The following is a 144,179-nucleotide window of genomic DNA, read 5'->3' as shown; positions in this document are numbered from 1 at the left end:
ATTAACACTTTGAGTGTAGTTACAGTTAACAGTGAATATAAATGCTAAAACTGAATATATTGCATAGTGTTACCCCCCTCCACCATTTTCTTGTTTTCAGTAGCAAGCGATGCTTATGATTGTGCCAAAGCACATTTTGAACAACACCATGGGAATTTCGGATTTCACACAGGTTGTTACACTCTGAAAATGGAATGAAGGTGAGTGTTACTAACCCTCTGTGGTCCACGGATATCCTGCACCTCCAAATCACATGCCGAATTTAAGCTGACATAGCAACAAGCTGCAGCCAGGCTGAGTATCTATTTCAGCCCGTGTTGAAAGTTCGGACTTCAAAGAATACACCGATCTTTAACTTTTAATTACAGGCCAGTAGATCCAGAGTTATGATAAAAATCTAATTATATATAAGCCATGCTTTTTTCTAAATACTGTCGTCACAGTGTTTTTGTGTGTGTTTTTTATAGCGTTTTCTAAAGACAGCGCAAAAACAGTAAAGAAAGAAAAAAAGCCACCTCTTTCCTATCGGTGGAAAAATGTACCATGTCGACCAATTTAAAAAAAAAAAAAGGCAACACGTGAGATTTGGTTGTTTTAAAAGAGCCGAAAGTTTTGGGGGTGACGGCAACGACTGCGAGATGAGAGTGAGAGAGAGAGAGTTTTTAGATGTGGGTGATTTGTGACGTTTAGCATGGAGAGTGTAGTTAGTCTGTTGTGTAGTCGTTGTTTTGTGTGTCAGTGAGGGCACAAATGAATGTTGTCACCAGGTGGAAAACCAGCGGAGTGATACACCACCTGTTGTCATGCCTGCAGGTTTATCCCTGTGCTGTTCTCCTCTGTCTGACAATTTTTTTTTTACTGGCACACATCATTTGTGTGGCGTCTTATTGTGACACCTGATTGTTCTCTCATTTTAGTTTTAGTAATATTTTAAATGGTTGTAGAAAATGAAAAAAAAAAAACGGCAGGTGTATTGGCTGCATTTTTTGACAAATAGTTGTATATGTTTACAACATGTACAATTTATATTTGCATTTCAAGTTATAAAAATACTTTACTCAACATGTCTGTGGGGGGTTTTTTTACAGTAAAAAAAAACTACTACTACTAGGATTTTAAGTTTTATGTGTGTGTCAATGAAAAAACAACTAAATTCAGACACGTGAGGTTGAGCTGAAAAAAATTATACCAAACAAGGCAAGGGGAAAAAATAAAATGAAACAACCTGAGGATGAAATACAAACGTTAACTCAAAAGGAGTCAAAAATGACCGGTTATATTTTGGAGGGTTAATCCAACAAATCACGAAAGATTAGGTTTAAATTTGTGTTCATGTCAGTGCAGATTTCTGACATTTCGTGTGATTTAAGCATGTAACAATTTTACTGTTTTTTCTAACAAGAAACAGTGAAACTTAAGTTAGACTTGTGTTTGTAAATGAACCGCCCCATGTTGTGTACCTTTCTGGATCTTATATTTATTGGGCTACATATTTATTTATTATACAGTACATAAGATCAAAACTCACGTTTTATGTAACTAAAGTGTTTAATTATGTGGGTGTTATGGCCCTGTCCATAATCTGTTTTGGTGGCTGTTGTTGTCTGTGCCTTTAAGTCTTTGCAGGTCCCGGAGTGGATGAGCTGACGGCTGCTGATTGGTCCCCTGGCCATGTGATCTTCATTCAAATCCCTCACCAGCAGTTGTCCCGGGGCAGCCACTGACAGCAGCAGCAGACCTGACCCTGGCCTCCAAAACCTGAGACTTTTGTGCCTGTGACTTTGTGCGACTTTTTTGGAGTTTTGTATATAGTGTGTACATTAGTTTTCATTGTAAATAGCCTTGTAAATAGCACTGCAACAGAAGGGGTGAGCTGCCTTATTGTTTTTCCTTGCACTGTTTTCTCCTGTTTATTTCAGTTAGGGAGTTAGGTGTAGCGCTTGTCTTTTGTTTGATATTTGATTTCACATAGGGTTGTAGATAACACCTCCTCCTGACTTAGCTTGTTTTGTTTGTTATTTTGGCCTTTGTTCACCCCGGAGCTTCATTTTTGCAGTGCAGAAAAATAAATCACGATTCACTAAGAAATTGGTTTCCCTTTGTGTATGGTTTTGGGGACCAGGGCGGGGCAATTCTTTCAAACTTGTGTTGCGTTCCTGTACCCCTAGACTGGGGCGTAACATAAAGTGGGGGCTCGTCCTTTTTTTTTTCTTTTGCCATTCTTTTTGCTCATTGTATTTTGTGGGTTGTCTGCAGTTTTTGGTTGGCAGTTTTCTTGTAGTGTTGGGGGTGATCTAGTCACAATGACTTTTGATGTGGATGATTTTGCACTACAACCCACCGTGGATAAGTTGGATCGATGCACAAAGGCGGATTTGTTGTTGGTGGCAGATTTGTTTAATGTGGGTGTGCCTTTACATGCTAAAAAGGCAGAAATTAAGCAGTGCCTGACAGCTCAGCTGGTGGATAAGGGGGTATTTGCGGAGTCGAAACCTCGGCCGGCTGAGGCGACTGGAGGTTTGGTGGTGGATGCGGGAGCAGAAGCTGCTGCAACCCTCCCAAAAGCTCCCAGTGGACGGGTGTCGCCAGGGGCGGAGGCTCCTGCTGCCATTCAGATCCCAAACGTTAGCCCAGCCGGACAATCAACAGGATTGGTTACGGAGGATCTTGGGCTCGCCCTTCGCCTGAAAGAGGTGGAGCTTGCGACTAAGTCCAAAGAAGTTGAGCTTATGCATCTCCGCATAAGGGCTATGGAGCTGGATCCTTCCCGGCAGCGCAATGTTACCTCTACCCCAGTGAGTAAAGTTGTGAGTAAATCTTCTGATTCACTCTCCTCTGACCAATTTGATGCTAGCAGGCAAATTGCTTTAGTGCCACCTTTCAGAGAAAGTGAGGTTGACTCTTACTTTAATGCCTTTGAACGCATCGCAACCACTTTGAAATGGCCCAAGGATGTGTGGAGTTTGTTGCTGCAGTGTAAATTGGTGGGGAAAGCACAGGAAGTGTGTGCGAGCTTGTCTATTGATGACAGCCTGGATTATGAAATTGTGAAATCCACTATTTTAAGGGCTTATGAGCTAGTTCCAGAGGCATATCGCCAGAGGTTTCGGTCGTGTGAAAAATCTGCCAACCAAACACATGTAGAGTTTGCCAGGGAGAAGACTCTCTTGTTTGATAAGTGGTTAGCTGCAAGTAAAGTGAAGGACTTTGCTCAGCTAAGAGAATTGGTCCTGCTGGAGGAATTCAAAACGTGTCTTCCAGAGAATGTTGTTGTATATATCAATGAGCAAAAGGTGGATTCGTTGTCTAAAGCTGCTGTTCTCGCAGATGAGTTTGTGTTGACCCATCGCGTTGCGTTTTCAGCTGTGCGCCGTGAATGTGCCCCGTTGTCGAAACCTGCGAGGAGTTTGAGGGTTTCTCCTAAGCGTCAAACGCGCCCTGATCAGGTCCCCATGACTGTCCGAGAATGCTTTTATTGCCATGATACTGGCCATCTCATTGCCAGTTGTCCGTCGCTCCGTCGCAAAGAGCAAACTCACACATGGAAAAAGCCAAAAAGCATTGGTTTTGTTCAATCGGTTGCTACTCCTAATCCCGTCAGTGATGAACCAGGAAATGACAGTCTTGACAGCAGTTACCGACCATTCATTTCACAAGGGTTCGCCTCACTGACTGGAATAGAGGAGGATCGCGTGCCGATTGTAATTTTGCGCGACACTGGGGCTGCCCAGTCTCTCATTTTGGAAAGCGCGTTGCCTTTCTCAAGTAACTCGTTTTGTGGTGCTGATGCTCTCGTGTGGGGAGTGAAAATGAGTGTGTTACGAGCTCCGCTGCACAGAGTCTTCCTACAGTCGCCTCTCGTTTCGGGCCCGGTAACAGTTGGGGTGCGCGCTCGCTTGCCCGTGCAGGGGGTTACTATGATTCTGGGGAATGATCTAGCCAATGGGAAAGTTTTCCCGATCCCTGAAGTAATTGAAAACCCCGTCGATGATTTTGATTTTGTTTCCGAGCCTGCTGCTGACAGTCTGCCCTCTGTTTTTCCTGCCTGTGTTGTCACACGCGCCCACAAGCGTAAATATGGTGATGTTGACTTGTCTGACTCTTTTCTATGTTCTGAAGCTGTTCCTGAGAAAGCCGAACTGCCTGTGGAAAAAGCTGAAAAATGTGTGTCTGATAAACTGCTACCCGCTACACCTGACCTGTCTTTTGAGGTAAACAAAACAGATTTTATTCATGCGCAACAGAATGACCCGACTTTGGCCAAATGTTTACTTGCCGCAAATTCAAGCGATCAGAATCCCTGTGTCTACAGCATTGAAAATGATGTGTTAATGCGCAAATGGCATCCTCCCTCCTCTAGTGATCTTGGCTGGAACGTATTTCAACAAGCAGTTGTACCGCAAAATTTCCGACACCAAGTACTCAGCCTAGCACATGACAGTTTCTCTGGACATTTAGGAATTAGGAAGACCTACCTTCGTATTCTGCGTCACTTTTTCTGGCCAGGTTTGAAGACTGATGTGACCAAATATTGCCGCTCTTGCCACGTTTGCCAGGTCAGCGGAAAACCCAACCAGGTTATTCCTCCTGCTCCATTGCATCCAATCCCAGCCTTAGGCGAACCATTTGAGCACATAATCATCGATTGTGTAGGTCCGCTTCCAAAAACCAAGTCAGGACATCAGTACCTCTTGACTTTAATGTGCGCCGCCACACGCTTCCCCGAGGCTATTCCGTTACGCACTATCAAAGTCAAAGCCATTGTCAGAGCATTAGTAAACTTTTTCTCCCTTTTCGGTTTGCCTAAATCAGTTCAAACAGACCAAGGGTCTAACTTCATGTCCAAGATATTCGCTCAGGTCTTAAAATCGCTATCCATCAAGCATCAAAAATCCAGTGCATATCACCCCGAATCACAGGGTGCGCTTGAGCGTTTCCACCAGACTTTAAAAGCCATGATGAGGAAGTTCTGCCTCGAGTCAGGAAGAGAGTGGGACGAAGGTCTGCCACTTCTCCTTCTAGCGGTGAGGGAGAGTGTGCAGGAGTCCACGGGTTTCAGTCCCGCAGAGCTGGTGTTTGGACACACAGTGCGTGGTCCCCTGCGGCTGCTTAAAGAGAGATATCTGTCCGACACAGCTACCCCCGAGCAGAACGTATTAGATTACGTAAGTTGTTTTAGGGAGCGTCTGCATAAAGCATGCGAAATTGCACGCGAGGCTCTTTCCGCGTCTCAGGAAAAAATGAAAAGGAAATTCGACAAAAAGTCCATGCAGAGAAAATTTGAAGTGGGTGACAAAGTGTTGACTCTCCTACCCGTTCCTGGATCCTCTCTCCAGGCAAAGTTCTGTGGGCCCTATACTGTCCAAGAGAAACTGAGTGACACAGATTATGTTATAGGTACCCCAGACCGTAGGAGAAAGCGTCGTGTGTGTCATGTTAATCTGATGAAGCCTTATTTTGTTCGTGATGCAGGTGTAAACTCCTCATCCCCCGCTGCGCTGTCTGCCGTGTCGGTAGTTGTGCCAGCATCCCCGTCTCAGTATAGCCCAGAAAGTGATGGCTTAGCTTTCGTTTGTGCTGAGGGTTGCTCCCGACTCAGAAACTCTGAAGTATTGGATAAGTTGAATTCCCACCTAAAACATTTAGATGAGGCTGCCCAGACCGATGTGTGTTCTCTGATCAATACTTACCCATCTCTGTTTGCTGACACTCCGTCTCGCACTACTGTCCTCGAACATGACATAGATGTAGGTGACCACCCTCCGATCAAACAACACGCTTATCGTGTGAACCCTACCAAACGTGCACTTTTTCAGCAAGAAGTTTCCTACTTGCTGGAAAATGGTCTTGCTGTCCCTAGTTCGAGTGCCTGGAGTTCCCCATGCCTTCTTGTGCCGAAGGAAGACAAAACTCCACGTTTTTGTAGTGATTTTCGAAAAGTGAACAGTGTGACCAAACCCGACTCCTACCCTCTTCCCCGCATGGAAGATTGTGTTGACAGGGTTGGCTCCGCAAAGTTTGTCACCAAACTGGACTTATTAAAGGGTTATTGGCAAGTTCCCCTCACTCCGCGTGCATCTGAAATTTCTGCTTTTGTCACTCCGGACCACTTCCTCCAATACACCGTCATGCCTTTTGGCCTTCGAAATGCCCCTGCCACATTCCAACGCCTTATGCACATTGTCTTAGGTGGTGTCACAAACTGTGAAGTGTACTTAGACGACATTGTAGCCTATTCAGAGACTTGGTCAGATCACCTTGGAACACTCACGGAGATTTTTGAAAGATTACAAGAGGCATCCCTTACCCTAAATCTTGCCAAATGTGACTTTGGTAAGGCCACTGTGACTTATCTAGGGAAGCAGGTGGGTCAGGGACAGGTGCGCCCCCTGCTGGCTAAAATCCAGGCTATCCTAGATTTCCCTGTGCCTCGCACTAGACGTGAGCTTCGCCGGTTCCTTGGTATGGCCGGCTATTATCGTGGCTTCTGTAAGAATTTTGCAGATGTAGTTGCACCTCTCACCAGTCTCACAAGTGTGTCAAAACCATTTGTATGGTCCCCCACATGCCAGAATGCTTTTGAGTCTGCCAAAGCTCTCCTCTGCAGCACACCAGTACTTGCCGCTCCTGTTTTTTCACATCCGTTTAAACTTGAGGTGGATGCCAGCGCCAACGGTGCAGGTGCGGTACTGTTGCAGGAGGATAGGCAGGGTGTTGATCACCCAATTGGTTACTTTTCGAAAAAATTCAACTCCCACCAACAGAAATACAGCACCATTGAAAAAGAAGCCCTCTCTCTATTGCTTGCTCTACAGCATTTCGAGGTCTATGTCGGTTCCAGTTCAGCACCTGTCATTGTTTACACAGACCACAACCCCCTCGTGTTTTTGACCCGAATGCAAAATTCTAACCAAAGGCTCATGAGATGGTCCCTCTTAGTACAAGATTTCAATCTGGAGATCCATCACAAAAAAGGGACAGAGAATGTACTGGCAGATGCGCTGTCACGTGGTTTTCGGAACCCCTAAGCGCCAAACATCTTTAGGGGAGATGTTTGGTCTTGGGAAGGGGGGTGTTATGGCCCTGTCCATAATCTGTTTTGGTGGCTGTTGTTGTCTGTGCCTTTAAGTCTTTGCAGGTCCCGGAGTGGATGAGCTGACGGCTGCTGATTGGTCCCCTGGCCATGTGATCTTCATTCAAATCCCTCACCAGCAGTTGTCCCGGGGCAGCCACTGACAGCAGCAGCAGACCTGACCCTGGCCTCCAAAACCTGAGACTTTTGTGCCTGTGACTTTGTGCGACTTTTTTGGAGTTTTGTATATAGTGTGTACATTAGTTTTCATTGTAAATAGCCTTGTAAATAGCACTGCAACAGAAGGGGTGAGCTGCCTTATTGTTTTTCCTTGCACTGTTTTCTCCTGTTTATTTCAGTTAGGGAGTTAGGTGTAGCGCTTGTCTTTTGTTTGATATTTGATTTCACATAGGGTTGTAGATAACACCTCCTCCTGACTTAGCTTGTTTTGTTTGTTATTTTGGCCTTTGTTCACCCCGGAGCTTCATTTTTGCAGTGCAGAAAAATAAATCACGATTCACTAAGAAATTGGTTTCCCTTTGTGTATGGTTTTGGGGACCAGGGCGGGGCAATTCTTTCAAACTTGTGTTGCGTTCCTGTACCCCTAGACTGGGGCGTAACAGTGGGCTACAGAAAATAATTAAGTTATAGACTATATTTATATGAAAAACATGTACGTACTGCATTTGATTCATTTTAACCATATGTAACCACCTGCATATGTGTTTGAAAAAAAGGCTTTGATTTGCCACCCCATTTGATTTTTTTGCCACCCTCATACCACCCTAAGAAAATTTCTCTAGATCCGCCCCTGCTTGAGGGCCTCGTCAAAGGTACACCAAACACATCCCTCCAAGATGGTCTTTGTTCACCTCCTAAATGATCAGTGCATGTTGATAGATTTATACACTCTCTCTCAAATGCATGCATGTATACCATCCAACACAACATAACACAGCACAATAAACACATAAAATTAACAATTTAATTATTGGTAACAAAAAGCAGACTGTTTTGATTACAGTATTATAAAGTCGCATATGTCTATACATGTAATGTTTCATACTGATTATTTTTCCACATACAATTACAAAAAGAATCATGTTTTTCCTGTAATTCCTTTTTTTTTTTTTTTGTAAAGTACAAGGACAAATGAACAGTGAATAATCAAAACTGATGTATATTTATAAGGTAAGATTATGGTAAGAAGGGAAAATATCATGAAATCACTTCTTAAAATTACCTACACAACATTATGTCCCTTTTTTGGTAAAAAATACTCTAAAGTTGCTGACCACTTAAAAATACTAACTTATAATACAAATAGAGTAATTTGTTTGTTCATATCCATATAACCTCAAATTGAATATTTACATTTATAATAAAATGTCTCTTTTTTTCCAAATGATAAAAAAAACTAATCGGAATAATTAATTACATATACATATATACATATACAAATACAATAAATTGTTCGGATTGGTTTTCTGTTCAAGCCAAATGTGTTACAAAGGGTTCAAAATGGGTCCACCAAACACTTTTATTATGTATCAACAAATTTGAAATTGAAAATTGAAATTTAATCTTACTACCAGATATATAATGTCATAAAATTCTTGTTGTTTGTTACATATGCCTGCTATATATTTTTTTCAAATCATTTAATGTGGTAGGAGTTCCATTCGTTTACATTAACCAGTTTTAATTTGTTAGTCTGAGGTTTGTACTCACTGTCTGAGTTACAACACAAGCTGGTTTCTAACCATGTGCTGAGTTTTCACTTTCTAAATCATTCATAAATACATTCAAATCTGAACGTTCTTTTAGACTGGGTGTATTATTGCATTTTGTCAGTGAGAGTATAAGTACATGGGGAATTCACTGACAGGAAACAACGTTAGAAATACCATCATCCTCAGCTCATCTACTCTACTGACACTGACACTGTCAATGGCAACACATTCACTTCTTCACGACTGCGAATGTATGGAAACATCTTCTCAGTAAAAGTGTTTCTGAAGGTGTGTATGTGTGTGTTAGTATCAGGATCAGAGAACGACAGCTTTCTTCTGTTCCAGTTCAGATTCACTCTGATCCTCTGGAGCTTCTTCTTTACTGAGAGAACAGTGAGAGGAGCTGATGGTGAACATGCTGAGTATTTACCTTCAAATAACTCTATTCTCCATAATCTACACCATAACTCTCCCTTCCTCTGCACAGACTCTGCCAACACACCCAGGTCCCAATATGTACTGTCTCCAACTTCAACATCCCAGCTGTGAGTCCCTGAGTTAAAGCCCTCAGAGCCCAGGACAGAGTAGAACCAATTAGTTCTCCCTGGATTATCAGGAAGCTGCTGCCTCTCTCCTCCTCTCACACTGGTCAGATCTTCAGACAGGATGAGGTTTGGATGAGCAGTGTTTGGGTCCAGAATGACAGGAGTGTAGGAGACCATGTACTTCATGTTGTTCCAGATGTTGAAGGTCAGGTTGCCCAGGTGTTTGGCCTGGTCTATCAGAGCTCCTGAGGGCAGCTGTGGATCATCCAGCAGGGGGCAGCGCTGGACTCTTTCCACTGCAGCCTTGTAGTTGTGCAGGAATGAGACGTCTTCAGCTCTCAGCTCCTCCTCTGTGGCTCTGACTGTGTCTGAAAGAGCTGCTATCTCTCTGCTCAGAGCCTCCATCTTCTCCTTCATCATCCCACTCTTCTGCTCCTCTTCCTCCCTCAGTGCAGCCAGCCTGGCCTCCTCTTCCTCTGCTAGAAACTGGTGAAGCTTCTTAAACTGCTCCTTAATCTGCCTCTCTGTGTGTCGGGCCTGGACCTTAATGTGTTCTGCTGCTTGATCAAACTTCACTTGAACTTCTTCACAAACCTTTAACTTCTCCTTTAAGGGCTCCAGAGTTTCCTGAAGTTCCTTCTTGTGTTGTTGTGCAGCTTCATCGATGGGTCTGAATCTGTGATTGGTGTGTCTTTCTGAGACACAGCAGACGAGACACACTGGCTGCTGATGGTCCAGACAGAAGAGTTTGAGTTTCTCAGAGTGCAGACTGCAGAGAGCCTCTGAAGCTCTCTGATCTCTCTCCTGTAAGAACAAGGAACACATAGTAATATGAGTACATAATCTTTTTCCACTTTTTCTTTCTTTTTTTTGCTGAATTGCTTTATTCATATACATTGTAGGGTGTACCTTACATTACAAGGTAGATCCTGCAATAAAACAACAGAGAAAAACTCAACAGTCATATGACCACATATGAGCAAATGCACTTTGACTCCCTTTTAACAGGAAGAAAGCTCCAGCAAAAAGAGGCTCAGGGAAGGGCGGCCGTCTGCGACGACCGGTTGGGGTGAAGGGAGGAAGACAGGATAAAAGGCATGCTGTGTTCAGGAACACGGCAACTGGCCAGCGCCGTGTTCCTATGCGGACAGTGTACTCCCGAACCATCTGGTCCATCACATCCACGCCACACTTTGTTTTGTTGTAAAGGGTGACAGTGTTTGGCTTCCTTTTGGTAGTGTTATCAGTCTGAACCACGCTGTGCATGCTGCTAAGAATATAGACTGTCTTCTTCCGTTTGGCCGCATACGCCGTCAGCGTGGCAGCAGAGGTTGAAAACACCTAAGAAATAAGATAAATTGTTATTTCCATAGCCCTTTTACACACAATGAAACACATAAACATAGAACCACAAAAGACCTGCAACATACCTGAGTGGTGAATTCATTGCGATCTGTCTGTCTAGTGGATTGACGAATTTTCCTGCGAATCTTGTTGACTGTGCCGAGGATGGTGGTTTTCCGTCTAAGAAGTTTTTGCGCAAGTGAAAGCGATGTGAAAAAATTATCCGTGGTAACATTTCTGCCCTTGTCTAGGAATGGTTCCATCAGCCTCATTACTACATTTTCAGAAAGTCTCTCCCCAGTGGGACGATTGGGGTCCTTGCCAAGATATGGGAAGACATTGCAAATGTACTTGGATTTTAGGTTGCAAGCCACCCAAAACTTGATCCCAAACTTGTCAGGTTTACTTGCAATATTCTGCAGGAAACAGCACCGAGTCTTTGATGGGAAAAGCTGTTCATCAACGGTGATATGTAGACCAGGGTTGTAGCACGTGATGCAGTTGGTGACAAATGATCCCCACACACTGGAAATTGCAGCGAACTTATCAGTCTTTGCTCGATTTGCTCCATTGTGGCATCAATCAGACCACTGGTATAATGTTGAAAATGTTGAAATGTACTCACTCACTTTTTATTATTATTTGTAAATATGTGTACAAATGGTTGGTTTTTTGTACTGTTTTTATCAATAAATTTCAGCAACAAAGGACATACACCCATGTGTGTTGATTTCTCCCTAAGATGGCAAACTGAAACACTCCAAGTTGGTGACTTTTGGAGATTTATTTCCCTGGATGATTGAGAATGCATCAAGACGAACACAAAAGGAAGTTCACAGCTTTTAGCAGCTCCCCCACCCCCTCAATCACACACCCCCACTCCCCTCCCTCCAGAATTCCCAGGTAACAACCTAATTTACATATGAATGACTAGCCAATTTAGCTTCCACTTGGCTGAAGCTAAAGCTTAGCTAAAAGCCTACCAGCCATTTGGCTGGAAGGCGGGTTTTAACACTAGGAGTCCCAGGCTTCTACCTTTCTACCTTTAAAACCCGGAGAGCAGCCAAATGGCTGGTAGGCTTCATTATTCTTGGTTTAGTTAGGTTTTGTGTGTTTTACCCCTTTTTGTGGGCTGATCAGCCACTATTTAAGTTTCCTCTTTGTCTCATTAAGTTAGGTCAGTTTGTTTGAGTTATCAGTTGTGTTGTCAACTTTGAGTAGAGTTTTGTTATTTTGACCTCTTTTATGGGCCCAAGATTTTGACTCTTTTTGTATGAGTTAACCAATTATGTTTTTTGGGTTAAATAAAAAATCATTTTTTTGGACTTTAACCTGTGCCTAAGTTTCCTTCACTGCTCAGTCCATCACAAGTGGTGTCAGAAGTGGGATCAGCAGTTGAAGGCACAGGATTTTTTTTCTATTTTTTTCCCCTCTTCACTTATCAAGCCATGCACAGAATGGGAAGGAGTGGCAGAGGAGCAAAAGGAGATTGTCAAAACCAGCCAGTTGGAGTGGTAGAGCAAGTAGAAGGAGGAGAGGAAAATGGAGCCACTGGAGGGGTGGATATTACTGAGAGCCAAGGTAAGGAGCCGACAATGTCAGAACTGATTTCCATCCTTCATTCTCATATGGGTCAGCAGGAGGCCCAGGAAGCAAGAAGAAGGGAGGAGTTTACCCGCCAGGAACAGCTCTTTAGAGCACTACAACATCAGTTTCAGCTGTTGCAGGTAGAAGTGCAAGCTCGTACCTCCCCGGTCCCTGAGCCGCAAATGGAGGAACCTAAACAACCAGAGGTAGAGTCCTTTGAAGAGGAGGATCCTCCCTGTGCTGGCTCCAGTAATGAGCAAATACATCCTCAATCAGGTCAGTCTCGCTTTTATGAACCCAGGCTGGAAAAATTGACAGAGGAGGATGATATTGAACATTTTTTAACAACATTTGAATGCATGGCTGTAGTTTGCCAGTGGCAAAACATGGACTGGGTTTTTCATCTGATTCCTTTACTCACTGGCAAAGCAAGAGGTGCGTATGTCCATATGGATATGGATGACTCTGACTCTGACTATGACAAAGTTAAAGCAGCTATTCTTCAAAAATATGACATTAATCCTGAGACATATAGACTGAGATTCCATTCACTGGAGGTAAAACCTGATGAGAATCCAAAAGAACTATATGCAAGATTGAAAGAGTTATATGAGAAGTGGGTAAAGCCAAAAGGAAAAACGGTGCATGAGGTTAGTGAAATATTAATTTTAGAACAATACTTGAGAATGCTGTCTCCTGAGTTACAGATATGGATTAAAGAACACAATCCAAACTCTGCAGTGGCAGCTGCAGAGCTGGCTGATGTGTTTGTGGCGGCACGGAGAAAAGGACAGCCATGGAGCCACACAGCATGGAAAATGAGAGATAGTTCAAAATCTGTCCCTCACTACCAGAAAGCAGGGTAACAAGAGCTCAAGCTAAGAAGAAAGAGGAGTCCCTACACCCACTCCATGCCTTGCCCTTCTATGATGCGGACATAGAGACTGCACCCGGGAAGTCTCGTAAGTCACGTGGACAGAGAAGAAAGCTGCAGAGAGGAACCAAGGAACTAAGCAAGATTTGAACAGCAGGGGGGAGTTTCTGCTGAAAGATGGCATTCTGTATCGTCAGCAGGGTTCAGCATCATCATCATCATTTATTTATTTATATAGCACTTTAAAAACACACCTGGTAGACCAAAGTGCTGTACAATACTAATATGCACATAGTAATAAAACCAGACATAGCAATCAAGTTAAAAAACAATAAAAAATGTCAGTTACCCACAGAGTTAAAAGCCAGGGAATAAAAATAGGTTTTTAATAAAGACTTAAAAACGGGCACTGATGTAGCCTGTCTAATATGGAGAGGAAGGTTATTCCAAAGCATCGGCGCGGCAACAGAGAACGCTCGGTCTCCTCTAAGTTTCAGCCGTGACTTTGGGACCGAAAGCAGCAACTGCTCAGCTGACCGAAGGGAACGAGTGGGGACGTGGGGCTTCAACAAGTCAGACAAATAAACAGGTGCCAGACCATTTAGAGATTTAAAAGCCAATAAAAGGACTTTAAAACGGATCCTGAATTCAATTGGAAGCCAGTGTAAAGAGGCCAAAATCGGAGTGATGTGATCAAATTTTCTTCTGCTAGTTAAAAATCGTGCCGCAGCATTTTGCACTAATTGCAAGCGTGACAAAGTGCCCTGCCCAACCCCTGTTAAAAGAGAATTACAATAATCTAAACGTGAGGTAATAAAGGCATGAATAACACTTTCCAAGTCACGCTTGGAAAGAAAGGGCTTAACTTTTGATAAACGTCTGAGGTGATAAAATGCTGATTTTACCACCCCGTTTATGTGGTCATCAAAGGTGAGTGCAGAATCAATTTTAACTCCGAGATTTGTGATCGAACTCTTTAGTTGGGAAGTCAAAGCTGCAAGATCAACATCCAGAGTATGAGAAGAACGAATCAGCATTGCAGTTGGTGGTTCCTAGAGCAGTCCAGAAGGTGGTGCTCTCCTTGGGACACTCCATTCCATGGGCTGGCCACTTGGGAAAGCACAAAACCATGGCCCGCATTAGAAAATATTTTCATTGGCCTGGAGTGCGCTCGGATGTGACACTGTTCTGTAAAAGCTGCCCTCAGTGCCAGAAGTCTTCTCTTAAAATCCCCTCCAGAGCTCCTCTCCAGTCTCTACCAATTATCAGCACTCCATTTGAACTGCTAGGAATGGACATTGTTGGTCCTCTAGAAAGAAGCAAGGCAGGCAACCGTTACATGCTGGTTGTGACAGATTACGCTACAAAGTATCCAGAGGTCTTTCCTTTGAGATCAATAAAAGCCAAAGCAGTCGCTCTCTGTCTCATACAGTTCTTCTCAAGGGTTGGTTTTCCTCGTGAGATTCTTACTGACCGTGGCACTAACTTTATGTCCACTTTGTTGAAGCAGGTGTAACAGCTCCTTGGGATTAAGAGCCTGAGGACAACGCCATACCACCCTCAGACAGATGGCCTAACAGAGCACTTCAATCAGACCCTGAAACAAATGTTACGCAAATTTGTCAATGAAACTGGTACAGACTGGGATCAGTGGCTGCCCTACCTACTCTTTGCATATAGAGAAGTACCCCAGGCTTCTACAGGTTTTTCACCTTTCGAACTATTGTATGGCCATGAGGTACGAGGCCCCTTGTCTCTTCTAAGGGAGACTTGGGAGGGTGACCAAGAAAGATCACAGGCTGTCAATGTTGTCTCTTATGTTGTCCAGATGCGGGAACGGTTGGGGAAGATGACGGAGCTGGTCCAAGCCCACAAAGCAGAAGCACAGCAGCACCAGAAGGCCTGGTACGACCAGTCAGCTCGGCAAAGATCCTTCAGTCCTGGTGAGAAGGTGCTAGTGCTTCTTCCAAGTGATGACAGTAAGCTGTTAGCAAAGTGGCAAGGGCCATATGAGATCCAAAAGAAACTTGGACAAAAAACCTATAAGGTCGCTATTCCAGATCAGCCCCGCTCCAGCAGAGTACTGCACATTAACCTGCTTAAGGAATGGGTGGAGAGGCCAAAGGCAGATGTCTTTCTGATCCGGGAGGTTTCGGAGGAGGAGGAAGTAGATGATCAGTATCTGCCAAAACCCACTCCTCGGATCTCAACCATCTTCCTGAGGAAAGACGGGCTCAGGTGGTCAGTGAAAATCCTGGTAGAACTGACATTGTGGAACATGACATTGTGTTGAAAGATGGAGCTTCTGTGAGGAGAATGAGTTACAGGATACCTCAGCGTCTACTGATCCTGTTGAAAGAGGAGATCGACCTGATGTTGTCACTAGGAATCATTGAAGCCTCGAAGAGCGAGTGGTGCCACCCGGTGGTCCTGGTGCCAAAGAAGGATGGCAGTATCCGTTTCTGCATAGACTTCAGGTACCTGAATGCAATATCACAATTTGATTCATATCCAACTCCCCGCATTGATGACATGGTTGAGCGCCTTGGGAAGGCCAGATACCTGACAACAATAGACCTCTGCAAGGGTTATTGGCAGGTACCACTGACTAAGCGCTCAAAAGAGCTGACTGCTTTCCGGACCCCGTGGGGCTTGTTCCAGTTTAAAGTCATGCCCTTTGGACTGCATGGTGCCCCAGCAACATTCCAGAGACTGATGGACCAGATACTGTCTGACATGTCTGATTTTGCTGCAGCCTACCTTGATGACATAGTGATTTTCAGTTCTACCTGGGAAGAACACCTGAAACACCTGGAGAAGGTATTGGGGCGTCTTCAGTCTGCAGGGTTGACTGTTAATCCAGCTAAGTGTGCCATTGCCAAGGCTGAAACTGAGTACCTTGGGTTTGTGATTGGAAATGGAGTAATAAAACCTCAAGTCAATAAGGTCACTGCCATAGAATCCTATCCCTTGCCAGAGACCAGAAAACCGCTGAGATCATTTTTAGGTATGGCAGGATTCTATCATCGGTTTATTCCTCATTTCTCTGCCAGAGCAGCTCTTCTGATGGATCTGACTGGTGCCCGAAGTCCCAATAAGATCACCTGGACAGAGGAGGCTAAGATGGCTTTTCAGGACCTACGACAATCTCTGAGTAAGAGCCCAGTCTTGCACAGCCCTGATTTTGAGAGAAATTTCATTCTTCAGACTGATGCCTCAGAGAGAGGATTGGGAGCTGTTCTGTTACAGGGACCGCCTGGAGAGCGTCATCCAGTGGCCTTCATCAGCCGCAAGCTGTTTCCGAGGGAAGTGCGATACTCAACCATCGAGAAGGAGGGACTTGCCATCAAATGGGCCCTGGACTCCTTTAGGTATTATCTTCTCGGACGGGAGTTCATATTGGAAACAGACCACAAGGCTCTTCAATGGATAGAGAGAATGAAGGACACAAATGGAAGGATCACGCGATGGTATCTTGCAATCCAGCCATTCTGGTTCACTATCAACCACATCCCCGGCAAAGATAACTGTACTGCAGACTGTCTCTCTCGCTGTCCCAGGGAGAGCTCTGAAGAGGGGGAGTGTGTGATGGCTGCACTTACAGCCACACAGTGGTAATATCACCATGTTAGTGTAGAGGCTTATAAGTAACATTGCATTCACATTTCTTTCTTTAAATATAGGAATTTATTTACAGGACAATAAATAACTGGTTTTGGTTTAGAGTTAATTCACATATCCACATAACACTGCATTCTAAAATAAGTGCACACATTTTAGTTTACACTGTTATGTATGATTAATTTTTTGTTTTCTGAGTTACCTTAGTTGCAGCTGTTCCAGTCCCTTGATTAAGGAGCCAAGAGGTGGAAAAGGGGCGGAGCGAGCTTTAAAGGAAGACTACAAATTGGTTCACGCCATAACTCAGGACCATGGGGGGAATTGGAGTTCATTATGTTTGGTTCAGTTAGGTTTTGTGTGTTTTACCCCTTTTTGTGGGCTGATCAGCCATTATTTAAGTTTCCCCTTTGTCTCATTAAGTTAGGTCAGTTTGTTTGAGTTATCAGTTGTGTTGTCAACTTTGAGTAGAGTTTTGTTATTTTGACCTCTTTTATGGGCCCAAGATTTTAATTCTTTTTGTATGAGTTAACCAATTATGTTTTTTGGGTTAAATAAAAAATCATTTTTTTGGACTTTAACCTGTGCCTAAGTTTCCTTCACTGCTCGGTCCATCACAGTTAACATATGGCCAGTGTTGGGGAGTAACGGAATACATGTACCTAGTGATGGGCAGATGAAGCCCCATGAAGCACTGAAGCTTTTCATCCAATTGGTTCACCCCAACGCGAAGCTTCATGAAGCTTCATTTGCTCTAGCAGGACACCTACTGGACGTAAAAATAATAGCTGGTATGAATTTGAAGAGTGTGGCATTTTGCACACAGCCTGTAAATGTCAACAACAAAAGGAGTGTGTAAAACATCTATATTGTAGTGATGCAGTATACTGTGTATATTTATGCTGGCAGTATGGAAAGACAATAAAAACAAAGCACAAATTTAAATATCACACACGTCACTTATTGCATTGTATGATATTGTTATATCATTTAGTAACATTACAGCATGCTATAGTATCATGGCATTTGATGGCTCACCTGGTCTTGCTCCACAATCGGTGTTCCCCTTATTCTCATGCATAGCTCTGTAGTGCCTAAGCATGGATGAGGTGTTGTTGTTATATCCCAGCTCCCTGGCACATAGCAAACACCTCACCTTGTACAAAAGTACAGACAGCCTAACATAGGTTTTATTGCACCATCAGTATTATGAAAATCCATCTTCTGTGGAAATTCACATACCTTGTTGGGAGGAATAAGATCAAAATGTTCCCACACAGGGGAGGACATCCTCCTCTTCTTAGCTGGCTCCATTCTCTCCTGACTTTCTCTCCTCACTCTCATAAACCTCCAAACTGTCTCCAAACTCTCACTAACCGCAACTCTTCATCAAACACCCACATTTTGAATGAAGTCTGAGGGGTTTATATCGCTCTCATAGCTCGCGGAAAAAATTCGAACCGCTTCATGAACCAGTCACGTGGTACAGCCGGGCAGCGAGGCTTCGGACGTCATCATTTTCAGCTCCTCCCATAAATGAAGCAAGCCTCGATACGCGCTTCGCGGAAACGCCCCCTCATTACTCGACACACGCTCCGAAGCCTCGATACAGAACGTCCCATCACTACATGTACCGCCGTTACGTATTTAAAATACAAAATATGAGTAACTGTATTCCGTTACAGTTACCGTTTAAAAAGGTGGTATTCAGAATACAGTTACTTTGTTGAAATAAATGGATTACACTGCGGTACTTTCCTGTTTCATTTTGTCGCGGGTCAGGACTGTTTGGGTTTTGTTTGACAGCTACGTTCTGTTGTTCCAGGCGGCAGTGTTACGGTTGCCATGGTTACAGGGCGACGCTCTCTCTCTCTCTCTCTCTGCGACTGTGTAGTTCCCTGGGTGAGAGAGCGCCTTTTCATTGTTGTTGTTGTTGTGCTAAGCTAACAGGCAGAATGCTACAAGCATAGCTCTAAAGAATGTAGCATCATAGGTAGTGTAGTCTGTGTTGCAGGGAGAATGCACTGCCATACACGTTATGGGTCTGTGAGCGCGAGGAGGAAGAAAAAGGGGAGTGGAAAGGTACGAGTTGTCATCGAGCAAAAAGGGGAGCTGGAACCATGTAAATATAATAATAACCACTGCAGCCAAGAAGAGTGCCTGACGAGCCCAGCTGTAAGTAAGCTATTAAGACTCGACTGTACACCGTGTTCGTGTTTTACTCTGAAAACAATAAGTTCCATTGGAGCAGCCTTTCAATGCCTCTCTCTGTCTTTCGCAAGAAAAGTTGACCCACACAACAAAGTAAAGCTATTTTTCGGCTACGAGCTGACAGGGACCCCGCCGTATTAGTCAGAGGTCCCTTTACTACAGTTTGGAGTCGCGGACCTTCAGTAATAGTAATAAATCACACAGCAGTAGTACATTCACGTTGTTGTAAAAAGCATGATAATATATTAAGTAATCCAAAGTATTCAGAATACGTTACTGTCATTGAGTAATGTAACGGAATACGTTACAGAATACATTTTGGGGCATGTATTCTGTAATCTGTAATGGAATACATTTTAAAAGTAACCTTCCCAACACTGCATATGGCATAGAAACTGAACATTTAACAGTATTTCCTGAAACCCCTCTCGTGTCTGATCATTTCCTGATAACATTTACTTTTACAATAATTGATTACACAGCAGTGGAGAGTAGACTTTATCAAAGTAGATGTCTTTCTGAAAGTGCTGTAACTAAGTTTAAGAATATAATCCAAGCGCTGTTATCATCTTCAATCCCCTGTACCAACAATGAGCAGAGCAGCTACCTGAACTCTACTCCAACAGAGGTCGATTCTTTTGTTAATGGTTTTACCTCCTCACTATGTACAACACTGGATACTGTAGCTCCTGTGAAAATAGAGACTCAAATAAGAAGTACCTGACTCCGTGGTATAATTCTCAAACACGTACCCTAAAGCAGATAACTTGTAAGCTGGAGAGGGAATGGCGTGTCACAAATTTAGAGGATCATCATTTAGCCTGGAGAAATAGTTTGCTAATTTATAAGGAAGCCCTCCATTAAAGCCAAAACATCTTACTACTCATCATTGATTGAAGAAAATAAGTGCAAGCCTAGTGTCTTTGAAGATTTTAAGTCATCCAGGTCATCGTAGTCTAAGGAGCTTAAAGAGAAAAGCGTCACCTCTTACAGTGGGGCAAAAAAGTATTTAGTCAGCCACCGATTGTGCAAGTTCCCCCACTTAAAATGATGACAGAGGTCAGTAATTTGCACCAGAGGTACACTTCAACTGTGAGAGACAGAATGTGAAAAAAAAATCCATGAATTCACATGGTAGGATTTGTAAAGAATTTATTCGTAAATTAGGGTGATAAAGAGAGATAAAGAGAATAGGATGCAACTTTTGATGCGAGTGAGCTTTATTTTGTAAGATGGGTGGAAACAAACAGAAACAGCAAGGCCAGGATAAAACTTCAACTGGAAAAAACTAACAAAACAAACCTGAAACCAAGAACAGAAATGCAGGGAGACACGGAGAGAAAACACAGAATTGACCAGCAACCATGGAACACAGAAACAGAAACCAAAAGACTAGAAAAAATAAACAATGACAAAATCAAAGTTCAATAATGATACAAAAACTCAAAACACTGGGTCACTGACCCAGGACTATGACAGTGAATACTGAAGACCCCGTGACTTACCTGACAGCAGAGATCCTCCTCTGATCTGGAAGCCATTGAGTCTGTGAGTGAAACTGAAAACAGCAGACAGGAAGTACAGTCAGTCCTGGCTCCCCTCCCTCCTCTACCACCTTCACTGAAACTTCCTTTGAGTCGTGTTTTTGCTCAAACTCACATTCAGTGTGTGGAGCGTCAGCAGCTTGAAGCAGCAGTGTTGGAGTTTTCCACTTTTCTCTCCTGTAGCTGGACTCACTCAGAGGAAGCTGCTAGTTTGGTCTGAGCTCAGTCTGATCGTCTGTGCGTCTCTCTGTACTGAGGATGAAGAACTTCCTGTTTCCTGCTTTGGCGCAGTTGGGTGATGTAAGAGTCAGAGCTTTATTCACCTTCCTCTTGTAAATCCTGTAGCTTTGCCCACAGCATAGGTCTGTTTCATTCTAAGGTTCAGACTTCTGAACTCTGCCTGCAGCTCAGAAAATATTAAGATGGAATTGAGATGGAATGTTACCTCTCTGATGTGGAAGGAGCCTGAGCTATTTCATGAGGTGTCCAATTCTAAGCATGGCTTGGGCTCTGGAACCAGTCTCCTAGAGAGGAACTGGATTGTTTCAGTCTGGAGCTGCACTCAGTAAGAGGCAGTGGTCAGGCATGGGTAATCTTGTATGCCCACGGCCTGGCGCCAGTTCGTTGGGGTTTTATCAGCATCGCTTTGAGATAGAATATTTCTCATCTTAGAGATTGCGTAAATGCAAGAAAAGCAGTCTTGCACATTATTGAATATGCATATTAAAGTCATATTCTGAGATCTTTTGGGGTTTTTTTTGTTTTTTAACACTAATGTCCCTTTTTCATTGGTACTTACTTGGCTTGACTCACAGCTCGTCTCTACTTGACTGGGTTTTGGTCATTTTCCAGTACAGTCAATTACAAACCTAATGTTTGTGTGGTCGTTAAAGCAACATGGCCAAAGGTCCTGTATGTGACACTGATTCTATTTATATTATACAAAACCCATTTCCAGAAAACTTGGCACTATTTCTAAAACTGCAATAAACACTAAAATCTATGATTTGGTACGGCATTTAAACATTTAGTTAGCGGGCAAAGGGGTAAACAAAATATTTCAAGAAACACATTTAAACATTGATGCCTGCAACACATTCCAAAAAAAGTTGGGACATGCAAGTTTACCATTGGGTCACATCCCCTGTTTTTTTTACAGACTTTATGTCTGTGAAGCCAGCCTGTTGTAATTTATGCAGAATGAGGCCTGTTGAAATACACATGGAGTTGCTAGGAAAAGAGCATATGTCGCTCCAAAGTTCCTGTGTAAGCCTTCGCATCAATAGTGCCTTCACAAATCCCCCATTACATGGACACTGATGTACGCCCATTTATCACAAAGGTTTGTTTTTGCACCTTTCTTTGGTAACAATCTGGAGCAGGGTTTTTTTCTCGTCTTTGCAATGTATATGAGGTCCAGTTATCCCCCCAAAACAAGCTGAAATGTGCACTCGTCTTACCACAGAAGACATTTCCATAGTCTTGCGTTCCATGTCAGATGATCTTAAGCTGAAAAAACTCATTGGCATTTCTCCACGAAGTTAATATTTGCTTCCTCTTTCCTCTCTGCTGGCAAAGACTGAACCTTTGGTGGATGCTTCCTTTATAGTATAAAGTTTATACCAAAGCTTGACATGCACACGAGTTATCTCTTAACCTGCTAATTGAGACGATTAGTAGATGCAGAAGTGGGAATAAGTACTTTTTTAATTACTTTGTTACTGTTCTTAAGTAGAATTGTCAGATATCTGTACTTTACTTGAGTATTTATATTTTTGCTCCCTAGATTTTTAAACAAATATCTATATAATCTGTACAATCTGCACTTTCAAAACAGACTCCTTACTTTAGGTTCAGTGGTATCATCTGTAGCATTTATACTTGGGGGTGTTAAAGTGGGACGGAGGGAGTGCAGGTGTCCTGTTGTGTTTGTGGTACTTCAGAAATATAAGAAAGAAAGGGCAGAAGAGGAAAAAGAGAGCTTAGATTTAAAGGGAAGGACTGCTCAGTAACACTTGATAAACTGCAAATTTAAAGCTTACACGTGACGTCATCATTTTACTCACATATTGGATTTGTATATGATGTGATTTGATAAATTATGTATTTTGATTTATACCAAATAAACTGAGTAGACTGACTTTGTGTAGTTTTGTGAAGGATAAACAGGTTAGTCTGCATTAATGTGGTGAATTCAGAGTGTCTGTGGTGCTCATGGTCAGATTAAGGTTTACATCAAGTATAACAGAGATTAATTTGCATTTAAGATAATGATGTTTGGATTAATTAACTGAATTTTTCATATATACTGGTATAAAGACAAGTATATAGTATATTGTTTCAGTGTAGGGGATAGATAGCAGCCATGATAGCTTGTGAAACTGCTGATGTCTTGTTGAATTCAGTTGTGTAATTCCACAAGGAGCAGCAGGTCAGCTGATCACAGTCTAAACAGAAAATCTACTGAAGCTCACATTATAAATTATTGTGAGCTGTGATTCATTTCCCTGTGCTGAGACTCTACACAGATCTTAGGGTTCCCCCACTTGCTGAATCTCACTTTAAACCCTGAATGTTCTCATTTTACTGTTTAGGTCAGGGCTCCGGAGCCGCATGTTGCTCTTTAGTCCTTATAGTGCGGCTCCGCGTGGTTTCGGAAAATAAATTAGAAGTATTTAGCTGAAGTGTATTTTATTTATGTTAGTTTTTTTAACTTGTAGTTCTAAATTGGAAGATTATTGTGATATTGAAATATAAAAATAAAATTATATTCTATTATTTTTTCATCGCTCAAAATAAGCGTCACACTCGCGGAAGCCGGTATACCCGCCAAAACGCCGTGCATTTATCGAGACTTTCAACCCCAGATAGGCCAATTATGGATCTTCGGATCCACATTATGTCAGCAGCTCCACCGTGAACTATAAACAATGAAAGATGTTGGCAGATGTGTAAAAATAACTCAGTTGTTTGGTGGTGGCTTTGGCGGAGCTGCCACAAGAGGCCAGGTGGATGAGGGAAGGGGAGGCAGGAGGAGGAGAGACCCGAGGCGGCCACCGGTCCGAGTGTCAGGTGAACTGAACTTCAGGTAAGAAGTTATGACCTGCAGCCTATCTGGGTCAGATATAAACTAAGTTTAGGTATAGTTTATTTTCGTTATGCTGAGTTTTTACAGTCAGTTACAATAACTCGTACTGCGTACTAGCTAGCATGACGGAGTTTCTATACAGCTGGGTGGGTGCTATGATGTTACTGATGTTAAACTTTATTTAATTCATAAGGTTAGTTAGTAGAGTTGTCAACCGTCCCGTAAAAAACGCAATCGTCCCGCATTCAGAGAAAATATTACACGTTTGGTGCTGAAAAGGAACTGAACGGAAAAGGAACGCAGTTTGTCCCGGACTTCAGCTAGGATGAAAAAAGACACAAAGCTGGAGTTATTCTGCATCTTTACACTGTCAGCTGCCTCTTCTTCTTTCATTCAATCATGAAACTGATCAATGATCAGCTGATCGGTATTTCTGGCACAAGCCCCGTCTCTTGTTTGTTTATCGCCCACTTTGCACCAGAAACAGGAAACCAGCGGATGTCGCACTAAACAACAGCTGCGCGTTTAAGCTTGATCAGCTGTTGTTAGAATTTATTTAATATTAATTTCTAGTATCAGCTGATGTTTGCTGGAGCCACAGCTGTAAACCTGCTGGTCATGATATCGGTTTGGTTATCTGGTGAGAGGGAAACATGAGGATGAAACCAGGAGACGTCCTTACTGAATCATCAGAGCTGAACAGGTGATGGAGAAACAGGCTTACCTTTCAGGTGACATGAATGAGTTGAAGTGAAGTTATGAACAGTTTCTGAGAGACAAATAACACCAGGATCCTTTTCTAAGCAGCTGACAGCTGGTAACTGTGCAGGTGCGGGTCTAGCAAAGTTTTGCCAGGGGGGCCAGGTAGGGCATTAACAGGGAGAGGGGGGCACAAAGAAATACTTTTCTTTCTTATTCTCATTTAAAATGTCTAGCTTTTAACAAATACTCTCCAAACCTTACAACCAAAGTTTTTATCTGACGTAAAATGTATAGAAATCATACATATACCAACAAGACTGTACATCACTGTCACAACAGCGTTTCTTTTCATTCAAAGGCTTTATGGATTTTCCTGTAATACCTGGTGGGCCGGTCTCTAGTCAAAATGCCCGGACCGATTTTTTTTCCCAGTTCAGCCCTGGGCACGACACGGAGAGAATTAATCTGAGAGGGTGCATTAAAAAATAAATGGCCAGAGGTACACATCGCAAATTAGCTCACATAGACACATTAGTTGTGCCTCTTCTTAATGACGGTCTCTCAGCTAACAACCCCAACTACCAGATTCAACTTGTAACTGGCTAAAAATCACTTAACCTACTGGTGAGAGGGACGTTGCTAGCTGTCAGTTTTTTCAAGCGATGTTGACATTTCCACGTTCTGACACTTCAAATGCTTCAGTAATATAGAGCGTTATTAAATTTATTGCTAATGCAATTATATGGCACATTGACTTCTGAGGAAATTTTAGATGGCACTCGTCATCAAAAAGGTTGCCTACACCCGATAGGCAACAGGAAATAGTACTTGAACTGCAGATTCATACATAACAGATTCAAAGTAAGGACATTCATTGGAATTAGAATTTAAAGTTAAGGATTTACTAATATCACATTATTTTTATCATTATTATCCTGTTAATATAGCACAAGGTTCTGTTTCCTTGTTAGTAGAATTATTCTTCAAAGAGCTACTTTTTCACTTTTTCACTTTGAGTATCAGAGCAGGTACCTTTTTAATTTTACTTGAGTAAAAAAGTTGCTTCAGTACTTTCACTGGAGTATTTTTAAACAAAGTTATCTGTACTTCTACTTAAGTAAAGAAAATCAGCACTTTTACTACCTCTGGTTACTTGTTGCTACATTTACAGGCTTATCTGCCTCTGTCTCATTTTTTTATTTTTAGAGTGTGTTGCTGTCGTCAATGTTTAAATGTATTTATGTTTAGGAAATGAAATTAAGTTCGTTGGAGAAAATATTCTAACCTTTTCATTGTCCTTTTGCTTTTTAGTGTCAGCGTCTTTCCCTGCTCGTTATTGCGTCATCCCTCATTCTTCACTGTGTGTTCTGTTTGCCAACTTGCCTGCCTGTTAGTTTTGCTTTCCCAGTTTAGCTAGTTTTCTGTTCTGTCTGCAATCCCACAATAAAGCCGTATGTTTTGAGTTCACTTTGCCTCTGCGCTTCCAGCTCTTGGGTCCACCATTCCTGCCTACCTTCACACAGCCATGACATGAGGTTTGCACATCCTTCCCTTTGGGAGTATCAATAGAAGGCACAGCATATATTTTCAGTGCTGTACAGATAATACCCAACGTTATCTATCCATGGTCTGTGATCCTGAACTGCTGGAATATCTTAAACATATAAAGACCCGGATGACCTTCCTGATTCAACATCCTGATTAAAACATAGGTCATTGTACCCAGATCTTAAAATGTGCTCTAAAAATTATTTTGTTAGTGTACTACTTGCTCCTGTATTTTAAATTGCTATTAGTAGAATGTTGGTAATAAAATGAACTAGATGTGTCTGTTTTTAATAAATGTATAAATATTTCACATTTATAATAATGGCTTACACAGCAATTGGGAATACATTTCATTATAGTAGATGTATTTCTGAAAGTTAATAATTTTTCCAAAACTGTGAATTTAGCCGTGAGAATAAAGGTAAAAGTTAATGAGCAAAAGTATGTCAACAAAGAGATGTGTAATTGTACTGGGTCTTGGACCCAGGACCCCTGTAATACAGTTTTGTAGTTTCTGAGTTCCCTGAATTCAATTAGTCCACCATGGGTTTTTTTTCCAGCTTTCCCCTGTGTTCTCCTGTGTCAAGTTTCTCTGTTCATTACTTCCTCTTTTAATTGATTAGTTTTTGTCTCTTTAATTTAGTTTAGTTCCTGTCTGTGATTGTATTCATTCATTTCACCGGTCTTGTTTCCTAGTTGTGTCTCATTCCCCTGATTAGCCCTCAGCGTCTGGGCGAGTATTTAAAGTGCATATGTTCTCTGTGCGAGCGTCGCAGACGAGGAGAGGAGTAATGATAAAAAAGCCCAAAGAGATGGAAGTACTGAAGAGAAGAGGAATTAGAATCAGTGGAAGCAAGAAAGATTACATATATTTGAATGAGAGGGAGATAGAAGGTGGATCAGCTTAAATACCTGGGGTTGTGATGATTTAGATATTGTTAGTTTACAGCAACATTTGCCTCAAGACGCTTTATATTTGCTACTTTTAAAAAGATTTTTATATAAGTTTAAGTAATTGTAAGTGTAACTACTCTCAGACATGTTCTGAGAGTAGTCTTCGGTTATAGTTCAATAGTTTTAGTGCCAGTGGTGGGACAAAACTTTGTTTATTCAACACAAATGAACCCTGTTGTATACCTTAGAACTGGCTCCGTTTTTTGCATTCTCAAGCAAGCTGTCTCAGAACACAAGTGTATGCACAGCACTGTGGGGCTGAAAATGACAAAGGCCGAGCTATTAACATGCTGGCATGAATTCAGAAGGTATAGTATGGTGAAAGTTGTCCAAGAACTGCATCACGGATCTCCGGACACATAAGATAGAATTTGTTTATCATTAACATTTACAGCTTTTGGCAGTTCATCGTCTGAACTTTGGAATAAAACATATCCTGAGTCAGAGGAAGAAAAATACCATTTACCAGACTGACTGACAACAAGGGAAGCAGAAAATCTGTCTTTTTGTCAAGAAGCTGTTTAGGTCCATTCACACCTGGCCACTGAATTAGGACTAATGTTGCAAGTGCGCGGTTTGACAATTTAAACAGAATGAGAGTAACAGGAAGTTAATGGCTCCAAAGTCATGATAACAGCAAATACCTAGATTACCTGTGCTGTTGCCCTTTACCCATCTGTAATGTATTTTATTGGTGGACATACACTGATGCTTGGTGAATGTTGAGTGCTATAAAAGAAGAAAAAAAGTGGAACAAGATTTGGTACTTTTTCTACAGTTAATAATAATAATAATAATTTCTAAAAGTTGATTCTGTTCATCTGGAAATTTTCAGTGGGAGAAACGTTTTGTCGCTCATCCAAGTGACTTCTTCAGCCTCAGCTGACTGCAGGTTTCCCCAGTCTTATAAACAGTATATTTGCACTAAAACTAGCAGCACTGAATGAACAATGGGCTGGGAGGTCAGCTCCTTCATCATAATTATGACGCTGTTAAGTGCCAGGAGGATTGCCAGGTGAGCTGTGACGTCCAGAAGAATCAACTTTTGGAGATTTACTTACCTGGATGATTGAGCAAACATCAAGACAAAATAATAATAATGTAATGCTTTTATCATTTTCTGCTATTAGCTACACAAAATATTACAATATTAAGAGCAACCTGTTGAAGAGTAATACCAGATAAATAATAAAGTCAAATTCAACTTCATAGTGTTTTTCCTTTCTTTCTTTCTTTTTTAGCTCCTTCTAATTAAAACTTTTAAATAGAATTTCTTTGTTGAACATTTAAGAATACATAATAGATATTTATACAGTAATACATTGTACGTATATTTATATTTCCCAAATCACAAAGAGATAGTTGAAATCGAATAAAGGCTTTTGATTGGTCGTTATGTAAAATAAATAAATAAATAAAATATGTAACTTGAATACATAAAATCATGTACTTGTAGGATTAGGGCCACCGGGAGAAAAAAAGTGGGCACATCTTTTTCTCTTCTTTTACAGAATTCAGAGATATAAGTAAGAATTCTTAGATTAAGGTCACAATTTTCTTTCGTTTTTCTCAGAATTCCAACTTTAATCTAAGAATTCTGAAAACGCCGCACACGCTTCCTCGCTACGATCCGCTCTCCTCTGGGAGTTCAGAAAGCAGGGATGGATCTCTGTTAAAGGTGCGGCTGGCACGTCTCCATTTGAAGGCTGAAGAGAAGGCCCAGAACAGGCGGCTGAGCTAGAGCTCGAAACCAGAAGGCTGGAGATAGAGGCAGACAAAGCTGTAAGGCTGTGAAAGCTTGAGCTGGAGTCTCAGCCACAAGCCTCATCTGCCTCTGCTGAAAATCTCAGTTCCACCTCATCGTCTGCTTCTGCTTTCGATAACAATAATTGCATTTCTTTAGTGCCTGCTTTTAGTGAAGCTGAAGTTGATACATACTTTGCAGCATGTGAACGTATTGCTGGAAAAAGGGGACCCTCTTTGATAAGTGGTGCATTGCCTTAAAAGCAAGGACTATGATGCCCTGCGTGAGTCTGTAATGTGTTTTGTTGGTGTACATACACTGATACATACTTGGTGAATGTTGAGAGCTATAAAAGCAGAAAAAAGAGGAACCAGATTTGGTACTTTTGCAACAGTTAATAAAAAAATAATAATACTAATATTAATAATAATCTTATGCTTTTGTCATTTTATGCATAAGCTACACAAAAATATTACACATTATAACATTATGGACACAAAGTAAGAACAACCTGTTGAAGAGTAATACCAGATAAATAATAAAATCAAATAATAAAATCAAATTCATCTTCATACTGTTTTTCTTTTCCTTCTTTTTTTTTTTTTTTTTTTAGCTCTTTCTAATTATAGGGACCAAAATTTTTAAATAGAATTTGTTTGTTGAGCATTTAAGAATATATAATAGATATTTATACAGTGTTGAGAGGAAATTATTTGAAGTGCCTCAGTTCTATGCTTTATATTAACTAAAATGCCATATAACCATATAGTGTAGTATTAAATGGACACGGCCCTGAAAAATAAAGGTATTAGACTACGTGTCCTTGGGGGGCAGAATGCTGTAGGCTCTTGCCCACACTTGCCTGGGAAAAAGTAGATAACAGGGGAGCATCTTTGAGTAGAAAGTTACTGAGACACTGTTGTTTAGACTGGAGAGAGCTTCTGTAATAAAACTGTTGGGGGTCCACCACCATTTTGAGATGCACTGCAACGGGTCATGCAGGACGCATCTCCCTCCTAGAAGTAATTGTGTAAGAGAATAAAGTGTGAAATGGTCCACTGAGCAGTGTTTTGTCTTCTATCAGATTGAGGAATCAAAAGAACTCGGTGAAGTGTTGATATTTAACAACAATAATACATTGTACGTATATATATGTTTCCAGAACCACAAAGTGATAGAAGAAATCAAATAAAGAAGTTTTATTGGTCGTTATGTAAAAAATAAATAAATAAAATGTAAAAGTGAATATAATAAAATAAAGAACTCGTTAAGTAAAGATTTTCAAGAATATAATAAAATATGTAACTAATAAAATAATTAACAAAAAGTAAAATAATATTAAGAATACATGCTATTTATGAACAGTTAAGACCTTGAAAAACTTCAACTTGAATACATAAAATTATATACTTGTACTCCTTCCTCCCATACGGAAGGGGATTAGGGCCACCGTAAAAAAAAAGAAAAGAAAAGTGGACACGTCTGTTTTCTTCTTTTCCAGAATTCTGACTTTTTTTCTCAAAATTCTGAAAACGCCGCACACGCTTCCTCGCTACGATCCGCTCTCCTCTGGGAGTTCAGAAAGCAGGGATGGATCTCTGTTAAAGGTGCGGTTGGCACGTCTCCATTTGAAGGCTGAAGAGAAGGCCCAGAACAGGCGGCCGAGCTAGAGCTCGAAACCAGAAGGCTGGGGATAGAAGCAGACAAAGCTGTAAGGCTGTGAAGGCTTGAGCTGGAGTCTCAGCCACAAGCCTCATCTGCCTCTGCTGAAAATCTCAGTTCCACCTCATCGTCTGCTTCTGCTTTCGATAACAATAATTGCATTTCTTTAGTGCCTGCTTTTAGTGAAGCTGAAGTTGATACATACTTTGCAGCATGTGAACATATTGCTTGCGTATTGCAGTGACCTAGCGAGTCTAAATATGCGTACTTGTGCGTAGTTGCGTTCTCGTGTACTCCTCATACGTCATCAGTCGGAGACCAACTACTGTTTCAATTCAAAGTACGCATCAAGACAAGAACGCAAAACATTCCTGGACGTGTTTTATCGAGCATGCATCGGTGGTGACTTGTGTGGACTTGGTACAGCTAAATATCCCAGAATGCCTTTCTTCCACAACTCAAACGCGGCAATACAGTAGCGGAGAAGCGCAGCTAAAAAATGACTCTTTCTGGGTCACAAAATAAACGTTTACTTTTTTTCAGGCGAGAATGTAGCTGTGTAAACTTCAAATGTCTGCTCAATTTAACAAGACATCACATATTTCTAAAAATGCTCCCACGTTTTCGGAGGCCTCTGTTACCCACCAGCTCGATAGCTAGCCAGGGTTTCAACGCTCACTAGAGCCGGCGAGAACAGCAAACTCCCAGCACACTGTTTTCAACCCCCCCGCAATCTTTCGCTACTCAGGTTAAACACGATATATAAGTCACTTAGATCACTTCCAAATGTTAATGTTTGGTTTATTTTAGTGTTTTATGTGTTCCTGAGTAAATTGGTTTGGGCCAGATTAAAGTTAAGCTTCATAACATAATAATCACAGTTAAATTAAGAGGGGATGGCAGTAAAAACTCTGGTGTTTCCAGAACCACAAAGTGATAGAAGAAATCAAATAAAGGCGTTTTTTTGGTCGTTATGTGAAAAATAAATAAATAAAATGTAAAAAGTGAATACAATAAAATAAAGAACTCATCAAGTAAAGTTTTTCAAGAATATAATAAAATATGTAACTGATAAAATAGTTAATAAAAAGTAACGTTATATTACAAATACATGCTATTAATGAACAGTTAAGACCTTGAAAAACTTAAATACATAAAATGATATACTTGTACTCCTCGAAACCAGAAGGCTGGAGATAGAGGCAGACAAAGCTTGAGCTGGAGTCGCAGCCTTATCTGCCTCTGCTGAAAATCCCGGTTCCACCTCATCGTCTGCTTCTGCTTTCACTATCACTAATTACCTGCTTTTAGAGAAGCTGAGGTTGATACATACTTTGCAGCATTTGAATGTATTGCTGGAAAATGTCAGATTCTCAGCAAGCCAAAGGGGTTGGTTTTGTAAAAGCTGAAGCCCGTAATGAGGTCCATGGTTGTGGTGGTAAGGTGCCAGACCCCTGTTTATATATATAACTTTTTCTGCTCTGATTTTATGTTTTTTGTCTGATTTTAGATCAATTGTGTTTATACAGTGTGTCAAAATGAAAACATAACTGTAACTTCAGACACGTGAGGTTGTGCTGAAAAGGATGACACCGAACAAGGCAAAATAAATATTTTTTAAAGGTAAAATGTGGAGGGAAAATCAAAAGTAGTTAAAATGGCCAATTATACCCTGGACCCCAGAGGGTTAAACGTTTTTTAAAGTAACGCAATAGTTGCTTTTCGAGTAATTAATTACTTTTAGAATATTGTAACTCAGTTACTAACTCAGTTACTTTTTTTGAAGAAGTAACTAGTAACTATAATTAATTACTTTTTCAAAGTAACTTGCCCAATACTGGCGGTTACCCATGCACAAGCAAATAAAGGTGCTGACATTACCCTCTCTGATTCTTTGTTGATATCTTAGTATGAAGTGTGATGTTTCACAATTTTGTCGTAGTCGTCATGTGTGCCAGATTGCGGGTAAGCCTAACCAGATCATACCCCATGCCGCCTTGTGTCCCATTCCTGTAGTGGATCACCCATTTGACCGTGTCATAGTAGACTGTGTGGGTCCACTATCAAGAACAAAATCAGGAAAGCAATGTCATCTCACAATCATGTGTGCAGCTACCCGTTTCCCTGAGGCTGTCCCATTACATAAGAAAATCACTTGCCCAAGGTCATATAGACTGACCAGGGTTCAAACTTTCAGTCTATGTTATCTAAACAAGTTGCTAGCACTTGTGGAGATCAGGGAAATTATTTTGCTGCTATTGTCCAGATTAATAATATAATCTACAGCATTGATATTGCATTCAGATGTTTAAACAGTGTGTGTCTTTCAGAAAGACTAAGTTGCAGGCTGACAGGAAATTGCAGGTTTGCAGAGTGTGCCCTTTGCAGAAGTGAAACCTAGGTGTTAAACATGTTGTGTCCTCTGCTTATCATCCTGAATTGCAAGGTCCAATAGAGCGGCGGCATCAGACTTTAAAGATGCTACGTAAGTACTGCCTAAAAGTTGAAAGAAGTTGGGATAAGGGAGTCCCATTTGTGTTATTTGCTGCCCGTGATGTTGTTCAGGAATCACTGGGGTTTAGTCCTTCTGAAACAGTATTTGGCCATACGCCACGCCGTGGTACGTGAGTACTGCCTAAAAGCTGAGAGAAGTTGGGATGAGGGACCACGCCGACCCCTCAAAGTTCTGAATGAGACACTTTTGATTCAGGAGGGGAGTTCCAAAACAAAAGTAAGGAGGTATGTGAAAAACTTCCTTGAGCATTTGAGTTAAGCCAAAGCTCTGGCTAAGCAGCACCTTGCTGTTTCCCAGGAAAAAATGAAATGCCAGTATGATAAGGCTTTTGTTAAAAGAACCTTTCAGGTGGCATGTGGATAGGTTGACGCGACCCTTCAAACATGAAGTTGATGCCGGTGCTGTCGGGGTTGGGGCAGTGCTGTTGCAAGACTTGCAGGGTTTAGACCGCCCCGTTTGTTATTATTCCTGCAAGTTTAATAAAAAACAGGTAAACTACTCCACAAAAAGGAGACCCTGCCTTTGTTCTTGGGGTGCAGCATGTCACTTGTTCTGTACACTCATCACAACCCACTCATATTCCTTGCTCGCATGTTTAATCACAACCAGCATCTCGTGCGCTGGGCTGTGTTATTGCAGGAATACAATTTAAGTATTCATCATAAAAATGGTTCTGAAAATGTTTTAGCTGATAGTCTGTCCCGATTGTAAACTTGTTTTGAGCTGTTTTTTTGTTACACTCTGTGGGGTCTGCTTCCATGATCTAATCTCTGTAATAAAATATTATGATTAACAAAAAGTCTAAAGTCATCATTGGTGGAGTGGACCTCAATGTTTCCTCTGCCATGTTTCACTGTGGGTCTGGTCCATTGTGGTATCTGCGGTTGTTGAATTTATCCTTCTATTATCTACACTGATGATACTGATCAATAAACAATGTCATCAGAAAATGCTTTAGTTTTTTTTTTCTCCAGTTTTTAGTGGTTTGGGTTTGTTTGGGGTTTTTTTTTAGGTTTTTCATAACAGTTAAGATTTCAATTCAATTTTATTCATATAGTGCCAAATCACAACAACAGTTGCCCCAAGGCACTTTATGTTGTAAAGTAGATCCTAATACAGAGAGAAACCCAACCATCATAGGATTCCCTGTGAGCAAGTACTTTGGCGACAGTGGGAAGGAAAAACTCCCTTTTAACAGGAAGAAACCTCCAGCAGAACCAGGCTCAGGGAGGGGCGGGGCCATCTGCTGCGACCGGTCTGGGAAATAGTTGTAAATGAAAGAGACAGAATCATTCAATCATTTCAGCTTCATTAGAATGAACAGAAATTTAGCAAATACAGAATATCATAGATTAAATAAAACATTTGATATATGTACATAAACATGAACCACATTTAATGACTGAAGGCATTATAAATATAATTATCCTAAATGGCACTGCTAAGACAATACTGACACCTTCACTAGTAGTATCTTCACTTTATTCATAGTGCTAATGTATGGAAACATCCTGTGAGTGAAAGTGTGTGTGAAGGTGTGTATGTGTGTGTTAGTATCAGGATCAGAGAACGACAGCTTTCCTCTGTTCCAGTCCAGATTCACTCTGATCCTCTGGAGCTTCTTCTTTATTAGGAGAGCGTCTGGAGCTGATGATAAACATGCTGAGTATTTACCAAAACTTAAAGCCCTCAGAGCCCAGGACAGAGCAGGAACACTCAATCCTCTCTGGATTATCAGGAAGCTGCTGCTTCTCTCCTCCTCGTCTCACACTGGTCAGATCTTCAGACAGGATGAGGTTTGGATGAGCAGTGTTTGGGTCCAGAATGAGAGGAGTGTAGGAGACCATGTCCTTCATGTTGTTCCAGATGTTGAAGGTCAGGTTGCCCAGGTGTTTGGCCTGGTCTATCAGAGCTCCTGAGGGCAGCTGTGGATCATCCAGCAGGGGGCAGCGCTGGACTCTTTCCACTGCAGCCTTGTAGTTGTGCAGGAATGAGACGTCTTCAGCTCTCAGCTCCTCCTCTGTGGCTCTGACTGTGTCTGAAAGAGCTGCTATCTCTCTGCTCAGAGCCTCCATCTTCTCCTTCATCATCCCACTCTTCTGCTCCTCTTCCTCCCTCAGTGCAGCCAGCCTGGCCTCCTCTTCCTCTGCTAGAAACTGATGAAGCTTCTTAAACTGCTCCTTAATCTGCCTCTCTGTGTGTCGGGCCTGGACCTTAATGTGTTCTGCTGTTTGATCAAACTTCACTTGAACTTCTTCACAAACCTTTAACTTCTTCTTTAAGGGCTCCAGAGTTTCCTGAAGTTCCTTCTTGTGTTGTTGTGCAGCTTCATCGATGGGTCTGAATCTGTGATTGGTGTGTTTTTCTGAGCCACAGCAGACGACACACACTGGCTGCTGATGGTCCAGGAAGCTGATGGTCTACTACCACTTAAGGTGGTAGAGTTTGTATGCCCCTGTTGTCTGGGAGCTGGACTAAGCAGAGCAATTGACCCTTGTAATATCACCCAGCATATTGGTTTCAGAACCAATCTCCTGGGTCTGGTCTGGATTGTGTCTTTATCCAGAATGCCCATGGTGAGAGGTTCAGAGTGAGGGATACTAGAGTTATCCTGAAAGAGAAAGGTAAAGCCTTTTTATCTTTGCTTTTCCACAAAAAATCAATCCTGAAATCAAGACTTTTTTGGGGGTGGGGGGGCGCTTTGCACCCAAACAGACAGACAGACATCACGTTCGTAATAGTAAGTTTTAATTTCCCATCACAATCAAGACGAACAGGATGATTTGAAAGATTCACCCACTTAGGGTGGTGGAGTTTATATGCCCCTGATGATCAGGGTCTCATAATTCTATGCCTGCTTTGTACTGAAGTCTATAATCAGCCTCCTTAGTCTTGCTGATGTTTAGGAGGAGGTTGTTTTTCTGGCACCATTTCTCCAGGTTTCTAATCTCTTCTGATGTTGTTAGAGATCAGGCCACAATAACAGTGTCGTCAGCAAACTTGACAATGGAGGTGGTATCTGATTGGTTACACAGTCATAAGTGTACAGTGAGTGCAGCAGGGGGCTTTAAACACAGCCCTGAGGCACTCCAGTGCTGAGTGAGATGTAAGGAGACATGTTTTTTTTTCACCCTCCCTGACTGGAGTCTGTCTGTGAGGAAGTTGAGGATCCACTGACACAGTGAATGAGTCAATGAGACCTAAAACCTTCAACCTGGTGAAAAGCTTTGAGGGAATTATTGTGTTAAATGCTGAACTGTAGTCCATGGACAGCATCCAAGCATAATTCCCTCTGCCAGTGTCCAGGTGACTCAGGGATGTGTGGAGCATCGTCTGAGAAACGATCAGTCAGCTGTATGTTGCTGAAGGAAAAAATACTGGTCTAGACCTAATATCTATTATTTTCAAGATGTCTAAAGACACACTCCCACCTCTGTCACACTGCAGGGAAACAAAACAACCTTTTTGAATTAAGAACTTTATGGTCAAAGTTCTCAAATGGCTTTTAGCTTGATTCACATCCGGTGACTGAGGAGTAGTAGGTCTAAGTGCATTAAGATGAAGTCAGTGGCTTTCAGGTCACGATAACAGCTCATGCAGAAGACTGTGCTGTTGGTCTTTACCCACCTGTCACAAGTTTTATCAGTGCACATACTCTCAAATATTCTGGGTGGATGTTGGATGCTATAAAAGGAGGAAGAAAATTGAGTTTCTGGATTAAAATGTTTTCATATTATTCACAAAGTGACAGTGACAGTCACAAGGAGAGAGAAAAAAAGTCCATAAGAAGAAATCATCAGACTTGCACAGACTACACCAAAAACAAGATTTAACAAGAACTGCACCAATACAACATCAACTGTGGATTGTTTCCCCCATATTTTTTTGTTGAAGAAAATTTCTTTAATCCAGATTTAGTACTTTTTGTCACACTTACAACAACAACAACAATAATATTGTTACACTACTATATAACACTATTGCTTCTATTATTTGCTCCTTTATTTAAACAATGAGATCAAGTTCTCTTAGTCAAAAGAGACCTGAGCACAAAAAATACAAAAATTGAGAAAAAGAGCCAGATAACAAAATGACACATTATAACACACACAAACTCTGGAATATTCCTTCCAGATAAAACCTTTAAAGTGTAATCAGAGGATGCAACTGCATATTCCTTTACGTTTTTCACAAGTACAATTAAATTAACACAAGAAAGAATTTAGTATTGTATTTTTACAATGTGCTAGTAATAAACAGAAAAAAAACTAGTCCTCCCTCCCGCCAGACGTTTCTGCGCAGTGACGTCATAGCCAGAGAAGATGGCGGCTGTGCTGAAGGCGGAAGGTAAAGGAGCTTTAAACAGATTGTTTTACCTCCGAACTCTGTGCTGCTCTCGACTAGCTCGCTCTGTTTTATACGGTATATCTGGAAAGGAGCCACCGCTGGCTGGCTCGGTGTAGCGTGCTGTGACCGGCAGGTGAAGCCCTGCAGCTGGGCTCCGGGACTGCTTTAATCACCGCGGAGGCGAGCCTGTTACCAGCAGCTAGCCGAGCTCCGCCGGTGGAGTTAGACGGCTAGCAGAGCAGCTAACACCCAAACATCCGCACTCGCATCTGAGTTCCCCTCCGAGTGTAGATCATGAGGGCTTGAATAAATGCAGCACTGCGTTAAAACCTGTTGTTGTCTGGGTAACTGTGCTAATTGTTAACGCAAAGGCGTGAAACGTTAGCTTTGACCAGCCAGCTGCAGCTGAGCTCCCGCGGGCGGGGTGCTGTGCTCTGCGAGGCGGCCATAGCACCCATGAGAATCCGGGGTCTGAGCCCGGCCTGTGGAGACCGAGCCTGTGTGGGAGGAGGATGGATCCTCTACACAAGAGGCTCAGCGTCATCTGTTATCTGTGAACCTGCCTCAGTGAGCGTCTTGATGATTAGAGCTAAATCAGATATCGATCAAGTGACAGCTGGCATGTTTTCTGTGTGTGTGTGTGTGTGTGTGTGAGTGAGACAGCAGGTGATGTTTGGGTTTTATTCACGAATTAATCAAAGAAGTCATTCTGTGGGTTAATCATCACACACTCACACCGTGAAGCTGTTGTTATGTAACTAAACACACACAAACACACTCCTATCCCAACACACACCCACTTTACACGCTCTCCATGTAAAGTGGGTGCAAATTCAGCTGTTGCTAGGCAACAGGGAGCTATTGAAGAAGTGCGTGGCTGTTTGTGTGTTTGTGTGGAGCTGGTCAGTTGAGATATCAGATGTGTGTGTTTGCAGCTCTTGTTTGTCATTGATCACACTGATGACCTGTTCTGTGTGTGTGTAGCGGGGCAGTGCAGGCCGCCTTGCCTTGTGTGAGACTCATCCTGCATGGACTCGTCACCATGAGCAACAAGGAGATGGTTTCCCCGGAGACAGGTCAGTCCCATCCACCTGCACACAGACAGTGACTGCATGGTGTCGCGTTTGTGTGTCCATCAGATCAATGAGTTCTTCTTTAACGGATTTCTGATTTCCTGCCAGGCCTCACGAGCTGCTGTGTTTGGTGCTGTGTGTCTTACTGTCGGTGTAGCTGGTTGTGTCTTTCATTGTGAGTCAGAGGATCAATATGTCACTTCTTCTTGCAGTTGAAGTGTTTTAGCTCTTTCTGTCTTCTCGTGTATTTGTTTGTGACTGTTTGTCCAGCTGGACCGCCTCTTAAACTTTGCTGTCCTTCTTTTATTATTTATGCTGTTTCTTTGTTATTGTGTCTGTTTTCGCTTTGATATTTGTTGTTATTTATCTTTTTTTTATATAAAACTATTAAATAAATGTAAGATAACGTGTGTTTATTCTTATTTATTTAACCGGTTTTGTATTATTAGGGTTTTTGGTTCTATCTCGGGTATATTATTACTGAACTGTATATTTTAATATTACTGGACCTAGTTTTATTTCAAATAAACGAATTTTATTTTATTACTGATATTTTATTACTATTATTGTTAGTAGTAGTTATAAATTATGCTATATTACTTTTACTTCTACCCCTTTCCTTCAAATCTGTTCTAAAAAGGTTTATTTTTATTGAAGTGAAAAAATGAAAAAATAATTATAAAAAACAAATATTTCAAGTTTAACATTTTTTTATTTATATTATTAATATAAGTTGGATACTTTTTTAAGCTTGTTGTCCACATTAGCTCTTTAGATATTGTTTAAATTTCATTTTCGTGTTGTATTACTTTCATTTTGTTTTTATATATTTACTGTTTAGTTTACTTGATCATTTTAACTTTATGTAAAAAAAATTGTTAAAAAAATTAAATCATGATTAAACAAAATCATTTCATAGCGTTTATTCATGTTTTAATTCATTTTAAAATGTTTAGATATTATACAATTTGTAATAATTATTATTATATGTATATTAATATGTAGTTTTTTTTAATAATAATAACAAACATCTAGCCGTTCTCTTCAGAGCAACGGCTAGATGTTTGTTTTGGGTTTTTTCAACTAGCTGAAAGAAAAAACGTCATTAGTCGGTTAAAAGATTTATTTTTGTTTAATTAATGTTAGTGTTGCTAGTGTTAGCAACACCAACACTAGCAGTGTTAGTGTTGCTATGACGATGTAATGGCGCCCCCTGTGACCTTTGCTCTCTGATGGAAAGCTGTAAATAAGGGAGGTGGACAGTAAGAAGCCGTTTTGTTGGTGTTCTGTGGTTTTTCTGCTCTGTTCGCGTATGAAATGACTCAGTGAAAGGCTGATCGCAGGTCCTGTACTACAGGACGGTATGAAAACAAGAGTGCAGACATATTAATCTGATGAAATCAAAGGATGAACCTGCTGGAGGGCAGATGTTAGGAAGCTCCTCTGAGGGAACATTAGAGACGCTTTGGTTGCCGAGGCGTCTGCAGCTGTTTAATTTTACCTGTTTTAAGTCTTTACCAAAGTTTGACTGCAGCTCACAGCGGTACATCGTGTAGGATTTCATCGTGTGTAATCTGTTTCAGCTACCAGTGACATGGAGATGCTTCAGTCAGATAACGCCCTGCAGACTCACTGTGGTCTGATGATGCTTGCTGCTGTAGAGCTCTGTTGTGTCAGCTGTGTCTCAGTAAACCAAACAGAAGAAGTCAGTGCTGCTCTGACTCAGTGACCTCATCCACTAAACTCTGTTTCAGTGTTTCTGAATGCTTTCCTACTTTTAGACTCAGTGACAGTCTGACTTTTTCCTCTCGATGAAATGATTGAGCTCCTGGGTGCTTCGGTAACATATATCGGAACAAGTGTCCCAGTTTCCTGCAGTACATCAGAGATATAGTGGGTCCCCGTGTATCTTTACTGGTGGAGGAGGGGTGGGGTTTGTGAGATCTTCAAGCTCGGCTCCTCTGTTAGACCTGAGAGTTTGAGGGTCAAGATTAGCAAAATAATAAAGTACAAAAGAAAAAGAAAGAAAGATGGAGGCAGGCTGGAAAAACGGTTAAGTCTCTAATTGAACTTGTTTATATTGTAAAGCCAGTGATGGTGCATGAAGCCCCTGACAGGACATTTTCATACCTTTAACTCGTTGAACTTTGGCACACAGTCATCCACACGGACCCCCGCGCCCAGCTACACCTGAGTTCGGCGGCTTTTTGCTGCTCGCTGTGGTCAAACTGAGGTTGCACACGTTGCCAACTCAGACGCGTCTATTTTTAGTCTCAGTTGTGAGTGAAACGCTGGCTCTGCCCAGCTGCGATTGGTGGAACGTGTCCACTGTCTGACACTTTGTTTGTCTGTTCATCAGTCCTGGGTCATTTTGTCCTTCATGTCATATCCTGTAAAAACCTCTAAAAAAGTGTTTGTTTGTTTTTACCTAAAATGTGACTGTTTTCCGCCGTCTTTGCTGAGATCCTGAGATATTCAGAGATTAATGTTCAGGATTCGGGCCTTTGATCGGTGCTTCTTCCACATCGCATCATCTACCTCCACCTCTTCCTATCCCAGCATGCTCCTCTGTTACACCAACGCTCTGCATGTCCTCCTTCATCCTTGAACCTCCTCTGAGCTCTTCCTCTGTTCCTCCTGCCTGGCAGCTCCACCTTCATCCTCCACTCTCCTCTGCACATGCTCAGACCTTCTCAGCCTCTCTGACTGAGCTGTCCCTGTGATGGACTCATTTCTAATCGTGTCCTCTCTCACTGAGGGTGATGATGATGAGAATTTGAGGTGTTTGTCCGCATCAGAACCAGCAGAACCACTAACTGTGTGTGTGTGTGTGTGTGTGTGTGTGTGTGTGTGTGTGCAGAGAACAAAGGACAGAGGAAGGTGTTTCTTCCCAACAAGCTGCTCGAGTGTCTCCCTCGCTCGTCCAGCCTGCCTAATGAGCGGCTCAGGTGGAACACTAACGAGGTGAGTTCTCGTGTGATTCTCGTTTCCTGTTTGACGCAACCGGTGGAGGCAGGAAGTGACATCACACGGAGGATATTATCATTATCACTGTTTAGAACAACAGACCGAGGTAGGATCAGAGAAGCAGGTTAAGAATGAAAGCAGAGTTTCAAACGTTAAAGGTAAGCTGTTCTATTACCCACGTTCGTGTCCTCCATCACTGCTGTTATCATCACTTTTAAGTGAGGACTTTCGGGGCAGGCTCAGAGGTGCGATCCCTTTAAAACTGGTGTTTACTTGCGACTTTCCCCGCAACCCTCCCTGCCCCAGAAAGACAGTCAGAGAGCCCTTGGGCCTCCACCCACTGTGAGCATAGGTGACTGCATCAGGTCGGACATGCACGTCAATACAATGGTAACAATAGCAGAGGGGCCGTTCTTTAAATGTGAGGCAGAAACCGTCAGTTTGAGGAACTAAAACCTGCACAGGCCTCGCTGCTCTGAGTGTTTCTGCTCTGATAAATATGAAACAGAAACTCAAGAAGTCCCGTTATTTATTCAGTCTGCACACGCCACACTGTCTAAACCTGATGAGCCCGTTACAGTTGACAGTTCCCGCCGTTACCATCTGTGGGGTTTTCTGAGTTTGAAAGGAAGATTTGGCGTCAGCGTCACAGATGTGGCTGATTGTTTTATTTTACATAATTATAACTCGGATATTCTGGTCGTTCTAACTAACAACTAACTGCTGCTCAGTCCGATGTTTTACTGGGACATTGAAAGCCTCCTGAAGTTTTCGGGGTCACTAAACGATATGACAGAAAACGTTTTCTTGAGCGTCAGCAGAAAACGTTTCATCCTGTATGTCGACTGTAACGCTGTTTTTACGAGCAGTTCACTCTGAGCTCTACGTGTGATTTGAAATCATGTAAATCGTCTTTGTTTCTGCAGGAAATCGCTTCCTACCTGATATCCTTCGACAGACATGACGAGTGGCTCTCCTGCACCCTCAAAACCAGGTACAGACCCAGAGCACACCTGTCATACACAAACAGCTGAGGGCCTCTCTCCTGTTGGATTTTATTGATTGATTGATCGGTTTGTGTGTCAGGCCGAAGAACGGCAGCATCATCCTGTACAACAGGAAGAAGGTGAAGTACAGAAAGGATGGATACTGCTGGAAGAAAAGGAAGGATGGAAAGACGACGAGAGAAGACCACATGAAGCTGAAGGTCCAGGGCATGGAGGTCTGCAGCACGTGCACACACACACCTGAGCACAGCTGCTCCCCCTGCAGGACGCACAGTGTCACAGCACAGCAGAAGGAATACTGTTTGTGAGATTATTGTGGGAGGAAATAAGATGCATTTGCTGCCCTGAACATTATCTCTATGAATAAAGACGAAGCTCGTGTCCACATCCTGTTTTAGATCAGTCAGTTAGTCCAGGCTGCAGCAGCGACACAGCGTCTGCTCTTATTTTGAAAGGATCGTGCTGTTCTATTAGCGAGTGTTGAGGCTGACCCCTGCTAAACTGTGCTGGTCTCTGGGTTTCAGTGCCTGTATGGTTGCTACGTCCATTCCTCCATCGTGCCAACATTCCACAGACGATGCTACTGGCTGCTGCAGGTCAGAATAAACACCCCGTCACACACACATTAACACACACCACGCTGCCACTGGTTTGCAGCCAGTTTTCCAAGTGGTGTTGATTCAGCGCTTACAAGGAACCATATAGAAAGAAGTTCTCCTCAGCTTGTTTACAGGTTCCTTTTATTTACTGCAGTGTGTGAGCGACTGCAGGCTTAAACATCATTAAGATTAAGCAACACTGAGATTAAATGTTGGTGTTTCCACTGACAAAGTTCAGAGCTTGACTTTACTCCTGAAGTATGAAGTTGAGTTCCCTAGTTTATTGATAGATGCAGTTTATTCTTTGAGTTTAGTTCCCAAATTTATTTACTGTTTTTAATTTAAAAGTAAAGTTTAGGATTTAGTCTCAGACTGGTTCACCAGTTATGGTACTGAGTTTAGCTCAGAGTTTAGTTCCATGTTTTTCCATCGTTTTCAAATTTTAGTCTCTCCTGGGGTTTAGTTCCTTACTCAGAGTTTAGTTCCCAATCTGTAATTTAGTTACAAAGTTTAATCTAGTATTAGTTCCAACCTGTTACCAAACTTGTTTCGTTCCAAATTTAGTTGTAAAATTTAGTTCCCAGTGATTTAGTTCTTACCTTAAGACCATGGTTTGTAGTTCCCAAACTGAACTTTTGGTTCCCAAGTGGTTACAGCTTGTTTTCCAGTTAGTTAGAAAGTTTAGTTCCCAAACTACACCTTTAGTTCCAGCGTTTAGTCCCAGACTTATTTCCATGTTTCATGTCTAAGTTTAGTTACCTGGGATTTGGCTCCTGACTTCAGACCAGAGTTTAGTTCCCGAGTTTAGTTGTTGTATTTAGTTCCTGGTGTTAGTTTCCAAGTTTATTTACCAGTGTTTGATCCTAGATTTATTATTTGTTTTATTATTTATTACTTGAATTCCTGAGTTTAGTCGCCAGTTTAGTTATGAGGCTGCAGGTAAGCACGAGCAGAGTGAGAGGGTCCCTAAAACTGCGTATCAGAACTAAGACATCAACTGCAGGCGTGTACGCACTTGCAGCCTCAGTTAGCAGTACTTTCCCATGCAGACACGTGCACATACATGCAGACACGTGCACATACATGCAGACACGTGCACATACATGCAGACACGTGCACATACATGCAGACACAAAATAATAGAAAACGTAAACCTAAAATAGTATTAATCAGTGTGTTTCTGTGCGACAGAACCCAGACATCGTGCTGGTCCACTACCTGAACGTGCCATCCCTGGAGGATTCTGGGAAATGCAGTCCACTGCTTTGCGCGGTGGCCGACCGCCATGACAGCGTGCGCTGGAGCCGAGACGACCTGCTGAGCCAGCTGAGGCCCATGTGTATGCACGAACACCTAACTGCATGTGTTTGCCACACTGTGTGGATGCAGAGTGTGTATGTTTTGTAGTACTAATGTGTAGTTTTACTGCGTTTCAGTCCACAGTATGAAGTGTTCAGTTGGTGCGGGAGATTTCAGTATTGAGGAGTTGGTTCAGCAAATCCTGGACCGACAAAGAACCAAACCACAGCCGCGCACACACACCTGCCTGTGTAACACTGCCCAGGGTGAGCCCTGAACACCTTCACTGTGACATCGCTATGACATCACAGAGTGAAACTAACCGCCCAGCCCTGTTTATCTCTGAGCACAGTGTCATCCGGAGTGAACATTCCCCACCGATGTAACAGCACCAAGCATCGCATCATCTCCCCGAAACTCCCGCCCTCTTCCTGTAGGCCATCCGCCTCGCCGGTGTCCTCTGAGCTGGGGGAGGTGGGGAGAGGAGGAGCGGGAGGAGAAGCCAAACTGCCTCACCTTCAGGCTCAGACCAGCCCGGTCTCATCTCCCTGCCCCTCGTCCACGTAAGTCATCCGCACAGGAAAAAGGGAAGTTATCGGTCGAACTGTGAACGTTCCTGCTCGAGTCCTTTTGGTTTGGTGGTTCGTTTTAAGCGAGATAGCCCAAAAACTACTAAACTGAATTTCACGAGCAAAGAAAAAGCCATAAAGCACTTCAATTAAAATAGTTAAAAAAGTCATTGGCTTTGTTGGAGGATCTGTAATTCTCGTTATTGTCCTTTTGAACTGTTTGATCCTGAGAGAAAAGCGTTTTATTTTAAAGCAGCTCTGCCTCAGATTCACACTGCAGAGAACACATATGGACTCACTGATTGTGAAATTCATGAACAATTTGTGCCAGAAAGTTGTCAGAGGGTATTGATCATGAGCTCGTTTCCTGATTGATCGATTAGTCCTGTTTGTTTCCCACAGCTCCTCCTCCTCCCCGCCTCAATCCCACCGAGCTGCTGTCACCATGAGTAACAACGGTAATGGTTTCTACGGAGACCGCCATGGCAACCTGACGACGGTGGCACTGCCACAGAACGCAGTCATTGTCATGGCGACTGCTGCCATAACAGGAGAGGGAGGAGGGGGCGGCGTGGCGAGAGCGGAGGAGGCGGGTTTGCGGAGGAGCCTGTCATTCACCGGCTCTGGGCAGTTGCTGCTTTCCCCAGCCCTCCCTCCCCCAGGCATCAAGCCCACCTCCCCTTCCCCTCCAACTTCCTCCTCCTCACCTGCCCCCCCTTCCCTCCCCCCGCCTCCTGTGCAGGCACCAGGCGTGACCACCCTCTCACTCACTCTTCTGCCCTCCCCGGTTATTGGAGGCCTTCTCTTAACCCCGTCTTCCTCCAACACATCCACCTCCCTCTGCTCCCCACCACCTCCTGCTGCCGCTGTCTCCCCACCCTCTCCCCCCTCCTCCCCCTCACCCCCGCCGCCGCCTCCCCCATCCCTTCCCCCTGCCTTTGATCCTGACTCGTTCCTCAACTCCCCCAAACAAGGCCAGACGTACGGCGGCCCTGTTCCTCCTCCCTCCTCCTCGTCCACCCCCACCTCTGTCATGTGCACCACCTCCTCCCCCTTCTCTCCCCCCTCCCTCGCTCTCTCCCTGTCCCCCACCTCCACCCCTCCATCCTCTGTTTCCCCTCCTTCCTCACTGTCCTCCCTCTCATCTTCCTGTGAAGTGGACAGGAGAGACTCAGTCCTCCCTCTTTCTGCCTCTCCTTCCTCCTCCTCCTCCTCTTCTCCCCAAGTTCAGTCTACAATGCCCCCCTCCCTCTCCCTATCACTGTCTCCCACGTCCACTGTGGCCCCGCCCCTGCTGCCGCTCTGCTTGGAGCTCGGAGCTCTGGGGGAGTCTGAGGCAGTGAGGGAGGATGCAGAAGAAGAGGTGAAGGACAGGAGGGGGGAAGATGATGATGATGAAGGAAGTGCTCCTCCCTCTAAACTCGCTCTCCTGCAGGTGAGGATGTGCTCGATCTATTTCTTTTTAAAAAGTGTCTTTTAGTGGGGGACTATTTCCTGTAGCAGAAGCTTGTGACCCTCCTCCTACATCAACACCCTTTTTATTTCTCTGCCTTCCAGACAAACCATGCCTCCTCCAGCTTGGCACCACGGCAACAGACCATTAGCAGTTCTGCCTCCCTGCTCCTGGTGTGTCAGAGTGCGGCGACCCAGGCCTGCCAGCCGGCCAATCAGACTTACCGACAGGCTGGCGAGCATCAGCATCCGTTAAACCCCGGGCAACACTCCAATCACCTGTGTATACCTGAGGCCCCAACCCCCGCTCAGACATCCCGTCAGCCCTTGTTGCTGCAGCAGCAGTCTTCAATATTTGCCAACAGTGACGCTAACATGGACTCCACACCTGCTGCTGTTGCCATGGATACTGCTATCCAGGTGAAAGAGGAGAGCAGGCGGGGTTCCGACTCTGAGGACACCTGCATGAACACTCAGCTGGAGGAGGAGGCGGAGCCCTGCGAGCGGGGAGGGGAGGAGCTTGACATCTCCTTTGACAGTCAGTTTCCTGACCTCATCTCTGACCTCATGACAGAGGAGGCCAATCCTGTTGCGGCTCATTGCGCTGCCGTCTCCGCCGTGCCAAGCCCTGCCGTGTTTCCGGCAGGAGTCCGCTACGTCGTTCCTCCCCAGCCCTCCCCTTCCTCCTCCTTTCTCCCTTTTCCTCACCCGCTGCCCGCCTCCTCCACACGCCTCGCTTCCATCACAGACTTCTCCCCGGAGTGGTCGTACCCCGAGGTAATCAGTCGCCAATAAATCCGCTTCACAGTCGAGCAATCAGTCAATAGAAAATCAGTCAGAACGTTTACAGTGAAGGAAGTGGAGTCCAGTGATCGGGACATTGATCAGACGAGTCAGTGATTGATGCTCTGAGCTTCTTTCACAGGCAGGGTGGAGTTCAGCTGCTCGTCCACAAGAGGGCAGCAGAGTCCAGCAGCTGATTCAGACCAGTCTCTACCTTCACTGTCGTCATTGTTATTATTTATCGTCAGTGAGGTTTTATTGATTTAACTGGGTAAAAGTCAGAAGATTGAACCTGACGTCCATAAAACGACATGATGCATCGATGCAGCCGACTGGGATTGGCCTGTTCACTATGGTCAGACCCTCCTGCTGCTTCTTGTGGTGTTGGACATTTGTACAGGCCACGTCGTACATTTATCACAGAAGTACAAATCGCACATCATAAGCCGCCCCCAGAGAGCGAGCTCAGGAATTCAAGGCTCCCTCGTGGCATGATGATTTCTTTGTGTTCTTACTCGTCTCTCAATTGAAAAATGTTTTTTGTTTCGTTCTTTCTAACTGAGGGAAAGCTGGCACAACATGACCAATTTAAGACGACACAGCTACAAGATGCAGTGACCCAGAGTCTCCATTTCAAATTGGGTAGAAAGGGAGGACTTCAAACTATAGATTTTAAATTGTGTCGATAGGCCGCGTAAAACCAGTTACGATTAAAAAATGGCGACGGAAAGCGGGCGAGTGGAAGAAAGAGAGAGAGTGAGTTTTCATATTCGAGACATTAGTGACGTTTAGTGTTTGGAGGCTGTAGTTAGTGTGTTGTGTTTTGTGTGTCAGTTATACTGCTGAATGTCACATTTGCTCCACAAAAGCCACCAAAGGCAGATTCCAGTGGAAACGCTTCTACTTGGATTTAACATTTTTTTGTCTGAATTTAGATCAATTGTGATACTATAGTGTGTAAAAATGAAAAAATAACTCCAATTTCAGATATTTGAGGTTGTGCTGAAAATAGTGATACCAGACAAGGCAAGATAAATAGTTTTTAAAGGTGAAATATAGAGGTAAAATCAAAAGTAGTCAAAAACGGCCAGTTATACCCTGGACCCAGAGGCTTAATTAAATATTTCTAAGAGGGAGACTCAAGAGAAATGTGATGAATTGAAGGGGGACAGTACGGTGGGTTTGGTGGTGCGAGGAGCTCAGATGATTATGTCCCGACAGGTGTATTTTGCTCATAGTGAAAGGTAAGGTCTCTCAGAAAAATTATGCGTAGATAATTGTAATAAAATATTAATTTTTAATATTTTTTTCATCGATGTTGTGTGTGTGGTTTTTTTTTTCTAAATGCAAACTCTCTATGGGTTGCAAAAAACCCTGTATGTGATGGAGGGAACACAACTTTCAATTTATCCAAGATTCGACGTGACAAAAAAGATGGAAATTTTTGCAGGATGTAATCAAACAGATTGTCGTCGCCCTGCTGAGTTGGTGATGTGAGCACCCAAGTTTGTGAACGCGATAATTCAACAACGAAGTGATGTAGGATTTTGAAATCGTACCACGGGTGCTTCTACTAACAGGGGTAGCAAACTTTTAACATCCTCATCTTTAATAACGAACTTCTTCTTGTGTACTTTGATCAGTAAACGCGTCGATTGTTCTGTCTTTGGAGACGAAGTGTTGCGCAGAGTCAAATGTCAGGCAAGAGGTTGAAAAACTTATTGTCAGAATTACAGATGTGTCATCCTCACGTCACACAGTATAAAAGGATAAACTAACTGTGTGTTATTAAATACATAATAAATATTTTGTATTTAAATACATGTATGTAAAGGTGTTAAAGTGATGACTCATCAGTCATCGTTGTGTCCTCTGCAGGGCGGAGTAAAGGTGCTGATAACAGGGCCGTGGAGCGAGCCGTCGGGTCGGTATTCATGCGTGTTCGATCAGAGCACCGTCCCCGCCTCGCTGATCCAGCCAGGGGTGCTGCGCTGCTACTGTCCTGGTACACACAGATTTTCCTCTTCCAGCCTGACTATGCTGATTGAAATGGCGCGTGTGACCTGACAGACTCTCCCATCTCCTGTCTTTCAGCCCATGAGGCCGGCCTGGTCTGTCTGCAGGTCCTGGAGTCTGGAGGTTCGGTTTCGTCTTCGGTCCTGTTCGAGTACAGAGCGAGGAACGCCAGCTCTCTGCCCAGCTCTCAGCTCGACTGGCTCTCACTAGACGGTCAGATTTCCCTCTCTATGTCGCCACCTACACATGGCAAATAATTAACGTGGAAGTGGGCTGAAAGAGAATTTAGAGATCCTGATATTTCAGATTTTGTACTGCCAAAAAACAAAAAACAGATGATGCTTGATATGTTTGAATCTCAGGCATTACATGACAACCCCAACACAAGGCAGTCTGTATCAGTGAAATCAACCAATCAAAACCAAGCCTACAAAACATCGAAAAGTCAGTTCAGTCAAGTAAACTCTACCACACAAGCGGTTCAGAGGTCAGATACACTTCTTCAAAGCTCACTCCAACCTCAGAACCAAACTTTCACTCAGTTTAGGATGTTCCAAAATCCCAGTTTGTTCTTATGATCGTGAAGAACAGCCACAAACCCACAGAAACCAACACAGAAGGACAAAAAGCAAACAGAAGTCAAGTATCTGGAAGTATTCTGGAAGATTATCCACCAGGCGAAGTGTCCCATCAGAGGTTCACCTCCTTAATCTTACTTATGAGGCGAAACCAGCCAAAGTGTTAAAGATGTGAGGACCAACCAGTCTGTGGGCTACAGTATTTTTGTTGTTGGTGGTCCTTATACCGCAATGGAAACTGTTCCAATATATAAAGAGCAATCACATCCTCCCTGCACACATGGTGTCATCACCATTACACTCCCTCCAGTTGGTTCTTTGGAGGACTGTACGGAAGTCTGTCTGAATATGTAGTTTGTTCTTGGATGGAAAATGATGTAGTAGAAAAAAACTAGTAGTAATAGAAGTTTTAAATAAATTGTATCAGCATTTTGGGTTCAGTGCCTCTGTACTGTAGTGGTTTACACATTCGTCTAACGTGTTCCTGAGTTCATGTTTGACTCATGCGGTCAGGAACAAATTGCCTGTTAATCAGAATGTTGATGGTTTGAAAGCATTTAAAGGCCAAAGTGCTGTATGAATATGAAGTGTAGTTAGAAGGTTTACAGTGGAGCAACTACTGTTCAGTGATCGGGATATTGATCAGACGAGTAGGTGATACTCTGAGCTGCTCTGCTAGAGTCAGTGTGGGCTTCAGCTGCTCGTCCACAAGAGGGCAGCAGAGTCCAACAGCTGATTCAGACCAGTCTCTACCTTCACTTTAGTCATTGTCATTATTTATCATCATACAGTGAACTTTTATTTTAACTTGGTCTTTTTTTCTGTAACTTTGCGTATGGCAAAGATTTTGTTTTATCCGGGTCGCAGAGGCAGCAGCCTAAGCAGAGAAGCCCAGACCTCCCTCTCCCCAGCCACCTCCTCTAGCTTATCCGGGGGAACACCAAGGCGTTCCCAGGCCAGCCGAGAGATATAATCTCACCAGCGTGTCCTGAGTCTGCCCTGGGCCTCCTCCCAGATATTCTAATATTTATTCCTAAATTCATTTACAGTCCTCACATCTGTCTGCTGCTGAAACCTTGTGGCAGTATAGGGATACTTCCTATTAGGAAGTCTTTCATCAGTGACAGTTGCTTATTATAATGATAATAATGGATTGGATTTATATAGCGCTTTTCAAGGCACCCAAAGCGCTTTACAACATCATTATTCATTCACTCTCACATTCATACACTGGTGGAGGCAAGCTACAGTTGTAGCCACAGCTGCCCTGGGGCAGACTGACAGAAGCGAGGCTGCCTTATCGCGCCATCGGCCCCTCTGGCCATCACCAGTAGGCAGTAGGTGAAGTGTCTTGCCCAAGGACACAACGACCAGGACAGAGAGCCCAGGGATTGAACCGGCGACCTTCCGGTTACAGATGCGATTCCCAACCCCCTGAGCCACAGTCGTTTTTGTTTGTATTAATTAACGCTGCACTCACCGCTGTACGCTGGCGTCCACCTCCTAAAGGTATAACTGCATGTTACGTTGATGCAGCTGACTGCAATAGTCTAATTTTTATTGAGCCAGAAGTGACCAGGATGTCAGCTAATACTAGTTGCCTTAAAATCAGATCCATCCTAAATCAGCACTGAGTAACATTTAAATAAAGTCTTTGAATTGCACTCATTGAAATTAGAGCTTAGAATTCTTGGGCAGTACATTTAACCACACAGCAGTCATATTATTTGTCAGATTATTGGATTTAAAAAAAAAAAGGATCCCACAGCACAAGTTCTAGAGGCCCAGTACAGGTTTCCAATTAGCTGATGCGAGGCCTAGCAGACAGCTAGCAGCTACAGCAACCTGTCAGAGATCACGCCCCTAATAATGAATTATCATAACTTTAACACGTGGCATATTTTAAAAAAAAACACCCTCTGTACATTTGTAGAAGCAAACAAACAAGATGATATAATCTGAATAATAAGCAGAGGATCAGTAATAGAGCCTTGTGGAACTCCATTCTGAGTTTTGTTTTTCTCTGTGATCTGTCAGTTCCTGCATCCAGGAAAACTCAGATTTTTGTTTAAAATACTTCAGGTCAGACATTTAAAGGCTGTTAAATGTGTACTCCTGTTTTTCTGACACAGAGACATGCTGATCTCTGCTGTGAAGTTGGACTTTTTAACACTTACACACTTGGGGGGCCTCTGGTGGACATTAGTGGAACTGCAGCATCTTGTTTTCAGCTCGGTTGGTTGTTGTGGTCAGAGTGAGAGGGCAGCTGTCTGGCCTCAGCTGTCTGTCTGTCGAGGGTTTCCGTCTCACATTCAGGAATGTCACACAGTCAGTGGAGACACTCTATCAGCCTCCCCTCCCCGCCCCTCCCCTTCCCTCTTTGTGGGTTTCCCAGCATGCCTTTCTGCAGTGTTTGGACGTCCTGCCTGCTCTCTCTCTCTCTCTGATCCTCGTACCGCCGCTCAGTCTGCCTCCTCATGGCATGCGTGTCTTTGTGCATTGCTGCACACATAAGGATCCCGTGTAGACTTGTCCTGTGACATCACAGCGTACCCAGCATGCTCCTCACCTGAAATCAGACGCCCACAGACAGACAGACGATGGACACTCGGCAGCAGGATGGTGCCGGTAGGACCAACCTAAGAGAGTGTGTGTGGGGTTTTTTTTTTTTTTTTAAATGTGATGGTTGTCATGGTTACATGGTTGCCACATAACCACGGCAACCACCCACAGTCATCAGAGAGGTAATTTTCTTTCTGTAAACTTGTATTGATTACGTGTTTAATAACAGGAACAAACATGAGAGCTGCAGGTGGAAGTAACTGTTAAAAGTTTTAAAACTGAAGCCACATCTCTCACGTTGTGCGACGCGTAACGTGTAATTATTTTTGACCTTAAACCTAGAAAATGTTAACTTTAATGTGCTGTCTGTCATTCTCTGAGGAGAGAATCTGAATCATTGCTTCTTCCTTAAGCATTGATCATCTCATCATTTCTGTTTGGATTTTAAACTCGGCACTGTTTTTTTAGACTTTCAAAGCCGTCACCACGTTCAGGTCCCCGTGGCCGACGCCCCGGCTGAAGGAGTCCGAATCAGACGTCGTTTTCTTTGAGTTTGTGTCTCTTTGTAGGTGTTTTTGTTCGTTAGCAGACGAAGGTCGATCCAGAGAAACGGGTAAAATAATCACAGCAGCTGTTAGAAAGCAGGGAGTCCCCTGTGTGTAAGAGTGTGTGTGTTTGGGTCAGGTCCAGGTCACAGGCTATATTAGGGACTCTGCTTTTATTTCCTTCACACACACTCGGTGTGCCAGGCGGCTGAGCGATTGAAGTCAGTCAGATAGTTTCCATGTGAGACACTGTGTGTGTGTGTGTGTCTGTGTGTGTGTGTGTGCGCGTGTGTGAGTGATAAAGAGGTGCTCTTTAAAAAGTTATTTAGGAGCAGCCTCATGGTTAGAGCTGTCAACACACACACAGTTTTCTGAGCTTCAGGACTCCGATGATTGACGGTTTGTCCTTCTGCTGTTGAATCTGCAGCAGTTTACCAGAGATAACCCTCGATACCGGTGCATCATGGGAAGTGTAGGACCCAGGGAGTTTTCTCACTCAGCAGCCCTGTTAGTAGCAACCCTGTGCAGTTTACGCTTCAGGAATAAGTGACGTCTGTTAGTGGAGACGACCTTTCAGAAATAAACCTATAAATATTGTAAAGTTTTGTTTCGCCATGCTAACGCCCTACAAAAAATCACCCCGCAGCGCTGCGTCAGTAACTATAGACGATGGATGACAGGGTTTCACCCTCCGTGTTCTCTTCCTGCAGATAATCAGTTCAGGATGTCCATTCTCGAGCGGCTGGAGCAGATGGAGCGCAGGATGGTGGAGATGGCCCGCGACAACAACCAACAGCAGCAACAACGGCAAAATCAACAGCAGCACGGCAGCCAGCTGGCCACGCCCCCTCCTCCTCCACCAGAGGACCACGAACAGGTGAGACTGCTGTTCTCCATCTGAACACCATTTGAAGTCACTTCATACCAAACTTTCCTGAAAGCGCTGCTTACCTACAATAAGTCACAATTGTGTTGGATTTCTGTCTCCATGTGTTCACTCCTCTCAAAGCATGTCAACAAATACTCTTTTAAGAAGAGATTAAAAAGTCAGTAAAGAGGTTTTGATCTCAGTGGGTGGACTGAGCTCTGAATGTAAACGCCTGCTGATCTTTGTTTACTCACATTCACCGAGAGTTAAGAGGTTCTTAATGAACTTCAGAGCAAAGCCATCCAGTGCTTTACAGTTATTAATAATATCGGTGAAGGGAGCTCTGATGGTGGCGTAGAGAGGAGCACGATAATCATGGCGGGAAAAATTAAATGCACTTGTGACGTTGTGCAAAGCATTAGCAGATGACAATGATCCAATTCTGAGCACATTTTAAACAAAGAGAACCAAGATGAACACTTTAACACAGCTTCTTATGTTTGTTCCATGAACTGAGCTGACTGTAGGTCAGAGCGGACGCCGTGTTTATCATCGCTGAGCTCTTAGAAAGTGTTTAGCACCCAGCGTCTGCTATCACTGACGCAGGTGAGCAAACTGTCGAGGCTGACAGGGGGACATAGAGCTGCAGTGGGCGGTATCACAGCTAAGAGTGGTCTGGCTGGGAGAAATCATATATATATACACTGAACAAAAATATAAACGCAACACTTTTGTTTTTGCTCCCATTCCCCATGGGATGGACGTAGAGACCTAAAATTCATTCCAGATACACAATATAACCATCCCTCCCAAACAGTGGTCACAAATCAGTCCAAATGTGTGGTAGTGGACACATCTGCTATATTGAGATAATCCATCCCACCTCACAGGTGTGCCACATCAGGATGCTGATCTGACATCATGAGTAGTGCACAGGTGTACCTCAGACTGCCCACAACAAAAGGCCACCCTGGAATGTGCAGTTTTTTTGCGCTATTGGGGGTCTGGGGACCCAGAACCGGTCAGTATCTGGTGTGACCACCATTTGCCTCATGCAGTGCAACACATCGTCGCATGGAGTCTATCAGATTGTCAATTGTGGCCTGTGGAATGTTGGTCCACTCCACTTCAATGGCTGTGCGAGGTTGTTGGATATTCGTGGGAACTGGTACACGCTGTCGTATACGCCGGTCAAGCACATCCCGAACATGCTCAATGGGTGACATGTCTGGTGAGTATGCTGGCCATGCAAGAACTGGGACATTCTCAGCTGCCATCTGCCCTGAACAATGTGAACCATGATTCATCCGTGAAGCGCACACCTCTCCAACGTGCCAGACACCATCGAATGTGAGCATTTGCCCACACAAGTCTGCTACGGCGACGAGCTGGAGTCAGGTCAAGACCCCGATGAGGACGACGGGCATGCAGTTGAGCGTCCCTGAGACGGTTTCTGACAGTTTGTGCAGAAATTGTTTGGTTGTGCAAACCAATTGTTCCAGCAGCTGTCTGGGTGGCTGGTCTCAGACGATCTTGGAGGTGAACCTGCTGGATGTGGAGGTCCTGGGCTGGTGTGGTTACACGAGGTCTGCGGTTGTGAGGCCGGTTGGATGTGCTGCCACATTCTCTGAAACGCCTGTGGAGACGGCTTATGGTTGAGAAATGAACATTCAATGCACGGGCGACAGATCTGGTTGACATTCCTGCTGTCAGCATGCCAATTGCACGCTCCCTCATTGCTTGTGGCATCTGTGGCATTTTGCTGTGAGACAAAACTGCACATTCCAGGGTGGCCTTTTGTTGTGGGCAGTCTGAGGTACACCTGTGCACTACTCATGATGTCAGATCAGCATCCTGATGTGGCACACCTGTGAGGTGGGATGGATTATCTCAATATAGCAGATGTGCCCACTACCACACATTTGGACTGATTTGTGACCACTGTTTGGGAGGGATGGTTATATTGTGTATCTGGAATGAATTTTAGGTCTCTACGTCCATCCCATGGGGAATGGGAGCAAAAACAAAAGTGTTGCGTTTATATTTTTGTTCAGTGTATATATAGAAAACAAAAGTGGGCCAAGGATAGAGCCCTGAGGAAGCCATGATTAAAATTAACAGCAGAGGAAATGGAGTGCATGTTAATGGATAACTAACAGCGACAATTTTTGTTTATCTAGCACCAAATCACAACAACAGCCACCTTTATAGTGTAAGGTATGGATGATGTCTTTGTAAGAAAGCTGTAAAACTGAACTGTAAGTAACAATTCAGTCTTGTGATGCCCTCTGTTCGTCAAAAAAAATAAAATTAAAAGTCGTTATTTTCACATCTTTCATTTGGTGCCCACACTCAGGTCATTCAAAGTAGCAACCTGGAGCCTGGAGCTAAACAACAACAATCAAAACCACCACGAAGTAACTGAAAAGTTACTTCACAGAGTAAAAGATGACAAATGAAGCTCGATTCTGAGAGCAGTAACAGTTCAGCTGAACTTTTAATTTGAAATTCACTAAGACTGAAACTTGGATGGATCCTCCTCTAAACTCATCAAACTGCAGCAGAGGCCTCGCGGCGAGCGCGTACAGCTGGATCCTGTGAAGAACAAACGGTGTGACCTCTGCTGAACCTCCCTCCGCCCCCTCGCCCTCCCTCTGATGTCATGGGAATTTGGCAGACGCCGCGGTCGAGTTAAAATAGCCTCGCTGTGACAGAGAGACACTTGACCTTAACTGAAACAATCTGCTGTTGTCTTGAGAAAGAAGAGCTGCTCAGGGAGGCCCCGTTAACTCTCTCGTGCCCGGGCTGTTACGCAGCTGTGCACATCTGTCAGTCAGCTGTGCACACACAGATGTTTGTGTGTGTCAACCCTCAGGCGTCAGCATGGTGCCACTTGGATTGAACTCTGCTGGCTTTTTCCACTGATCGAGAAAATTAAAAATCACATTGTCTGAGCAGCTGGACACAGCAACTAATCTACACTGAATTGTGCTAAAGGAGATTCACCAGCAACCTAAACTCCTAACGAGCAACATAAAGCGCAGCTTTAAGCCTTTAACAGGAGCTTTAATGCCTAAAGAGTAACTTAAAGAGCAACTTTCATCCAAAGGGTAACTTTGAAACATTAACAAAACCCTTAATCCTTTAAGCTTTAACAGCAACTCTATCACTTAATGATCAGCTTTTATTCCTAACAGTCACTTTTTTTGCTTAAAAAAGCAACTTTATTCCATGAGGAGCAAATGAAAGAGCAGCTTTAAACCTTTAACAACAACTCAGCTCAAACAGCTGCTTTGAAACTAACTTCAGTCCTTAAAGAGCAAATTAAAGTTAACAGGCTTAAAGTGGATTAAACTGGAACTGGATTAAAGTCATCCTTTAACACTAATCCTTTATTGCTTAAAGAGCACCGTCAGTACTTTCTCGGACTACAGAAACTAAGGGTGGCTTGTGAAGAACAACACTCAACTTCAGCGGCAACTTGAATCCTTCAAAAACAAAATATATTACGCAAATAATATCTGCATAAAGTTAAAGAGCGATGCCTTAAAGATGAAATTCAAGGGCAGCTTCCATACCAAAAGAACAACTTTAAAAGCAACTCTAGCAACTTAAAGGCATTTATTTTTCCTTAAACCTTTCATAGAATGAGTCAGAGTAACTTATCCTCCAGGAGCGTCAGAAAGAGACCCAGTGTTTTAGCTCGATCGCGGCACTTTTGCAGACCTAGAGTCTTTGATTGCTGACCTGAGCGAACGTAATCAATCAGCCTGGAAACGTCACTTTGAATTAAAATAAAAATGTTGCGCGTAAACTGGAGACCGCAGAGTTTATTTACTGCGCGGGTTAGCGTGCGGTTAGCGCGGTGTTAGCATGGTGTTGGTGCTGCAGCTGTCCGAGAGCCTGATGGATGACTGACAGCTGGGTGGATCACAGAGACTCTCTCTCTCTCCCTTTCTGCCTTCAGTCATTTTTAGCCGCGCTTGTCCTCACAGAGAGGGGAGGGGGAGGTGTGCATGCCTGGGTGAGTCGCAGGGAAAACTGGAGGGGAGGGAGGAGGGTATGAATGTAATGTTTCCTACCAGCTGGAGGAGAAGGAGGTGATTTATAAACTATCAGTTATCAAGCTAAAGGAGCTCCCCTGTGATTGGTCTAAAGTGTCACATGACCCTGTGAAGTCAGGTAGCAGGTGAGGTCAGAGCAGGTTAAAAAGGGCAAAGCTGACATTAAGCTGTCTGATCTGTGTGTGTGTGTGTGTGTGTCAGTCCTCTCAGTGGTTCGAAAGGAGGATTGTGGGAGTGTGCGAGCGGATGATGAGGGGCGGTCGGTGGTCAGGGGGAGGAGGAGAGAGGCTTCATCACTCCGTTCGTCACCGTGGCATGACGCTGCTCCACCTGGCTGCTGCACAGGGATACACACACCTGATCCACACACTCATACACTGGAGGTAAACACACACACACATTTTCCTGTTACTGCTGTTGTTTTTGCTTTGTTGACATTGTTGTTGCTGTTCACAGGAATGTAAACAGCGACAGTCTGGACCTGGAACAGGAAGTCGATCCTCTGAATGTCGACCACTTCTCCTGCACGCCGCTGGTAAATATACACACACAAACATCAGTGGCCAACGGGGTCAAAGTTCATTGTTCAATATTTCAAATTTGTACCAAGAAGAGGAACTTCTGCCTTAAAACACCAAGTTTGATCCCTAAAGAGCAGCTTGCATCCTGTTGTGTTACTTGCTGTCGTATTGCTAACTGAGTTGCAACTAAAGGTCAACTTTCATTTTCCAGCAGTAACGCAGTGAGCGCCATATGAGGAATGTAAAAGACAACTTCAACACTAAAAGAGTGACTTTAGTTTTCAACAAATGTTGAAGAGCAATCCTTAATCAATACAGAGTGAATTAAAGCAAATCTATTCACTTTTTGGATAGAGACCATCTTCCATCCTCATAAATGGAAGTGTCAGAGTTGTCATGCCAACATCTGGTTGCTGCTTCCCTCACCTCTGTGTCACGTGTATTCCAGATGTGGGCATGTGCGCTGGGCCATCAGAGGGCGGCAGAGCTCCTCTACAGCTGGAACAGTCTGGCTCTGGGCATCCCTGATTCTCTGGGACGCTTGCCTCTTGCCGTTGCTCGCTCCCGAGGACACACTCGCCTCGCCACGGCGCTGGAGGAGCTGCACATGCAGCGCACGCTCGCTAACGTGGTGTCCAGAGACGTGCACACGCCTCCAGCAGACACGCACACACCACAGCCACCACTATCCCCTCTCTCCACCAGCCCAGATACAGGTACTGCTTACACATGTTGCCCATCATGTGGCCTGAATCCATCTCTGTGATTGGCTGTAACAGTATGCACTCTTCCCAACAGGTCTGAGCTCCTCCAGCAGTCTCCCCTCCCCCAGTGACCCCTCCTCACCCTCCCCCAGCTCTGCTTACTCCAGTGGCCTCGCCCCCATGGAGACATCGCCCTCTTCCCCTTCGTCTCCTTCCTCCTCTTCCTCACTATCTGTCTCCCCTCCCTCCCCCTCCTCCCTCCCTCTGGAGTCCATGTGGGGGGAGGAGACAAACACCACTTTCAGCACAGGTAGCATTAGCGTTCATTTATTTGTAATTCGCTGACGTACCTGATGAGGTCACTGATCGTCAATTTCGATCTTGCAGGTTTGAACCCTGGTGGTTCCAGAGACTCCCCCCTTCACCTCATGGACTATGAGAGCGTCTCTGCCAGTCACGCTCAGTCATACATGCACACGGCGAGCAGGCGGCGGTCGCACGCCACACTGGAGGAGCAGCTGCTGAGCTACAGTGAGAATGCCGAGAACGAAGGCGAGGAAGAGGCGTATCTGGAGGAGGAGGTGCTGCAGGTACCAAAATATAGTCCCTTAGTTTAGACCACACTCATTTTTTTAAATGTATTTAATGAAAAAAAATTCACTGTTGCTATGGTTACCATCCCCACACAACAGGTTGACATGGCAACGCTAGCAGAGCAAATCATCGAGGCAACCCCAGAGCGAATCAAACAGGAGGATTTCCCCAGGGGGGCGGAGTCACCGCTCCGAGAAAGGTGGGACAACCCGGCCATACAGGACACCTGGCTGGCTACATACCTGGAAACGGTCGACACCCACGCACACTCCCCGCCCAGGTAAGCCCCGCCCCAAAAGATGCCAGAAAATGTAACCATTAGAACCAAACGTTGTCATGAGAAGTGTGCACATGTGCTTGCAGGCGCGTGTGCCCCCCCTCACCACTCAGCGCTTTAGCCCTCCAGAGGCTCCGCCCTCCCTCTTCTGCAGCATGGGCAGAATTCCTCAACGCCTCAGCCAATGGAAAGATGGAGCGAGATTTCGCCTTGCTGACGCTGACAGACGGCGAGCAGAGGGAGCTTTACGAGGCCGCTAGAATCATCCAGAACGCCTTCAGGAGATACAAGGTGCACATGGCGTTATGGGAAGTGAGGGAGCGAGCAATATTAGGGATAAAGGTTTCCTTCTAGTGCAGGGCGAGCCGTAATCCACCTCTAAGTTTAGTCTGTGTGTCCAAGAACACAGTTCAGTCCCGTAATCTAGTCCGATCATTCACTTCCTTCTCCCCCAGCTGAATTTGGTCATCCTAGTCTAATTCTCCAAAGGTTTTTTAACAAGGGCTGAACTGTTAACAAAGCATTTGGACCCATTCAGCACCAAAAATGTCTTTCTGTATTCTCCACTGCTCTTTATCAAATTTGTGTCTGCTAACAAAGAAAGAAATGCCCTCAGTATCTCAAACATCCACCTCATATGTGCAGGATGTCTGCAGTCAGATAAGCATACCAGAGGAAATACATCCTTAAACTTCAGAGGTCACTCTTTCATACCATCCATCTGCTGTCATCTAGGTTTGGTTTGGCAGTTTATTCCCAGGAATCTTAGTATTTTTTCTTTATTTTCAGGGTCGGAGGTTAAAGGAGCAGCAGGACATGGCTGCGGCCGTCATCCAGAGATGCTACCGGAAGTACAAACAGGTGTGTGTGTGTGCTGAGCTGTTTGAGTTTGTCTCGAGCTTCACTAACACTAAACTAACCTGCCATGTCTCTTTACCATCTCTCTCTCTCTCTTTCTCTGGCTAGCTAACATGGATAGCTCTGAAGGTAATATGGCTGACAGTAGACGTAGTGATGTGTAGTCAGTACATCGCCCTGTGTGTGTGTTGGTGTGTGGCTCACTGTTTAACGACCGCAGTAATGTATCCGTACTACCTCGAGCTCATGATGTCACTTTATTTTAGATCCAGTTTTCATTCGAGCTGGAACAGAGAGGCCCAAACCTGGGAAATTACATAATATTGTTAAAGTAGGGCTTCACTGTGCAGCAATAAAATACTCAAAGATAACAAGTTTATTGTCAAGTGACAAAGAAAAATAAAAATTATCACCTTTGACAGCGTAAAACAGCAAATATGTTCCCTTCTCTTTTAGTGGCAAAAGCAATGTAAGATAGTCCCAGCAAGTTATGTTCATCGAGATATTGAGTTCATAGCGGGATAAACTTTTACTATTACTGTGAAAGTAAAACTGAGATTAAGTTTATGCCCAACATGAACATCTTAAAAAACATTGTTAAACTCTGCTCAGAGGTTAAATGGGCGAAATGGAAAACCAAACGAGTGCTGTCAGCGTTAATCACGTTAAAATGATGTTAACGCCATAACCGCATTAATGCGGCAAATCTCCGTTAGCGAGCTGATGCTGACAGCACTGAGTAAAACAAAAAGAAAGTCAGATTTATAAAGAGTCCTGAACTGAGGTACGGTATTTGAGGTTCACCGGAGTGACGACATCAAACAGAAAACAGATGATGGATCATCTCCCCGTCAGTTTCTCTAAACACTGTTTCTTCTGTACGAACTCTAACACTCCGTTTGCCCCCTCAGTACGCTCTCTATAAGAAGATGACCCAGGCAGCCATCTTGATCCAGTCCAAGTTCAGGTCGTACTACGAGCAGAAGCGTTTCCAGCAGAGCCGGCGGGCCGCCGTCCTCATCCAGCAGTACTACCGCAGCTACAAGGAGTATGAGCGGCTCAAACAGGCACCAAGAGGCACCGCCTCCCACAACTCCAAGATCAAGTAAGACCTTATCACTCCTGAAACAAGCTAATAAACCTGGTCTGATCGCATGGAAACAAGATTCATTTCTGCCCACAAAAATAATGTAGTAATGACAGGTTAAGACGGTGTCTTCTTCCATACTCTTAAGTATAATAGTTTCCTAAAAGGAAAAAAAGTTTCATTCTGATTACAAATTGTTCCCTCAAGAAAACAAGGAAATTTTTATCTTTTCCCACAAGATAAAAATTTGTTCTCTCAACACAATAAACGAGTTTCTCCTTGTTCCTTCTGAATATGAATTTGTTCCTTCAAGAAATACAACTTAGCCCTTAAATAAATCATTCTTTAAAACAGGTTAATAACTTGTTCAGTCAAGATAACTTTTTCCTCCAAAAAGGTAATTTGTTCCCTCAGGATAAAAACTTGAGGGAACAAGTTGCTGTCTTCTTTCTGTCGTCTGCAGAAAAATAATTTGTTTTCCCACAACAAGATCATTTGTCCCATCATGATAATAACTTGCTCCTTTGGGATATTCACCGACGTGTTGAACATCTGGACATATGTTGTTAACTTGTTTCACACAAGAAAATAACTTTCAAAATCTTCTCTAAATATAATCACTTGTTCCCTCAAGTTTTTCTCGAAAAGATCAGTTGCTGTGCTGCCTTCATGTCAACAATGAAGCTTAATGTAAAAGTTCTCTTTAAATAAGCCTCTGCATCGAAACACAGATTTAGTTCCTCATTTTTAAGTAAGTCCCATTTATTAATGTAGCACTTTTTAAGAAGAGAATGTGCTACAAAGTGCTTTACAGGGAACTTAAGTTATGTTGTTTTTGTGTGATGCATTTTTAAGGCCATAAAAGTAAGAGTGAGGATTTTAAACTGATATCTGTAGCTAACCACAAGCCTTGCAGCAAGCCATTGCAACTAACAGTGGAGTGATATGTGAGACTTTGAGTGTGAGTTGAAAGCCTTGCAGTAACCCGTATCCGCTGCCATCAGAAGGTCATTTGTGACTTTAAGGAGAGCTGTTCCTGTGGAGTGTAACTTCCTGAAACCTGACTGAAAGTTATCAAGAATATTATGTGTCTCAAGTGCCTTACTTACTTGTGACTTGTTTTAATATTTCTGTAATGATGGGAAGTTTCGAAATGGGTCTGTAGCTTGTCTGTGGTCTGTAGTTCTTAGCAGAGGTTGAATATCTGCTGTTCAGAGCACCTGGGTAAAGAGCCGGAGAGCAGAGAATAATTGATCAAAGTGACCACAGAGGGCCCAATTTAAACTTTAAGATAAGGGTTTCGTTTGAGTTAGATAGATCTCTTAAGTTGTGAGGTTTAGAGACACACACTGATGACAGATTTTTTCTTTTCTCGTTGTCATTAAGGGGGTCGTTTCTGACAAAGAAACAGGACCAGGCAGCCCGCAAGATCATGAGGTTTCTGCGGCGCTGCAGACACAGGTAACAGGAGGAATTTTAAAATTATAATGATATTTTTTCTGCCAGCTCGAATTGAGTTTTAATTATATTTTTACAGGATCAAAGAGCTGAAACAGACGAGGGAGCTGGAGAGGAGAGGACTGACCACCTAAACCATTTCAACCTTTTTTCCTCTCCTCCAGCGGGGAGAGGGATGACGGCGGGAACGAGAAAGTTCAGCAGGTTTAGTTTGATGTATACAAAGAGAAAAACCAAACGAGGAAACGACAGATGGAGAGAAGGACAGTGACGGAGAGATGCCTTACCCCACGCCAACTCTATCTATCTACTGATCTATCTATCTATCGATCTATGTCTTCTCTCCTGTTGAATGTAGCTGTCTGTCTGCAGCTTGAAGCGCTCCGTTCGTAAGCAGCTCAGCCTCCGTGGGCTCGCTTCTTTGCCCTGAGCAGTGTCTTGTAGTGAGATTCTGGCGGTCTTTTCTTACTCCTCATCTGACAGGACAATCAGAGCTTTCAGTCTATATTTACAAACTGAAGATGATATCAGGAATTGATCTGATCAGTGAGTTCACTGACAGAAAAAAATGAACTGTTTTTGTAATAAAACAAATCAAGCTTTTTTTTTAGTAAAAACAGAAAAAAAACAATCCTCAGTTTAATTGCTGAGGATCCCTGTTAATATTGACCGCACTGCATTTGTTTACCTTTATATTTATTTATTGATTATTTTCAGTAAAGTGCGGTGAATAAAAGCCTTCCTCACACTGCCAGATTGAAATTCATCCTCTATCGGGCGCTTCTTCCAACAGGTCTGCAGTTTGGTTTTTCCTTTCCATAACAATCAGCAGCAGACGAGTCAGAGACATGAAGTTAAGGAAGAGCGCTTTGGTTTCACAAGGAAGCACACTGAGAAAGCTGCCTCCTGGGAGGCACAGCTCAGGGCACAGTGAGCCCACATCCAAGTGTTGTTCTTTTGTTTTTTGTCCCATAATTCACTGCTGTTTGTCATTTTGGGGTTTTTTTTATATGAGGGATCGAAGGGACGTGTGAATGTTTGATTTCAGCTGCGGCACTTTTGAATGGAGCTCTGCTTCTTTTGAAATGTACATGATTCTATCAAAGCTACTTATAAATATATTTAAACACAGCCACATATAGAAACATATATACATATATATATTCTAGCGTTGGACTTTATAGATGCTCTGGATGTTTTTATTTATTACAGCATGAACTGTTCCTGTGAGTGAATGTGCGAGTGTGAGTTCTGCACAGACTGTGAGGTCGAGTCTTAATAATCCCACCCCCCAGGCGACGGAAGCTTTCCCCTACCCTGACCTCTGACCTCAGTCAGATGCTGATTTTTCTGTTTTAGTGAGAAGATCTGATCAGAAATCAGAGAATTAAACAGCTTGTTTATTGTTTACCTTAAGTACCTTAGAGATCTGGTTGTTGCTGCCTGATCTAAACCAGAAGCTTCATTTATTCTTCACATGTGCAAAAAGGGCTTCTTCCTGTTCCTGCCTTTCACAATAAAGGCTCTTAGTGTATCCACTTGCAGAAGATGGACATTGATAAAATGTAAAGCAGATTGTAGAAGCAAAATCAAATTTTATTTTCAGGTTTATTAGATGCTAAACAGAGAACATGTTAATATATATGTTAATCAGTATTCATGTTAGATTTATTTGGCAGTTTTGAAGTCTGCTCCAGGTTTAGGGAATAAAAAGTAGTAGATTTGTGGAACACAGAGTCCGATGTGGGGAAGTAGAACTTGCAATAAGTACTGCCACCAAGGGAGTGGAGGGATTCAGATCACTTTATGAAAAAACTCCACAATTTCTCTGCTTCCTGTTTCGATGTCTTCTACTGCGCGACACCTGTCAATTAAAACAATGCAATGAGTGCTTCACTCATCAGGCACCTGGATAAGACTTAAAGGGCCCTCCATCCTTTATCTTCCATTTATCTGAATTCAGGCTGTGGTGGCAGGAGGCTCAGCAGGTAATCTGGATGTCCTTCCAGATGCTCAACAGTCTAGTTCCCCCCAGGATTCTCCTCCCAGTTGAGCGATAAACCTTTAAGTAAGATAGCAACACAGATGCAGGTAGTAAGATGTGTTTTCTTTGTAAGTTATTATTATAAATGGTACTTTGAACTTTTAAGCACAGCCGCTTCCATTTGATCAAATCCCACGTTATTCTTCCTCTGATGAGGTCAGAGGTCAGATGGAGCTCCTTTCTCTTCCATATTTTAATCTGTGCAGCATTTTATTTCAGGGCAACATTGAGGACAAAGTACTCTCCAAGTCCTGCTGTGTTTTTTAACGATGTGCTTTTGTTAGGCGGACACTGAAGCGCCCGAGCATGAGCTTTCATTACGAGTTGTTTGCTCTCAGTTTTTCTTCTTCAGCCATTGCAGTGAAGCTTTGCATGAGTTTGTATTGACTTGTTCTGCATTTTAAACCTTTAAGATGAAATCATTGTTGTATGACTCGGATGATTAAATCAACTGTTTGCTACTCGTCTCTGTTGTTTGATTCCTTATTTTGATAAGTGAACCAAAGAGGGGAAAGCCCAAATATATTTGTGATTTTCTTCACCCTTTTGTGTATTTCTGTATTAATGTGTAAATTAGATCCTAAAAGCTTTTAAAACAAAGTTTAACCTTTGTTAACTTGTCATTCCTAAGGGGAGTCAATCCCTATAAACTCCAGTGTTAAGACTTCGCAGTCCAACTTCACAGCAGAAATAAACGTTTACAGCCTGATACATAAAACTGCTCCCCTCTCTCCACACTTGTGAACAAGAGGCCGAAATACTTACACTCCTACACTTGGGACAGTAACTTGTCCCTGACCCGAAGTGGGCTCTTTGCCATTTTCCATCTGAGGACCATGGCCTGACGGTGCTGATGGCCACGAACCACTCCAGTGTGAGCTGGAGGCCAGCACCTGAAGAAGCCATCAGAACAACATCATCTGTGAAAAGGAGGGGTGGGTGTGGCATCATGAGCAGCTGATCCACACAGCTGTTTTACATCAGCTAATCATGCTTCTATATATTTTCCCACAATCAGGTTTTACATGTAAAATGACAAAGGTCTGTTCTATTGTATATGAGCAGGATGCCAGGTTACGAAGGGAGCTGGAGAGCAGGACAGAACTGAAGGGTGCAGCTGGAAAGCTGCTAAGAAGAAACTGTTTAAAAATGAACTGTAAATAAACATTAATTTACCTTGTAACACTGTGTGCACCGGGTTATTTTTCATGAGTGATGCCAAAACCCAGTCATAGGATGACTGGCAAGAATGGTGGCAGAGCTAACCGCTGGATCAGGAGCAGGCGGTGGAGCACCACAGACAGCTCAACTGACTGCAGGACCAGGACCAGGCCAAACACCGGACAAAACCACTGGAGGTTCGGTGTCTCTTGCCAACACTGCTTCCCCTGGCCCCCGCAGTGACACTCCACCGGATGGACAAGGGATATGACCCCCAGCCTTCATGGAGGTCTTCCAAGCAACAGCAAAGGCGTACCAGTGGCCCGCACTGGAGTGGTCACTACAGCTGCTGCATTTGCTGTCCGGAGAGTTGAAAGTGCCAGTGGTGACCCTTCCTGCAACAGCAAGGGCCAACTTTTCAGATGTCCTCCAGGTAATACTGGAACAACTGGGGCTTGAACCAGAGGACCACTTCCTGCCACTTCCGGAGAGATAGAACGGTGCCAAAGGAATGACCATTCATCTATGCCATGTCGCCAGCCAGTAGCGGTTTTTGATACGGGCGGTTGCCCAGGCGGCATCGTGGTGGGAGAGAGGTGAAACGTCTTCAAGCAACTTAAAGAAGTCCAGACGCTTTTCTTTGCAAGCTCCTTTGATTAATTTTAATCTCCCCAATCCATTATAATGTTATGTTGGAATGTTGTTAAAGAGGGTCAAAAATGTTTCAACCCAGTTTGTTTTGCAGATTCTGTACAGCAGCTTTAATATAGGGAGGACAGTAAAAGTAAAATCAGGTTTTTTCTCTTTGTCAGTTTAACAGTTTCTGTTGTGCCTGTCACTGCTCCCTGTCTGTTTGCTTACCTGGTTCTTCCTGACCTTGTACTTTCTCCTCACGTTCCCTCTTTCCTCTCTCCCTCTTTGGACTGACAATCATACACAAGTAGATTGTATTCAATCAGATGAAAAATTACATTAATATGAAAAAAAAATACTATTAAGATCACTAATAAAAAGTCCTCTCTCAGTGTACTTTCAACCAAAAGGCAAATAACCAAACCACATGAACATCTAATAAAAGATAAACATTGAAACATTGATCCAACATTATTCCTGATTCACGGATCATTTGATTTTACACTTTTACCTGAATGTGGCTCCTTTTTTTGAAAAAACTTCCTCATATCCATTATGAACCTGGCTGTGTCTCTGTACACACACACACACACACACACACACACACACACACACACAACAGGAGTTATAAGGTTAATGGGCATTCAGTCAGTAAGTATCCATTTCTAACGGGACAGTGGTAACAACAGCAGGCTACGGACAATTCTAAGTTTTAGATTTTAAATAGGCTGTATACATTTCAATGGGAGCAACAGGACGGTCAAATGTGGCTGATTTTACTACAGAGCAGGACGGATTGTAGGGTAGCAAACATCGACGGAAAAGTTTTCAACACTGCAGGTTAACTGGTGTAATGTATTTCAGCTAAAAGAAACATGGTCTGACTCCTACCTAACTATATAAAGAGTAACTGAAGGTTAAATGCAGCCAACATGTCCTGTTTTAAGCCAGACACTAACACCTCCGCTCTGCTGCGTCTCAGCCACCATCGCTCTGGCAGCAACGGCGCTGGAGCCAGAGTAGGGGAGAGGCGAGCTGGAACAAACCATTTTGGGGGAGGGGGGGGGGGTTGCTCTTTAAATCAATGGCTAAAATCGCCATTGATTTAAAGTCTCACACACAACCCGTCGAAAGGGCAGGAGGGCCGGCTGCTTCCAAATAGAGCACATTTCATTCATATTGTTGTAAATCCAAGCCCATCATGTATTCATGATTTGAATCCTGGGTTGTGTGAAATCCCAGAAATAAACGCTAGACAAAGTGAATCTGTGAACTAAGGTGTAGGTGTGTTAGGTCATGTTGTGGTGATCCTCGGGTTGGAGGATGGGTGTTCATACTGGAGTACAAAATTAAAACCAAGATGGACAAGAAAAGTTCAAAGCCATCAGGTGCTCAGTTTAGAAAAAGAGAAAAGAAGAGGAGGAGAAACGAGCAAAAGATGCAGGTAAGCAGATGTGTGATTGGATAATGGCAGGACATCCTGAACCAATCAGAATCAGAATACTTTATTAATCCCTAAGGAAATGATGTGGGTTACAGTTGCTCCAAGAAGAAATGGTAAAAATAGCAACAGTAACAGACTAAACTCCAAACAATACATTATGTTACAGATTTTAATATTAATTAGTCATTGTCAGTTGTTGATTTGTCCTGTTCTCATTGTGTGACACATTATGATGGCTGTTTGGTATCCGTTTGCATACAATGCATACTCTCTCTCTCTCCATATGTGTGTGTTGGTCTGTGTTTCCACAAGCCCCGCTGGTTTAGAGACTTATTCATCATGAAGAAAACAAGAGAGTCAGCGATCGATCGATTTACTTGCAAGGGAGGCCTCGTTGGTGTCTACAACAAAATGACCCCAAATCCAGCTTCCGACTGCTGCCTTTTATTGGGAACACAGTTCACACAAAACAATAGTACCTCCCCTCATAACCCCCCTCGGTTACAAAGACAAGGCACTGTATGTATGTATGTGTGTGTGTGTGTTATGTGAGAATGTGTGTGAGTGACCTCCTGCTGACCGAAAAGGTCATAAAAGCAGGAAGCAACGTGTGTTTCTCTGGTGAAATTCAGTATGGTTCCGACAGTTTTATGCTAATGTACAATTCTCAATATGTTTTGTGTGTGTGTGTGTGTGTGTGTGTGTGTGTGTGTGTGGGGGGGGGGGGGGGGGGGGGGGCACCATAGGGAGTGTTCGCCCAGGGCGCCAAACAGGCTAGGACCGCCATTGTCGCCAGCCCTCAACACCCTCCCTCGCTCTGAAAGGGATTCCGTCCTCGTCCAGCATCCAGCTGCCCTGGTGAGCCTACAGGAGGAACACATATCATATGTTTTGCAAATGTAAAGTGTCCAAAACTGTAAAACAAAAAACAAACACACGAAAAAACGTTTGAGCTGGCTGAAGGAGTGACAGATTGCCAAATTGCAAAACTCTTATCTGTGTCTCTATCAGGTAATGTTCATATGTTGATTCATGGTTTTCTTCAGTTTTTGATCTACTGCAGAATATCTTTAAGGTTTTCTGCTGTAAAAACAAAACCAGGCCAGGAAAAGCTCCTTCATGTTTTTCTGTTTTATCCTCAGTTACTTTGACACAAAAGCATCTGCAGTGATGCTCACACCTCACAAGCGTCTGCTTAGTTTAGATAGATAGTTTACACTGAGTTTTTAATTGCAGAGGAACAGTCAAATAATTTGGAACGAAATATCTTTAATTTACAAGGTTTACAGGGTTCTTTTAACAGCCCATATCCAAAATAAATGATCGTATTTATAATATTTCTGACTGAGTCAAAATTGAATTGAATCCAATCATGACCTTGTGAATCAGAATAGAATCAGTTGTAGAAATCAGTGACAATAACCAGCCCTGCTCACACACAGGCACGTGCAGAGGGGGGGGGGGGGGGGCTAGAGGGGCTTGAGCACCCGCCCCTTTAAACCTCTCTGCACAGCCCTGCTCACACACTTCTAGATCTGAAAGTCTACTTTTACTGTTTATATAAAGAAAGACAAAGTCCTGCCTGCTGCTCTACACGCATAATAAAAGCACAGTAACAGTGACGTTATTACTGACTCACACAGATTTCTTTAGTCGGAGAAGATTCATTCATGCACACGGACTAGCTGACGAACACCTGCCTTCCCTGACCGCTAGCTCGTTAGTTAACCAGCTAAAAACACAGTTAACTTAGCGAAACAGTGCGGAGGGGTTTCGGGTCCGTCTGTCGGTTATTTTCAGTTTATTGAATAACACCTCAGGCTGTCAGTGTGTAACAGTCTTGGAAAGGTTCATTATCACTAAAACATCATGCCAGTGTTACAGGATACTGTTTTCTTCACGGCTGACTCAGCGGAGGAGGATTTAAAAACGTACTTACGATCGGTGAGAATTAGCCCATGAAAATCTGATAAATGTTACAGTTTTATAAAGAAAAAAGCACATTTAGTGTTTTTTCCTGTAGTTATATATGTTTAAATGAATTAAACATAAAAATCTAGCGCCATGCCAGCTTCTAGCTTTGCTTGACAGTGTGTTAAGATAAGATAAGATAAGATAAGATAAGATAAGATAAGATAAGATAAGATAAGATAAGATAACCTTTATTAGTCCCACACGTGGGAAATTTGTTTTGTCACAGCAGGAAGTGGACAGTGCAAGAGTTATGAGGCAAAAATTAGAATACAATAAGAATAAATACAGTACACAACTGTACAGAATAGAATAAAATAAAATACTATATACAGTAGAATAAAATAAAATAAATATACAATAAGATAAAAATAGAATACAAATACAAATACTATATACAACTGAGTAAAAACAAACAAAGCGGATCACACGAACAAGCAGAAAACACAGAGAACTCTGAGGGCTGAGAACACAAAACGAAGCCGATCGAGCCGCAAACCATCTGCAAACCTGTGCGGTTATTACAGTAAACACAGCAGTCTTTCCTCTCTATGTCAAGAACAACAGAAGAGTCTCTAACGGCTGCAGCCATTTATTTCCTCTCCACACACGGCTCGTTCTCTGGACGTTGAGCACCGTGAAAACTATAAAATAAGAAAAAATTGATACCCGTACAGTCCTTTTGAACTATAACAAGGAGCAACAACAATGAGCTTAAGTTAATTCAGGTAAGTTCAAACAAGTAATTCTGAGATATACAGTCACAGATTAAATAAATGCACAGTTCGGTTAAATAAAATATAACAACAGATCACCTCTCATCACATACCTCAGTCCGCTTGCCAAGGGTGCAAACTCCGGGTGCTGCAGCTGCTAGCTTGCATGACACACATGTCTGGATGGACTTTGTTCAACTTATTCCTGCCGCACGACAGACTGCTCCACACACGTTACGGGGCATGCCTCTGAGCACATCTGTCCTTAGTGCGACTGCGCAAACAGTTCCGACAACCCCCGCAAGGATGATTTATGGTACAGAGTGTGGCTTTATAAACGGAGTTATTGTGAGTAACACGAATGTTAACAGAGGGAGAATTTCACTGAAGCACATCGATCAGCGCTGTCACCGCTTTCTGTCTTTAACAGTCTCGTTATTTTTATTTCCTTGTTATTTTTATTTACTTCCAAAACGTGACGATCACAGTGATCGACAGTCTGATATAACAGGGAGATTTGTTTGGTATTGTGTTGCGTCACTGTTTCACATAATAGCATTATCAAAATGTGGCAATGGCCAGTTTTATGGTAGTAAAAAGTAGACCCCCAAAGACAAATCTTGGGGAAGCCTTTATCTGAGGGGGAGGTTGTCGTCCCACCCGCTAACATGGAGGAGGCGGGGATTATGGGCTGTCCTGCAGCCAGACACCAGTGGGCGAGTCAGCGAGTAGGGTTGCCGAAATGTTTTCTTTACCTTTTTTATAATAAATATGTCGTCCCTTATTTAAAAACAGAATCTAGTCGTTGAGGTTTTATTTCCTTTTGAGATGAATAAAAAAGTTAAATTACATTGTTTTTTAACAGAGCCATTTGTAATGCAACTACTCAGCACCGCAATGGGGGCAATGTGGCAGCTGTGGAGATGGCGGCGACAAGAGGAGCCGGATTAACGTGAATCATGGCGGAGAAGAACCAGGACCAGCAGACCATAAACCTAGAGACCAGCGACGGAGGGCAGCCCTCCGAAGCTCCCAACGAGCTCCAGGTCAGCGTCCCGGATGTTTTTTACTCTACAACGGACCGTTTATCATCCGGTTTATTCTGGTTTTAGTTCGGTTTCGGAAAAAGAAAATAAAGACGGTTGGGCTTTTGGCGCCTCTGAAAAACAAACTAATAAGACGGGGCAACCCGTCCACGAGAGTACCCACGAGAGTACCGTGCTCCAGAAAGCTGTCGTCTGTCCTGCAGACAGCCGGGTTTGAGAGCTGCAGTCAGGCTTCTCTGAGGTTCAGGCTCATGTTAATAAACCATTGTTACTAACAGCCAGACACTGTAAACTTGTGGGGGTGTGCAGTGCTACAGGTTAAATAACCATCCAAACTACTGTTACCCGATGTTCACATATGGCCATGAGTATTATAGCTACATGTACACTTTGTGTTTCTGTTTGTTTCTATCGTCTTCGTTAATCTGACTGTTAAGGTGGATTTCTTCTGTTGTAGTGCCTTAGTTTTCTGTGTTTTTAAATGCCGAAGTTTAATAATTCACAGAAAGAATTAAAGCCACACATTAATTATAACATGTTAATAACCAGAAAATATCTTTAGACACCACATACACCAATAAAAACATGTTATTCCTGACTTTTACAGTACCAATAAAACAATAATAACCCACACATATATTTTAATAGTTAGTATATAAAATGACTAAACTGTTCACCCTATCTGTAAGGGAGAGGCCAGCTAGCCTTCAAAGGATTTGCACCAGAGAGAAACTGTACAGCTGCGATGAATGTGGATCACTATCTACTCAATCAGGTAACCTGAAGAAACACATCAAAATTCATACTGGAGAGAATCTGTTCACATACAGAAAATATGGGAATGCTTTTACTCTTTCAGGCTCCTTGAGTCGCCATCAGCAAATCCATATGGAGGAAAGGTCTTCCAGCTGTGACCAGTGTGGGTCTGTGTTTACTCAGTCAGGTAGCCTAAAGATACATATGTGTATTCACAGTGGAGAAGAACCATACAGCTCTAACCAATGTGGGAAACGTTTAACTGTGCCAAAAACCTTTAGAGTAGAAATGCAAATAAAGAGCTGACTGGAGAGAAACTCGACATGTGTCATGAATATAGAACTGCTTTGATGCTTTTATGTTCCCTTAGATGACCTCAGTCATCCTAGAAAACCTTTACTCAGAAAGGTACTCTGGTGTGCCACATGTTAGTTCAGGCTGGAAACAGACCACACTGGGGGAAAGAATGCAAAACACTTTCAGGAAAAGGTTGAATTTAGTGCACTGTGAAAACCTTCACGGCAGGGAATAAACTGACAGATGGTGCTGCAGCTGACCGAGACACTGAAGTCCAGACTTTAGTGTAGACCTTTAGAGTTAAAAATGTATTGTGCAAGTAGTCTATACATGTTAGAAAGGCTGTTGGGAAGTAACCTTTGACATCTGTGGGATTGAAACTGAGCAGATGAAATCAATCAGACTTGTGGAGCAAATGTTTTGTTCTAAACCTCTGAGATGATATATTGAATTGACAGTTTTCTGTGACTCAGATGAACAGATCAGTTGTTTAACATTCAGTGCTTTTGTGTTTTTGAGAAGCAAAAAAAGGTAAAATATTACAGCTATTAACTTGTTCCTTATGCTGTCTTGTTCACTTAAAAAGAAATGATTGAACTACTCCCCTCTGTCTGCAGGGGGCGAGCAGGGTGGAAAACTACTGATGGTATATAGTGTACCATACCTTCATGAGTATTATTTAAACTGTACTGTACTGCAAAAATAGTGTGTTGTTGTAAAAACGATGCAAAAAATGCAGTTAACAATAGAAGAGATATCATAATAATTCTTAAAGAAAGTCAATGTGTCACTGAGTACAGTTTCCTTCACCATGAAAAGGCACTCAGGAACTGGTGCAAACTGAGAGGAAGAACTCTGGCAAACACAAAGCCACAGCTAAATCAGAAGACAAGTTTCTAAAAGTCAACAACTTGTGTGATAGGCACAAGGCACAAGCAATGAACTGGTAAAGACTGGAAGAAGGTGTTATGAACTGATAAATCGAAATCTGAAATATTTTGTACATCACACAGTGGTTTTTCAATATGTGGCATCAAATGTCAGACATGTAGAACACGTGATGGGACTGTTGCTGAATCCAGGATCGGTGACTTATACAGAGTGCGAGGCGCCCTGAACTAAAATGGCTACCACAGCATTCTGCAGTGTTGTGCAGGACCCACTGGTTTGTGTCCAGTTGGTCCTTCTACAGAAAGATAATGACCTAAAAATTCAAGCTATGATAGTTCTAATTTAGAAAAAAAAAAAGAAGAAGATGAGCTCAAAAACATGGAGGTACCATCATAGAGTGGGCCCATCAAGTTGTTTTGGGATGAACTGGACAGAAGGTTAAAAAGCACCCAAAAAGCGCTACCCATTTATGGAAACGTTTGCAGCAGAATTGGGAAGAACCTTTTGAAGAACATCCCCAAAGTGGGATAAACGTTTCATCACTTATCCAAATGACTTCTTCAGTCTCAGCTGTCTACAGGTTTGACCAATCTTATAAACAGTACATTTGCACAATGACTGAAGCTAGCTGAATGAACAATGAAATGTTTCTGCCACTGAAAATGCTTTTTCCAGATGAAGAAATCAACCTTTTGGGATTTACCTACCCAGATGACTGATCATGCATCAAAACCTTTCGAAGAATATTTGGTTTCCACTGTAGAAAGAATGACACTAGTGTGTTCAGCTGTCATAGGTGTCAAATAGGTTACTATTTTGAGTCAAAAGTCTAGATTAAATTTTGATTACAAATGGATTCTGTGATTTTGTTTTTTAACCTCAGTTGTTTATTTGTTCTGTGCTTTCACTTCAAAATAAAAAAGAGACATTAAACTGCTTGGGTTTCAGTAAGACTCTGGAGGTGGTCTAAAGCTTTTGACCAGAGTGTGTATATATAGAGAAAATATATATACTTCTGAGTAATATGTAAACATCTGTTTTCAAAAGAAAGAAGCTGCTGATAAAAACCACAGTTTTCAAAAAATTGTAATCAATAAACTGTAATAACAATAACTGGGGGCGAAGGCGGGTGGTTGTGGGGGGGGATTAGGGTTTGGCTCCATTCCAAACTCATTTATGGTGGTTCATTATTCTATTGTGAGAGTATAAATTCAGTTACAATATGACGGTAATAGAAAAAGAACTTCTAAATTCGAAAATTTCAAGATTATAATGAAATTTCAGCAGCAGTGTCAGTCCAGCAGACTGCAGAGTTTTCTCCAACTGATACCAGTCCAGCAGACTGCTGGCTGCAGTCCAGCAGAGTACAGGGTACAGTTCAGCAGGCTACAGTCCAGTATCTTATAAGCCCTGCTGTAAACAAACACATTTTTAAGATATTCTCATTTTTAAAAATGGAAGACATATTTTGAGAAATATGAAAGGAAGATGAGCCGATGAGGTGGTGTAACACCTGATCTTTCTCTAGTTTTAACACCTGATGCACTGGGTGCATTTTTAGGTAAATAGTTTGATATAACTTTGCTGTTTGCAGTTTTTAACATATTTTTTTTCAAGATTACAGTTTATATTTGCATTTCAAGTTATAAAAATGATTTTTTTTAAACATGTATGTGGTTTTTACAGTAAAAAAAATACACTTTTTCTACTCAGATTGTATTTTTTTTTAGATTGTTTGTGTTAATGCAGCATGTCAATGAACAAATAACTGTAAATTTAGAGATTTGATGTTGTATGGAAAAGAAAGATACCAAACAAGGCAAGGCAAATAGTTTTTAAAGGTGAAATATAAAGGTAAAATCAAAAGTTGTCTGAAACAGCCAATTATAGCGTTATAGAGCAATGGACCAGCAACACAGCGAACATAAGAGAGCGATTTAAAATTTGCCTCTTCCATTCTAAGTTTCAAACCCCAAACCAATGAATTACAATCCAATTGGCTTTCCATACACAGCTGACATGTCAGACCTTCAGAGATGGTAGCAAAGTACAAATACTTTGTTCCTGTACACTGAAGTACCATGAACACAACGTATTACATTTTTGAAATTGTAGGGATTAGAAAGTACAGAAATTTGTTTAAAGTTGTAGGGGGGGGGGGGAGTAAAATTTTAAGTGGCAGGTATATCAGCAAGAACACAAACTGTTTGTGTGCAGTCTGTCACATTCTGCAAGCTGAAGGTAAACCTGCTATATTTCCCAGAATGAGAGGGAACGTCACTCAGAGATGGAAAAAGCAGAGGTGATATTTAGAGGTAAGGACTGCTTAGTGGGAACTGAAAACATTTACATTTAAAGCTTACATGCAATGTCTTCTTTTCTTAAAATCAGATTTTGTGTTTGTATATGATGATGATTCAGGGCATTGAAGATGATAACAGTGGGGATTATATTCTTAAACTTAGTTACAGCGCTTTCAGAAAGACATCTACTGTGATAAAATCTACTCTCCACTGCTGTGTAATCAATTATTGTAAATGTTATCAGGAAATGATCAGACAGGAAACACTGTTAAATGTTCAGTTTCTTTGCCATATGTTAAAACAAGATCTACACAGAAAATTCAAAAGTGTTAAATGTTTTGGTGTTAATAGTCTTCTTGCAAAAGTAGAGTTAATTTTACTCTAAGTAGAGTCACATTCTTTTAATGTAACTCTGAGGTGTAAAATGATAGTAGTTAAAATCGAGTGTTAAAAATGAGTGTTTCTATGTCAAATCTGGAGGTGTTACAATGGAAACATTAACTCTTGACCTCTTAACTCTGAACTCCTAGAGGGGCTATGACACCAACAGAGTAAATTCACAGACTCCGCCCCCAGCACGGCTCCAATCGAAGCTGAAGTGAAGCCGTTTCAGAACATTTTGCTCTACATATTTGAGTTGTTTGCCATGCTTGGTAAGTCATTTTTTTCAAAGGTTGTTTCAATTATTTCTATTAGCTTTTACTTCTGTGGCTCTTTGGAGTTGAGACAAAGCTGTGTGAAAGGCATTAGCCATGTTGCTCGGTGATAGCATAATATTCTGTTTTAGCTAGCTGAAAGGTATTGTTTGCGGGCAAATACCACAGCCTTGAAAAAAGCTTGCATGTGAATTTTCAGTCAAACTTTTGGTCAAATACACCTAAAACAATGTGTAGAATGTGAAATGTTGGTATAATGGTGCTACTTGAAGCCTGAAAACGATCGCCCATAAAAAAAAACGAGCGAGAGAGAGAGAGAGAGAGACAGCACAACAGGAAACACTTCTAGCCTTACAGAGTCAGCTAAGAAGGCACAGGGACCATGACAAGCAAACAAAAACTGTTGTGAGCCGCCTCCCTTATTTCGCCTTTGGACTTTTGGAGACTTGACCTGGCTTTCAAAAGATATTGCAAAAAAAAAAACCATCATGCAAACATCGTCAGGTCTGCCGTGGTATGTTTACAATGGGACTTCTGCTCCAGAACCTCTACGCACAGCGTCTGCAAATCGGGGCTTTACTTTCATCTTTACGCAGGACTGTAAGCTGCCATCTGTGAGGCGCGAGCGGTGTTTGTTTTTAACATAATTCACGGTGGAGAATAGCTGCTGACATAATGTGGATCTGAAGATCCATAATAGACCCTGTGCACAAGAAAATGCTAACTTCCTGGTTTGAGACCGGATGTGTCACGGTCCTGGGTCTCCTGACCCAGCGTTTTTAGTTCTTTGTGATTTTTGTATTATTGTACTTGTGTGTGATTTATTCTATGGCTTCTAGTTTTGATCCCTTGCCCTTCATGTCTCTCTGTGTCCCCTCTGTTCTGTGTAATTGTGTGTCTTTGCATGTTTGAGTTTCTTGTTTTCTGTCACTCTGCATTGTGCATTATGTTCTCATGGTTGGTTTTTTGTTACTCTCTCTAGTCTAGTCTCTTGTGTTCCCAGCTGAGTATTTCCCTGTGTATTTTGGTTCTTAGACCTCTGCCTTATGGTTTATGTCTCTGTATTTCTTAGTTGCTGTCTCCACTGTGTCAAGTTCGCGTCTCTGTGTGATACTTCCTGTTTTACTTTGATGGTCCGTGTCTCATGTGAATGCGTCCTGCTTTGCTTGTCTCGTCAGTCCTGATTTCTCCCAGCTGTGCCCTCCTTCTGTGTCTCATTCCCCTCGTTACTTCCCAGTGTATTTAAACCCTGTGTTTCTCTGAGTCAGTGTCGCGTCGTCCCTCATGCTGTGTGTGGATCTCCCTGTGTGTTCTTAGTTTATGGTTTCCCAGTTTAGTCTAGTTTTGTATGTTTGTTCTACCAGCAAATAAAGCTGTGTTTTGAGTTCACCTCCCCGAGTCTGTGAGTCCTGCATTTTGGGTCCAACTCCTGCCTGCCGCACAGCGATTCATGACAGGATGTGGGGTTATACATAGTGATGGGCAGATGAAGCCCCATGAAGCACTGGAGCTTTTCATCCAATTGGTTCACCCCAACGCGAAGCTTCATGAAGCTTCATTTGCTCTAGCAGGACACCTACTGGACGTAAAAATAATAGCTGGCATGAATTTGAAGAGTGTGGCATTTTGCACACAGCCTGTAAATGTCAACAACAAAAGGAGTGTGTAAAACATGTATATTGTAGTGATGGCAGTATACTGTGTATATTTATGCTGGCAGTATGGAAAATGATTATTTGCGGCAAAGTTCGAACCGCTTCATGAACCAGTCACGTGGTACAGCCGGGCAGCGAGGCTTCGGACGTCATCATTTTCAGCTCCTCCCATAAATGAAGCAAGCCTCGATACGCGCTTCGCGGAAACGCCCCCTCCATTACTCGACACACGCTCCGAAGCCTCGATACAGAACGTCCCATCACTAGTTATACATTTCCTGTAGCTTTACTTTGCGGTCAATCGCTACTGCGAAGATATCCTCCAAAATCATGTCCAAAACTCAAAAACTGAAAGATTGCATTACGTTACAAAGAGCATAAGGTGGGAACACTCACCACTGTTGTGTCATAAAAAATCTAATGATCAACTTTGACCTTTAAAGAGTTTAGATCGATCAGTTGTTTACATCACTCAACACAAGCAGAACGGCATCACTGCAGCAGAAGACACATCGTCCACATTCAGAAGCACATCTCTGTATAGTGACTGGTCTCATGATTTAAACAGGCAAATGTTCAGCATTCAAACTACAGGTGAACAATAGTCAAACCAGATGTTTCCCCATTATGTCGATATCAGCTAGTCAAGTACACAACTACACAGCATGTTAACAAACTGTGAAAAAAAAAAGCCACACAAAAAATGAACGATTGCTGGTAAGGGTTTCTATACATTAGTATTTACGAAGGGTATGTTGTGACTTACCTTCAAAATTACAGAGGTCCCTCGCTATAACGCAGTTCACCTTTCACCTCGCTGTTTCACAGATTTTTTTAGTGCAAGTTTGCATTTTTTTTTACATCACATTGTGTCCTGATCGCTGCAAACGATCTCCTCCGTGCCGTCTCCTGTACAGTACAGAATCGCTGCATCGATCGCTAGCAGTGTGACTCTGAAGTGCAGTGCTGTATGTCGACGATGTTGACGAAACATTTTGCACCGTCAAAAAAATAAAATTGGCAGCGGGATACATCAAAGAGAGGCCTGCTCAAAATGAGACCCTTGAGCGAAAGTTGGATCACATCGCAGAACGGATCACCGCAGTTGTGGGGTCTCACCAACACCACGGAACAGAAGTTTGATACCATCGTGGGGAGGCTCGCGGCTATCCAACGGGAGATTGAGAGACCAGTGTCGGACTGTTAAAGAACAGCTTTGAAATTCTCCTGAGCTGCTCGCAGAGAAGAAAAATCAACGACATCAACATATGGACACCACGGCGCCAGCTGCGGGTCCAAGGCTGGTGCTGAACAAAAACAATTCCCTGATAACGACTGTGTGATGACTATCCTTCCCATTCTGTGTAAGGCCACCCGGGTTGGCTTGCAGACTGTTTACTTAGCCTGATAGGGCGAAGGACACTGTCCCCGCTGAACTCTGGACACGCACACACATACATTTACACTGAAAAGCAAACACTTATCCCCCTCCCTTTCCAAACGCCTTCGATCCTTTTTTCCTGTGGGGGAAGATGGCGGGTCTGTGTGCCGCGCTGGAATGGTAGCGCTGTGCAGGATGACTGCTGTGTTTTCCTTCGCACTACTCCTCACCGCCTACCCAACCCCGTGGCTTGTCACGTGCTCCAATGTTGTACTGTGGACATTTATGTGCTCTCTGTGCAGAGGAGTTTTTTAGTTTCCTGTTCTCATGCTGTCCTCCCATAGGTGCCCAGCATGAGCAGAGGTCTCTTTTTTTCCTCTTGTACTTTCCCCATTGTTGTGTACTTTTTCAGTGTAACTGTACTAATAACTGTACAACAAAATACACAATACACAGTATAGAACTATATAAGAATGTATGAAGAAATATAAATAAATATATATATATATATATATATATATATATATATATATATATATATATACAAAATAACAGCAGCTGTACAAGTATTAGCTGGAAATGAGGAGTATAATGTCCAGTGTTGTGCAATCCACATTATGTCTTGTGCAGTGCAAATATGCTTAAAGTGATTTAAGTGATGAAGTGAAAACAATGTCCAGAATGTCCAGTGTGTGTAAGAACTGTATGTGTGGGTCAGTACTGTGTGGTGGTGTGATTGTGATTGAGAGACCGTATCGCCTGCGGGAAGAAGCTCCTCCTCAGTCTCTGTGTTGGTCTTCAGGGAGCGGAATCGCTTTCCTGACCTCAACAGAGAGAACAGATGGCTGAGGTCCTTCACGATCTTCCTGGCCTTGGCTGTGGTGTCATATCAATGTATGCTCTCGGTGTTTTCTGATATCAAACTGTGGTATGAGTACCACTGTTGGTAATCTTTGTAGTGATAGTCAAAAGATCTATCTTATAAAGTCCTTTTTTAAAATTTAGACTTGGTTTAAATCTGGCATAGAACCAGTTGAATATTTGTATATAATCCCTGCAGCTGTCAGACTCAATAGCAGGGGTCACCAGCCTTTCTTAAAATTGAGAACTAGATTAAAATTGTCAACAGTTTGATTCGTCTTTAGTTTTATAGTAACAATTCTATCTTGATATGGTATGTCTTATTACAGGTTAATTTTTCAAAAAAGGCCTTCCACTTTTAGCGAAATGGGCTAAAATCACCCCTGATTATCTCTTTAATAAAGTTCATGCGTTTATACAAAGGATACGCTGATTATTGAACAAAACCCCAACGATCGGATGTTAATCTGATTTATTTGCTCTCTGTCTTCCATAAACAGTGATTTTAAATCTAAACTACGAATCCTTTAGGCCAAGTCCATAACATGCAACTGTTTCAATTAGATTGATTGTCATTTTAACTGACTTTTTATTTTATTTGAATTTTATTGAATTTTATTTTTATTTTATTTGTATTCTTTCACTTATTGTTGCATGTGTGTTGTTGCTGCCTGTGTTTGAGTAATTTCTGTAACTGTGAGACATCTGCTGCTGCCTATCTTGGCCAGGTCTCCCTTGAAAAAGAGGTTTTTAATTTCAATGGGATCTTCCTGGTTAAAATAAAGGTTAATAAATAAATAAATAAATAAAACATGTTTTTAATGTTAGTTATAATTCAGAATTGGCGACTGAAACATGTAGGACATATGGGCAGACATCTCCAAAATCATCGAAGCACTTATGCAAAGAGGCTCTCTCTTGACAAACCAGCCAGATATGTGAAGATTAAACGAGTGAGAGGAGCCAAAAACACACATTTACAATCCATTTCACTTTTAAAAGTCTGTCACAAAGTACATCCACCCTGTTTGTGAGCCTGCATTACACTCCCAATGCTGTGGAACCTGAACAATAACCAGAACAAAGTCTGAAATAAAAAACTGCCAAACAGCTGCACCACTGAGTCACACTTTGTTTTCTGAGTTTCAGAAAAGGTTTCATTTCTGACCTGCAATATAACTCTGCGCTCTGATGTCACACTCACACATTTATAAGAGGAAGTTGAATGAAGCTCCGCCCCCCACATTACTCAAATGCAACAGACCAGGAAACAGGCTGTTTTTCTTCCCCCGTAAAGAGAGACGCACAGACGATCAGACTGAGCTCAGACCAAACTAGCAGCTTCCTCTGAGTGAGTCCAGCTACAGGAGAGAAAAGTGGAAAACTCCAACACTGCTGCTTCAAGCTGCTGACGCTCCACACACTGAATGTGAGTTTGAGCAAAAACACGACTCAAAGGAAGTTTCAGTGAAGGTGGTAGAGGAGGGAGGGGAGCCAGGACTGACTGTACTGCCTGTCTGCTGTTTTCAGCTTCACTCACAGACTCAATGGCTTCCAGATCAGAGGAGGATCTCTGCTGTCCGGTCTGTCAGGAGGTCTTCAGATATCCTGTTCTTCTGTCATGTAGCCACAGCTTCTGTGAACACTGTCTGAAGAGACGGTGGAGAGAGAGACCAACACACGAGTGTCCAGTTTGTAAGGAAATATCAGTGGATGATCCACCTTCAAACCTGGCTTTAAAGAACCTGTGTGAGTCGTTCTTACAGGAGAGAGATCAGAGAGCTTCAGAGGCTCTCTGCAGTCTGCACTCTGAGAAACTCAAACTCTTCTGTCTGGACCATCAGCAGCCAGTGTGTGTCATCTGCAGAGACTCAGAAAAACACACCAATCACAGATTCAGACCCATCGATGAAGCTGCACAACAACACAAGAAGGAACTTCAGGAAACTCTGGAGCCCTTAAAGAAGAAGTTAAAGGTTTGTGAGGAAGTTCAAGTGAAGTTTGATCAAACAGCAGAACACATTAAGGTCCAGGCCCGACACACAGAGAGGCAGATTAAGGAGCAGTTTAAGAAGCTTCACCAGTTTCTAGCAGAGGAAGAGGAGGCCAGGCTGGCTGCACTGAGGGAGGAAAAGGAGCAGAAGAGTGGGATGATGAAGGAGAAGATGGAGGCTCTGAGCAGAGAGATAGCAGCTCTTTCAGACACAGTCAGAGCCACAGAGGAGGAGCTGAGAGCTGAAGACGTCTCATTCCTGCACAACTACAAGGCTGCAGTGGAAAGAGTCCAGCGCTGCCCCCTGCTGGATGATCCACAGCTGCCCTCAGGAGCTCTGATAGACCAGGCCAAACACCTGGGCAACCTGACCTTCAACATCTGGAACAACATGAAGGACATGGTCTCCTACACTCCTCTCATTCTGGACCCAAACACTGCTCATCCACAACTCATCCTGTCTGAAGATCTGACCAGTGTGAGACGAGGAGGAGAGAAGCAGCAGCTTCCTGATAATCCAGAGAGATTTGATAATTACATCTCTGTCCTGGGCTCTGAGGGCTTTAACTCAGGGACTCACAGCTGGGATGTTGAAGTTCGAGACAATTTATTTTGGGACCTGGGCATGTTAGCAGAGTCTGTGCAGAGGAGGGGAGACATAGAGCCTGGATTATGGTCAATATGGTTCTATCAAGGTAAATACTCAGCATGCTCACCATCAGCAGAATCTGCTCTCTCAGTCCAGAAGAAGCTCCAGAGGATCAGAGTGAATCTGGACTGGAACAGAGGAAAGCTGTCGTTCTCTGATCCTGATACTAACACACACATACACACCTTCACACACACTTTCACTCACAGGATGTTTCCATACATTAACACTGGTGATGAAGTGAAGGTGTGTCCATTGAAGGTGTCAGTGTCAGTGCAGCAGATGAGTTGAGGATGATGATGTTTCTAATGTTGTTTCCTGTCAGTGAGTTGAAGCTGTTAAACTGCAGCTGTCCTCCTGCTGCCTCGTTGTTCCAAAGCTCTTTGTTTCTCTTTTAGTTTCACTGTTTCTTTCTGTTTCTGCTGTCCACCTTTTCACATGGAAAATCATTTCACTGTTTCTCACTGAATGACTCCCCAAACTAGATTTGAAATTCTATCAAGTTTCTAATCATTACAAGTGATTCATGTTTCTATTTGATGTGTAAATGGAGATGATTTAGTTTGCTGGGATATGGACTGACATGTGTTGAATGGGAGGAGCAGTTTGTTGTTGTCTTCTTGTCTGTTTATGACAACAATAAATATGTTGTTGAAACAATGATTCATGTTTAACTCCATATATGAAATGTTTCTGATCTTTGAATTATGTTTGATTAAAGACTTTCTTCATGACACAAATGAGATTTCAGTGTATTAATAGAACTAAATAAGCTCAGAGTTGAAAGGCTGGAGTATTATGTACGTGCTTCACTGTCAGGATCTTCAGGGGGATTCAAAGGGAAACATCAAACTGCTGTAATGAGATAAACTAGTTGGGCTGAACACACTTATCTGTAGTTTGTCTCCATCCAGGATCATCAGAATATAATGAACATGTGTGAAGAGCCACAAAATGCTGCTGCCCTCTCAGCATGATGAGCTCCAGCCTTTGTTAGCAGGACAACAGGAAACATGAGACAACTTTCAGAGACAGTAACCAACTGTGGCCACAAGATGGCAGCAGCTGATCTGAGATCCTTTATTGGACAGAAGGACTCTGCTCTGTGACGTCATCAGAGAGACGGCCTTCACTCTGATAGATCTGACGTCATGTCTGCACTGCGATGATGAAAGCTGATAAACACATTGTTATTGATCCATGAAATCACCTCTGTCCTCTCAAGTGTAGCTGTTTACAGAGCTGAAGAAGTCCTTCATCATCAAAACAGACAAACATGTATTTCCTGTATTAAGTGACGTCATCCTCACTCTGACCTCTTACATACATTCTGTTCAGTTTTCCTGCTGTAAGAAATAAACTGTGTGAAAATAGAAATGCAGGGAAACATCCATTAATCACAGCTGAGCCGTTTGTTTCTGACTCACATTCAATGAGGCTTCAGGTGTAAATACCTCAGAAGTGTTTGTGAGTTCAGTAGAAGCAGACCCAGTCGACCATCATGGCCTCCACAGCACTACACAATGCAACAGAAAGGCCTTCATCATCTGCTGAACCACCTCTGAACCACGACGCTCTCCCTGCATCTAAAAGCTGTTAGTCAGGATGAGATGCTGCTGTGATCGCTCACAATTTACCTGTGAGACCTTTGTAAATATTGTCTTTGTTTCTGGAGGAAACACCTTTAGTCTGTTTGTATTTGGAGTGCAGATCTGGGCGTCCATCACAGTATATACATGTGTATATAAGCACCACTGAACAACACAGGAAATCTTTCCTGCCTGTGGCCATCTCCCTGTACAACGCATCCACTTAACACACTGGTTACTGCTACAACTACACGCTTCTTTTCCAGCTATTTATTAATGAGTGACTTATGTATATATGTGTATATATTGTACTATTCTTAGTTAGCGTATTGTCTGTCTTGTCTTAATGTTGGTTTATGTTGGTTTATAATGGAGCACTGTAACAAAAAAATAATTTCCCCCAGGGATCAATAAAGTATTCTGATTCTGATTCTCATATATACACTCAACAAAAATATAAACGCAACACCTTTGTTACTGCTCCCATTCCCCATGGGATGGACGTAGAGACCTAAAATTCATTCCAGATACACAATATAACCATCCCTCCCAAACAGTGGTCACAAATCAGTCCAAATGTGTGGTAGTGGGCACATCTGCCATATTGAGATAATCCATCCCACCTCACAGGTGTGCCACATCAGGATGCTGATCTGACATCATGAGTAGTGCACAGGTGTACCTCAGACTGCCCACAACAAAAGGCCACCCTTTAGAGAGTGGTAAGTGGGACCCTTGTGTTCATCATAACGTGGCATATAGTAGGGTGGACCTTGACAACTGTTTCCCTCTTTTGTTGCAGGTTTGCACTATACTGCTGCTGTCTTGTCACATGCTGTTTTGTTTGTTATGTGATGCTTTTATAACGAACAGTACTTTGGGGTGTAATTGTTTTATGTAAATCTTTTATTTATGTGTGTAACGTTTTATGCTCTGTTTTATTGTTTTAGTGGAGGTGCGGCCGCTTGCTGAGGGGCTAGGCACGTGAGGTGGAATCCCCTTCCCGATGCATGCGAGTGTATGCACCGGGCATAGGTAGATTGCACCATTTAGAGTTTAGTGTGAGTGACAGTGAGGTCTGCAGTGAAGTTGCACAGGTGAGTAATTGGTGGCACCCTTGGGCACTCCTCCCTGTAGGTTGCCTCCTCAAGTGGCCGGCCTCCACTATTTTGTTTAGTTATTCTTTTAACATGTTGTGATTGTTTTTAGGGTAGCATCGTGGTAGGGAGTCTGGTCGTTTTGTTAATAAAGTGTTTTAATTATCTATTTTGCCGTCTCAACCCTGCTACCTTAGGTGCCTTTTTGATTTTACAATTCTATGTTTTTAGTAGTAGTTCTTAATAAACTTTGTAAAATTCATCTGTCTCACCTCTGCCGTTAATAACGAGTCTGTGGGCTTTGGTAGCCAGTGTGATACTTTGGCTAGAGAAATCTTTCCTGGGGTGTAACTCCCTCCCCCAGGTGGCGTTGTCAACATCTTAGTTACCGTCCCCGGTTATTCCTCATCGCGACACCACATTATGCTGTGGTGTTTGAATGGTTCTACGTGCTGAGAAGCAAAACAAATCCTGTTTGTCCCGTTTTCTAGAATGTAGTCCGTAAATCCGAGGTGTTTTGAACGCAGCAACTGTCAGTACTTACAGCTGGAGGAAAGCGGGGTGTTTCCCCGCATATACAAAACACAAGGAACAGGAGCCACAGTGAGGCGTGTGTGGGAGCTCTGCTTCATCCAGGGTTACCGGACTTTGTGGCTGCTGTGGTTTTTAAAGGAGGATGAAGATGCTGCTGTTTCTCCTCCTGAGCGGTAAGAAACTCTGAGCTCAGTTAAACTGTTTAATCTGCACTCAGTCACATCACAGCGCCATAAATTCACTCAGTGTCGGAAAACAGCGACCTCATGATGTTGACTTTACCTGTGAGAGTGTGAACGATGTCTGAGAGGGTCAGGACTAACAGACTGCGGGCTTTCAGGTGAAAGCTTGAGAGTTTCTACCATGGGGGAGGCTAACTATGTGCCAAAGTAGCTCAATGTGCCAGGAGTGCAGGGCTGATAAGCGTTAAGTCACATCAGAATATTAACAACTTTTGGAGAAAATGACATCAGGTCATTCTCAGATTATTACCGCCCACAGTTTAACCCTCTGGATTTGTTCAAAATCAATATCTGTTCGGCTTGTTTTTGGCCACAAACAGATTAGGTCTGTGACCGTTGTGATCCAAGATGGGGCCGATAAGAACGATCACGTTCTCATTGTGGGAGATTTTAAAATCCATGTCTGCTGTCCTGACAAACCTCTGGTGAAGGAGTTTTTAAGCCTTATTGACTCTTTTAATCTGGTCCCACACACGAATACAGACACACACTAAACCTGGTCTTGTCACACAGTCTGCCTGTGTGTAACGTGGAAATGTCTGACACTGCCTTTCCTGACCATATAATTGTATTATTTGATGCTGTGTTTTAACACACTACCGTTCAAACTACTGTTCGCCGCTGTCAGATCAGTAACTCTTCCACTGCCGCCCAGTTTTCCTCTGCTTTTAGCCTGTCTGACCCTGCTGATCTCACTCCCTTGGACACAGAGGACCTCAGCTCCTGGTTTGAATCTTCTTGCCTAGCTATCCTGGACTCTGAGGCACCATTAAAAACCAGTGTTAAGTACCAACACTTCACCGAGTTCTTTTGATTCCTCAGAGGCATCTGATGGAAGACAAAACACGGCTCAGTAGACCATTTAACTCTTTATTTCTCTTTCACATGACTTCCTGAAGGGAGATGCGTCCTGCATGACACGTTGCTGCAGATCTCAAAATAGTGGTGTGCCCCTGACAGTTTTATTACAGGGCGTCCCACTCTAGTCTAAACAACAGTGTCTCAGTAACTTTCCACTAGAGATGGTCCCTCTTATCTACTTTTTCCCAGGCAAGCGTGAGTGAGAGTCTGCAGCTTTCTACTCCCCAAGGACACATGGTCTCATGCCTTTATTTTTCAGGGCTGTATCCACTTAATACTACACTATATAACTTTATAACACCTATTAATAAAAAGCATAGCATTATTGAGGCACTGCAAATTAGCTAATCTCAACACCAGGCAGCCCAAGGCTAAAACCGAGCCTTGGTTTAACCTCCTAGAACCTGACATGTGGACATCACACTTTGGGTTGTCTAGACCAAAATAATAAATTTTGCTCTAAAGGGCCTGATATCCACTCACGAGGACATTTTACCGCCACTGTTCTATTGAAATTTAAAACGAATGTCCTCACATGTGGATATCAGGCCCCTGTAGAGCAAAATCAGGTAAAAAGATAATTCTTTGTTTTTACATTCATCAAGTCCCAATCAGCCCGAATAGCAAAGAGAAATTAAAAATGCATGACATGGAAGAGTTCGGGTCTTAGGAGGTTAATGACACCACTCGGGCTGTGAGGAGTAGTGTTGTAGAGCTGAACGCAGATGGAAGAGGGACAAACTGCAGGTGTCTCTTCAAATCTTAAAGGACTGCTGACGTATCAGGATATGGTCAAAGAGGCTAAAATAAAAAAACCTATCTAAGATCATTTCCTCCAACAGTAATAATCACGTGTGTTATTTAACTCCATTGACTTCGTTTTAAAGTGACTGTTTGGAGGCCTCTCATAAACTGTCTAATGATTTTATGTGTTTTTTCATTGAGGTTACAGCTACTCTCTCATTTCTTCCCCTGAGTCTGACCCCTCTGTCTATTTCCAATTGATGGATTTTTTTTTTTTTTTTTTAAATGAGAACAGTATCTTGGAGGTCTTCCAATCAGGTTTGAAAAACCTCTATAGCACTGAGTCAACACTCTTAAGGGTTTTTCATGATATCCTCCTTTCCTGTGATTCTGGTAATCATGTTGTTCTTGTCCTCCTTGACCTAACAGCTGCTTTTGACATTGTAGACCACAACATTTTACTGTCTCATTTACAACATCTTGCAGGCATTCGTGGTACTGCTTTGAATTGGTTTAGGTCTTAGAACTTTTAGTGTTAACTTTTTAGGGCATGAGTCCTTTTCTGACGCCCTTCAGTTTAGGACCTGCAGGACTCAATATTAGGGCCACTGCTTTTTTCATTATATTTACTAGAGATGGACCGATCCAATATTACGTATCGGTCCGATACTGACCTAAATTATTGGTACTGATTGGTACTGATACTGACGTAAATTACTGGATCGGGTATTGGAGAGAAATAAAAAAATTAATCCGATCCATTAAATATCAAAAAAGCACACACAAAACTTGTGACACGCTGTAACTCGGCTCATAACCGTAGCACGTCGGAGCAGTGTGCTCACGTGATAGAGCGGCTGTGGCGTGGAGACCTGTCGGTGGTCTGGTTCAGTATTTGGAGCCTCACTACCAACCCGGCATTTCATCTCCGAGAAAGTTATCCCAGAGAGAAGTAAAGCAAGTGTGTAAGTTCATCTCTGAATGTTTGTAAAGCATTCCTGCGTTAAGCTTAACAACCGATATATGGAGCGACTGCCTCTTTCCTCTCCCTCCCTCTCCTGCTGCTATTTCAATCATGAAACTGATCAATGATCAGCTGATTGGCTTTTCCGTCGCGAGTCCGTCTCTCTTGTTTGTTTATCGCCCACTTCGCGCCACAAAGAGGAAACCAGCAGCTGAACAACAGCAGCACGTTTAAGTGTGATAATCTGTGGTTAGAATTTATTTAATATTACTTTCTACACTAGGATCTTTTTCTACGTAGCTGACGGCTGGTAACTGTGCAGGGGCGGATCTAGCAAAGTTTAGCCAGGGGGGCCGATAGGGCATGAACAGGGAAAGGAGGGCACAAAGACATTTCTTTCTTATTCTCATTTAAAATATCAAGCTTTTAATAAAAAATTATCTGAATCTTACAACCAAAGTTTTAATCTGATGTAAAATGTAGAGATGGACCGATCCGATATTACGTATTGGTATCGGTCCGATACTGACCTAAATTACTGGATCGGATATCGGAGAAAAATAAAAAATGTAATCCGATCCATTAAATATCACGAAAGCACCTCACAAAACTTGCAACACGCCGTAACTCACCTCAGAACGTTAGCACGTCGGAGCAGTATGCATCACGTGATAGAGCGGCTGTGGCATGCGGGACCTGTCGGTGGTCTGGATAGCATTTGGAGCTTCGCTAGCAACCCGGCATTTCATCTCCAACAAAGTTATCCCCGAGAGAAGTAAAGCAAGTGTGTAAGTCCATCTCTGAATGTTTGTAAAGCATTCCTGCGTTAAGCTTAACAAACGATATATGGAGCGACTGCCTCTTCTTGCTGCTACTTCAATCATGAAACTGCTTAACGATCAGCTGATCGGCTTTTCTGTCGCGAGTCCGTGTCTCTTGTTTGCTTTTGGCCCACTTTGCACCAGAAAGAGGAAACCAGCGGCTGAACAACAGCAGCACGTGATTGTGTTTGGTCCTAGTGGACCTTGTGATCCCTCCACTATTGATTTGGGACCCCTGGCAGAGTATTTTAAAGCTGTTGTTACTAACTTGGGTTTTAAGATGGTCAGTGATTTTAAATTAACTCAAATTAGAACTACTGTCAAGTCCAGTTTTTATCATTTAAGGCCCTTGGCAAAGGTAAGACCTATGTTACTCCATGCTTTTATTTCGTCTCATTTAGATTACTGTAATGCTCTGTATTGTGGAGTTAGTCAGTCTCTTCTCTCTCGTCTGCAGCTGGTCCAAAATGCTGTTGCACGACTCTTAACCAGAACTCGTAAAAGAGAGCACATAACTCCCATCCTCGCTTCAGTCCATTGGCGGCCTGTATATCTTAGAGTTCATGTTTGTTTTTAAATGTTTAAAGGTCTTGCTCCGCCTTACCTCTCTGAGCTTCTTCATCCCTACTCACCCCCCAGGTTTCTCAGGTCAGCTGACCAGCTGCTCCTGTAGGTACCAAGCAGGTCCAAGACGAAGCTCAGAGGGGACAGGGCTTCTCTAATGCTGCTCATAATCTCTGGAACAATCTGCCCCAGCACATTAGAGAGGCCCCTTCATTGTCCACTTTTAAAATGTGTCTTAAAACCCATTTTTACTCCTTGGCTTATGACACTGTATGACCCTGGTTTTATTGTTTTAGCTCAATCTAATGTGCTGATTTTATTAAAATTTAATTCCAATCATTTTATTATTTTTTTCTTTTTATTCAATGTATCGTTTTTGGCATGTCAAGTGTACAGCACTTTGTTTTCAGCTGCTTGCTTGCTTTTTTTTTTTTTTTGCCAGTTTTACTGCAAGTTTTTAAACTAACATCAGTTCTTTTCACAAGTATAAAATAGTAATTACTTTTTACATTTTTAACCCTTAAAACACCAGTTTGTTTGTACAATGCACTTGTTGGAAGACGGCCTCAAAAATACCCATTTCCTATATTTGCAGTGCTACTGGATCTTGTATTGTTAGTAGTAGAGTCTGGGACATGTAATCGATTAACAACAACATCGATTATTATGCTTTTTTTGTTGTTGTTTTTTTTGTGCAGACAAAGAAAAGTCTTTATTGTACAGTGAGGTGAAGAGGCACTACAGCTTAGTTGTTCCCCCCTCCTTTGTCCTCCTGTTTCCCCTCCCTCTCCCCTCCAGAGAGGAGTTAAACAGTCTGATGGCGTGTGGGACAAAGGAGTTTTTAAGTCTGTTAGTTCTTGTCTTGGGGAGAAGCAACCTGTCACTGAACAGACTCTTCTGGTTGTTTATGGCCGTGTGCAGAGGATGCCCAGCATTGTCCATAATGTCCAGCAGTTTCTTTAATGTCCTTTTCTCTGCCACTGTCACCAGAGTGTCCAGCTTCATGCCGACCACAGAGCTAGCCCTCCTGACCAGTTTCTCCAGCCTGTGTGAGTCCTTCTTTGCTGTGCTGCTCCCCCAGCACACCACAGCATAGAAAAGTACTCCAGCAACCACCGACTGGTAAAACATCCTCAGGAGCTTCCTGCAGATGTTAAAAGACCTCAGCCTCCTGAGGAAGTACAGTCGGCTTTGGGCTTTTTTATACAGGTGCTCTGTGTTGCATGACCAGTCCAGTTTATTGTCCACCCACAGCCCGAGGTACTTGTACTTGTTGACCACCTCCACCTCCTCCCCCTCTATCTGAACCGGCAGTGGACCTTCTCTGGACCTCCCGAAGTCCACAACCAGTTCCTTAGTCTTTGAGGTGTTGAGTTGCAGGTGGTTTGTGTGACTCCATGCGACAAAGTTCCTCACCAGACTTCTGTACTCCTCTTCCTGATCATCCCAGATACACCCCATGATGGCCGTGTCATCTGCAAACTTCTGAATATGGCATAATTCAGAGTTGTAGCAGAAGTCAGAGGTGTACAGGGTGAAGAGAAGAGGGGACAGCACAGTTCCCTGTGGTGCTCCTGTGCTGCTCACCACTGTGTCAGACGTGATGTCCTTCAGCCTGACGTACTGTGGTCTGTCGGTGAGGTAGTCGGAGATCCAAGCCACCAGGCAGGGGTCCACCTCCATCCTGTTCAGTTTTTCCTGAAGCATACAGGGCCGGATGGTATTAAAGGCACTGGAAAAGTCAAGAAACAGGATCCTGACCGTGCCTTTTCCCCCATCCAGGTGTGAGTGGGCTCTGTGTAGGAGGTACAGGATAGCATCCTCCACTCCGACACCCGCCTTGTATGCAAACTGTAGTGGGTCCTGGGCATGTTGTACCTGTGGTCGGAGGAGGTTGAGGAAGAGCCGCTCTAGAGTCTTCATAAGATGTGACGTCAGTGCCACCGGTCGGAAGTCATTCAGCTCATTGGGCCGGTTCTTTTTGGGGACCGGGACGATGCAGGATGTCTTCCATAGGGCGGGCACTCTCCCCAGTCGCAGACTGAGGTTGAAGACTCGTTGTAGCGGCTCCCGAAGTTCAGCAGCACACGCCTTAAGCATCCTAGGACACACCTTGTCTGGGCCTGCTGCCTTTCTGGGGCGAAGCTTCCTCAGTTGTCTCCTGACCTGATCCACTGTGACACGGGAGATGTTTGGAAGGAGGGGAGGGGGGGAGATGTCTTGCTGCTGAGAGAGGGATTGGAGGAGGGGGGTGTCATGGTGTCAGGAAGGGGGGGAAGCGAGGGAGGTAGGAGAGTGGGGAGAGGACTCTGTAGTGAAGGTGAGGGTGAGGGTGGGGGGGTTGTGGGCTGGTCAAACCTGTTGAAGAAGTTGTTGAGTTTGTTTGCCTTCTCCACAGTCCCCCCCACTGTGCTTTTCTTGGTGTTGTGGCCTGTGATGGTTTTCACACCATTCCAGACCTCCCTCATATTGTTCCTCTCCAACTTCTGCTCCACCTTCCTCCTGTAGGTGTCCTTTGCTTCCCTCAATTTAATTCAAATTCAGAACTTATACCCTTCAAATACCAGTTAAATTACATATTACTAACTTTTTAGGGGAAAAAGCAATAAAGTTAAATTTTTTTCAGCGTTTTAATGATGAAACCTAATATCTTTTAATCTTTGCAGGCCAGTAACAATAACAATAAGGTTTTTTTTTTTTCAAAATTGGGCAGACGTAAAGTACTTAAAATAGCAGTTTACCATTTTGAAAATGTACTTAAAAATATTGTCTTTAAATAATAATAATACAAATTTCCAAATAAAGTGCCAGCTTTTGGAGTTTTACCAGCTCGGATGGAGTTAAAATGACTAGCTTGTGCTTTTGTTTGTCTAAAGCAGCAAAAACAGCCTCTTGACTTATCCAGCATTGAACTCCACCGCATGGAAACATCCTGTATGAGTGGCTCTTTCTGTTGCCCCACTCTTGTTTGCTCCCAGTGTAGTTCCTCCATATTAGCAGAGCAGACCATGTGTTGAGTTTAGAATGAAAACAATTTAGTACTATAAATAACAAGGAATTATAAAAATGCCATTTAATGAGTAGCTCATTGTGGCTTGTTGATCACTTCAAAAATTCGTTGCGGCATTTAGTCCAAGAAAATGCAGGTGACGTATTGTTACCTTCAGAATAACATTTAAAGACAGACATTTATGAGGGTTTGTTTGCTGGTTGAAAGTGCATGTAGGTGGACTGATACAGGTATCAATAATATCGATGCGATTGCTGGTATTTCTATCTGATCGATACTTTAATTGTAGGTTCAGTGTGTTGCTGTTCTTCATTAGAAAGAAGACATGTTTGTGCATCTTCTCCTCCCTGCTCTGCTGTGTGGTGACTCGGCAGCTCAGAAATTTGCCTCAAAAGCGTTCAGATGTAGATGATATGATCCCAAGCGTAAACTAAGATGTACAAATGTATGCAGCGATGTGTGTGCTATGTTTGAGGACTCACAAGCCCATGCTTCAATCCACACACAGATAGGAAACAGTCTGAGAACACATAAAATTATCTTACACATGCGTACATCCTGCATAAAATGTTACTTTTCATTCGTCATTTAAACTCTGGGTCAAACCCAAAATATTTGATTTGAGTTTCTCTTTGTGTGTCCTCAGTTTCCCAGCATGCTCTGGTTGTGGTGGTGGAGGTGAATGAGGGGGAAAGGTCTGTCCTGCTGCCCTGTCTTTTCTCAGGTATTACACCTGAGGACACCACAGTGATGTGGACTCGCAGTGACCTCGATCCCAAATCTGTACATCAACGACGAGAAGGAGGAGACAATGTTAGAGGACAAAACCAGCGTTACAGCAGACGCACATCAATGAATCGTTACGCTTTCATCATTAAAGACTTCAGCCTCACTCTGAGGAATCCCACAAAGACTGACAGCGGCAACTACACCTGCTCCATCAGTGCTGGAGGGAAAGAACGGAGACTGGGAGACATCCAGCTGCAGGTCAAAGGTCAGTAACAAACCCAACACCTGCTGTAATTACAGGGCAAAAGGCAATACTGCATTCAGAGGTCAAACTGAAGAAAATTACTTCCTTAAGTGTTTAAAAAGTACTGATGAAACACGCAGCATAATTTAGCACAGATGTAACCTCAGTGGAAACACAAACAACAAAGCAGAAGATGACTGAAGAGAATGATATCTTTTAATGATATAAGTTTGCATATGGTAGAATACTGCATGTAATCATTTGTGTTTAGAAGTATATTGTCATGGTCTGGCTAGCAGAACATGAGGAGTTGGGGAAATAGGACCCAAACGCCGGACTCTTCAGTGCAACAGTGTTTATTTACAAGGTGGTGAAGTAAACAACAATAAATCCCCCCATTTCTCAGACTCCCGTGTAGTGTCTTCTTCCAAAAGTCCCCGTGTAGTGCTCTCTGCCCCAGTGTCCCTGCACTCCCCGTGCTCACTGCTCCTTCTCGTCCCACACTCCTCCTGACAACCCTCATAGATGAGGAGAGAGCAGCAGGACGTGAATTCGGGTCTGGGCAGGTGTTTTTAGTCTTGTCCGCGGCGCTGGGATTCAGTCTGATGATCCGAACCACCAGTGAGACGTCGGAGGGTGAGAAACACCATTTTGGTATATAAAACGGCCACAAAGGTTTAACCCTTTAAGACCTACCATAGAACCAAGTCTGCCAGAGCTTACTTTATACTTTTACATGCTGTAGTGCCATTTTTGGGAGCATTTCAAGTTGATATACATCAATACAACCATTACAGCCCAAATTTTAATAATATGTATTCATTAAGTGCATAGTAATTACATACATTGCAAAAAAGTGCAATAAACTACAAAAAAATTTAAAATCGTTTTTGTGTTTTTAACATATATTTCTAGTTAGAGAAATTTAAGAGGCTTATCCCTCAAAACTGTAAATACAAAAAAGTTGCACAAAATAGTTTCCCACCACAGGAAATTTATTTTAAGTGTCTTCATAGTTTTATTTTTGAAATACACCAATTTTTATATACTGCAGGAAAAACGAAAATAAATATTATAGTGCAAATTTGCAAAATAACAGCATATGCATCAAAATAAACTATTTCCAGCAGTGCAATATGAGTCCTAAGCATCCCAGAAACGACACAGAAAGTCATAAAGTCAAAGATAACTTTTAAAAACACCAGTAGAGGCTCATAAGGCCACGATGGTAAAAAAAACTACATTTCCGCAAAATGACGTCACTTCCTGTTTCGGGCAGGTTATGGCGGACATGCGATAGTTCACGCTGATGGACGTAGGAAGTGTTATGAACAGCTGATCGGATCGGCAAAGCGTGTTTCTGGAATATTATGTTTTTGTTGCTGCAAGTGCTTTTTATGCAGTTTTTGCAAAGCTATATGTGGAAGGAAACTGTGACCGAGGACAAGCTGATGGCATAAGATGTAAGTACAACTCCGGTTTCATATGCAAAAAAAATTATTGCGCTAGCTCATATGGTTGCAGTGCTACCGGGATTTAAAAATAGTTATGCAAAATGGAGCGTGCCCGCTCCGACCGGCTTTAAAGGGTTAAAGGCTTTAAAACCAAGCTGACGCTGAAAGTACAAACATCACTAATGTCACATAACTTTGCCGACATGTGGCCAACAGTAATGTTTTAATGTTCTTCATTATTAAACATTCACACATAAATAAGTGACATGATATTCAGTACTTACTTTTGACAGTTCACTTTTCGGCCGCTCTGCTTTTGCCGTCTGCCATATTTTGCAGCAAAATTATCCACACCCACCGCCGCGGGATGGGGATCTTGTGGGAATTGTGGGATATATGGGACCATGAATTGCGCACCGGACCACGCTTAATATTTGGGGAAAATCGACGGCGCATTTGGAGTACGCATTTGAAGTACACTTCAAATTGGAGCAGCCGTTGTCGCGTGGCGGTGACATAATCGCACTCAAAATGCGTACTTCAAGCTTGCGGTCTCTTAATTTGGACACAGCCACTGAAGAACACACTGATCAGAGATCAAATGGTCACATGACCAAAGAGAAGCATTCAGACTGCAGTGATTGGTTACTGTTCTGTTACTGTTACTGGCAATTTGTCCTGAAACAACAACTTTATTCTCAAAATGATCAATAATATTTGTTTTCTTAATGTGGTCCTAATACTTCTTGGTATGGTTCTATATCTAAGATACATCAATAAAAAAGAACAAAGTGCACTGTCTGTCTCCTGCTGTGCCTGCAAATATAGAGACCCGGAGCTCAGCAGCTCTCCAGACGTGTTTCTAGTCTGATTTTATGTATTCCTGCTCGGAAACTGTGTCCAAACTCACATTTGACTATTAAATGTCAACTCCCACGAAAATAAGACCTTTTGTTTATTATTAATGATCTAATGAGTGAAAATGAATCAGATTGAATGTTTCTTGTGTAAACCTGGCTCACAGAGGATGGTGTCCCAGTTAGAAATTAAACCTGACCCCCAAACATAGGTTCTTTCCAAGCTGTGAGACACCATCAGAATAGTGGAGGCATTGGAGTTCTTCACTCAAACCAACCTGTGTGTAAAATGATGGCCCTCGCTACTTTGACTTCATTTGAATACTTAGCTGCTGATTTACACATGAATTTGAATGAATGAATTGAATGAATCATTTACACATGAAACAAAGTATCCTCACTATCCTGTCCTCACTATTAGAAAAGCACCAAGACAAACAGCTTGCCTTCAAGATCAAAATAATATATTTGATATCAAACTTGATTCTGAGTATGATGATGATAGAGTGGTTAAACTGATTCAAGTGACTCTTTTCTCCACTGCAGAACAACAGATTTTATTGAAAACTCAGAGTTTTTTCAAGCTGTTTCCTGGAGCAGGACCCTGAAAAATTTGAAAAAGCAGATTTAAAAACACTTCATGTCATCTGTGTTCATGAAAATGACATCATGCAGTATATCTTGTCACTAGCAGAGGGCCACAAATCACTATCAGTGACGAATTCAAGGAGATGTTAGTATCTTTTTCAGCCATGGAGCATCCACACAGTTCTAAGAGGGTTAGACAGAAAATAAAAGCAAAAACCATGAAAATGTTCTCTTAATGTGAAAATATACTCATTTTGAGAGCTTTCTTCTTTTCCCGTTTCAAAAGCAAGTGAGCACATTTGGAGAGGTTGGTTTAAAAAATTTAAAAAAAAAAGAAAAGAAAAAAGAGAAATATAACATTTGGATTCTGTACATCCTCTGCTATGATTTGTCAGTCAGCTAAACTCCTTCCCCACATCAAGACTCTAATGACACAGTTCCTGGTTCAAAGGTTTATTGACAAAGGGAAAGCTGAAACTGCAACATACAGTTCAAGGCATATGTACAGATAAAATGATGAAAATAAAATAACCACTTTTTTAATACAAGTCAACATATATTCCTACAATATTTATGTGAATTTCTTCCATTTCTAACACACATATAAATATTAAATTATGATTTTAAACAACTCTTGCTGTAATTAATTGCTTGCACCTCTATTTTGTTTTTCCGATTGCCCTTTAACTAACTCAGTGATCGATCGCTAGTATAAATTGTAGGAGATTGTTTTTTTATCATTATACTTAGAGAAAATTACCTTCTTCAACAAGAATGATCCATACATGAGCATAAAAAAAATAAAACAACTCTGTATATACATACATACCCACAAAGCCACCAAAGGCAATGGATGTATCCGGACAAAGCTGGATTTAACTAGCTGAGTAAAATCTTTCTCCTCAATTTACTGACTACCTTCTTGTTTGCTTATGACATAATTTCCTATTACAGATTAGATTTTAAGGTGGTGGAAGTCAGTTCTGATTACATATTTAACATGTAAGAAATTAAAATAATATACCCACCATCTACCTTAAACTGACTTTTCTTTTAATATCATATATCAATAATAGTTTGTGTGTTCGCTCAGACACATGAAAAATTAGAGGGAAGACTGATGTCAACCCCCCACTAAAGATCTCAGTCAGTAAGCATGAAACATACAAACTTGCTTTCATTTTCAAATGATGAGCTTCCAACAATGAGTGAAACAGTAAGAGCATGTGGAGAGTTTGAAAACATCCGATTAAGAAAGAGAAATCAAACATTTAGATTCATTTTAATGAGCTCAGACTTGTTGAAAATGCAGAGGAGCTGGTTGTGAACTGAGCTTCAGAGAAACACAACATACTGAGATTCACTGTGAAGCTTTGAGTGGAAAAAGACAGAAAACAACATGTGGATCCGGGAATAATGGGAGCTTCCATCTTTAAAGGACTGAAGAGGAAGAAGTTTACAAGGAATCATTCAGAACAGTTTCAAACATCAACTGATTGAATCCATGAATCTGGAAACGTGTTTGTGAGTGAAAGAGACAGACATGTACAGACTGAACTATCTGTTCAACAGTCAGAGTGTTTCTCTAACAGGAGACACTCTTTACACTCCACTCAGCACAGGGACACTGAGGCACCAGGAGACCAGAGCCAAAATCCAGGATAAAGAGTTTCAGTGAATGTGGTGTTGAAGGTGTGGAGGTGGATCAGAGTATCAGAGGAGACTCTGTAGAAGGACAGAGTGCCAGCAGGACAGTCCACATACACTGCTACTCTGTTAGAGACAGAGGAGGAGGAGGAGGAGGAAGAGGAGGAGGATATGGATGTGTGGCTGTTATTGTGACAGATATAAAGAGGACCATCCTCAGAGCAGATCAGGCTCCAGGAATGATCGTTCCATCCAAATGCGCAGTCCTTACTGCCTCCTTTCCTTCTGATTCTTCTGTAACTCACTGATATCTCAACTGTTTCTTTCCACTCGACCTCCCAGTAACAGCGACCAGCCAGACCAGTACTACACAGCAGCTGTTCACAAACATCAAATCTGTCTGGATGATCAGGATATGACTGAACCTCCTCCACACGTGTCACCTTCCTGTTGTTGTCAGACAGTTTGAGGTTTGTGTGTACTGTGTTTGTGTCGATTTTGAGTTGACAGGAATCTGATGGAGAGAACAAACACAATCCAGCTGCAGTTATTGATCCATCATCTGTTTATTGATTGACACTTTGATGATGACTCCTGACATCAGAATGATGATGATGGTTGAATGAGTGCTGCTTTGTTTTCATGAATCACATTAAAAACACACTTACACTTCCTCAGACCTGGTCTCAACCATTGGACTCCAGCAGGCTCCACCCTGAAAGGAGGAGGGGGGTCAGACCAGCACAGTCAGCATGCACACATGGACATTACATTGCTGTCATACACATACTGTTAGACACTGTATAAAAGGCCCCAAAGTTCATAGAATAGTTTTATTGGTGTTTATAAGTTTATTTGCAGTTCATTTAATATTCAGTCTTCTGTCGGTTTGGGTCAGCCCACCGTCTAGTGACATCATCCGGTTAGTAAGGTGGGCAGTTTAATGTCAGATGAGCAGTGTTGGTCCGGAGAGGGTGCACTTAGGGTTGCCAACCGTCCCTTAAAAAACGGAATCGTCCCATATTTAGAAACAAAAGTGCACGTCCCGTATTGAGCTAATAAGGGACGCACTTTGTCCCGTAATACAGTGAGAATCAAAAGTAGTCTATAAATGTTAATGGAATTAACGCTTTGTTTGAAAACATAATTCCCAGCCCCTCTCCTGCTTTGTGACCAATGAGCTGACAGCACACTTATGACAATTCGAGTATGACAATTCAGATTACCGCTCATCTCACTGGTCGAGGAAAGGTCGCTTACGGAGAAAATACCGGAAGACAACAGATGACCACAACAAGAAGCATGGCCAACAGGGAAACAAACGCCGACACGGCGGTGCAAGTCTCGGACGACAGTACACCTAAAGCTGGGCTTACACTGTTTTTTTTCAAACTGCACGATTGACTCGCAGGGGTTAGAAGTTCATAGGTCACGATGCAGGGTCTCACACTATACGGCCTGATGCTGTGATGCAACCTGAGTGCTCACACTGTGCCTCCATAAAACGAAGGTTATAACCAATGTTCCCTCTAATTTTTCATGTGTCTGAGCGAACACACAAACTCCCTGAGCGTCCCTTGGACCACTGTGAGCAACAGCAGACGTGTGCACTGTGGTCACGCCAGCATCGAATCCATCCAAGTTACATGATTTATTAAAATAATAAAATTGCAGCATTTACATTTATGTTAGACTACTTTTAATTAACTCCTTTAGCCCCACTTACAATGAAAATTAAAAAAATAAAAATCTAGTCATTGACCTGTGTAGTATGTTAACACTATTGGAAGTAAAAATAACTTGAACTCCAATTTTGAAAACACAACTTTCTTTTATTTATTTATTTTTTAAATAAAGCTCTGACTTATTATGAGTCTGAGTCTGTGGTCTGGGAGAGAGTCCTGTAACTCTGTCTGCAAAATACCATATATAATGACCAATGTTGGGCAATTAATTATATAGTTACTACTTCAAAAAAGTTACTGAGTTTTGCAAACAACAAAGTTTTTTGCAGCTGTTTAACTAAAAATGCAGCCAAGGCGTTTTTTAAATAAACATTTCAAACAAAATAATCAGCTGTTCTGCATCAAATCTGATGCCACACAAATTATTTGTGCCACTCCAAAAAATAATTTGTGTCCACTGTGAGATAAAGGAGAACAGCCTGATACCTGCAGGCCTGACAATAGGAGATGTATCACTGCTGTAGCACCTGTAACATTCAGCAGTCGCCTCATTGTTCTGACACACACAACAAAACTATTGACTACACTACACACTAACTACACTGGACTGTTTCCTGATTGATCTGTGAGCTATTTCCTGTCTGTGTCAGCAGACCTTGTAGGAGAGTCTGATTGGTCTGCAGTGAAAGACCCAGGAGGAAGCGGAGGAACAAGTCCAGGTGTCCATTTGGACTCTGTAAGGCCTTGTCCACAGCACTCTGGTAGAAGTGAATCGCTGAAGATTCTGTTTTTTCAGGCTTCTGGGAGGTGGTTTGTTGTTCTTGCAGCAGATTGAGTCCAGAGTTGATGAAGGTCAGATGGACATGAAGAGCAGCCAGAAACTCCTGAACACAGATGGATGAAGCTGAACACCTTGTCCTGGTACAGTCCTCTCTCCTCTTTAAAGATCTGTGTAAACACTCCTGAGTACACCGAGGCTGCTCTGATATCGATGCTGCACTCTGTCAGGTCTGATTCATAGAAGATCAGGTTTCCTTTCTGCAGCTGATCAAAAGCCAGTTTTCCCAGAGACTCAATCATCTTCCTGCTCTCTGGACTCCAGTGTGGATCTGTCTCAGCTCCTCCATCATACTTGACCTTCTTCACTTTGGCCTGAACCACCAGGAAGTGGATGTACATCTCAGTCAGGGTCTTGGGCAGCTGTCCTCCCTCTCTGGTTTCCAGCACATCCTCCAGAACTGTAGCAGTGATCCAGCAGAAGACTGGGATGTGGCACATGATGTGGAGGCTTCGTGATGTCTTGATGTGGGAGATGATTCTGCTGGCCTGCTCCTCATCTCTGAATCTCTTCCTGAAGTACTCGTCCTTCTGTGGGTCAGTGAACCCTCTGATCTCTGTCACCCTGTGAACACAGTCAGGAGGGATCTGATTGGCTTCTGCAGGTCGTGTGGTTATCCAGAGGCGAGCAGAGGGAAGCAGTTTCCCCCTGATGAGGTTTATCAGCAGCACATCAACAGAAGTGGACTTTCTAGGGTCAGTCAAGATTGTAGTTTTGTGGAAGTCCAGACGAAGTCGACACTCATCCAGACCATCAAAGATGAACACAACCTGGAAGTCTTCAAAGCTGCAGATTCCTGCTTCTTTGGTTTCAGTAAAGAAGCGATGAACAAGTTCCACCAAGCTGAACTTTTCCTCTTTCAGCACATTCAGCTCTCTGAAAGTGAATGGAAATATGAACTGGATGTCCTGGTTGGCTTTGTCTTCAGCCCAGTCCAGGCTGTATTTCTGTGTTAAGACTGTTTTCCCAATGCCAGCCACTCCCTTTGTCAGCACTGTTCTGATTGGTTCATTTCTTCCAGGTGAGGCTTTAAAGATGTCTTCTTGTCTGATTGTTGTTTCTGTTCTGTCTCGTTTCCTGGATGCTGCTTCAATCTGTCTGACCTCATGTTCATCATTGACCTCTGCAGTCCCTCCCTCTGTGATGTAGAGCTCTGTGTAGATCTGATTCAGAACGGTTGGGTTTCCTGCTTTAGCGATCCCCTCAAACACACACTGGAACTTCTTCTTCAGGCTTTGCGCTAAACGTTGCAAATTTCTCACATCCCCAAACACCGCCGTCACTCCTAAAACTTCCTCCCGTTTCTTAACAACTAAATGCCATGTTTTGATTGGTCGACATGGTACATTTTTTGACCAATGGGAAAGGGTGGGATGTTTTGGTTTCGTCTTTGCTCACAGGTGGAGAGTGCTTTCAAGCATTTTCCTTATAAAACGCCGTTTTTACTGTTTCTTCCCGCAGTAAATATAAACAATGATGAATAAAGTATTCTGATTATTCAGGAAGAAAACCAAACATTGCAGATATTTTTATCATAACTCTGGTTTTACATGGCCGATCAACACAATTTAAAAACTGGTATAAAGTCCACACTGTTTCCGTCAATTGTTCCGTCTGTCCTGCTCACATCTCCAATGGTTGTACACGTTGTCATTAACGTGGCTTCACCCCACATCAGCCACGCCGCTTTGCTAGCTAGAACACCGGTGTCGGCAGATAAGAGCACTGTCATAGCCTTCTTTATTTTCAATTCAGGTTAGAATTTGTTTTCTGTGCGCAACGCAGATTTTTTCTGAGCAGAGACCGTGCCAACTCACACTTTGACTCACACAGACACACCACCACCATCAACTTTGCTAAATTGCTAATGAAAAGCATTGATCGGGCAGCTGGGATTGAGCAGCAGTGTAAATCGAACTATTTTCACGGTTGTTGTGGTCATGATAATAATTTTGTGAGGCCGCATCAAAAAGGCTCAGATGAGCTTTCCAAAGTTCTACAAGTTGTGCCTCCATCGCTTGTGTCCAGATCACAGGCTGCACAGCCGTGCTGCTCCATCTTTTTCACTGACGTTTACATGTTTGCGCATGAGCAGTGTGAGCGGCTGTGGTGACACCCTCACGAGCGATTGATGATCGGGAGCTGCTCGAGGTGTTAATCGCTTCTCGTTACCTCACGTATACTACACGATGCACGATGAAGGCCAAAATCGGGCCGATCACGAAATCGGTCGCACGACTCAAAAATCGGCTCAAAATGGGCCAAAAATCGCACAGTGTAAGCCCAGCATTAGAGCAGCAATGTTTGTTCCCCTCAGAGAAAGAAAAAAAGGCGGCAAAAGTACAGGAAGGAATGGGAAAAGGAAAACACCTGGCTGGAAAAGTGCATGATAACACCTTTAAAGCGCACTGCACTGTGTGCCGGCGCACTTTTTCCATAGGCATGCTTCTAATGGTGGGCACATGAAGAACATGATTGGCGTGAAAGCTCGGGGAACCCTTACCCAATTTTCCATCCACCAGGCCACGGCAGAAGCAGATATGGTATGTAAACATTGGTTTGTTTTTTTTTAAACCCTCTGGTTAAGGTTAATATGGGCATGTTCAGTGAATATCAGCGCTATGTGGCCAGAAGTGTGATAATATAATTTATTTGATGAGTTATTATGCGTAATCATGGGAACAAGCAGGTTTACAAATGGGAGCAGCTGATTAGCATTAGAAAAGCTGAAATAATGCCTGAACTGAAGCCAATTGTACTAAAAACACTATATGTGCACTGTTACAAGAATGTTTTTCGTTCTATTGTTTTCTATTAATTTATATAATTTTAAGTTAAGCAGGACAGAGTTCTTTTAAATAAAGATTTACTTATATTCTCAAAAGTTAAGTATGACAGGCTTCTGTTTAAGAAAGAGACCTGTTTTACTGTGTTAATGTTGTCATTTTGAGCTAAAAATAAATGGCTAAATGATCATTTGTTTCCCATATGGTCATATCACAAAGAATATGCATCTGCTTAAATCAAATTCAAGTCAAATGGTTAAAAATATAATTTCACACAAAAAAAAAAGAGCTACCACACTGGGAAGGGTGAAGACAACTGGGTTGCCCGGACCTGGCCACGAGGTGTCCATTATTTATTTTTCAGGGAGTTGGCAACCTTAGGTGCACTGATTCCAGGGGGATGTTATGTGTGTGTGAATGGCAAGTAAGTAGTGACCTGTGTTGTATTTTGCCTTTGTTTGTGTCAGTACTGTAGTATGTTACCATTTAGGAGCTAATATAGTCCATAGTTGGAGCGGTAGGCCACGCATGCAACGCGGGAGTTCACTGTCATTTCATATGCTAATTTATGTTGTTAGCCTATCCCGGTTTAGCTTTGTTGATGCATGTACGGTCGCTCGTATGTCCATAATGTCATTCCTGTGTTATCAGACCTTCTATGTACAATTAGGTACGAGGATTAATAAAATAGCGATCGTAGTTTGACCGGAAGGATCGCGTTCCCGCTTAGCGTTCACAATAAGAGCATTACGGGTCGGGTGATTATAATGGGCTTTTATTCATTTTTTTTTTTATTTAACGCTTTTATATTGTACCACTGCCGGAAGTAGTTCCTATGTCCCCACGGTGACTTAACCTCGCACTAATGCAGTCTAGTTGCATAGTGTGAGCAGTTTGAAGTGTACTAAATTGTTCTGATATATATATATATATATATATATATATATATATAAAAAAAAACACCCAGCACGCCCCTGCGGGCGGTTTATCCTTCAAGCTCGGGTCCTCTACCAGAGGCCTGGGAGCTTGAGGGTCCTGCGCAGTATCTTAGCTGTTCCCAGGACTGCGCTCTTCTGGACAGAGATCTCCGATGTTGTTCCCGGGATCTGCTGGAGCCACTCGCCTAGCTTGGGAGTCACCGCACCTAGTGCTCCGATTACCACGGGGACCACCGTTACCTTCACCCTCCACATCCTCTCGAGCTCTTCTCTGAGCCCTTGGTATTTCTCCAGCTTCTCGTGTTCCTTCTTCCTGATATTGCTGTCATTCGGAACCGCTACATCGATCACTACGGCCGTCTTCTTCTGTTTGTCTACCACCACTATGTCCGGTTGGTTAGCCACCACCATTTTGTCCGTCTGTATCTGGAAGTCCCACAGGATCTTAGCTCGGTCATTCTCCACCACCCTTGGGGGCATCTCCCATTTTGACCTCGGGACTTCTAGGTTATACTCGGCACAGATGTTCCTGTACACTATGCCGGCCACTTGGTTATGGCGTTCCATGTATGCCTTGCCTGCTAGCATCTTGCACCCTGCTGTTATGTGCTGGATTGTCTCTGGGGCATCTTTACACAGCCTGCACCTGGGGTCTTGCCTGGTGTGATAGACCCCAGCCTCTATGGATCTTGTACTCAGAGCTTGTTCTTGTGCTGCCATGATTAGTGCCTCTGTGCTGTCTTTCAGTCCAGCTTTGTCCAGCCACTGGTAGGATTTCTGGATATCAGCCACCTCCTCTATCTGCCGGTGGTACATACCGTGCAGGGGCCTGTCCCTCCATGATGGTTCCTCGTCTCCCTCCTCTTTCTTGGGTTTCTGCTGCCTGAGGTATTCACTGAGCACTCGGTCAGTTGGGGCCATCTTCCCAATGTATTCTTGGATGTTCCTTGTCTCATCCTGGACTGTGGTGCTGACACTCACCAGTCCCCGGCCCCCTTCCTTCCGCTTAGCGTACAGCCTCAGGGTGCTGGACTTGGGGTGAAACCCTCCATGCATGGTCAGGAGCTTTCTTGTCTTTATGTCAGTGGCTTCTATCTCCTCCTTTGGCCAGCCTATTACCCCAGCAGGGTACCTGATCACGGGCAGGGCGTATGTGTTGATGGCCCGGATCTTGTTCTTACCATTCAGCTGACTCCTCAGGACTTGCCTGACCCTCTGCAGGTACTTGGTGGTTGCAGCCTTTCTAGCGGCCTCTTCATGGTTCCCATTTGCCTGCGGGATCCCCAGGTACTTGTAACTGTCCTCTATGTCTGCAATGTTGCCTTCTGGTAGTTCAATCCCCTCAGTTCTGACTACCTTCCCTCTCTTTGTTACCATCCGACTACACTTCTCCAGTCCGAACGACATTCCAATGTCATTGCTGTATAGCCTGGTAGTGTGGATCAGTGAATCGATGTCTCGTTCACTCTTGGCATACAGCTTGATGTCATCCATGTACAGGAGGTGGCTGACAACTGCTCCGTTCCGTAGTCGGTATCCGTAGCCAGTCTTGTTAATGATCTCACTGAGGGGGTTCAGGCCTATGCAGAACAGCAGTGGGGACAGAGCATCTCCTTGGTAGATCCCGCACTTGATGGTAACTTGTGCTATGGGCTTGGAGTTGGCCTCTAGTGTTGTACGCCACATCCCCATTGAGTTCCTGATGAAGGCTCTTAGGGTCCCATTGATCTTGTACAATTCTAGGCATTCCAGTATCCAGCTGTGGGGCATTGAGTCATAGGCCTTCTTGTAATCAATCCAGGCAGTGCACAGGTTGGTCAGTCTGGTCTTGCAGTCTCGGCTGATTGTTCTGTCTACCAGTAGCTGGTGTTTTGCACCTCTGGTATTCTTGCCAATTCCTTTCTGTGTCCCGCTCATGTATTGACCCATGTGCCTGTTCATCTTAGCCGATATGATGCCTGACAGGAGCTTCCATGTAGTACTGAGGCAGGTTATTGGTCGGTAGTTGGAGGGGACCGGTCCCTTCTTGGGGTCCTTGGGGATCAGGACCGTCCGGCCTTCAGTTAGCCATTCCGGGTGTCTCTCGTTAACTAGCAGCTGGTTCATTTGTGCTGCCAGACGCTCGTGGAGTGCAGTCAGCTTCTTCAGCCAGTAGGCGTGAACCATGTCGGGCCCTGGTGCTGTCCAACTCTTCATACTGGAGACCCTTTCTTGGATATCTGCCACTGTGATGGTTACTGGACCCTGTTCAGGGAGGTCGCTGTGGTCTGCCCTCAGATCCACTAGCCACTGAGCATTGCCGTTATGGGTTGCATCCTTCTCCCATATGCTCTTCCAGTATTGCTCCGTCTCCAGCCTTGGTGGTGCTGTTCTCTTATTGTTCCCTTGCCACTGAGAGTACACCTTTGCTGGTTCTGTGGAGAACAGCTGGTTTATTCTCCTGCCTTCTATCTCTCTGGTGTACCTCCTCAAGCGGCTGGCCAAGGCTGTGAGTCTTTGCTTGGCAGTTTCCAAGGCCTCAGGTATGGACAGCTTGCTGTATTTCTTAGGCACCTTATTTGTCGCACCTTTCTGCAACTCTGTTAGTTGGCTAACCTCCCTCCGTGCTACTTTGATCTTGCCCTCTAGCCTCCTTCTCCATGGAGGGTACTGCCCCTTGTGGCTGTTCAACTTGTAACCAAGCATCTCACTGATCACTGCTGCCGTATTGTAGATCAGCTTGTTAGTGTCGGTAATTGTGGTTGTAGGTATTGCCCGTAGTGCTGCATTAACATCATCTAGCAGACCTTCTGAGGGTACTTCACGTAATCTTGGTAACCGGCTACGGGGGATCCAGGTTTCAAGCTTGGCCATGATCCTATTTTTCAGGTCAGTTCCTCTCGCACTCAACGATCCTTCTCCTATCGCACTTGGGGCTATGTACCCAATCTCGGGTGGGGGTGATGATATCTCCCCCCTGACCTGGCGTCCTGACTCCTCCTTGCCGTAGCATTTGTGTTGTACCTCGTCAATCTCTAGCTGTGGTGGTGGCAGCATCATGCTCTGGGGGTGCTTCTCTTCAGCAGGGACAGAGAAGCTGGTCAGAGTTGATGGGAAGATGGATGGAGCCAAATACAGGGCAATCTTGGAAGAAAACCTCTTGGAGTCTGCAAAAGACTTGAGACTGGGGCGGAGGTTCACCTTCCAGCAGGACAACAACCCTAAACATAAAGCCAGCGCAACAATGGAATGGTTTAAAACAAAACATATCCATGTGTTAGAATGGCCCAGTCAAAGTCCAGATCTAAATCCAATCGAGAATCGGTGGCAAGATCTGAGAACTGCTGTTCACAAACGCTGTCCATCTAATCTGACTGAGCTGGAGCTGTTTTGCAAAGAAGAATGGGCAAAGATTTCAGTCTGTAGATGTGCAAAGCTGGTAGAGACAGACCCTAAAAGACTGGCAGTGGTAATTGCAGCAAAAGCTGGTTCTACAAAGTATTGACTCAGGGGGCTGAATAATTATGCACACCCCACTTTGCAGTTATTTATTTGTAAAAAAATGTTTGGAATCATGTCTGATTTTCATTCCACTTCTCACGTGTGCACCACTTTGTGTTGGTCTTTCACGTGGAATTCCAATAAAATTGATTCATGTTTGTGGCTGTAATGTGACAAAATGTGGAAAAGTTCAAGGGGGCCCAATACAATTGCAAGCCACTGTAACTAACTGATTTAGGGAAAGCTGAACAAAGAGTGACTTTTTTTTCGAACTTGCAAAGGGAACCCACTGACAACATTAAGAAAATTATTCTGTTCACCACAAACTGCAGAAATTGAGTGATCATACAAGTAACGCCAATTACAGCACATAAGAATTAAAATGTCTTTTAACTTAGCATTGTCACAAAACATTTGGAAAATGCGGGACAACTGAATATAGACAGTGCAGTAACAGAACAATGGTTTGTTCCATGTATTGCATTTTGAAGAGTTGTTTTCACTACAGGCTGGATCTGGGTGTCTCTTTAATAATAATTACACCAAGGAATATTTTAGAAATTCTGAAAATTTATCCTGCTACATGAACATTCACTACTGAAATGAGTATTGACGAACACTTAAAATTGGATCCATTTTCCAGACACTAGCACCCATGACAGTTTTTTTTTTTTTTTTTTTTTTTTTTTTTTTAAATTGTACACACCAGCTTTTTGCTTATTAGAATAAATATTAACAAAATAAAAGGATGAGAGCATCTTTACTTACAAAGAGTTATTAGAGGCACTAATCACTGGCGGCAGCCTCAGAGGAGTCTCCTCTGCAGAGAATTTCTTCTGGTCAAAAAAATGTAGGTCTTTTCTTGATGACATTAAGATGAACAGCAGAGCTGACCACTGAGCAGGAGAAAGAAGTGAGAGACTTCCTGAACTCAAGTACCGCTGAATCTCCTCCACTAAAGAACAATCATTTAGTTCATTCAGAGAGTGGAACAGATTGATGGTTTTCTCTGCAGACAGATTCTCACTGAGCTTCTTCTTGATATACTGGACTGTTTCCTGATTGGTCTGTGAGCTACTTCCTGTCTGTGTCAGCAGACCTTGTAGGAGAGTCTGATTGGTCTGCAGTGAAAGACCCAGGAGGAAACGGAGGAACAAGTCCAGGTGTCCATTTGGACTCTGTAAGGCCTTGTCCACAGCACTCTGGTAGAAGTGAATCGCTGAAGATTCTGTTTTTTCAGGCTTCTGGGAGGTGGTTTGTTGTTCTTGCAGCAGATTGAGTCCAGAGTTGATGAAGGTCAGATGGACATGAAGAGCAGCCAGAAACTCCTGAACACTCAGATGAACAAAGCAGAACACCTTGTCCTGGTACAGTCCTCTCTCCTCTTTAAAGATCTGTGTAAACACTCCTGAGTACACCGAGGCTGCTGTGATATCGATGCCACACTCTGTCAGGTCTGATTCATAGAAGATCAGGTTTCCTTTCTGCAGCTGATCAAAAGCCAGTTTTCCCAGAGACTCAATCATCTTCCTGCTCTCTGGACTCCAGTGTGGATCTGTCTCAGCTCCTCCATCATACTTGACCTTCTTCACTTTGGCCTGAACCACCAGGAAGTGGATGTACATCTCAGTCAGGGTCTTGGGCAGCTGTCCTCCCTCTCTGGTTTCCAGCACATCCTCCAGAACTGTAGCAGTGATCCAGCAGAAGACTGGGATGTGACACATGATGTGGAGGCTTCGTGAAGTCTTGATGTGGGAGATGATCCTGCTGGCCTGCTCCTCATCTCTGAATCTCTTCCTGAAGTACTCGTCCTTCTGTGGGTCAGTGAACCCTCTGACCTCTGTCACCCTGTGAACACAGTCAGGAGGGATCTGATTGGCTGCTGCAGGTCGTGTGGTTATCCAGAGGTGAGCAGAAGGAAGCAGTTTCCCCCTGATGAGGTTTATCAGCAGCACATCCACTGAGGTGGACTTTCTAGGGTCAGTCAAGATTGTAGTTTTGTGGAAGTCCAGAGGAAGTCGACACTCATCCAGACCATCAAAGATGAACACAACCTGGAAGTCTTCAAAGCTGCAGATTCCTGCTTCTTTGGTTTCAGTAAAGAAGTGATGAACAAGTTCCACCAAGCTGAACTTTTCCTCTTTCAGCACATTCAGCTCTCTGAAAGTGAATGGAAATATGAACTGGATGTCCTGGTTGGCTTTGTCTTCAGCCCAGTCCAGGCTGTATTTCTGTGTTAAGACTGTTTTCCCAATGCCAGCCACTCCCTTTGTCAGCACTGTTCTGATTGGTTCATTTCTTCCAGGTGAGGCTTTAAAGATGTCTTCTTGTCTGATTGTTGTTTCTGGTCTGTCTCGTTTCCTGGATGCTGCTTCAATCTGTCTGACCTCATGTTCATCATTGACCTCTGCAGTCCCTCCCTCTGTGATGTAGAGCTCTGTGTAGATCTGATTCAGAACGGTTGGGTTTCCTGCTTTAGCGATCCCCTCAAACACACACTGGAACTTCTTCTTCAGGGCAGATTTAAGGTTATGATGACAAGCGGCAGCTTGAAGTTCTAAATTAGAAGAAATATGTAGACTATCACGTGAAAGTGGAAACAAAGACTTAATTCCAAAAAGAATGAATCTTTAAAACCTGTTGGTCTGTCTCTTAAGACATTAGAAAATTTTCATTCATCCAAATGTTTAAATCTTCATAGAAATCCTCTTACTGCTCTGCAGACGGTCAGCCAGCTCCTCCTGCTTCATTCTCCTTAGGAAGTCCACTGTGATCTTCACAAATGCCCCTGTGCTGCTCCTCCTCTGCTCCTCATCCTCATCCTCCCTCTGACTCTCTAAGCATTCTGGGTAATCTGGACTCAGAACCTTCTGGATCTTCTTCAGCTCGTTCTTCACAAAAGTGATGATGTTGTCCTCCAGCAGCTGGAACAGAATACTTTATGAATGATCCGATCAGAGTGAAGTCATGGAGCCAAACATCAGATCCATGTTGGACACACTGACAATCCACTGATCTACAAAGAGCAGCATGGAGATGACTGAGAACAGAATAGATGTAAAAGTAGTTGTTGTACATGTACAGACCATAAATATGGAGTCCAGCTGTGTTTGATGGGCAGACTGACCACTGGGAACCTCTGAGCTCTGCTTGTCCACACTGTGGAGGAACCATGGACAGACACACACACACACACACACACACACACACACACACACACACACACACACACACACACACACACACACACACACACACACACACACACTTTAATTATTGAAATTTGAATTTAGCCTCTAAAAGCTGTGTTCAGTCACTTTTGGTGCTTCCCTTGTTGCATCTGTATTTGTAGTTTTGCTGTCAGAGATCAAAATGATCAATAATACAAATTACACTCCAGAGTCCTTCCACTGTTATCCTGACCACTGACACTTCTTTGTTGGGTTTTTCACTCTACAATCATTTTTGTTTTTTTCCAAAGTTAATAAAAAGTTAAAATATATCAGGAGGTCAACAACAGTTTGTTAAACTCACAGCTGAACTCTGAACATCACACTGCTGGAATCAAAAAACTACTTCCTGTTCAGCTGCTGCTTGCTGTTTTTCATTAATAATTAATGAATTGATTAAAGGAATTTTTCTGCAGTCACAGAAATTTTCATTAAACACTTCAGTTCATGAAAATGTCAGCACTGCTGAGGAGCAGGAAGTGGGCATCAGACTGAGTGAAGAGTTTTAGGACAGAGAGTTTGAGAATAATCTCCCCTTCCTAAAAATAATCTGAGTATCTGCTGTGTTTGTGGAAACACTCCAACACACACCACTGCACATATGAACATGTGTGTGAAACAGAGCTGACATTAAACATGATGGAGGATTTATTCACAAACACACAACAACATTTACACACACATTACCTCTCTGCAGGACGACACACGTCTGATTTAAAGTCAATACCATAATCTTTAGACTGGTCACTCTGTAAGGACACACAGCTGGGTGGAGTTCCATGTTGGTTCCTGTGAATAATGATGGAGCAGTGATGTGAGTGCTGAGCTGTGACATGGATAAGAGTCATGGACAGTTAGAGATGGTCATCTCACCTCTGAGCTTTGGTCTGGCTCTCATGTTCCCCACACAGAGTGGTTTTAGAGGGAGGGACTCCCTCCTCTCTGTCCTCACACTGATCCATGCTGCTGAATTCACATCAGCTCACACACACTTTCTACCTTCACCTGCAGAGGAAACACAAATCATTCATGTGCACATTAACTGAAATCCTCCTTTCCATCATGTGTGCTGTCCAAATATCAGCTGCTTCTTTCCTGCTTCAGCTCACTGTCAGCTGAATGCAGTCAGACAGCAGTGTGAGGCAGAGGAAGCTGCCATCAGCTGCTCTCCTTTTACTATCAGTCCACTAGATGGAGCCATGAACCACATACGATGCATTCAGGGCACAACCAGGCTCTACCATCAGCCAGCAGGCCACAGCCCGGCTGCAGCACCAGCCACCAGGCCACAGTCAGCCTCCACCATCAGCTAGCACAGACCGTCCCAAAGTGTGGGGCCCGCCCCTAGGGGGGGCACAGAGCCATTGCAGGGGGTCGCGGCATGAAAAGGGGAAAAAAAACAACAACAACAAAAACGCTTGGACACTGCTAGCATGGGGCGCCTACAAACGCAAAGCAGGAGATGAAGCATCGCTGAATATGTTTCCAAACCAACTTCATTCTAAGCCAAAGACTAAAAATATGGTGAAGCATGTCTTCCCTTTGGCTTCACCTGCACAAGTGCCAAGGTAGGTCTCCCTGCAGAATTGGTTTTCCCTTCGTCAGGAGCAGCGCTGGGCTCTTCAAATCATGGACAATCAGTATCCCACATTCTTGATTTTTAGTTCACTAACACTTGTTGTAATGACTAACTACTCCTGACATTTTGGAGATGTTTGCTCTTTATACAGTAAAGTTACAGCGGGATACAAATAACATCAGGCTGATCCTGCCACGATTTGTTCCCTCGGTTCAAATCACGGACAAACAGGATCCCACAGTTGTTTATGTTTTTAAACCCATTTTGCACAGAGAGGCATTTTTTTTGAAAAATGTATTGATAGCAATGTTGAATATTATTACACATGAAAAAAACAACAACATGTAAAATAATCACGCTGTGACGCCTCTGCCTTTGTAAATGGAGGGACAGTAACTGTGTGTATGTAAGCGTGTAAAACCTGCAGATAGTCAGATTAACAGTATTTTGTCTCTATCTATCTCTATCTGCCATTCTGCAATTCATCTCATGTAAACAATAACGTGGCGCACAGCACCCGAGTAGGTGCGGACGTAGCATAAAAGATTTAGTAGTTTATTTTCTTACTACCTGCAGATTACTTGTATTTGCTTAATTGTTTACTAAATGTTTGAGGTGTGAAATAAACTGCAATGGAGCAAAATATGGGTGTGTGTGGTTGGAGGATGTGTTAGTGCGTACGTGTGTGTGTGTGTGGGGGGGGGTGGGGGGCAACATTTTTCTTTTAAAACAAAGGGGGGCCCAGCGAAAAAGTTTGAGAACCACTGAGCTAGCAGGTCCAGCCAGGCTCCACCATCAGCTAGCTGGTCCAACCAGCAGGCCACAACCAGACTCTACCACAGGTCTACCAGGTCTACCTTATTTTTTTTTCCTCTTTCAGTCAGCATGTTATACTCAGTAGCCTTTTTTTCCTTTATTGCTTTTATTGAAAGCTTTTTGTCTACATGAGGTGCAGGAACAGTCTGCGGAGCAAGAGAAACCATACTTCTTACTCCTCTCAAAGGGAACAAGGTGGGATCTTACATCTTTTAGAAGCTTCTCAAACGTGATCATCAGCAGAGATCTCGATCCAACTGATTTATTTATTCCACATCACTGGTTTATTTCCCAATTCTCTTACCCCCCAAAGAGATTGGGCACTAAGAGAAATCAGTCTGTAATCCTACAAAAAAAATCTGTGAAAAGAAAATGTTTCATTGTTCTTCTGCTTCTTTTATCTGGAAATGTGCAACCTAATCCCGGTCCAGACTGCAAATGCTTAAGTACTCCTTGTGATTTCAAAACTCGAACAGGTCTTGGTATCACTCATTTAAATGTCAGAAGTCTTCTTCCCAAACTTGATTTTGTGAAAATTTGGATGAAAGAGTTAGATACTGATATTCTTATATTATCAGGAACCTGGCTAACAAAATCGATTACTGACAAAGACATTGCAATAACAGGCTATAATCTTTTCCATTGCGATCGCCCCAGAAAGGGTGGCGGTGTTGCAATTTAGGTAAAATGCAAATTCCATGTTACTGTCGATTCATCTGTATCTGTTTGTAAACAGTTTGAACTTCTTGCCCTCAAGCTCCAACTTTCCAAGGGTTATTTTATTACCATTTTGGGCTGTTATAGACCCACCTCGGCTAGTAGTGAGGCTTTAGTTTCACTTAGTAAAAAACTATCGACTTTCAGTCAGTTTAAAATCCATGTGTGATTCATATAATCTCACACAACTAATTTACAGCACAACTCGTCCAAATCTTAACTGCCCAGAAAAGTCATCACTTATTGATTTAATTTTAACTAACGTGCCGTATAAATATTCTCACACTGGGGTTTTCGCAAATGATATCAGTGACCACTGTGTGGTAGCTGTAGTCAGATAATTGAAGCTCCCAAAATCAAGGCCACAAATAACTTTTAAACAAGATTTTAAACATTTCTGTGAGCAAGCTTTCTTTCATGATTTATGGCACTATAACTGGAGTAGAATCTACCTGATAACTGATCTTGAGCTGCATGGAATTATTTTTATGACACTTTTATCAAAATTATAAATAAACATGTCCCCATGCGCAAATTTAGAGTAAAATGCAGAAACAACCCTTGGTTTTCTCCTCAGCTCTCCAGTCTACTCAAAAAAAGGGATGCTGCCTGGGCTAAGGCCAGAAAAACTAAATCTGAAGCAGATTGGCTGATTTTTAGACAGCTCAGAAACCGTGTCTGTAAGGTCAGGATTAATGTTAACAGCAAACAAAATGAAGGCAGATTTTCACAATAAGAAGAGTTTGAATTTTCACTTAAGTTTGCATTTTTTCTGTATGTGTAGCTATAATTTAAACTAGGGGAAAGGGGAAAAGTAAGCTGTAACTCCTAAAAGTTTGAGGTGTAAGATTATCATTGAAAGAGACCAACAGGGACACAATTAGAAATGAGTATATCAGATGGACAGCTAACTGCAAACACTTTGGAGAGAGAGCGAGAGAAAGACTGGCATCTGCACTTTGACTTAAATCATGTCTTTGTACAAAATGAAATCAATAACTGTCATTTGATATTATCATATAGAATTACACCATTTTATAGTACAAGCAACTGTATTTTTATATCGTCCATCTCATCAATATGATCTTATTAAAACATATTTTGAAAAAAAAATGTTTTCAAAATCTGACACATGATGTGTCAAGGTTGGCATAGTTTTTTGACATACCAATTTGAACTCATATGTTAATTTTCTGAGTAGTTAACAGTAATTAAACGACACATGCAAATGTAATATAATATTTTTGGTTGTTCTAATGAAGTCAGTTTGAATAAATAAATGCATAAACCTTTTTGTTATTATTATATAAAGAATGGTGGTCATAATTACCTCTTATTGAAGCAGATCCAACAGTTTGTGACGCAGTATTTTTATTCACACAGAAGCCAATTCAGCTAATTCAGTTCTTTACCACATCTATGCATCCACCTACACTGTAATTATAAAGACCCCCAACTGCTGTTGACACAATAACTGGTAATGGTCAGACAGCGGCTCCTCTACACCTCCTCCACGGACTGAGGGAGGCAGGAAAATCATTCTGGATTCAACTGATGAACACATCAGACCTGAGTTTACAGTCATGCAGCCCACATTTACTGAATCCTGAGATCACACAAATTAAGAATTCCACTAAGAAGTTTTCCTTTATCTAAATGCAGCTTTTTACTGTCTGTGTGCAAACTGATCTTTGTGCCTCACCTCAAACTGGATTTAACAGTGTGTGTGTTGGTGCCACAACTCATGTGTTCACTCCAAAAATATGTCGTCTGACTAGTCAGACTGAGCCAGAGTAAAGTTTCCTTGCTGACGTGCACTGTTGAGGTTATTACTGGAGAAAAGTAATTATTACTGTATTACACATTGCTCATTACTTTCTTAAAATAATGCAGTACATTATTTATCACAGGAGTAAGTATTATTGTTGTTGTTATCATTATTATTATATTAGTATTATTGCACTACCTGTCATATTACATTCATAGACATCAGAGTCCTGGGGGGTCCATGAACCAACTGTTTATACACATTTAGAGGTGATAAAGTCTTTTTTGTGATGGATCCTAATCTTTAAACTACACTTTCATATAAGAGCTGCCCAAACTTTCAATAATTTAATAACACTTTAAAACCAGTTCATTTTTACTGGTATTTAGCTATGTGATTAAAAGTTAAAAAATAATCCTTTATTCTCTTTATTTTAACTGTGTTCATACTCTGTCTGAAAGCCTTTTGGTGTTTTCATCCAAGGAAACATTCTTCATGGAAGTTTAAACTAGAAAAACTAGTAACTGCATGCAGCATAGTTTCAGTTTACAGCACACCTGATCTTTGTGAAGCATTAACAGTAACAGTATGTTATTTAACAGAGCTGTAAAAACACTAACACACGTCAGGAGTTTGTTTGATTATACATTATATGATTTATTTTATGTTACGTAAATAAAAATGTCTCACTTTCTGTTTTGCTCCCAAAATTCATAAAGACAAACTGTTAAAGGAGGAAACAAAGAAAACTTACAGTTTCTTCACACACACCAACAACAAGGTCCACTCCACACCTGGACAGCTGCTTCCTGGAGGGAGGCAGGACTCCACCTGAAGCTCAGCACAGGTGGGAGGAGGGAGGGGTCAGAGTTTCTGGCTGTTTAACTTTGTCTCATGAGATTTAAAGAGGAATTAAACTTCTCACCACAGTTTAAGTCCACATTGACAAGACTGTCTACTACTAGGGATGGGTACCGATATCCGGTGCCATTATTGCACCAGTTCTGATATAAACTCGTTTCTTGTTTGGCTCTTAGCGAAGGCGGTCTGGTTTGGTATAACCCTACTTGTGAAGTGAAATTTCCCAGCCTGTCAGTCTTAACATGACCCCAAGATCTATGCACCAAGTGGTTTAAGATATTTTTGAAATCTGGACTCAAACCCGAGGTGAGTCTTTAAGTTAGTGGCTTATATGATTTAGACCCGCCCTTTCACATAAGTACTGCCTAATCTGTCAGTAATTGAAAACTACTTATTCTCACTGGCTCTCAGCTTTAGTTGAGCAGGACAGATTTGTTTTTGTTCTGTAAATAGACTCTGATTTACTTCTTTTATTGTTTGATATTTCTTTTGTAACTGAGTGTAACCCAGTGTTAAAAACGGGATTAAAAGCATAAATATTAATACTCTTTTAATTAAAATATGATTTGATAATGGGAATAAATTTTGATAAAATACAACGTACTTTGTCCGTTAGAGTGTTTTTGTTAGATCCACTGAGCAACCAATCATTGGCTGGTCTGACCCTCCCCCAATCTGTGTGCGCTGCTCTAACACCTGTGTATGCCTTTGTGTACTAGTCAGCTACGACAGAGATACAGGCAGAGAGAGATCAATTACTCGGGTTGTGAAGAAGCCAACTGGATTTAAAAGCTTTTCCGGTGAAAATAATAACAGTGATAGCGTATTCCAGAGGCCGTGAGCCAGCATGAGCACTGTGAAGTCCCGTGTAGCATTTGTTGCTTTTGTTGCTTCACATGGTTTTTTTCTTTGCTTATTTGGATTGGTTTTGAGGACTCAAGAAGAATCGAGAATCCCTTTTCCAGTACTGGATGGCGAGCCCAGCTCAAAGAGCTGGTAGATTGTAACCCGACTGGTTACAGACACACAATGACTGTTGAACATTGACAGACTGAAACTGACTTTAAAAAAGGACACAAAAGACAATATATCCTTGGGTCGACTATTTGTGGGTTTATTTTATTTTATTTTCAAGAAGCCCGCTCTACTTTTGTTAATTGTGCATAACCTGCTAATTCCTCTGTTGTCATACACCCTTGGCTCCCCCGAATCTAGAACCTGTCTGATCTGGCCCATATTTCCCTTCTGTCCTCGTACTGCGGTTAAAGGTAACTATACTGCCGTACTACAGGTAAAGAAGGCTAGAAGTAGCGCTAACAGGTCTTACATGCCCACTACCAGTATTACACCACCAGTGCTACATGAGGTTTATATTTCAGTCAATATTTATTGAGAATTTAGTGATTGGAGTAACTCTGTGATTCAAAGTTTAAAAAATAATAATTTCTATGCCCTCTTTAAACTAACTAAGATTCATTCTATCTCATCCTCTGTCTAAAAGCCTTTTCAATTCTCTTCTGCTTGAAGGCTCCATCTCCTCCACCCACTGCAGTGGAGAGTGAATAAAATATATTTGAATCCAAGAAAAAAAACAGATTTTCTCTTTTTTTAAATCCAGTTGTTTTTTTTGTTTGTTTTTGTTTTGCTTTTTTTTTAATGGCATAGAAGAGATTAGAGATAGACCATCTCTAATAGACCAACATCTTTGAACACACCAGAAAGGAGGAGAGAGTGTTTGGTTGTAATTTCTCTTTCATCATCATGGTTTGGATTAAAACACAACCTTTAGTAACATCCCCATTGTGAGTGGAGGAAGCTAAATATTAAGCAGACAGAAAGACCAAGATTAACTATAATACCATCAGAATTAATAGTCTAGACCAAGGGTCGGCAACCCTTCTGATGACGAGTGCCATCTAAAATTTCCTCAGAAGTCAGTGTGCCATATTGCACATATTGCATTAGCAATAAATTTAATAACGCTCTATATTAACAGTTACACACTATATAGAACCACTTTATAGAATTATATTTGTTCACAGATGTTGGCAGCTATCAGCGAATAGGTATCAGCTGTTTTGAAACAAAAAAAAGACACTTTTTATCCATAACAAGAACTCAATAACAGCAAATGAACTATACAACAGAAAATACAAATGCTATTTATGGTCTCCTCACAACAATGATAAGAAAAATAAACTGAGCCAATATGGCATGTTTGTTAATACAGGGATACATATGTTAATGTGATCTCTGGTCTCCCACTCATAGACACCGAGTGTCCAGCATTCAGACGTTTAGAAGTTTAACAAGTATCAGTTCTTCTAAATGTACCAATTAGGAACTATATAAATGTCTTTAACATAAAATTATTGGCATTAGCTGGCAGAGGTTTGTAACCAAATCCAGGAAAACTGACTGAAATAAGATCAAGCTTTAATTGAGACTGAAAACATTTCGAAAAGAACAAAATTCAAAGTGTTAAACAAAGAAAATCCAAAGACTTGGGACCTCAAAATAGGGAGAAACACTATTAATGATTAAAAGCTTCAAACACTTAAGAACAAAACTAAAATCTACTGATTAAAAACACAAATTACAAAGTGAACATGACAGCAACACGAAGACATGAAAAAACTGCCAAGGTAAAATACTTTTCTGCACATCTGTGAAGGTTCTCAGTCATTCAGGTCATGCTAGTCTAAGGAGCTTGGAAAGAAAAACGTCTGGACTTCTTTAAGTTGCTTGAAGATGTTTCACCTCTCATCCGAGAAGCTTCTTTAGTTTTAAGGTCAAATGGTGGAGAGTCCCAGACCTCTACATTGGAGAGACCAAACAGCCACTTCACAAGCGCATGGTACAACACAGAAGAGCCACCTCCACGGGACAAGACTCAGCAGTCCATCTGCATCTAAAGGTCAAAGGACACTCTTTCGAGGATGCCAATGTTCACATTTTGGACAGAGAGGACAGATGGTTTGAAAGAGGAGTGAAAGAAGCCATCTATGTCCACTGTGAGCGACCATCTTTGAACAGAGGCGGTGGTTTACGACACCAACTCTCTGCCATCTATAATCCAGTTTTGAGATCCTTCCCAGACGCCTTAACGCCCACTCACATCCTGGGCCATCTGACCTCAGGAAATCACATGATAGGGTGGGGGCCAGGTTTCACACCCGAAACCCTGGCTGATTGTGACCCACACCCGCTTTCACACCTTGGCTAATGTGATTAGGTAGAGGATCATCAGGGGGTGCTTTGTCCCTCTTTGGGGGGGATACTCCCACGGGGTTTAAATCTGGGACTCTTCACCATTTGACCTTAGAACTGAAGAAGCTTCTCGGACATTTTCTTTCCAAGCTTCTTAGACCAAGCTACTTTTCTGCACATTATGCATGACTCAAGTAACAGCCTCCACATACAGATACTATCAGCAGGTACAGGATTTAAAACATGCTGTAAATGTTCACGGTGCTTGTGAGAATCTATATTTTCTTCTGACATTCCTTGTAGTAACCCTGAACTGAACTGGAGCTGCTTTGTTTCCTGTTTTTCCAATGGCACTTAAGTAAAACCTGAATGTCAACTTCTTAAGAACAAACTGATTTTATCTAATTGTTTCCAGTTAAAGGGCAGAACAATGTTCCATCAGATCACGGATCAGCGTCTGATGTGTCTAAAGTTTCATACTGATCAATTTAAACTGTTCATCACAGTAACCGGTGTTTTTATGCAGAGTTACTGACTGCTAACCAGTGTGGATTCAGTCAATCAATAATCTATTATCATGTAGATTTGTCTTCAAACACAAGAGTGATCAAAGTTTGTCCTGAAATAAGAGCTGAACATCAGGTCCAAACATCAAAAGAAACAAACAGTCAAACTGTTAAAGGAGGAAACAAAGCAAACTTACAGTTTCTTCACACACACACCAACAACAAGCTCCACTCCACACCTGGACACTAAACACGGACACACAGGTAACCTGCTTCCTGGAAGGAGGCGGGACTCCACCTGAAACAAGACAGGTGGGAGGGGCTCAGCAGGAGCAGCAGCCGAGTTCATTTATCAACATACTTGAAGTTCCTGACAAACAGACTCTGATGTGAAAAGTGAGGCTTCCTTCAGGTCCCTTTCCCTTTTTTCTTTCATCCTTTCCAAAGCTCCATTTACACTGAGCTTTGATTTCAGTGGAGGTGGACGTGTTAAACATAATCATTAGGAGAACTAAGAGACATGATTTGTGGTTATCAAACTGACTTGTTGTTTAACTTTGTGTGTTTTTTTTCTTTTCAGGTTTATAAAGGCAGTTACTTTTCACTCGGTTACATCACCATTCCAACACACTTTTGCACACCAACAACATTGCACACTGTGAATAATCAGGAGTGACTGTCCTCATCACCCTGATGTCCTTCAGCTGTGTAAGCAAACATAAACAAAATGAAATGACCTGTTAGGTTTTTTTATGCTACAGCTCCAACATCCAACTGTAAATACTGAAACCTGATGTTGCAGTTTGAGGGTAAAGGCTATTAAACCCCGATTCATTTGTCCCCATGACAGAACAGAGAAAACCGACTCATAGTGTGTTAAAATATTGATATTTCTTTTATTCAATCATCTTCCGGAAGAGAGAGACCTCTGCACAGCTCAAACGCCAGTTGCAAGAGCTCTCTAACATTAGAATCATAAACTGTGCTTCATATAGGTGTTATTTTGGTACTTTACACATCACACAGTCTCAAACATTGCTTATATGGCAAGTTCCTCATTTCAGTGTCTTATCTATTAATATGGCTGTGCACTAAAACTTCCTGTTTTTCAGTCTGGCTGAGCACTTAGTTTGTGAGTTAAAAGTGGCCTTGCTCTACAAGCCTTTATTAAAGTACATAAAACAATATAATGAGCAGATACACATTAAAAAATATTTCTCTTATCCCTAACAGTCCCCCTTTTTCATTTCTCACTTGAGGAATGAACTAATTCCTAATTTAGCACATTAAGTTTACTTAAATACAATCCAATTCAATTTTATTTATATAGCGCCAAATCACAACAAAAGTCGCCTCAAGGCGCTTAATAGGTATAGAGAAAAACCCAACAATCATATGACCCCCTGTGAACAAGCACTTTGGCGACAGTGGGAAGGAAAAACTCCCTTTTAACAGGAAGAAACCTCTGGCAGAACCAGGCTCAGGGAGGGGCGGGGCCATCTGCTGCGACCGGTTGGGGTGAGATAACAGAGACTTTTACGAGAGAGACCTAATATTTAATAATCCACATTTCACTGTTTTAATCTTTGGTTCAGATGTGGATTCTGTGTTGTTCTTTCTTTGTGATTGTTTAAGTTGTTTATTGCTGGCTTTTAGTTTGTTTTTGTCTGTTTGGGAGCTGAAACAATCTCTATGGATAAGGATTTTTTGACGGGGTAGCATCAGGAGAGAAGGTCCAGACAGGCGTGTTCCATGTTAAAAGCTAAAATATAACCAAAGAGATTATGTTAAACAAACAAAACCTTTCAATTGCCCAACCCTATCTTACCCCTCAATGGGTTGTATGTTTTCAATGTTTCCTTATTATTTTGTCATAAAAATAAATCAAACAATTAAATCAAGCTGTGAGACAGCACCTTGCATCTATGCCAGGCTGTGAGCTGCCCTAAATCTACTTCCTTCACCCCCTTTTCAACTAGTTTAAAACCACTCCTTACTTCCCTCAGAGCTCACTGTAAACTCCCAAAAGATAGAATTAGCTTTTCCTGGTAAAGGGTCCTAGATTATTTTGTCAACCTTTGGAAACATCCTCTAGTTAAACCGTTTCATCTTTAAAACTTAAGCCTGGTTTCTTCGCCCCCTTTAACGGGTAGCGCATATCTGGCCTGAACACTGTGTTTGGGCAATTTACATAACATATAAATCCTGCAACTATTCCTAAAGTCCCTCTCATTACTTTTATGCTCCCATTATAACCTGTGTCTAACAAGCTTTTGATCTTCTTTGCAATGTAAACAACTAGGTGTCTTTATGCTCCGTTCTTCTCCTTTCTCTGGTTGGTTCCGTTCGGTCTCGGGCTTCCTTACTTTTCCTGCCTATGGTGTGCCACAAGGTTCAGTTTTGGGGCCTTTATTGTTCTTACTGTATTTACTTCCTCTTCAACACTTATTGAGCACTTTTAAGGACATTTCGTATCACTGCTATGCAGATGATATTCAGGTATATATCTCCTTTAAGCCCCATGATGTTTCCAAGCTACAGATTTTGCACAAGTGCATAGACTCCATTAGATGTTGGATGGCTGGAAACTTTCTTCAACTAAATGAGGAGAAGACTGAAGTTCTTGTTTGTGCTCCTAAAAATGTTGTACCTAGTGTTATGGAAAACTTGGGTCCACTTGCTACATTTGCAAAACCGTCTATCAGGAGCCTTGGTGTTAGTATTGACTCAGCTCTGACTTTGGATGCCCATGTAAAATCTTTGGTTCGCTCCTGTTTTTATCACTTGAGAAACATTGCTAAGCTGAGTCCCATTGTATCGCGCTCCGAATTAGAAATTGTCATTCATGCATTTGTTTCATCTCGTCTGGACTATTGTAATTCTTTGTTTACTTGTTTATGTAAAGCCTCTTTGGAGCGTCTGCAAGTTGTTCAGAACGCTGCTGCAAAGCTTCTGACCAAGTCCTCCAAGTTTTCCCATGTCACACCCCTGCTGATTCAGCTGCACTGGCTCCCCGTTAAATTCAGAATCCAGTTTAAGGTTTTGACCTTGACTTTCAGGGCTCTGCATGGACAAGCACCAACCAAGTGAACTTTTACATCCATACATTCCCAGCAGGTCCCTGAGGTCATGTGACCAGGGCTTGCTTGCTGTCCAACACACGAGGCTGAAAACAAAAGGCGACAAAGCTTTTGGAACTGTGGCCCCCAGATTATGGAACTCTCTCCCTTTGAGCCTGAGATCTGTGGACTCCGTGGTCGCTTTTAAAAAACAGCTAAAAACCCATCTTTTTAAACTTGCTTTTGGTTGATTTTTATTTTTAGGTTTTAGCTTCTGTGAAGCACTTTGTGATTTTTATCTTGAAAGGTGCTATATAAATAAAGTTTTACTTACTTACTTACTAAAAATGAGAAAAAAGAGAGAGCTGATTATTTGCTCATCAAAGCACAAAACAAAATCACCTGCCAGGTTTTCTGTAAGTGCACTTTTACAAAAATAATGGGCCCCTCTTAGACATGTCCGTGTTCAATGAAACTCCCTCTATTAAAATAAGAAGAACACCCAAAGCAAACTAACCGAATCAACCCATCACTACAACAACAACCTCAAAAATCTTAAACACACAAAAGTTTTGCCACAAGTTCTTCAGGGTCCTGACACTCTCAGGTCAACTGACATAATTTCACCTGCTCAATACACAGAAAATCTTGTTAAACGCCACACAGTCACAGTGTCTCCTCCAGTGCAAGCTTCACTCCTTCAGTCAGACAGGAAACCCAAGTTCCTCTTCTTCTTTTCCTGTCCCGAGACATGTTTAAACATTACCACCTTATTAAATTATTTTATTTCTTTCTACAGTGATCACTTTTTTTTTTATCCATCTGTACAAGAGCACTTCTAATCCGCTATTCTAAAAACTGCTCCACACTAAGCGATTTGGACAAGATGATAAACAGACTCACATGCTCAACATGCTGTCTAGTCTTCATGAGCTCTCTTGTATTTCTAAGTGCAATGCATTTTCTGTTTGTGTGTGAGTTTGTATATGTTTCTTTTTGCAGTGTGTCAGACTCCTTCACAATTTTCCAACTTGAGCAGTCAGTTTTCTCTTTCCCAAATTTTGATTTCCCACATTAAATAACAGCATTCCTCTGTGTTCTCCACCTCCTCCTCTCACTCTGTTGTCCTCTCTCACTTCAACTGTCCAGTACCAGGCAGTTCTCCTTCCGAGACAGAATCCACTCTTGGGTTTGGTCTCCTCTGTGTACACATGGCTGCCGTTAATGCACAGGTTGTTCAGGTCGCTGTTGCTCTGCTTAGAGTGGCCCATCAGTGAGAAAGGACCCAAAGACACCTTGCTGTCAGAGCTGCCGGTTCGTTTGTGTCCTGTGGAGAGCAGGGAAATTATTTTACTGCTATTGTTAATAATCATCAACATTACTATTGCATTAATAATATAATCGGCAGCATTGATATTGCATTCAGATGTTTAAACAGTGTGTGTCTTTCAGAAAGATTAAGTTGCAGGCTGACAGGAAGTTGCAGGCTTTGTAGAAATGAAACCGAGAGCAGAGTCTAAGTTATTCTGAGGAGCTGGTTAGACGAGGCTATTTGAATTACTAGGTTATTCAAATTGTCTGGTATACTTTTATATTCTTTTATTAAGCTTTTAGTAGAGGTTCTTGATTAAAACATTTATTCAATATAGTACATATAGTTTCAGTTAGGTTGTTACACATAAGGATGAGCCTCTGTTCTGGTGAAAGGTCAGAAGTGCAACGGGTGTGATAAGAGAGCATTTGAGGACGACACATACACACACACACACACACACACACACACACACACACACTGAGTTAGAGGGAATAATTTATAGGTGAGAGGTTAGTTATGTTTACTCGCAACTGTGAAAGAGGAACAGTTTCTTGTTGTCTCTGCAAGAAAGAGGAACAGCGTCTGGCAGGATGTGGGGCTCGTGTTCCAGACGAGATAGAAGACAATGTTCTTTTAAACTGTGTTAAAAGTCATTGTGGTTTTGATTTGACGTATGTATATATTCTGTCTGTGACGTATGAAGGGGCGTCATTAATTCAAACCCTGATGCTATAAAAATCTGTGTATGCTTTGATTAAGTTGAAGATCAATCCCTGTCTGCGTACGGACTGGTCTTCCCACGCGTGTATTCATTAAAATCAATTGTTTGACCAAGATCTTCTGGACCTGGTTGTTTGTACTCTCCTTCCTCAATATTTGAACCTCAACAGTCCCAATTTGCATTTCTTCTTAACATCAGGAGAGTTGATACTGAGGAGGCAAGATGAGCGGCTGCCACTCAGAGATGAATCCTTCTCAGGTTGAGTCCCCAGTGTGGACATGGACTGTGAGATGTTACGCTGCAAGTTTGATTTTCGGGCAAAGAGCTTTTGAGCTTAGCTTTCTTTTTCTCATCCATGTTATTGCTCTTTGGAACTGCATTCCTTGTCTTCAGCCAGGGGTGAGAGCTTGCTGGTGAGGTTTAGTAACACATGGCACTGTAAACAATTCAACCAAAAACTTGGCCTGAACATTTCTAATGATATTAACCTATAACTTTCTTCCGACCGCTGCATGTGGAAAATCGATCCAGATCATAAGTGCTTAACCGACCCGCTTCTCTCTCTCCGGTCAGAAATACCAATTCATGTCATGTCTATAAGTGTAAGCGTGTTCTTCATTGCATTTATGTTATGTGGTAATATTAATTGAAGCTGCTTCTTCATTGCATGTGTATTTTATAATCAGGTTTAATTCATGCCTCTTTGCCTCTTTTTTTTGATGTTGTGGACAATCCTAAACCTCCATGATTCAGCTTCCATTTTCAATCCAATTATATCCTGTATTTTCGCACTCGAGTAGTGATGGTAAATTTGATTCTTTTTACTGAATCGAGTGTTATTGAGTCATTCACCAAAGTGAATCGGGTGTTTTGAGTCATTTGATTCACTGAGTCAGTTGACCAGAGAGCGCAAAAATTTTACATTTTCACTCAAACTTAATTTGTTTCTCTTTTCATGTAAATCCCACTGCTAAGATGAATGATAAAAAAAACCCAAAAACATTTCTAAAATTAAGCAATTTCTTATCAAAATTGCTTAATAAACATTTATTTTGTTTATTTGTATTTTATTAGTATTTTCCTTAAGTGTGTCAAATATATATTTTCTCATCTAAATGTCCACTGCGCTGTGAGCCAGGGGGTGGTAATGCGCCTTAAAATTGGTTGCCAACCAAGAAGAAGAAGAAGAAGCTGTGAGCCAGGAGGGAGGGGGTGAGTGAGTGATTCGTTCGCTCGCTCTATGATTCAGCACAGGAGGGAGGGGGTTAGTGAGTCCTGAGTGATTCGTTCGCTCGCTCTTTGATTCAGCACAGGAGGGAGGGGGTGAGTGAGTCCTGAGTGATTCGTTCGCTCTTTGATTCAGCACAGGAGGGAGGGGGTTAGTGAGTCCTGAGTGATTCATTCGCTTTTTGATTCAGCACAGGAGGGAGGGGGTGAGCGAGTCCTGAGTGATTCGCTTATGCTTACGATTCAGCACAGGAAGGGAGGGGGTGAGTAGCTCAAATGTGCTGTTAGCATGTTAGCAGCGCGATGCTACTGTGAACCGAGGAGCTATTTTCTTGATGTGAGCTTCTACTCAGGGGTTTTTCTTCCAGTTCAGAGCACAAATGCTTTTGTTACGAAACTGGCTGTTATTTCCCCCCCCCCCCCCCACAATTTTAATTATAAGCTAGATATATTTCTACTAGTGGAATTAGTTTGCTAACAGCAACAGGGATGAGTCAGTGAGTCAGTTGGGCTTGTGAATCATGACTCACGAGTCAGTAAAGTGATTCTCGAGTATTGAACGATTCGTTCACGAATCGAACATCACTACACTCGAGCTCGTCCGAGCTTTACCTCTCACTGGTCCCTGTCCCTCTTCTCACAGTGTCCTGTGTGGCCTTCAAATCTTCAAATCTCCAGCAGGTAATAACAGGTAATAACAGGCCCAACTCAGCTGTTTCTTCTTCTCTGTTTCTTCTCCGTTGATCTTTTCAGTCTTTTCTTGTAGGTCAACTCCCAGCTTGGCAAATATCCCGTTCAGTGCCTTCAAACAGTCATGTCACTTGTCAAGTTTCCAGCTTGTCATTCAAAGCTCATGTTCCATCAGTGGTATTCATACATGCTGTTGCTTGACCCTTCAGTGTTATAGGTCAGTTGCACTGACTTTTGCCTGCTGTTAACTCTTCAAGTCCATGGTGTTCTGTCTGTCTTCATCAGGAGATCGACTGTCCTTTAAACTTCTTCGTAGGATTGGGACAAATTGAGAGGTCAAGCTGTAAAATTTTAAGCCAAAGGCTGGCCTGTTTCTCATCCCAATTCTGTTAATCTCTCCTTTTGCCGCTGCACTCATGTTTTGAGGTTGAGAAGACTCCACCTGTATTGTGTTACCTTTCCACAGTTTCGCCCGGTTCGTAGATTCCTCAGGCCTCCAGAAAGAACACCGGGGACTCAGTAGTCAATTCACAACACTTTTATTAATCCACACTCATTGATCACACTTATTGATTATACCTATTGATTACACCTTCTAGAAGGGAGATGTACAGGACCCCGGAACTCCTCTGCAGATCTCAACTTCTTTGTCTGTTACATGCAGTTTTGTATCAGTGACCCCCCTTCTAAACCCTCTACAAGGTGCCATAAAACTACGTACTATGTTTACATACTTTCCCTTGTGTGTGTACGAACCTGTGAATGCCTACATGTGCGCGTTCCCGCGTGTCTATATGAGTGCTCGTGTGTGACTGTGTACGTATACCTGTGTGTATGTGTGAGTGCACATGAGTGAGTGTGTGTGTGGATGTGTGTGTGTGTGTGACAGTTAAAACACTGTGGGGGTAGGTGACTCCCTAGAGGTCATAAAAACCCATCTCCCTTCCAGACCACAGTTATCCAGTTACAAATGTTGAGACCCCCACCCAAACATCCTCTGGGGAAATTCCACTCAGCATTAACTCCTCTCTGTTTTACTTTCACAGTTCAAGTGGGGGAGGGGTCTCCTACAATCTATTCCTAAGTTCACAACACAATGAGCCCTTTATTATATTAAGGGCAGTATCAGTATCTCTACAATAGTTCGACATTCTATGTTTACACGTTTCTAAACTCTAAATCAGCTAAACATTCCTACAATTGACACACTAAAACATGTAATTAATATCATTTTATTACTTTTTCTTAAGACATTCAGTCTCTAATTCCTCTGTTTTCATGTTGCAACGTCTCTCACCAGCTCACAAGCTATATTCAGACTTGCTGTTTGACACACACACTCTCTTCTCTCAGACTTCCTCTTTTTCCCGCACTATGAACCTACGTAGTGTTATTATTACTTATTTATTATTTTGTACAAATCACAGAATCACTCAAGTCCAGTACTCACAACATTCACCCACTTAGAATCACTTAAAATACGCTTCCCTAAGAGGATTTTATGAAACATGCTTTTTAGAATCAGAAAGAGAAAGTAGACAACACCCAGTAACTGCTTATTCAGCCTTAAACTAAAAGAAAAAACTATTATAAAAATTAAAACCTCACACACCAAAATGGAAAAAAATAAAACACACCAGCATTTATCACTCAAAATCTTCTAAATCACTCTAGATCTTCTGACTGAAATTTCACAGCTTCCTCATTCCTCACATTCTCCCGTGCCTCTCTTATGTTTCCTGTTTTACTTTGACAGTCTTGTGTCCTGGGTTCAGTTTTCAATTTTTCTTCCGCCCTGCCTCATTTTGTCAGATTGGTCCCACCTGTGTTTCCCGCCTGTGTCCCATTGCCTCATCACTCTCTGGTGTGTTAAAACCCTGTGTTTTCCTCTGTCCATTGTCACATCATTATCCTTCATTGCTGTGTGTTTCTGCAGAGCGCCACGTAATTCCAAGTTGTCTGTCTTAGTTTTCCAATTTCCTAGCTTTAGTTCCACGTTTCTAGTTCCTAGTTTCCTGAGTTTTGGTTATTGGGGCTTTTATATTTGAATGGCTTGCTACACTAATACAGCTGCCTCCCTATCCCCCTGTGTCTTGTGAGTCCTGCATTTGGGTCCTCATCTTGCTTGCCACAGCACTAACCTTGACATATAAGCAGAAATCATATCGATCCAAAGGCACATTTATCAATTCAAGTAGACACAAACCTCAAGCTTATTGTTAGAGTGAATTGTTAAATGTTGTCATTTCTATGCTTGCCAACTCTGATGAAAGAAATTCCACTGTCCTTACCCCCAGATTCTCGAGATTCTGGGTGGGGGGCTGTAGTATTTTATTGCAGATACATCCTATCTGGAAGATCTGTTTTTTGTGATGCTCCTGCGTTTATGACCCTTTGGTCAGCAGGAGGTAACACACACACACACACACACACACACACACACACACACACACACACACACACACACACACACACACACACACACAGTGCCTTGTCTTTGTAACCAAGGGGGGTTACGTGGGGAAGGTACGTGTTGTAAACTATTGTTTATTATGTGAACGTTGTCAATAAAAGGCCGCAAGCGGAGGTCGTCGTCGGGGTCATTTGTGATGAGCTGAGATACCGACAAGACCTCCCTTGCAAGTGAAACGATCGATCGCTGTTGTCTTGTTTTTCTTTCACGGGAATGAGTCCTGGATACAGCGGGGTCTGAGTTTAGACCCAACATTATTGGTCCTTCGGAGCGGGATCCTAACACATCGCATCCACCGAGGAGAGGGAGAGGACGCCACCGCAGTCTGCTAGCAGCCATCGTCTGGGACGATTGACCAAAGCCCTAGTACTTTGCTTTGCTACCAGGCCGGACAATTTGCGCCTAAACTCCCCTGGGGATGGATGGTGATTCCCATGAATGGAAACAACACGAACAGTGAGTAGAAAAGGCCTTATGCGTCACTGAGACTGTGCGTTTAGGACGCAGGTCCATGAGAGCTGTGCGTGTAGACGCAAGTGATAGGCCTATGTTGTGCGTGTGCGGGCCAGACGTGGTCTGCGTGAGTGTGGATGATTGTTGTCTTGTAATGGAGAATTAACTGTAAGTCTGTCTTGAAAGAGGATGAAATACACTGCAAAGTTTTTATTGGGCAGCATGTGGTGTGTGGATTGTTGACGAATGAAGTGAAATTGTGCTCTAAGCAGAAGCGAGTGTGAGTGTGTCTGACGTCACGGTGTGTGTGAAAAGGTATCCAGCTGGGGCAGACGTGATTATGCAGATCACCTGCCCAGTGGATAAAAAGAAATAAAATAGTTGTGTTGGTGAATGATAGCATGAAGAGTGTTTGGTGTTTCTCAGTCTGAAACAGCTGTAATGCTACTTTCTGTTTTGGAGAAAAGGACAGTTTTAAAAAAAAAAACAGAGAGAGAGAGATGTGTGTTGTTTTAAGCAGTGATGAGAATAATGAAAATGTGATGAGAGAGGAACACAAAAACATACAGAAAATGCATTACCTATACTAACCCTATATGCATACACAAAACATGATACTCATGAAGACCAGACAGCATCTTAAGCATGAGATTCTGTTTGTCATCTTGTCCAACTTTCATCCAAGTAAGATGAAAGTGATACATAGACTAGTGGACTGAATATTATAGGAGGACAGATGGTTGCATCATAGAGTAGAAAACAGAATGCTGATGAGAGGTCTTAAATGAGTGAGCTGATTGTGAGTTTCTGGTGTGTGAAGTTTTACCATGGCACACATTTAGTTACATGAGAAGAAACTTATTATGTGATGAGATAACAGGGTTATGCTGTATGTTGTGTGTGATTGGATGAATGCTGACACAAAAACACACAGGCATAATCTGAAGGTACGACGCGACACCGAGCACGGGAAAACACAGGGCTTAAATACACAGGGTAGTAATGAGGGAATGGGCAACAGAAGGAAGACACAGCTGGGAGAGATCAGGGCTAACGAGACGGGGGGAACCAAGCTGCACACACTAAAATAAGACAAAGACTTTCACAATAAAACATGAATTACTAAAAAAGAACGCAGACTCAACACTGAGAGACAAAATAACATGGAATACATACATGGAACTCAAACAATACATGAAGCAGAATAAAACCAAAATATAATAAACTCAAAATACTGGGTCCAACGGACCCAGAACCATGACAGTACCCCCCTCTAAGGGCTGGCTCAGCCCTAAACAAAAAAAGCACAACAAAACAAAGTACCAGGCCAGGGTGGGCAGAGTGGGTCCAGGACAGAGGGACAGAAACCAAACAAAAAACAAGGAGCAAGAGTCCAGATACACAAAACAAGACCGATGCTAACGGCGGCAATGAACTCTTTCCGGAGGCCGTCCCCGACAGAGGCTGGACCAGGCGGCAGCGGGACGGGACGGCTGCGGAACCTGACGGTGGTGATGCTGCAGGCGGTGATGCTGCAGGCGGTTATGTAGAAGTCACGGGGGATGATTCAGCAGGTGACGGCTGAACAGACCTGTCCGGACCATCAGCAGATGTGAGGATGTGCTGGCTCGGTCCTCTAGGACCCTCAGCTAACAAGGCGTGGTGCTGTGTGGGCTCCTCGAACCTGCCAGCAGACGTGGCATGAGGCTGGACGGGCTCCTCGGACCCTCCAGCAGACGTGGCATGAGGCTGGACGGGCTCCTCGGACCCTCTAGCCGACGAGGCAGGACAATGGCTGGGTTCACCCGAACCCCCAGCTGACGACACTTGAGGCTGGACGGGTGACTCGGGGCCTCCAGCTGACGACACTTGAGGCTGGACGGGCGACTCGGGCCCTCCAGCTGACGACACTTGAGGCTGGACGGGCTCTGCGAGCTACAGGTGGCTGCTGAGCAGCTAGCTGAACTGAAGGTGGTTGCTGGTCAGCTGAGTGAGCTGAAGGTGGCTGCTGATTAGCTAACTGAATAAACATAGCCCCAGAATAAAGAGTTCCAGACGAAACAGTCCTAACTCCTGGGTCCGAAGGAACAGCAGGAGCACAGTCTCTTGAGCCAGGGGGAAAATAATCGTTCTCAAAACTAATACTGTTATTTTCCCCAAACAGGAGCAACACGAGCTCTAGGGTTCACGAAGCTGGCATTCACAGCCTTGGGGGAAACAGTCTGTTTATCCCTAGGCACAAAAGGTGAATGAAGGGCAGGGATAGCTCAGTAGGTAGAGTGGTGGCCCCATGATCGGAAGGTCGGGGGTTCAACTCCACTGAACGGCTACCCTGAGGTACCCCTGAGCAAGGTGCCGTCCCTACACACTGCTCCCTGGGCGCTGCATTGGTGGCTGCCCACTGCTTCACTGGGTGAATGGGTTAAATGCAGAGGAACCATTTCCCTATGGGGACTAACACGCACACTTTACTTTACACTTGAAGGGAGACTCTGTCACTCACCCTAGGCGGTTGTTTGAAAAGAATCCCAGGCTCCTGCTGGGGCTGTGAGTGCTGGCGGCGTGTTCACTGCCTCCCTGTTGAAGAGGGAGCAGCGCTGGCGGAATGTGACGAGGGAGGACTCGGCTGTGGCTGCTCCTGCTGTGATGTGGAAACGCTGGGTGAGTCAGGTGGCACGATAATAATCCCTAAAATCCTGTAAAAAGCTTGTGCAGGTGTAAGCTGATTGCTTGCGGTCTCATAGTAATCCTCCCGGGACCGGCTGGAGCGTTTTCTGTGAGACCAGGGCATCCGGGGGGAATAAGCAGGTACGTGGGCCTAAGGGTAGGCTGCTAGCGAGGAACGGCAGCATGGGGGCCCTCCAAGCGCTAGCCGGGTCCCGTCAAAACGGGAGCTGCGCTTCCTCAGTGAGTCCGCTGGATCCAATACTGGTTGCGTCGTTCTGTCAGGGCTCTGTGTGCGAGCAGGCGGAGAGGAGGATCCAAGCGCAGGACTCAGACACTGAACTGTAACTCAAAAACCTCAGCTTTATTTGCTGGCAGAAAACAAACATAAACTGAGCAATGGCAATGACCGTGAAACACTGACACAAAAACACACAGGCATAATCTGAAGGTACGACGCAACACCGAGCATGGGAAAACACAGGGCTTAAATACACAGGGTAGTAATGACGGAATGGGCAACAGAAGGGAGACACAGCTGGGAGAGATCAGGGCTAATGAGACGGGGGAACCAAGCTGCACACACTAACATAAGACAAAGACTTTCACAATAAAACAGGAAACATGAATTACTAAACAAGAACGCAGACTCGACACCGAGAGACAAAATAACATGGAATACATACATGGAACTCAAACAATACATGAAGCAGAATAAAACCAAAATATAATAAACTCAAAATACTGGGTCCAACGGACCCAGAACCATGACAGTCTTACTGAATCTTTTATTTCACCTAATGTTCATGTTTATTTGATCCTTTTGTGTGAAGCGCTTTGTGACCGCTGTGAAAAGAGCTTAATAAATAAACTTTAATTATTTATCCCTTAAAATCAATCAATCAATAATCAATCAGTGAGTTTGTGCGTTTGAGTTTGTGTGTTTCAAAGATGGAGGCCACGCTGCTCTCAGAGGACTGTGTGTGGTTGTGGTAAACGTGTGAGCTGCTGCTGCTTCTTCCTCACATGTTTGATATGTTTCATGTTTCCAGCTGATGCTGATCACCCTAACCTTAACATCACAGACCATCCTTTGGTTCTTCTTCTGTTCCTCTGAAACTTCCTGTGTGGTGCCTTTCAAATTAAAAGCCCTCCCTGACTGTAAAGACTGGACTGTGCTGCAGCTGGTGGAAACAGTGTGTAGGTGTGTTGTGTTTGATGGAGGACTGAAGTGTGTGTCCAGCTGAGCTCTCTGTGTGCTCATATATACAGATGCTGATAAACAAATGTTTGTATTTGGACCCTGTTACTGATCAGGACCTGCTGTGTGTTTCCTGTCCACATGTCTACAAAGAGTCGCACTTCCTGCTGTGGTTCAGATGTTCAGCGTGTTGCTTTGTTTCTCACATGTTGGCTCCATGGTCTCTGCTGCTGTGGGCTGATTGTTAGGATGCCTGGGTCGTTGACCCAGGGTTTTTGAGTTTATTATTATTATTATTTATAATTTCTAGTCTTTGGGTTTTTGTTAGAGTCATGTCTTATGGTTTGTCTCTGTGTAATCCTTAGTTGCTGTCTCCCATGTCCACTATATCCCCGTGTGCAGTCAGTGTGTGTGTCTGCCCTGGTCCCACGTCTCTGTTCCCTCTGTTGCAGTGCCTGCATGTGAGTCTGTGTCTTTTGTTCAGTCTGTGTTATGTGTTTCCTGTTTTACTTTGAAGGTCTCTGTCTTATCTCAGTGTGTTCAGATTACGCTTCCTTGTCTCATCAGTTCTGATTTGCCCCAGCTGTGTTTCCCTCCTGTTACCCATTCCCTGATTGCTCCCTCTGTGTATTTAAGCCCTGTTTCTTTGTGTCTCTGTCGCGATCTACCTTTAGTGTGCTCTGTGTCTGTGTCTGTGTCTGTGTCTGTGTCTGTGTCTGTGTCTGTGTCTGTGTCTGTGTCTGTGTCTGTGTCTGTGTCTGTGTCTGTGTCTGTGTCTGTGTCTGTGTCTGTGTCTGTGTCTGTGTCTGTGTCTGTGTCTGTGTCTGTGTCTGTGTCTGTGTCTTCTTAGTTTTTGTTACCCTTTTGAGTTCAGTAGTGATGGCCAAATGAAGCTTTCTGAAGCACTGAAGCTTGTATTGAAAAACGGTTCATTACTCGAAGCTTTTCAACAAAGTCCTCTCTGGTGACATCTGGTGGCCAAAAATATGAAGAGCAGCTTGAATCCACAAAATAAAACCAACCGCTTCATTATGATTGCCCACTCCACAGAGTGGAATTCTGTCTGATATTGGGCCTCCGTTGTGTTGCTTTGAACGTGTATTTTTGGGGGGTTAAAAAAATGTGGTTTATTTGTTTAATAAATAATCTTGATCAGTAAACTCTCCTTGTTCAAACATGCACCATGGTGTGGTCTTTCTTTGCTTGTGACTTCTTGATGTTGGTAAATACAATAATTGAAAAATACCACGTTACATATAATATACATATAATAATGTACAACACATTATGGAGTATGCTTCTGCTGTGAGGTCCTAATATAATAAATAATATTATATTAGGGAAATTTTCCTAGACATATTTTTGACCTGGGGGTGGAATTGATTGTGAAATGGAAAAGGCAAATGCTTATGAACTTGCCAATTAAAAACATGATGCATTTAAGGTAACCCTTTTTCATTTTTATTTAAGAAGAGAATTTGTTCCTCTGTGCGATGGATGAACCTGTTCCTTTTCGTGGAGATAATTTCTTCTGCATTAAGGAAAATCCCTTCACATGGAACAGAAGAGGCTGGAGTGCAGAGAAACTGGTAGAGATGCAGTTATACAGTCTACCTGGGCCCCACCAACTATCAGCTAAAGAGAATAAATAGATTAAATTGCTGCACATTTGGCAGACTAACATTTTCAGATTAATTAAACAATAAAATATATATTTTTATATCATTACATGTAAAGAGTCAAGTGGAAGTTTTTCTAAAGTTATTTAACGATATTTATATTATGGAAGCAGATTTTTTGACATTTTAAGTTTTTTCCCATTATAAGTTAAAATAAACACGCACAAAACAAAAGCAAACGGCCAGAACACAAAACTGGAAAACCCACCCAACTGATCAAAATCAACTCAAAATACTCCCACACAACAGAACCTCCTCTATTCCTCGCTGGCTTCAAGTCTCTCAGTGGAATGATCAGTGGTTCGCTGATCAAAACACCACAAATCCCGCGAATGATTCACTTACTTATAAACCATTGAATCAGACACCGAAGCAGTTAGGCTCTAAATGAAGCTTCGGACGTCACTGATCACGTGACTCTGGCCAAGCGAATCAAGCTTCGACACAGTGCTTCTGAAGCAGTGTGTTGATTTTTTTTGACACAGGCATCGGAGCGTCAGCTTCAAGCGGGCCATCACTAGAGTTCAGCATTAAAGCTGTTTTGAGTTACTTTCTGTCTCCGGAGTCTGCACTTTGGGTCCTTCTCCTGCCTGCACACAGCCGTTCCATGACACTGATGACATGCAGCAATACAGCTGCTCAACATCTGGCCTTGTTTTGCTCCATCAGCAGATATTTGACTTTTAGATCACATGATATTTGCATGCAACTGTAGCAGGTTGAAAAAACTACATGTTTATTTTTGTAAGAAAACCAATTACCCCCTTATTTTTTGTTTATTATTTTGACATTGTTATGTGTTGCCAGACCATAGTCATATTTCATCATGCCAGTAGATGGTGCTCTTGCACTGCTGTGGAACTACCAGAGAGACTCTAGCAATAGGCTCTGCACCTGCGCAGCTCAGAAATAAATGAGCTCCGGCCTGAGCAAGATGCTAACTTCGGTGTCCTCTCTATTAATCCACAGGTACTGACAAACAAACTCTTATGTTACCAAACTGGTTCTAAATGTCATGTAAGTTGATTAACAACTGTTCGGCTATATTTTAAGATGATAGTGATGATGTTGTTTTGTGGCATTTTGTTGTAACGAGTATTAGTGTATCATCGACATAATGCTATAATGCTACGTAGCACTATAAGTATATGCTATGACAGTCGCAACCTGCGGCTTCAGAAAATGTGTTGTAGTGTTTGTTTTAGTGTTAGCCAAGCAGTACTGAGTACATGTATTAAGGGGAAAGCTTTTTGTTGGTGAAACAATGTTTGCAGTCGTCTGCCGCCATGTTGTGTTGCGTTCAGGGGACGCCATGTTCAAAAGTAATAGCGTATATGGTGCGAATGTGGGGAAAGGTTGTGTGAATGTGAGATGGGTTATTTTGGTATGTTGTTATGCTTTAACCGTGAGTGTTTTGTTTAAGTTGTGAGTATGTAAAGTCATTTTGAATTAGTTTGTATTTATTTTGCTTTTGAGAGAATGCTTTTTGTAACTTTATTTATGTTTATGAACTCTGTTATTTTATGGGAAGAATGCATGGTCTAGTGTGATTTGTATTGTGTATATGTAGAAATAAATGATCTCCGGCCTGAGCAAGATGCTAACTTCGGTGTCCTCTCTATTAATCCACAGTTGCTCATATTTGGCTACGCAGTGCTCTCTAGCCTGTGTGCTGCTTGCTGCCGGTCCAGATTCCCCTAGGTCTGGTGCCGGTAACAACTGGGGGCTCGTCCGGGATCGTCTAGTGGTGACGTGTGTGCCAAATGACCAGAACTGGTGTCCAAAGTCTCAGGGAAGGCTGCATTGAGTGCGTCATCCAGGGAGCCCAGGTCACAGTCAAAACGTCAAGATGGCCACTGTTACCCCACGGCGGTTGTTGATAGTAAAGATCCAGAAAAGACTTTGTGATTTGAGTGTGAGCCAGCTGCGCACTGTTGTTTCTTCAGTGGAGGATGGCAGCATGACTCGCAATCTTGATGGCTTAAGTGAACCAGAACTGTATGACCTGATCGTTGAGTACATCAGAGGTGAAAAGTTGAGAGCGTTGGAGGATGAAGGTATGGCCCAGCTCTTGCTCCTCGACGACATCGTGAGTGACCTGCTGTCAACGGACGTCAGAGGGGCTGGAGATCATCTGGCCGTGCCGCTTGAGATGGAAGATATTCCTAACCAGCAGCAGGAGTGCCCTACTTCACCCCACACTGACCCCACACATCCTGACAGACACCTGGCTATGCCAGCTGACCACATCCCCACTCCACCATCACACCCTAACACAGACTCTCACACACAGCCCATTCTACCGCAGGACAGAGACATCCCCACCTTTCCCTCATCCATGCTAAGAGACACTGATACGCCCACCAAGAACTTCAACATCCCAGCTTCAGTGTCACCGGCGCCTAGTGTCGCTGGGGTTTCCCCTGGCAGGGTGAGTCGTCCGTCCAGAGGATATGACCAAGTTTTGAGTCTCAGTGATGTGGCAGCTTTGTTTCCACACAGAGAATTCAAGTTGCATGGTGGACAAATTTCAGATCTTGGCTCGGATATGTCCTACAGTAGTCTGTGCAAACAAATTGATGAGGGGTTACAAGAAGGGTTTAATCAGAATCAGAATCAGAATCAGAATACTTTATTGATCCCTGGGGGAAATTATTTTTTGTTACAGTGCTCCATTTTAAACCAACATTAAGACAAGACAGACAATACGCTAACTAAGAATAGTACAATATATACATATATATACATACATACATACATAAGTCACTTATAAATAAATATTTGGAAAAGAAACATGTGTAGTTGTAGCAGCAAACAGTGTGTTAAGTGGATGCATTGTACAGGGAGATGGCCACAGGCAGGAATGATTTCCTGTGTCGTTCAGTGGTGCTTTTCGGTAATCTCAGTCTCTCACTGAACGAGCTCCTGTGACTGACCAACATGTCATGGAGTGGGTGGGAGGTGTTATCCAACATTGTCTTTATCTTGGACAGCATCCGCCTCTCCGACACCACCTTGAGGGAGTCCAGCTCCATCCCCACAACATTGCTGGCCTTACGGATCAGTTTATTAAGTCTGTTGGCATCTGCGACCCTCAGCCTGCTCCCCCAGCATGCAACAGCATAGAGGATCGCACTGGCCACCACAGACTCATAGAAAATCCTCAGCATTTTCTGGCAGATGTTGAAGGACCTCAGTCGCCTCAAAAAATAGAGACGACTCTGGCCCTTCCTGTAAAGTGCTGTGGTGTTTTTAGCCCAGTCCAGTTTATTGTCAATGTGTACTCCAAGGTATTTATAGTCCTCCACAATGTCAACACTGACCCCCTGGATTGAAACAGGGGTCAAGTGTTTCCTGGTCTTCCTGAAGTCCACGATCAGTTCCTTGGTCTTTGCCACGTTGAGCTGCAGATGATTCTGCTCACACCACGTGACAAAGGAGTCGACCACAGCCCGGTACTCTGTCTCATCATCCCTGCTGATGCATCCAACCACCGCAGAGTCATCAGAAAACTTCTGAAGATGGCAGGTCTCTGTGCAGTGGCTGAAGTCTGTGGTGTAGAGGGTGAAGAGGAAGGGGGAGAGGACAGTCCCCTGTGGTGCCCCTGTGTTGCTAATCACCTTGTCAGACACACACTGTGGGAGACGTACATATTGTGGTCTTCCTGTCAGGTAATCAACAATCCAGGACACCAGAGAAGCATCCACCTGCATCGCTGCTAACTTATCACCCAGGAGGGTCGGCCTGATGGTGTTGAAAGCACTGGAAAAGTCAAAAAACATGACCCTCACAGTGCTCGCCGGCTGGTCCAGATGGGTGTAGACACGATTGAGCAGGTAGATGATGGCGTCCTCTGTTCCGAGACGAGGCTGATAAGCGAACTGAAGGGGATCCAGATGTGGTCTTACTATGAGTCGCAGCTGGTCCAGGATGAGCCTTTCCAGGGTCTTCATGATGTGGGAGGTCAGTGCCACGGGCCTATAATCCTGGGGGCCACTGGGACGAGGCGTCTTTGGTACAGGGACGAGGCATGATGTCTTCCACATCACCGGGACCCTCTGCAGACTCAGACTCAGCATAAACAGTTTATGAAAGACTCCACACAGCTGGGGGGCACAGGCCTTGAGGACGAGGGGACTCACTCCGTCTGGTCCAGCAGACTTGCCTGAGTGAAGTCTCCTCATTTGCATCTCAACCTGGTATTGAGTGAAGGTGATGGGTGGGGGAGGGGTGTCAGGAATCTCACAGGAGGCAACATGTGAAGAGAGAGGCTGGCACAGTGGTGTGGCTCTGGATTCCAGGCTGACTGCAGGTGAGGTTGTGGGGGTGGGAGCAGACACTGTGGTGTCGAATCTATTGAAAAACAGATTCAACTCGTCGGCTCTATTCTCACCTCCCTCAGCTCCCCTGCTGTTGGTTGGCCTGAATCCAGTGATGGTCTTCATGCCCCTCCACACCTCTCTCATGCTGTTCTGCTGGAGTTTCCACTCCAGCTTCCTCCTGTAATTGTCCTTAGCCTCTCTGATCTTGTCCTTTAGTAACACCTGGACCTTCCTCACCTCCTCTTTGTTGCCCCCTCTGAAAGCCCTCTTCTTGTTGTTGAGGAGGGCTTTGATGTCCTTAGTCACCCACGGCTTGTTATTTGGGTAACAATGAACAGTCTGAGCTGGAACAATGGAGTCGGTGCAGAAAGTTATGTAGTCTGTGATACACTCAGTAAGCCCATTGATGTCCTCGGCGTGAGGCTCACAGAGTGTTTCCCAGTCGGTCACCTCGAAACAGCCCTGTAGTTCCGCTATTGCCTCCTCTGACCACCTCCTAACAGTCCTGGTGGTCACAGGTTCCCTCCTCACAATTGGCACATAGCGGGGGGTGAGGTGAATCAGGTTATGATCTGACCTACCAAGTGGGGGGAGGGAGGAGGAGCTGTATGCATCCTTGACGTTAGCATACAGTAAGTCTAAAGTTTTCTCTCCCCTGGTGGGACAGTCCACATATTGTTTGAATGTTGGTAGTGTATTGTCCAGTGATACATGGTTGAAGTCACCCGAGATCACAATAAAGGCACTCGGGTGCTGAGTCTGTAGCCGAGCTATGGCAGAGTGGATAGTGTCACATGCAGCTGTGGGGTTAGCAGAGGGGGGAACATAAACAGCCACCAAGATGACGTGAGAGAATTCCCTGGGTAAATAATACGGCCTGAGTCCAACAGCACACAGTTCAGTGTCCGGGCAACAAATCCTTTCTTTGATTGTTATGTTGGCAGGGTTACACCACCGGTTGTTAACTAAAACAGCAAGCCCCCCTCCTTTATGCTTACCGCTAGCGATGCTGTCCCTGTCCGCCCGAACAGTGTGGAAGCCTTCCACGGAAGCATTCTCATCGGGAATGACCTGGTGCAGCCATGATTCGGTGAAACACATCAGGCTACACTCTCGGTATTCCCTCTGACTCCGTACCAGTGCTGAGAGCTCGTCGATTTTACTTGCCAACGATCGCACATTTCCCATCACGATAGACGGCAGACACGGTTTAAACCTCCTCCTCGCTTCGAGCCTCCGCTGTCTCACCGTCACCTTTTTTCTTCTCTTCTGTCCTTGACCTCTGCATCCCCGATGTGTTTTCCTCCAAATTTCAGCTGGTACTTCTGCGGGCCTGGCCAGCGAGCCGGCCGGCATCAGGGCGATCAGCTGATCTCTGGAGTAAACAGTCCGTGCGTGTAGGAGATGTGCCGCGGTCCCGTTCCATGATAAAAGTAACAGTTCCACGGCCACCAGAAGAACAAAAACTCTCTCAATCCACATGATTGAGTAAGAGATAGAAAACGGAGGAAAATACAAGTCAGAAAAAAAAAGAATACGTAAGAAAAAAGAGCTAAACTAAGAGAAAAGCAGGAGCGACTGTAACAGGCTGCACGCTGGTTGGCGCATGCGCACTAAGTAATTACTGAGTTACTGAGTGTGAAATAATCAGAACCGTGCTAAAGATAATGAAGCCTGGTACTCTCAAGGAAATGTTAACCAACAAAGATGATTTGACAGTTGATGGGTTGAAGAAAGTTCTCCGCTCTCATATTCGAGACAAGAATAGCGCTGAACTCTTTCAAGAGCTAAGTAATGCTAAGCAGCAAGACAAAGAGAGTGCACAGCAGTTTTTGTACAGAATTATAGGGTTAAAACAGCGTGTACTATTTGAGTCACGGCAGCCTGGTGCAGACTTTAGCTATGACAAAAAGCTTGTGCAGGGCACATTTCTTCACACACTGTATCAAGGGTTCAATGAAAAAAACAACTATTTGAGACAAGACCTCAAACCTTTTCTTAATGACTTGCAGGTTAGTGACGACTTTTTGCTTGAACAGATTACAAAGTCCACCAGTGAGGAAGCTGAGAGACTGAGGCAACTGGGTACAGCATCTAAAATCAGACCTGTGACTGTAAGTGCCGCTCAGCTTGCTAACACTGAATGGTAATGGTAAATGGCCTGCATTTGTATAGCGCTTTTCTAGTCCATAGGACCCCCACTGACTTGACTGAGCAAGCGAAGGTTGACACTGAGCTACAGGCTAACCGTGCAGCTATTAGAGAACTGACTGCCCAAGTGTCTTCATTGACCAGACAGCTAACTAAAGTGGTGAGCCAGACTGATAGTGTGACATCTGGAGACTCCTGCTCACCCCTGAACCACCCTCCAACACCTCCAGCTGAGAACCGGGGCAGATGTGGTGATTGTGTACAGCAAGGCAAAGTGAGCTGCCCCCACTGCTTTGCGTGTGGCCAGCCAGGACACCGGGCTATTGGCGGCCTGTGGCGTAAGGTGTCGGGAAACGGGGTGAGGTCACTGGAGAGGGGCTGCCAGTGACCGAACAAGCCGAGGAGTCCCCAGCACACACCAGTTTTGCTAAGACTTCAA

At 43.0% G+C, this 144,179-nt stretch overlaps 4 protein-coding genes and 1 long non-coding RNA gene across 6 annotated transcripts; 3 read left to right on the top strand and 2 right to left on the bottom strand.

The window, feature by feature from the left end:
• Positions 1-8,969: 8,969 nt before the first annotated feature.
• Positions 8,970-10,175, bottom strand: LOC308409672 (E3 ubiquitin-protein ligase TRIM39-like; the record flags this gene model as incomplete). Its single annotated transcript, XM_080902591.1, has 1 exon — positions 8,970-10,175. One exon carries the CDS (start codon positions 10,173-10,175, stop codon positions 8,997-8,999), a length of 1,179 nt encoding a protein of 392 aa, XP_080758717.1. The 3' UTR covers positions 8,970-8,996.
• Positions 10,176-37,036: 26,861 nt separating this feature from the next.
• Positions 37,037-63,600, top strand: camta2 (calmodulin binding transcription activator 2). Of its 2 annotated transcripts, XM_080895506.1 has the most exons (26): positions 37,037-37,088; positions 38,073-38,164; positions 41,022-41,125; positions 42,055-42,122; positions 42,215-42,350; positions 42,660-42,731; positions 43,926-44,073; positions 44,171-44,299; positions 44,386-44,596; positions 45,005-46,037; positions 46,160-46,831; positions 48,716-48,842; positions 48,932-49,066; positions 53,249-53,415; positions 57,672-57,853; positions 57,927-58,005; positions 58,440-58,707; positions 58,790-59,005; positions 59,083-59,285; positions 59,388-59,569; positions 59,653-59,857; positions 60,356-60,427; positions 60,533-60,553; positions 61,336-61,529; positions 62,898-62,972; positions 63,049-63,600. In XM_080895506.1, the coding sequence occupies exons 2-26, from the start codon at positions 38,131-38,133 to the stop codon at positions 63,101-63,103; spliced, it is 4,788 nt and encodes a 1,595-aa protein (XP_080751632.1). In that variant the 5' UTR covers positions 37,037-37,088; positions 38,073-38,130; the 3' UTR covers positions 63,104-63,600. The 2 variants fall into 2 exon arrangements, with proteins under 2 accessions (XP_080751632.1, XP_080751633.1); XM_080895507.1 differs by lacking the exon at positions 60,533-60,553.
• An 8,037-nt stretch (positions 63,601-71,637) lies between these two features.
• LOC308405569 lies at positions 71,638-74,882 on the top strand. Its single transcript, XR_013973360.1, has 3 exons — positions 71,638-71,984; positions 72,674-72,759; positions 72,844-74,882. It is a non-coding gene; the product is annotated as an uncharacterized lncRNA (long non-coding RNA).
• A 7,022-nt stretch (positions 74,883-81,904) lies between these two features.
• On the top strand, positions 81,905-83,717 carry LOC308405235 (nuclear factor 7, ovary-like; the record flags this gene model as incomplete). Its single annotated transcript, XM_080895729.1, has 2 exons — positions 81,905-82,213; positions 82,315-83,717. The coding sequence occupies exon 2, from the start codon at positions 82,332-82,334 to the stop codon at positions 83,715-83,717; it is 1,386 nt and encodes a 461-aa protein (XP_080751855.1). The 5' UTR covers positions 81,905-82,213; positions 82,315-82,331.
• Positions 83,718-97,715: 13,998 nt separating this feature from the next.
• LOC308409664 (protein NLRC3-like) lies at positions 97,716-113,116 on the bottom strand (the record flags this gene model as incomplete). The annotated part of the gene is made up of 7 exons (XM_080902579.1): positions 113,016-113,116; positions 112,185-112,257; positions 111,812-112,022; positions 109,867-111,655; positions 100,040-100,086; positions 99,489-99,885; positions 97,716-97,740 (listed from the first exon to the last, which is right to left on the bottom strand). Exons 2-7 carry the CDS (start codon positions 112,185-112,187, stop codon positions 97,716-97,718), a joined length of 2,472 nt encoding a protein of 823 aa, XP_080758705.1. The 5' UTR covers positions 112,188-112,257; positions 113,016-113,116.
• Positions 113,117-144,179: the final 31,063 nt, after the last annotated feature.

This window comes from Rhamphochromis sp. 'chilingali' (assembly GCF_963969265.1).
Source record: "Rhamphochromis sp. 'chilingali' genome assembly, chromosome: 1".
Classification (NCBI taxonomy): Eukaryota; Metazoa; Chordata; class Actinopteri; order Cichliformes; family Cichlidae; genus Rhamphochromis; species Rhamphochromis sp. 'chilingali'.
Note: the sequence above shows the minus strand (reverse complement) of the source record. Positions and strands in the feature narration are given on the sequence as shown.

Coding starts and splice junctions, on each gene's coding strand:
- camta2 (XM_080895506.1), top strand. CDS start 38,131: ATGAGCAACAAGGAGATGGTTTCCCCGGAGACAG. Junction 42,351..42,659: donor TGAAGGTCCAGGGCATGGAG/GTCTGCAGCACG, acceptor TCTGGGTTTCAG/TGCCTGTATGGTTGCTACGT. Junction 62,973..63,048: donor CTGCGGCGCTGCAGACACAG/GTAACAGGAGGA, acceptor ATATTTTTACAG/GATCAAAGAGCTGAAACAGA.